The 121,896-nt window shown below is 31.8% G+C and overlaps 4 protein-coding genes and 1 long non-coding RNA gene across 10 annotated transcripts; 3 read left to right on the top strand and 2 right to left on the bottom strand.

The window, feature by feature from the left end:
• Window positions 1-2,899: 2,899 nt before the first annotated feature.
• On the top strand, window positions 2,900-5,969 carry LOC123215623. The gene is made up of 3 exons (XM_044635804.1): window positions 2,900-3,700; window positions 4,693-4,733; window positions 4,819-5,969. Exon 3 carries the CDS (start codon window positions 4,822-4,824, stop codon window positions 5,692-5,694), a length of 873 nt encoding a protein of 290 aa, XP_044491739.1. The 5' UTR covers window positions 2,900-3,700; window positions 4,693-4,733; window positions 4,819-4,821; the 3' UTR covers window positions 5,695-5,969.
• Window positions 5,970-19,930: 13,961 nt separating this feature from the next.
• On the bottom strand, window positions 19,931-21,563 carry LOC123217691. The gene is made up of 2 exons (XR_006502519.1): window positions 21,155-21,563; window positions 19,931-20,688 (listed from the first exon to the last, which is right to left on the bottom strand). It is a non-coding gene; the product is annotated as an uncharacterized LOC123217691 (long non-coding RNA).
• Window positions 21,564-43,198: 21,635 nt separating this feature from the next.
• LOC123215406 (expansin-A15-like) lies at window positions 43,199-44,901 on the top strand. The gene is made up of 4 exons (XM_044635478.1): window positions 43,199-43,334; window positions 43,455-43,588; window positions 43,677-43,989; window positions 44,092-44,901. Coding segments are annotated over exons 1-4 (756 nt in total). The 5' UTR covers window positions 43,199-43,332; the 3' UTR covers window positions 44,399-44,901.
• Window positions 44,902-50,213: 5,312 nt separating this feature from the next.
• On the bottom strand, window positions 50,214-56,893 carry LOC123215706 (agamous-like MADS-box protein AGL30). Of its 5 annotated transcripts, none has more exons than XM_044635910.1 (12): window positions 56,334-56,893; window positions 55,692-55,877; window positions 54,185-54,241; window positions 54,061-54,079; window positions 53,865-53,929; window positions 53,740-53,755; window positions 53,585-53,646; window positions 53,370-53,466; window positions 52,719-52,766; window positions 52,511-52,638; window positions 51,873-52,230; window positions 50,214-50,616 (listed from the first exon to the last, which is right to left on the bottom strand). In XM_044635910.1, the coding sequence occupies exons 1-12, from the start codon at window positions 56,345-56,347 to the stop codon at window positions 50,605-50,607; spliced, it is 1,062 nt and encodes a 353-aa protein (XP_044491845.1). In that variant the 5' UTR covers window positions 56,348-56,893; the 3' UTR covers window positions 50,214-50,604. The 5 variants fall into 5 exon arrangements, with proteins under 5 accessions (XP_044491845.1, XP_044491847.1, XP_044491844.1 ...); XM_044635912.1 differs by having other exon boundaries at window positions 54,185-54,244; window positions 55,692-55,898; window positions 56,334-56,892; XM_044635909.1 differs by having other exon boundaries at window positions 54,185-54,244; window positions 56,334-56,890.
• A 45,922-nt stretch (window positions 56,894-102,815) lies between these two features.
• Window positions 102,816-105,326, top strand: LOC123217482 (transcription factor MYB86-like). Of its 2 annotated transcripts, XM_044638539.1 has the most exons (4): window positions 102,816-102,899; window positions 103,243-103,814; window positions 103,946-104,443; window positions 104,811-105,326. In XM_044638539.1, the coding sequence occupies exons 2-4, from the start codon at window positions 103,259-103,261 to the stop codon at window positions 105,089-105,091; spliced, it is 1,335 nt and encodes a 444-aa protein (XP_044494474.1). In that variant the 5' UTR covers window positions 102,816-102,899; window positions 103,243-103,258; the 3' UTR covers window positions 105,092-105,326. The 2 variants fall into 2 exon arrangements, with proteins under 2 accessions (XP_044494474.1, XP_044494473.1); XM_044638538.1 differs by lacking the exon at window positions 102,816-102,899 and having other exon boundaries at window positions 103,059-103,814.
• Window positions 105,327-121,896: the final 16,570 nt, after the last annotated feature.

Raw genomic sequence — 121,896 nt, 5'->3', positions numbered from 1 at the left:
AAGTTTTATATAAAATTTATAGTTGTTACCGAAGAAGTGTCTTGAGAGATCTATGATAGGGATTCAACGATTGATCCTTCCACCTCAGTGTAGTCCTTTATACTTATAGGATTGAGTATAAAGTTCATGTGGATATAGTATCACAGTATTCCTAATACAAATGTGAATCTAGAGATTAATTAACATTATAATTGTACAAAAATAAGATAATTACATTTATTGTATAATCTTAATTTGATAGGAGATGATAACTTTTCCCTGTAGGTATGAGATGGAATAAGAAGATATTCTTATCGATGTTAAAGAGTTAATATGTCAAGGGGAATTCTTTTAATTGTCTACAAGTGATGAACCTTTTATCTCATTATGGCCTTATCTAAGAGTAAATGACATGTCTAGTTGTTGATCGAATAATTTGTCATTAGGTAGTTACATTTTGAGTGTAGTTTTATATGAGTTTGGTCAAGAAATTTTATGGTATAATAATTATCCCTCAGTTTTTGGAGTACTAGTAGCAAGATTTCAAAAACGTATTTACTTTAAATCTACATAGATGGACAACATATGGAGTTTTAGAGTGGGCATGTCCTGTGTTATGATCATAACATTTGTACCAAGCATTTATTGTGTTATATACACATGTCATATGCCAATCATAGTTATTCATGTCACCAAAATGTCTTGATAAGCACATTTTCATGTGCATTATCATATTGATGTCATGTGTTATAGGTTTAATTTGAGCACAGGGATTGCTTATTGTTTAGCCTTGATTTTCATATAAAAAGAAAAGATGAAAAGTGCCTTTCATCATTTTTGCTTTAGTTTTCTCTAAAGTTCTTATCATTCATTGATACTTTTGAAGTGTTATCTATTTGTCAAATTGATTCCTTAAAAACACAATATTAAAGAGTTATCTTTACCCATTATTCTACAAATAAGTTTTCTGACTCTGATTATTTGAATTTTCATTATTGCATTATTTGAGAGTATTTTCTAAAGTTTTTTATGTAGATACATGTTCTTAAGGTTTTAAATAGTTTTGTCCAATTAGGTCTAATGCTAAATAGGCTTGTAGATTGATTTATGTGATGCTATTGACTTTGTTATACATTTTACAAAGATGAGGACACTAGCAAGATGACTTATTTAACTAACCAAAAATTAGGACTCAGGGTAACGACATTTTGGGTATTCATCTAAGGACTCTAGCTTATTAGAGCATGCTTTTGTTAGCCTTTTATGTTAGGGCAATAGTTGGTAAAAGAGAAACAAGTCGCTCTTATAGATTAAGGAAAACAACCAATAGAATTGGTTGACAAGAGGTTGTGTATTGCTAAGCATCCTCTTATAATTGTTGAAGTTACCTTATCTGGGTTACACATGCTTTTGAGCAAGCACATTTTCTTATTCCTTTTTCTTCATGGTCTTAAGGTACTGAGGATAGTGTCGAGATGCATTTTAAAGTTGCCCTATAGCTTCCATGCTAAGGGAATGTGTCTTAAAACAATAGTGGGCATAGTTTTAAGGGATGTTTATACCTATGAAGCTCAAGAAGCTTGTAGATGACATCACTAAGGTAATTATCTTTATGCTTGTTCTTTAATTATTTTTAGTTCATTTATGGCATTTATCTTATTGATGCTTCTTATTTTGTAAGCAAGTTCTAAACAGGTTGCCTCTCATTTACAATGTGGCTTATCTTGCTTTCATGAGTAATGCTAAGCATTGCAACTTACCTTAACAAAGGCACATGAGAAAGGCATGACTTAAAATGATTTTTAAAATGAAAGAATTAGGGTTTCTACAAGGGCACTTAAAGAAAAACTTTGTAACTTACATAAAAACCTAATACCCTTTTCATAAACATTGGGAGAGAGGGTGAGTGAGAGTTGGAAAACATTTGCATCATTTAAAGCCATTCTTAGATACGTGTCAAACATCTATTCAAGATTAGAAAATGTGACATTTAAGACATCATGACTTCTAAACGAATCAACTAACACACAACTCATACATCTGACACATTGAATGCTCAACATTACCACTTTCCAGCTAACTAAAATCTTGATCGTTTACATGATATTTATCTATGAAAGACATAAGAGTATATGTAGTGCTATTCACACTTCTGAAACTGGGAGAGCAATTGTTATACAATCAAAAGTCCTCCCCAAAGGTTAACTCTTAAAGGTGACTATATATAGTGACTATTGAACAATGATTAGCAGATTGCAACCATAAGACAGTGACTAGTAGAGTACAACTAATCAATTGCTCAAGCTTACAAGTTGAATGAGCAAAACATAGAAAAAACTAGCTTTTTTAGAAGCCTCAAAGCCATCTACCACGTACCCTAATAATTTTAGTAACAATTCAACATTACTGAGTTTTTTTTATATAAAGGAATTTGTTGCTAAAAATCAATAACCAATAAATAACAGTTATGTTATCTACTATTTCAAAAGCCACTATAATATTATTGACTCCAAACTATTGTATTTACTAAAACGTAACCTCATCATTATAAATATGAATAACAAGTAAGGATTATGATAAAAAAAAAAAAAAACAAAGACAAATTAGTTACAATCATTCAAATAGATTATTATTTTGTAATACCTTTTGATCAACTCAATAACAACACCATAGACTTAGGCTCTTATGGTTTTATAGGTGAACCACATAGAAGATGTGTGAATATTGAAGTAGTTTGGGTTATTTTAGTAATTGTTATTTATTGACCCAACATGGTGGTTCTCGTCTTAATAAACAATGGGCAAGTGCCTATCTTTTCAAGACCAGAAAGTAGAACCTCGTTGTCTAATGCATAATTATGTGCCTTATTAAACAGTTGTTCATCACTCTAAAGTCCAAATTTATGATTAAAATTAAAACCAATTCAATTTAGAAAAATTAAGTTTCAAATAATTAATTACCTAAGTAGTTTTTAACAGCTTAATTTGTAAGAGTAAAGGGCATAAACGTGGAAAAGGAGGGTAAGTTGTTGAAATTGATCTCCCTCCCTCGCCTCTCCAACAAATTAGGGTTTTCAATTCTTTCTTCAAACGTCACTTCCTTTAACTTGTAATTGTAAGTTTACTCTCAGTGTTTGTTGGTTGTGCTAAGTTATTTTGTTGACAGATCTTAATTTTTAGTTTAGTTACCGTATATAATTGTAATGTATGATGGGAAAGCTTGTATTTGAGATGATAATTTGTATGCTCTAAATGAGCCCCTCGTCCAAGCTTTGTATCTCGTGAAAGCAAGTGTGACTTGTAGTTGTGAGGGCTGTAGAAAATAGCTAAGACGGGGTCGCTCTGTTGTGTGGCCGCAAGGCCACATGGGTCAAACACAACCAATAGGGATTGGTCTAGGGCTCCACATGAACCTTACTGGCGAGCTAATTCGAGTTTCTCACCAACTCCATCTGGATGGGATTTTCAATTTCAATCTGAAGGTGAAGGGTTGCCACATGTTTCACATGACAATATTCAATTGTATGGATCATCTACATCAAACAGTAAAGAAAGCAAGAACTGGGTGAGAGGCAATCTGCTTTATAATCATCAATATTCAGCATCTGATGGGGCCGGGGAGTTTTTAAGTAGCCCTTCTGATCTTTCACCTGGTCCTCAGTGGACTCCTCCTGCAATACAGGAAATCATAATTGATGATTATGAAGCTCCAACAAGGAGAGGTAATATTGTATTATGGATATTGCATCTGTTTTTAATTGGTCTCTAATTTCAAGTTCATTTCTGTTGCTACCCCGATAATGCTTAACTGTTATTTTTGTTTGAAATAGTGTGTATTATAATATCTAGAATATGATTGAGATCAAATTTTGTTTCTTAGGATTGGGGGTCTGTAGGAGTTAATCATTTAGTTTTTTTTTTTTTTTTGGAATAGTGTGTATTATAATATTTTTGTTTGATTACTAATTAATAAAACTATTCTTGTTTTTGCCATTTCCTAGTCATTGATTGAACAAGCTTTTTCTTATTCTTATTTTTGGCTTCAGGTACTAAACTAAGATAAATTTTGAAAACATTTAGCATAATTGTTGATTTACTTTGCATCTTTATATTTTCATGTTGGACTCAGTGCTGGGTATTGTCTCTTCTGTTATATCCATAAACTTCTTAAAATCATTAATTAAAATGGATTTTTAAACTTAATGTATGACTTTTTTTGGCTAGGAGAACTTGCATGGATACAGTTAGTCAAAGTGGGTAGTATGCCCATTGCTTCGCTGATAAAACTTCTTAACTTATTATGTTTTGATAAGAATACTTAAAAACTACTAATTTCTAACAAGGCAACATTTGGCTACAAAGCCTTTTTGAGAAGTCTTTGTGAAATAGCATATTTTCTTCTTCTCAAGTTTTCAACAGAAGTAATATATTATGTTGTAAGCAATTGTGATGTCCATAGATGGTGGTTTTAGATGTATACAGTCCTAAAGTGATGTCACCTTTACTTTTTCTTAGTTATACATTCATTTTAATGATGATCCACAGCTTATTGAGGGTTTTAAGATTGATTGTAAAAGTTCATCTTTCTGGCTGCCGTTCTGATTATAGCTAAAAATAAACCAATAATCTCGATGTCATCATTTTCCTTTTTGCTATTGTTCATGTTTCCATTTACTTGTATATAAACTTTTGTGTTGTTTCCTTTTCTTGTTAGATTCCATTCTTAGGCAGTGCTCTTTTACACCCACCATTGAGGTATAGTATTCTTCTCTTTTCTCTTCCATTTAATTTGATATGTTTTCCGTCATCAGTATTTCTTAGTGGCTTTAAATTCATTCAGGGAATGTCAGCAAATGTAGATAGCAGAAGCTCCACATCGTCTCACTCAGACAGTAGTGAGTCTGAGCTGAGAGCCAAGTCTTGTGTATCCTCCCACTGCAACTTTTCAAGTCATCTTTCATTTATGTCCAAACCTGTTTACCCCCTGTCCTTTCCAGCCCAAACTTCTGTTAGAGAAAATACAAACTCTGCAGCTACCCTGTTGCTGGACTATGATGCTTCCACTCCACAAAGGGAGGCCCATAGTTGGAGTAGTGCCAGTAGCAGCACAGATTTTGCTGACATGTCAGGGCCATTTGAGGCTGAAATTTATAGTCGATCATATATTCAATCAGATGGTTTTAAATGTGGATTGTGTGAACGATTTCTCTCACAGAGATCACTTTGTAGTTCTCGTAGGATTGTGAGAAGTGGAGACATGCCAGTTGTTGGGGTTCTTTCATGTCATCATGTTTTCCATGGAGAATGCTTGGAGCAAGTAACCGCAAAGACACATAGAAGTGACCCTCCTTGTCCACTCTGTATAGGATTCCAAGAGGAAAATTCCCCTGAGCAGAAAGTTTTTTCAAGGCATAGGAATAGTTTTTCAAGGCTTAGACCATCTTGTGAAAATGGCCAGTCTAGGCCTTGGGGCTGTGGACAAGTAGGAGATTGTGTTGAAGGGGCTTTGCATGTACCTACACATAATACTATGTTGTTGGTTAACCGAAATCGCATTAAGAAGAACCTTTCTTTGAAGGGCAATTCAAGCAAGGAATTTATAGGTAAGTTGAGGAAAACTGGCTCATACTCTTCACAGCTGTTCGGTGGAAATTTATTTGACCAGGCAACAGTAGGTTGTTCTACGACAACAGTAGGCCCACGTATGAAAAGATGATCCTAATCCTGTGGATGATTAGGAAAGTGAAATTGATTCTCTTAGCTGTGATTTTTCTACCACCGTTTTGTTGCGATTAAGTTTTTCAGTGAGCATGTAGTGAAAGAGATTGGAGACCTCCTCGTGTAGATAATGATTTTCCAGTAGTGCTGTGTTAAAATTAAATTTTGAAGTAGTCTATTTTATGTTTTACACTCTCTGTTCCTTTTGTGCTTGATAATAATAAATGTAAACATTTCAAAGTTCAAGCTACGAAGTAGAGTTTTTATCTGTCATTTCATTGACATCGAGCATGTTCACTTGTTTTGACGACTATTTCATTGACATCTGCACTCAGGCCTTCTCTAAGTGAATGGATTTGACACAGGATCGTTGTATTGACAAATAGGCCTTGGATATCAGCCCATTTCCATTTTCATTTTCATTTACTAATGGGCACACATTCATTGCCCTTTGAGTCTGAAGCCCTAGGGGTCATTCTAAGAGTTGTTGTATGAATCATGTCTACTTAGATCATTACGCAGAAGATTCCTGATGGAAATTTGGATCCTCTGGTATTATTCGTCAATGGGTCGAGTTGTTGTCCAGTCCAATTTAACTCGGGTGCGGAAGTACTAGTATTAACTCTTTATAGCGTTATAAGTTTATTATGAATCAGAAGCAAAAAGAGGATCAGAAACCAAGAAATTCGAATGCCCACATAAGAAATGGAGACAGAAGACTCATTCAATACGTGATAGTGTATTTGCGTATGATGGGAAGGGACATTGAAGGATAAAACCCAGAATAAAAAAGATTCCCCTGTGCCTGAATAATTTGCGCCCATAATCCCATCTCTACTTTCAACTAGTATTCTTACTTTGACTTTTCCAAATGAATTGATTCCAAGGCGGTGAATTCTTTTTTCTTTGTAATCTCCTTGAGAAGGAATCCTAGAAAAGCAAATAGGTGTTAGAGTGTGAAAACGAAAATTCGTTTTGAAAACTGAGAAAGACCATTATAAAAAATGGTCCTCCACAGTCCTTGAGAAAAAGCAAAGGGCCAAAGCAGGTGACATGTTGCATACTTGTAATGGTTTAAATCGCTGTACAATTAATTATCATGGACCATCTTGTATTTTTTAGAAGATGAAGTGAAAAACAAAAAGACTTAAGGAATGAATACTTGCAAAGCTGACCATGGATGGTCTTCCCCACAATCATGTGATGTGTCGCGATTAGCCTAGACAATTGCACATTTGTACAGAACTCCATCATTCAACTTGGATACTGGATGGGGTTCCTTTTGAAAACATCACCGATTCACACTGGGCCCGCTAACATGCGCATATTCTAGTCATTGTCATTTGTATCACAATTCCAACCATTTCAAAGACCGTGGCGCCCATTTGGACCAGTACCAAAGACTCGTTCGTAACATGTCGCAATGAATTAAAGATGGCCAAATGCGGGAGATGATGTGACAATTTATGATCAGAAATGCCATAAATATGCTTGACATTGTTGTTTGATTTCAGAGACACGTGGTTCATTACTGCCTTTATTTGGTATTGACATAACCACCCACATTAATCAAGGTTAAGTAGGAATAAATATGTTTGGTCCATAGATACAATTGCATATGAAAACTTGGTTGAATTGGACCCAAATAATTCAATTTTACACCAAAATGTAATGCTCATTAATTGACATAGGGATTCATATCTGTTGAAATACACCTAAAGTAGAGCTAGCATAATTAATTTGAACTAAGGTGGTGAATGAGAGAGTTGTGAAGCATGTGATGGAGGGACTGTACAGTTTGAACATGTTGGCATGGCCCCCCCAGATGGTAAGACTATTGTCATCGGACTACTTATCAAACACTACGATTTCTAATCTAAACTTGTCACTAGTGTTGGTTTTACACTAGTCATTAAAATAAGATTGCATAATTTTAGCCTTGTATAAAGGAGATTTTACAATAGGTACTACCATATTCAACCAATAAATTGGAGAAAGTAAAAAAATATTGACCAAAAATCACTATTTTTTAAATTAAAACATATTTTAAATCAGTTTAGGGCTTAATATAATATTGAATATGGATGTATCTTAGAGTTTGGTGTTGATTTTTATATATTTGTTGTTAAAACTATGTTTTGCGTTTAGAGTATAAATTTTAAAATTTCAGTAGATAAATGTAATTTTTTGAGAGAAAATTATTCTAACATTAATGGAAAATTGATTTAAGAAGGATTACGGTGTGATTTTAGGTAGATAAAAGTAGATTTAGCTTAAAATTATAAAAAACTCATCGGTAGGCATTATTTTGTTCAGTAGGCATAATCACACCTATTCAGCAAATCATGTCTATTGATACTATTCAATGAAGGAGGCAAAATTTAAATTTTCAGAGGGGCTTCCGTAGTTAGGATAAATGATATATGACAGTAGACATTTTATGGGACAAATTGAATTTGGTAGACACAACGCCTAATGGGGTTTGTATAATAGTTTTCATATAAGGGGTACATTGATATTTGTCTGGTTAGGGTTTTTTTTTTTAAATTTTCTTGTTTTTATTATAAAGTGGATTTTAGGTGTTTTTTTTTTAAGGCCAAAAGACTTATTCCCATCTAAAGTATGTTGCATTCTTAGGTTTCCACCTCTTTGAAAATCTCATTCACCTCCCTATAGACGGTTAAAGGGAACGAAACCCTAATCCCTTAAAATTTTATCTCATTTTCCCCTCTTAAATTTTAAAAAATAACAAATTTCTCTCCTAATCTAAGTTTTAAAAAATCATATTTCCCCCCTTAGGATTTAGTTTCAATATCTGACCACTCTCTTCGATGCCATCGCTGACCATCTCTCTCTTCCGATGGTTTCCCTTCCTTTGACAGTTTGCCTCAAATAATCTCAACCCTCTAATCTCATGCGACATCATCTGGGAAGATGAATGGTCTTCCCAAATGATGTTGCACGACATCGAAGAGTCGAAATTATTTGAGACAAACCGTCGGAGGAAGGGAGAGACAGTTGGCGATGGTACTGGAGAGAGTGGCTGAATATTGAAACTAAACGCTAGGGGGAAATGTGACTTTTTAAAACTTGGTTTAGGGGAGAAAATGTTAGTTTTTAAAATTTAGGGGGGAACGAAGATAAAATTTTAGTTTATTTTTAATATTATATAAAAAATAATGATTTTACCTTTAAAATTAACAAACTTAATAGTCCATGATTGGATAAATGAGATTTTCAAAGTTAATGGGCGAAAACCTGAGAATGCAGTACATTTTAGGTGGGAATAAGTCCTTTGGCCTTTTTTTAATAACATTTGAATTAATCAAAATTTTGAATTTTCTTTCCACATATCAATATTCAGTTCTAAAAGAAGCAACCTACTTCCCATGTTTTTAGCTTAAATTAATGCAACGTTTAAATTTTCTCTAGGGACTTTGCCCTTCTGCCTTCCTAAAAGGTAACCCTCTTGACCCTTGCCCATCGAACAGGTAGTGGGACCTTTACAAGGGGGTTTTGCCCCTTGATGCCCATAATGACTCTCAATCAACCTTAAGAAGACGTTCTTTAGGCATGATTAAACTCCACGCTCTAATGTTCATTTCCCTCCATATAAAAAGGTAAGACACAATACTTAACGTATTTCTCGTGTGGTTTTATAATTATCCATTGGAAAGTACAATGAATATGGTTACATGATATTGTCTAATGTTTGTAGGTGTACATTCTAGTTAACTTTGACAACAAACATTAGGTTGTCAAGTTTGGATATCTAAGACACTCGTTAGCCTGAATGATTGGACAATGTTGAAGTCGCTATTAATAATCAACCACTTATAGAGTCCATCTAGATTAGACGAATCAGAAAGCATAAGGACTATATATTGGTCATTTGTTTGTTCCATCACCATTTAGCTTATACATTTTTGTGTTTTGTACATATGTTTGTATATTGCACTCATTTATTTGATTGATTCTTTGTGTATGTGTGTGTGTGTGTGTGTGTGTGTGTGTGTATATATCTATATATATATATACACACACATATATATATTTGTGTGTATGTATTATGTTACCATTGTTTGTTTACCAATCAAGGTTTAGGGTTTATAGTTTATAGTTTATAGTTTAGGGTTTAGAGTTCATAGTTATAGTTTTAGGTTCATGGTTTAGGGTTTACGAATTAATGTTTATGCTTTAGGGTTTATCGTTCACAACTTAAGGATTACAGTTCACGATTTAGGGTTTAGAGTGAGAGTTTCAAGATTTTATGGTTTACAAATTAGGCTTTAAAGTTTAGAGTTTAAAATTTATGTAACACCTCTTCAAAAAGTTTTACCCTCCGAAGGGAAGTGCAACCTAAACTTAAACATAACATTAAATGGAAATTATATATACAACATGACAAAATTACCAGATCATCCTTCATATTAAATATGTGGAATCCATACCCAAAGTGTCAATACAGAATAAAAGAAATATGATCTAGGTGTGTGTGAAACATAATTATAAATAACATAAAAAAAAAAATCTTAAACATTAAATCTTCTAGAAGTCCTTCTCATGCCTCTTTTAAGCTAACCTACCACCATGTAGTCGCTAATCATATCCCATTTGAAAAGTTAAACAAAAATGGATGATCAATTATTCAGTAAGTATGAGCACCTCTCTTATAAATAATCAAATCTCATTCTTCCTTTGTTACTACTTGCATTCCTAAGCTTTATCTATCTCATTATCAAGGATTTATTTTTACCCTATTTTGATGACATAGAATGCATCGCAAGTATACTTAATCATCATTTTCTATGATGAAAACATTCTTTGAAATTCATTCCAGTTAATTTCTAATCTTTATACTGATCAAACAACACTGGGTTAGGGATTTGGCACCCTGGTCATGTGACTTAAACTTTTAGGTAGTGTATATGAACTTGTTCTAACATCTTTTATGGATGCTAATTTGTGGACTTTCTTTCATAACACATCTCTATAAGTGCATACCTCTTAATGGGTGCATATGGTGAACGACACATCCTTTTTATAGGTATAACACCTCTTTATGGGTGTATAACCTATGTCATAGATACCTCATTGCAATAGTCTTTTAGTATGCATTTCTCTATTTCAATGAGAAAGGGAAGTTCACCTAAGTGATTTAACTATTTTTATCTTAGGATCTTTGTGTCCCACACGTGTCCTATAAGATATTTGTGTCTCACAAATGTACTCTTGGAATCTTTATGCCTTATATGTGTCTTACACAGTCTTTATTTCCCAAACATGTATTCTTAGGATCTTTATGTCCCACATGTATCATACGAGATTTTAATGTTCCATCATCCTACATTAGGAAAAATACATCAAGCTATTTCCTAAGTATTTTTCTCATTATCATAACTCTATGATATGTTTTCATATTTTTTAACTTATCTTAATATCATTTCAAGCTTTAGCTTTCACCTATCATGTACATACTCATGATTATCATAACTTTTCTTACTTTCTCTCAAGCATCTCTCAATAATCCAATGTACCACATGCATCCGTATTTATCTCTCTAGATAGCTTTACAAATAGTTATCCATTACTCTAAGACATGTGTTCATATATTCTCTTATGCATGATTATGCGTTATCTATGTACCAGCATGCATCTAGTCTTGTCATGAAAGTGGATAACTTCCCTCTTACATTCATTCATACTTTCTAAGGTTTATGACCATGCATTACTCGTGTATATGCGTGTATTCAATCTTGACATGAATATGCATGTCTTCCCTTTTCATTCTCATTCATGTCTTTACTCATGCATGGTTATGTGTCTCATATGCACGACCTTACGCCTTTTCTTTATGGTCAAAATATCTTTTGTCTTCATGTTTGTGCATAACATAGAGGTACTATTGTCATTTCCTATCAATGAATAGTTGTCATTTCCTATCACTTTCATTCACGACTTTGAAAATTTGAAGACATAGCTACAATTGTGTATCTTATTAGTACCAAACATTTACACATGGCATGAGAAATTAATTTGACTGTTGGAAGCTCTGATCGAGGTTGACCTTTAGTCGAAAATGTCAGTACCGACCATTCCAGGTAAGAGTGACGTCCATTTAGCCACACTTTTTAAAAGAAAAATGTCACTTTCGGAAGTCAACAATTACATTTTCAAACTCAATGGCTCTATCACATTTTCCATCCATATTTGCCTATAAATTGAGCTTATCTAAAGTGAAGAAAAAGCTAGACATCATATTGATACATCCTTGAACTCAAAATCTTAAAAGTTCAACTACTTTCACTCTTTCTCTAAGCTAACTCAAACACTTGAGAGACTACTTGTACTAAATTTATTGTAATTAGCCTTTGTGAGACATTTTCATACACAAAAATTTGTATTCAAATCATTGTGGACGAAATCCCGATTCAACTATTGTATTAAGCGTAATTCTGAACAAACTAAATGTAATCATTTGAAGAGTTAGTGGAACTTTAAATTAGATTGCTTGAAGAAATAGACGTAGAAGACTTAAAAACTTAGAACCATTATAAATGCATGAGCGTTTTCTATCTCTTATCTCTTTATTTTTTCTAATAATTTTCGTTTGATTAAAATTTGAATTTGTGCTTAAAATTTTTTAAAGAACTTATTCAGCTTCGAGCCATTATAAACACATGAACATTTTCTATCCTTTATCTTTTTATTTTTGCTCATAATTTTCATGTAATTAAAATTTGAATTTGTTATAAAAAAATTTTAAAGAACCTATTCACCCTCCTCTAGGTTCATTTTAGTCATCAAATGGGTTTTCAATTTCCATGAATGCAATGATGAATCTCATTTTACTTTCGATTCATACTAATATTGTTTGTATTAATTATAGACTTAACATTGCTAAAGGAAATAATAATAATAATAATAAAGCTACCCTAACATATAACATTTCCCTAGATAGATACTATTCTTGAATGTTTTTTATAAAGTTAAAAACAACTTTTAAAATGTTTAAAATTCATAGAACTTGTCAATTATATGATTAGAAACTAAAGTAGTTGTATAATGTTTAAAGTGAATATGCCATGAAAATGGCGGTTTACAGAATTTGGTCATGTGTTAAATGTTATTATTGTAGAAATATCTTAATGATATGTATATTTTGAAAAAAAGTACTCATTCTATAAAACAACAAACTAATTTTAGAAATTTAAGTATGTAAAAAATTTGGATAATTTTATGTGCTTGCTTGATTATTCTTATTTGTAGTATTCAGTTACATATCACTCTTCTAGTCATAATCTTCCTTTAGATTGAATTTTAGAGGCTAAAATGTGGTAGAAATGGTTTAGAATTAATATTTCCATGTAGGGACAACGTCCCAACCGTGCAAATCATAGTACCTTTGATAGAATTTCTATTAGGGTAATGTCCTAAAACCAATCATCCCCATTGTTATTTGTAATTATTATTATTATTTTAATTAATAAAATATGGCATTTCCTTTATCTTATTTTTGAATTTCGATAAATGTTTGTAAAGTGGTTGAACTATGATGAGGGGCTCAGTACATAGCAACTGATCATAAAAATCCTATATATATATTAGGTGGTCATTCTTAAAATTGTCTGTAGTTTTGATATTACCATAACCAATGGCACAGGTAATAGTGACAGAATTATTGTACTGTTGAACGACCTCATTAAAAGATGGCGACAAATCTCACGTGTTAAAATTGTTCGTTGACAATTTGGTAAACACATGGGTACATTTTATAGACATGTTCACCGGACAAATCTGTTAAGAGGATTTCATATGAATGGCTACACTAATGTCTATGGAATATATCTTTTTAGTGAACGAAAGTACATATGATTGCTAGATTTGAGGTCACTGTCTTGTACAAGGATTGGTGTGGTTTGACATCAACTTAATATAGTTTGAATAGAGGATTGTTAGAATGGTGGTGACTAACCATATCGAGATATGTACTAAAACTATAGTGGACCAGAAAAATATTCATCACTCTCAAGTATAAGAGTTGATATCTCAAATAGGCTCACTAATGGATGATAATGACCAATTAAATCTATAACCACAATGGGATTAAGTTAGTGTTGTATTTGACATCATTTGGTCATTGACAAGAGTTAGTCTATGTGTATTAAGGGTTTTTGAGGGAGACGCTTAATCTATACTTCAATCTCGAAAGAGATATCGTATGACGGAAGGATCAAATTGTATGTACAACTATATAATAATAAGTTAAGAAGTTAAATGTTAACACTTCGTTGATCAGATTTCCATGATGTATTTCAAAGACCAATCTTGGTTTGTGTTTAGACGAATGCTAGATCGATAGCTCGATATGAATCTGGTCACTACTGACCTAACGGATAGCCTCTAGGTCATACACAAAAAAGAATTGATCAAACTCCAGTAGCATAAGATTATCTAAGTTGAATTCAGTTCAGAATCTAAATTAAGGATTTTGAGTCTTAGAAGGTCTTTATACTCAAAAAGCAATTTATTGTACTTAAGGACCTAAGTGTAATAATCCTAAAGTATTTGATGTGTATAAAATTGTAATAGATTGGGTTTATCCGAATGGATAAGGATAGACCCAATTTGGATTACTTTTGGCCTATGTATGATTGTGCAGGCTGCATACACTGGCTTATGTGGTATTTTTGGTAAGGATAATATGTTATCCTTATCCGCCCTAAAAATCTTAATATTACACGAACTGTATGGGATTGAATAAGGTAATGTGTGCTCATACATCGACGATGTATGAATATGCATAGTATCTATATATACAGACACGATTTTCATAATTTTAGAACTTTTGCCTATACAATAGACATTTGCTAGTACACAAATACTACTAGTCATGCATCGCATTCTAACAAACATTAGAACACTTTTTTCAGAATCCTCGTGGATTGTGTTTTGTATGGAGACCAAGGTGTGATCCTATTCTTAGATCGAGAACAACTTCATGTCCTTTTAGCAATTGTAAAAGACGAAAGAACTACCAATGTAAGTATAAATCCTAAAACACATTATAGATGTTTTGGCATGTTGTGATTCAATAACCATACGAGTGAGATTTGAGCATGGCTTTTACAGTTTTGTTTATTTGATTAAAAATTTTAGACGATGATTTTGCTACCTATAAAGGTCATAAAACCTTACAACTTTAACCAAATAATTACAAAAATAGGCATTCGCCTTATTGAACGGTCATTCATTACTTAAACATTTTATTGACGTGGTATTATTTGAGTTACCACTTGGTACAAGTTGAACGGGCATTTCATCCTCTTAAATGATTGTTCACCCTTTATTTCTTATATTCTTTTAACTTAAGCAAAATTTTTCATTATACAAATCTATATTGAATCATACATAATGTAAAATTATTTAAACAACCTTGATATGCATCTATGGGTATTACATGTTGCTTGCTTATGCTTTCACATCATGTTTAAGTTATAGATCACACAACATATGACTTACTTATTCATAACTCAAGTCATAGATCATATAACATATGACTTTCATTCTCACATCTCCTGCCTTCATAACATGTACTAAGTGGGCATGTAACATAGTTTAGTTCTTGGTCAAAACATTCCACAAAACTTGTGGAAAAGCTTGATAGAACAAGGTACTTAAACTTGGAACAACATTTGCCCTTTTCAATATGGAATGATTGTTCATAATTCTAGAATGACAGTCCACTTCTACTTTATAATAGTTCACTTCTACCATAGTAACATATTTGCCAACTTAAAATCATGCTCAACTACAAGGATTATCATGTTATTATGTGTCATAGTTTCACATTTTGGAACAACTTGGTAAAATATTACTCCAAACTCTTTGTGAGAACTAAATTTATGCAAAAATGGCAAACATGAGTTTGAAAGTGAAGCTCCTTTATATAGATTTTCAAAAAATAACTGTTAGAATGAATGTTCCCTCATATCAAAATAAGTGTTCATAATGGTTATCAACACTAAAATCGTTTGCCCCTTTCTTTTGGAACCACGTTTTATTATTAACCAACACTATGGAATACGCATTCCATTGAGACAATGAATCTCATTTTCATGGATATAGACTAGGCATTCAACCAAGTCATACAGTTGCTCTTTCCCTTTTTTTTCTTATACTTGACATAACTTTAAAATTAAATCATCATATTAACTAAGTACATAACATTAAATAACCAAAATTATACGTACCCGTGAGTGTTACACAAACTTTGATAAAATGGATTCATCAAGCATAAACGTCAACTCCTTCAAGAACTCTATTAGATCAAGAAAGTAATTTGCCTTTCTTTTAAAAATAGCCAATAAAATCTTCAAGTTAACAACATCTTTTAATATTTGCAATAAAAATATGATTCTAAAATAAAAATGTTTTAATTTTCAATATGTATTTTACTTACTGTCATTTTGTTGCATATGTTGTGTGCTTCCTCCCATATTGGAATGTTTCTAGTTTTTCAATTAACCATGCAGAGTATTTTGTCATTTCCTTTCCCTCCACAAAACTTCTCGAGTTATCCAAATTTTCATATATCTAAAACTATATAAACAAAACATGACTAAAGTTTATATGTGTGTGTGTAACATCTAGGTCTAATAGTTTAGTCCACTATCAAAACATCGTCCACTTTGAACATAAAGTCCATCACAGTTTTGCATTTGACTTTGCAACCGAAAGCACATCTTGAAAATTTAAAAACTCATAGGCTATTTAACCAGTTTTTTTAGCATCCCCAAACAATGTGAAATGCATACATAACCAACTTCTCTCTTATGCTTTGTTTATATGGATTTACCTAAGGATATTATATTCACCCCCCCTAACGAGACTCAATGTCCTTAGTGAGGTTTGCTCCACCATCACTTAAGATGACATATGGAGTAGTTTTGATACCATTTGTAACATCTTGGTTTAATAGCTCGATCCGCTATCAATATATTATTTATTTTGAACACACAGTTTATCACAGTTTTACTTTTAAATTTTGCAACCTAAAATGTGTCTTAAAAGTTTAGGAGCTTACAAGCTATTTAACCAATTTTATGTTCACATCTCTAAGTAATATGGGATGCGTAAACATATTTAGCATCTCTTTTGTATTTTGTCGATGTGCAATTCGCCTAAGAATGTTACAATGTGTGTGTGTGTGTGTGTGTAATCACAAGCAAACAATTAATATGATAAACCACTATCAAATTATATCAAGATTTGTATACTAGATGAATAATTAACTTTTTGGTTAACTTTATCATAGGAGAATCTATCTAGATAATTAACAATAATAATCATCAAACTTTGTTATTTTTTAGGTTAAACAACCATTTAAATAGTCCTAAAAACCTTAGTTCGAAAATTAATCAAAATAAAAGAAATAAATAAATTAAAACTCTACAACTTGAAAGTTCCACACACAAAAACTCTTCAAACTAGATTGAATAGTCCTTCAATGGAATGCCCATTCTACACTTGTTTCCTAGTTGTTCAATGAGGAACAACCTAACTCATCTTCATGTTCAGCTTTTTGTGCTACGTGTATTGATGGAACAATCATAAGAGCAACATATGGAGTAATCCATTCTAGTAGGGATCAACTAAGGGGGCATTTAGTTTGGGTAATGTTTTATTACCAAAATAGAAAGATTACCTTAAAGATAGATTATTTAGAAAATTATTGGGTATAAATGATTACTATGTTTGATAAAATTTGGTAGGTATAAATAATTATTGTATTTGGTTAAGGTAATAAAAGAATCATAATAAATTATTTTACTTAAATGCCCTTGAATATAATTATTTTTAAATATTTTTATATTATCTATTATATTAATTAAAAATAAATTTATTTTTGTCTCAAAAAATTAATAAATAATAATATAATTATAATAAAATCAAGATTATCTTGGTAATCTTTTAATACCTAATGTGAATATGGTAATCAGATTATCACTTATATTATCTGTCACGTCAGCATTGATAATAGAAGATTACCATAATTTTTTATTACTAACAAATCAAACAAGATAATGTAAGTAATAAAAGATAGATTACCAAGGTAATCTTTAAATCCCTGGAACCAAACGGTCCCTAAGGGGCTTTTGGAATGACCAAAGACATTCTCTGTAAACAACATGTTGAACCACCTGAACCTAGTTTTCAACATCTAAAACTCCCTTTCCTAGCTTATTGAAAGTTTTTTCTTTATTCTTGCATAGGGATGGCAACATGGCAGTATGTCTTGTCTCTATAAGAGAGACCATTCCTCATCTCTTCCTTGTCCTTAACATAAAGATGATGAAGAATTTTCATCCCCTCCCCACAAGGAAAATTTCCTTCCTCTCCCTTTTATTATTTTTCAGGGCATGGTCATAATAATTCAAAACTCTTAAGGATAATAAGTATTTAAAGGTTTAAGGGATATTTATGAGAGGGGACAAACAAAGAAAGGAATAAGGAAGGGGACAGGCTTGAGACATATCTATCCACATCCTAGCTCAGTCCTTAATTGTAAAGATTTCAGTTGTCCCTAACCCTATTCTCTTCCTTGTTCTTATCAAGGAGGGGAAGGTTGAGACCAAATTTAGAAGGTCAAGTTGTTATTCTTGTTCCTATATTTGTTGCATTAAATAATCAATTATGGCATGTTTAGGATACCTTTTGTGACTAATCTAATTGTGGATTGTAATCATATTTTTAAATTATTTAAGCCATGATAAAAAAGCTAGTAAGATTTTTTTTTTTCAATTATTAGATTATTGGATTTAATGAATTAGGTTAAAATCTTATTTATATTTAGTGAAGTAAGTAATTGAAAATATATCTTTTCAATGTAGGACTTTTGAAGAAAGAATATCAATCACTCATTGCACCTATTATAAATAGTCTTTATTTTTTTAATTTCTCTTAGCAAATAAACTTTCAAACATTTTTATTTTATTAGAAAACATAAATTTTAAAAATATTCCTTATAATTAAGACAATTTTTGAACTTGAGTTTGGCTTAATATCAACTCCTATGGGTTGAACTTGAAAATTTTTTAAAATTATGGTTCAAGCTCAAGCCATGGTAGCTTATTTTAGATTCAATCAAACTGAGCTAGTAATCGAGTTCGAGCCAACTTGGCTTAAAGCTTGATTGCTAGCCAACTAGAATCTAACACTAACTGTATAACATTTCTAGTGTTGTGTCTCGTATATAACATTATATTCAACACATAAAATGGGAAATGTTGACTCAATATCAAACTTGATCTTGGAGTAATCACAAATCAAACTCTTTTGTCATTATTCGAACCATGTTCCATATAGCACAATTAGGAAATGAATTCTCACTTTGTTAAGATCTTCTTAATCTTAAACACACAAATGAAATACAAATTAGAAATGGGATACCTTGATCATAACACCAATTTGGTAATATCATTAAGGATCTCCAAAAACTGACAAATAGCCTCCCTAAACAAATAAATCATATAACTCGATTAAGCATAGTTGTAACGAGAAAATACCTCTCTAAACCTTAGTGTTGTACTTAGCATATTGTATATAGTATTCAACCTAGTATGACAATTTCCAAGATTAGTTTATTTTCTTTTACCCCACATTGTTGCACAATATTAGAATATTTAATCTACCCCATCTCACTAGTATTTAATGAACTTAACACCCTTTCGAATGTTGTCAATTACTGTTTTAATTTCAACCATCCCATCTAGGACCAACATATTCATTATGAGGCCTGATGGTGCATCTAACGTGGAATAGCTTTTTATCACAGGGTAACCTCCTTTACATGTCAAAATCTTCCTTCAATTTAGATATGCAATTGTCACCAGTGCTAGCATTGTCCACTATGATACAATACGGATGCCAACTTAATTAGTTAACTCAAATTAAATTTTATATGATAAAATTATTCAAATCAAATTGCTATTAAAAGTTCTCAAAGTTATATTACCTTATTCTAATTTCCTTAATCCTTTAAACATACAAACATTGCTTATATAATATCTACTTTTCTCTTTGGGGCTATCTGGGGGAGATAAGTAGGCGAAATTGATAATTTGTTTATTTAACAACCACATCTATTCTACCCAATTTGCGGCCATAACTATATACTCAATGCTTTACGTATCCCACTTCCAAAAATTAGTAGTATTATTGATCCTTGACACTTCAAAAAAAATTTCAATCTTTGACATTCAACGTCACAAAAAAGCATCTATATTAAAATGGATGTTCATCAATAACAATCATGTGAGCTAAGACTTATTGAACCTACAACACCAACACCACATTCATTGAATCCACTAATACAATTATGTACATAAATATATTAATGTAAGCATCAAGTTAATGTAGTTTTACCTTGTTGTGCTAATATTTCGAGTTCATCTTCAACACATGGCCGCTAGATAAAGAGTTAGGAATCTCTATGTTGGAAGGCTTAAACACTAGCACTGCTTGTCCCTTTTGGACAACTTCTTTCTCCAATGCATCCTCCTTTCAAAACATTGAGAAATATGTCATGTTAAATGGGTAGCAACCCTAGTCTTTTACAATTTCAACCTCTTCTTGCAATTCTTGTGTACAACATATTTGATTCCCGACCAACACACCACTTCTTTGGAAAGCAGTCCCAAATAGCTTTTCTCTCTTGGTGGATGGAATAACAAGAGTTGTTACTTTTGTTGTTCCTTCATACCAAAACGTACATCAACTTCATCATCCAAAGCATCAAAATCTTCTATAAATTCCATGTCAACCTTGACATCTTCTATTACGCCACCTGGTGAAGGTGCTTCAATTTGTATTGCCTTTCCTTTCATAAAGGCATGAAAAGGTGTCATAATGCTATCACTGAATGCATGAGATGAAACATGACTTGCTCCGGATGAATCGAATATTCTTGAGTCCATTTTGTATATGAAAACTAGTGAAAATGAAAACAGTAAGACAAATTATGTATGTGAGCTTGTTTAAGAGACTTTAATATCATGCATGATTCAATTATATATGATGATGATAAATAAAAAAACTCCTACATCAAAGCTAAATTACATGAAAACTATTGTCATATCACTCATTAGAGGTAATACGTACACCATTGATCCATTTTGTAACAGAGTTCAAAATCAGATAGCTTGAACACCTTGTTTTATAATAGAGCAATGTTATGTATATATATTTTAAATATAAAAAATAGATACACAAATTATATGTAATCATGTTATTGGGTGTTACTTATCATTAATTTAAAATCGTTCAATCATATATGACATATTATATATACACCTATTTTGTCAACTCAAAATGTGTATACATAATTTGATTGTTTCCAATAAGCAAGTTAGATAGTGCCAAAGGTGAGCTTGGGAGTAAAAATTCGTAAAACTTACTTATTTCTTGCCACAGCTTTGCACTTGTTCTATCTCCAAGACAACGCAAAACTCAGAATTCAATGGACTCCGATTGCATACCAACATGCAAATCCTTTCTATTTTGCATTTCACTCCATTCTCATGCATATTTTATATTCATCTATAATAAGTGGAACAACAATGGAAAACTCTAGTACAAAACTGACTTCACTGAAACAAAACTAGACTAACTTAAAAAGAACACCAACCTAAAGTACCAAGCAAGAATCTCAAACTACACTTTATTCTGTTCAAGAAACTTGCATTCCACAACAGGTAAAGAATATAAGAACAACACTCAAGAGCTTGATTCAACAAGAAGATAAAGATGTTGGTTGATCATCTCGATACTAATTCTTCCTCGATTTCTCTTTTGGCTACAAAGTGGATTATGAGCTAGCTAACAAACTGTAGCTAACTCAGTTCCAACCCAAGGTTAGTTACTTATCAAATGAATACTTTTTTTTTTTTTCTAAAAGAAAAAATTAATTGATTCAGACTATGCCGTGAAAGGTTGACCGTATCATTTTAGATTAATAAATAATAGTAAAAGATGATGTTGAACAAAATCTATACCTTGAGATCTCCCATTACTTACTAGTAGTCTGGTTATCAATCACATCATTTTAAAACCTTTGTCAAATGTTACTATTATTAGCCAAAGTTATTCTTAAGATAATCAATGACTGTCCGAATTAGAAAATTTCAATGCAAAGAATAAATTATGATGTACCACGACCATGAGTTAAAGTGGAAATTGCATGCGTGTAAATGTAAATTGACTTGTCCCCTAAACTTTTTGCTGACCAAATTTAAACTTAAAAAGTTAACAACTGCCTTCATTAACATCCAAAGAATCAATCAATCAATCAATTATATACAATAAACAAATGGGTAGTGATGAAAAGTCAATTAGAAGCAGCTGTGTTGGTGATAACATCAGAAATGATGAGGAAATCCGAGAGAGGTGATTCCACAGTGAACAACAACCCTTGATGGGATGAAGAGTAAAAGAAGAAGGATATTAAAAAGAGGTAGTTAGGAGTGGGAATTGGTAGTGGGTTTGGAATAATAAAAGACAAAGAGAAAGAGAGGAGGTCAGGTCATCCACCAAAAGGCAGTTAAAAGAGTATACGAATAAAAGACTATGGCAATTGCATATCTACTAGAAAGATACACCTTCTACCACTTTTCTATGCAAAACTTCCTTTATTTACGCCCTTTCCCTTAACCCTCCCCACACGTCTCTTCAAGCGTTTTGATCACCAATTTATTTAAGGCCAAATCACTATTTCTTATCCAGGCTTGATGAAACTACAACTCACACCTTTAAATAAGTTTTTTTCCCAATTAATTTTAACACTTAAAAGGCTAGTTTATTATTATATGATTAATATCACGTATACTCTTTAATATTACAAACAATTAACACTTTTTAAAAAAAAAAAAATTTCCACTTTATTTTCATCTTACACTAAATATTGGTGCGATTTTGGGGGAGGAATATTATGGAACAATAATGGTAGGGTAATATTATTTTACTGCACGGGTACAATACAGTGAAAGCAGAGGAATCTATTCTGGGTGACGGAGAGGCGGTGTCTGTACGGGAACTTGATTTGGACGGCACAGAGAGATGGGGACAAAGCAGCCCATTAAATCCACGTAATCGACTGCTTGGTTGAGAAGAAAACAAAACAAATAAAGTTCGGGACTTCAGTCGCTCAAGTTAATGCCATGTGCATCTCAGTAAAATGCTTAAAGCTTATATCAGCCAAAGTCATTTCAATAAATAATGAAGTGGACTTACCCTTGCAAGGAAGCAGAGCTCTTGTGTTTGGTAGAGTAAAACTCGATTAGCGTCAATTCTGTAACCATAACCTAAAGCAAAAAGTCCGCAGCGGAATTTCCAAAACAAGTAGAATTTAAAAATAAAATTGAAAAGTAGAAAAAATCAAGTGAAGAAGAAACTAGACTCAATGGTTGGAACTAAGAGTAGATTTAAACCAAGTTAGTTTAACTTTGATTATTAGTTTGATTTGATTAAATTCAAAATAAATTGATATCGTTTAAATTTAAATTGAATTTGAGTCATAATTATTAAAATTATCAAATTTGAGTCACGAGAGCTGAGCTCATATTTGACTCAGGCTCTAAAAACATTTTTTTAATAATAAATAATATTTATTTTTTAAATTTATATTTTTAATTAAAAATAAAATAAATTAAAAATCGGTTAAAAATTTAAAAAATTATACTTATTTATAATAGGTAAAATAAAAAGTTAATATTCTTCTGGCTCAATGTGAGACATTATAAATTGGGTAAAATGTTTGTTTATAATGCGAGTGGAGCGGTTGTTGAAATACGCACATCTTTCTAATGTGAGTCTTTTGCTATTATATTTGAATAAATCTATTAGCAAAAGTTTATTATAAAAGAATAATGATACATATATATATATATATATATATATATATATATATATATTGTATATAATTTATATATATAGATAATGTGTTATTATATGATTGAATATTATTTTATCTTTAATTTAAAATTACTCAATTACATGATGACACGTCATCTGTATATATAAATTATATATCAAAAATATATACGTATAATTTTATTGATTATAAAAAAAGCACTCAGCTTAATTTCTAATCACATTTCAACTTCCTTTAATGGTTTCCATTAAGTTCTAGGTTGATTTTTCATATCAAGTCAAGCTCAATTATATGAAAATTTGTCAAGTTCAAGTCTATGCATGAGCTCGACTCCTTGAGTCAATCTGAACTCAAGCAACACCTAATTGCACACTTAATTGCTTATTAAAAAATTATGTCAAATATATTTATATTTATGTACTTTAAAAAAATATGATTTATGATTTGGTTCGGTTTAAAAATTGCTCAAGTCACAACCCAAACTGAAAACTGTTTTTCAAAAATATATCAATAAAAACCAAATTATTTTACAAATTAAACCAAATTAAACCGTAATTTTTAAGTGGTTTGATCCAGTTTTATAATTTGAATTAAATTATATATACCCTTGATGCAAAAGCAAAATGAAAATAATTTTTGTAACTCATATTATTACTTTGCCAAATTTTCTTCAAAATATCAATGTCATGATAATGAACAAAGGCTTTATGTTAATGGAATTTTTACAATCAAAATTTTCTAAACATGGAAAAATTACCTGAATAATATTATCTAAAAAAGAGTTTACATCTAAATGTACTTTCAAAATAAGGAGTAAATTACACTTTTTCACCCAATGTTTGGCTAAAAACACTCTTCCACTTCTACTCGTAGATGACATAAATGTTATTATCTCGTTCAAAATAAAACTTTATTTAAGAAGACTAACAATGTATAGGTAAAATAGTAATTTAATTTTTCATAAATTTTGAAAAAAAAATATTTATTTTTAAAATTAGACCCAAACATTTTAAACATGACTATGATGTCACTGATAGAGTTAAAAATATTACAATAACACCTCTTTCTAACTGAATTATAAACTGTATTTTGCAAATGTACATACAATATTTAAAACTTGTAAGTGGCAAATGGATATTTTCTCATTTCTTGTTTAAAAAATTACATATTTATCTCATATATCTTGCAAAAATCATTATGACCCTAATAATTTGTAATATGATATTTACACCCTTATGTTCAATTCTTTGGGGGCGTAATTGTTATTTTTGAAACTATCGAAGCACATATTTAAATTTTTAAATTTTCCAAAATACTCCCTAAATTTGTTTAATTTACAAAAAAACCCTTGAAAAATTTTCATTGACACTCTTAATTATTTTTAAAAATTAAGTTTTATTTTTTAAACATACGATTATATATTATTGGTATCTTAATCTAATTTTTGTTAATTTCAAATTATATGATAATTTTAAAAAAATAATAGAAATAAAATAATGATATTACTTTCTAACATTGTATTATTTTTTTTATTAACAAAGTCCGATTTTAGATGAAAAAATATTGCTTGTACGGTTTAAAAGGGCCAAAGGACAATTTCGCACCCAATTTTGGTAAAAAGACAAAGGTATACCCGTAGAAGTTGAACAACTCAAATACCCACCCAAAGTTTAGTCCATTACCATACACCCAATAATTTTTTATTAAGGTTAAGAATAAAATCATCATTTTATCAGTAATATTAAAATAATTAAAATTATATTTCATTTTTTCCTTTTAGTTTAAAAAACTAACAATTTTTCCCTAGGATTAAAGTTTAAAAAATTCATTTTTCCCTTAGGGTTTGATATGCCAAAATTCGATCACTTTCTTCATGAACAACAGTCATTCCCTCTGACATTTCTCTCCTGAAGGACAAAACCTTTGTCTAGATGATGAAAGACAATGCTTTGTTGTTCAGATCTAGAGGATGAACATCATCTTTTGTTGTCCCTAGGAGAAGAAAGATACATCGACAGAGATATGGTCGGGTCTAAGTTAGAAACTGACGATTGCAATGGTCGGAGAGGTGAAGAAAAAAAACATAAGGATTTGGTGGAGGGGAAAAATTATTTTTTAAAGTTGAGGTATGAGATAAAATACAATTTTCAAAACCTGATGAAGAAATGAGATAAAATTATATATATATTTTTATATTATTATTAAAATAATATTTTTACTCTTATATTTAATAACAATTTTAATGAAAGTTTTATGATAGATAAGTATTTGAATTTTTAAATTATTGTAAATATATTTTTAAGATTGGATTAAAATTTGAATAAAAAATAATTCTTTCACTATTTAAAAGTAAAAAAAACATAAATTTACTCTCCAAAATATTTACTTCTAAATATTTACAAGAACCAGGATAAAACTTTTTGCAGGACACATGTGAGGTGCAGCATGAAATTATAATTTTTTTCTCAAATTTTGAATGGCACGCGCGGAATTTTAGATTGTGAAATGGAGGGAAACTTTTATCGTGTTTAATTGTTCTTTTTAATCTGAAGTGAGTGAGATATTTGGCTTAGTGTGGTAGTAAGGCATGATGATTAATGTTATTGTTGTCAATGTCATCACCGTTTTCACATGCATGCGGACGGATGAAGTTTCAAGAATATGATTGGATACAAGTTTAAAGTCATGGTAAAATGCCGGGACCATCCCGCTTAAATTCCTAACACTCCCATGAGGTGAAATGCCGGGACAAATTATTATTTCCCGCTCAAAGTTTTTTGAAATAAAAAATTTTAACTTTTTAAATTTTAAAAAATCAAAATTTTCATAAAAATTGATTATTTTGTATTTTGATTAAATTAATAAAATTATTATTAATAATTAATATAAATATTAATTTATTGATGTATCATTAAAAAAATCAATATATCATTATTTTATTTTAATTAATTTTAAAATATTATATTTTAGTTATTCTTTTATAGATGTAATTATTATTTTTAGAACTATTAAAAGATGTATTAAAATTATAAAATTATTTAAAAAATTGTAAAACTTTTTTGAATTTTCAAAAATCTTTTAAAAACTTTATTCACATTTCTATTATTTTTAAAAATAATAGTTTGCCTTCCAAACTTTTGACAAGGAAAAATAAAAACAATAAAGAGAGAAAATAAAAATAAAAGGAAAAAAATAAAAAATAAAAGTAAAAATAGAGAAAATAGATTAATTTATACAAAATGACCTTCTTATTATTTTACTTAACATAATTCACTAACAAAAATAGATAATACGTGGAAATATGATTTTTTAAAATTTTAAAAATGATAATTTATTTTTTCGCAAACCACTTCCAACTTCGAAATTATGTTAATTACATTATTCTAATCCAACCATCGAAACATAAAAACAAGGCCAAAGGACTTATTCCCACCCAAAGTATACAACTTTCCCAAATTTTTATCATTTAATTTTGAAAAACTCATTTACCTATTTATGAATGGTTAAAATTAATGAAAACCTAACTCCATAAAACTTATATTTTTTTCCTCCTTAAATCCAAAAAACTAATAATTTTTCTTAAGGTCAAGTTTTAAAAAACAACATTTTTTCCCTTAAGATTTAGTTTTCAATTCTCGACAACATCTCCAGCATCATCATCGTTTGTCTCTTCCTCTAGATGTTTTTTCTTTTTTTGATGGTGTCTCTCTCAGCGAGCTACTCAAATAAAAAAGATGAAGAGCTTCATCAAAAAAACAAAACTCTTTGTCTTCCCAGAAAAAGACTACTCATTTTCTTTTGAAAAGATGGTGACGATTGTCTTCCCAGATAAAAAATCTCTTATCTTTATCGAGAAAGACGAAGAACTTCATCTTTTTTATTTGAATAGCCGATCAAAGAAGGAAGAGATGTCAAGAGAGATATTGTCAAAGAAAGAATAAACGTTAGGAGAAAGAGGCAACTAGAGATATCATCACAAATTGAAAACTAAACCCTATGAAAAAAAATATTATTTTTTAAAATTTGACATAGAGAAAAAATTATTAAGTTTTAAAATTTAGAGAAAAAAGATACAATCTTAATTTATTTTTAATATTATAAATAAAATTATGATTTTATTCTTAAATTTAATAAATTTAATTAGTTATAAATAAATTATTTTTAAAAATTAAAAGGTAAGGATTTAATAAATCAACATCCTATGGATGAAAACAACTCCTTTGGCCTATAAACAAAGCAAACTCTGCTATCAACAGGTAAAATTTTAGAATAAAACTTTTTGTTTTTCTCAATTTAAAATGATTTGATGGCTTGTGTGTTGACTTGTAGTTGCAGGCAGAGTATCAAAACGCAGAATAGTGAATCTTAGCTACAGTGAAAGCTCAGGACAGACATAAAATAAAAGCAAAGCAAGAAAAATCTAGTACGGCACCTGTAGCCAGAGAAGTTAGACGGTCCAGATTTAATTCTAAACTTGCTGTCTGACATGGCTGTTAAGGAGATTGGGATCTTCGGTAGTTTAAAAAGACAAGTCGGTTATTGGCCGTTGAAACGAAACTTTATTTAATATCTTTATCAATTTTCCAAATTACCCTTACATCTATCGTTATTTTGCTTGGATAATAGGGCCTGTTTGGTAAACTGATAATTTTCATACGGGGTTGATGATTTTATTTTTAATTAATTATAATCTTACATTTTTTTTCCAAGATATAATAATAAATCAACGAGAAAAGTATATTTTTGACATGACAAAATTTTCCAAGAATTAAAATGAAAGGCTCGTTTAAATTGTTATTTAAAAAAAAAAAAAAAAGGGGAGCTTTTGGGGAACAAAATCTAAGTGGGCCAGATAGAAAATCACCATTGATGTGATTAAAGGGAAATAGCTGGAAATTTTGCATGTATTTGGATACGTGATATGTTTTAGATTTCATTGTCGTTTTGTTCAACTTTCTGAGATCGTATGGAAGAATAATTAAGATGAAGATAGAAGGAAGACAAGTAGGTTTTGAAGTAGAAGAATGCAGCCAAAGGGATAGCATGTGCAGCAGTTAAAGCAAAAGCTAGCAACGTCCTAAATCGCTCTCAAAGGAATATCATGAACCACTGGTGGTGAATATCTTGGATATTTAGGTCCCCCCACTATTCAAATTGTTCAACGTTGATCAGTAAGGCGGCTGGCTAGTAACCTTGAAAACAACACAGGAAATTATAAATTTTTTTATGAAGATATGTCAAGCAAGTAGTAGTTTACTTAAATTAAAGAAATGTGGATTCAGTTGCGGCAGGCTTTTGGTTCAAATTGCCTTTGACCCTCTAGGGAGTGGCGCTATATGGGGAGTTGATTTGGGCAAACTAACCCACGCCTACACTACACCCTCGATTGGCTATTTGTGGGGTGGGGCTACACACAGCCTACTCCTTCTTCTGTGCCCTGCCCCTGCCCCTGCCCCTGCCCCTGCAAAGGAAATAACGACATCAGAAGGAGTAAAAATTTTCGTAAGGTTTTATTTATGTATTTGAGAAAAAAACAATTCAAAAGAAGACCAATCAATATTTGTACTCTTCTTCTTAGTTGGTTGCTGACAGATAAAATTAAACACTAATAGCGAGATTCTCGGTCCTATTATTTCGCCAATCAAATCAAAATCTATGCAGATTTTGTGTTGATTAAAATATGCAATAATGCTACACAACACATTGGTGGTTTAGTTTTATTTATATGCAAAACACTTAAAAGCCACGCCTCTTCATCACTGACACCTGTCTGAGTTTGTCTTCAACCGACTTGTCATTTGCCACATAAAACTTTTGGCTTCATAATTTAAATTTTTTATTTGAATTTAATGAGATTGTCCATCGCTCTTCCATCATTAGGTAGCTCTAACCCCTCGTGCAGTAAAACCTACCTGCTTTTGGGCTTTTCTTTTAAATTCTCGGCCAAATCACTATTTACCACCCAAGAATTCATGAAATAAAATGAAACTTCCTTGTTTTTTTAAAGGGCATTTGATAGAGAGTTATCTACGCTCAAAGATTATTTTGATAATCAATTTTTTATTATTTATATTATTTTATAAATAATAAGAGATTTTAATATTATTTTATTATTAATAATAATATAACAAGTAATAAAGAATGTTTGATTATTATCTCTATTTGTATTAAAATATTACTAAGATAATTTTAATTTTATTACAATTCTATTTTTACTTATTATTTTTTTAAAAACAAAATACTCTCACTTACAACCAATGTAACAAACAATATGAAAATTATTTAAAAAAATTTATACTCAAGAACAAATAATATAATAATTATTTATATTTGTTAATTTTAATGAGGGATATTATAAAAAATGGCCAAAATACCCCCCTCACTCAGTAAATTCGACTCGAAAAAGACTATTCGTGGCAAATAAATATTGAGTTGGGGGGGAAAGTTATTTTTTTGAAATTATAGGGGTGCTAGTAAGATTAGAAAATTACTGAAGGGGCAAGAGATAAATATTGGACCTGTTTGTTGTAGAAATTTTTCAGAGGGTAAATTGATATTTTTTCATACCTAGGGTTTCTCGACGTGTAGTTTTCGAATTTTATATCCATTTTTTTTGTTTTAGGGTTTTTCAATATATAGTTTTCGAAATTAAAATTTGTTTTTTTAATTTTTGTGTGTTTTGGCACATTTAACGATGTAATGACGTAATTTCAGCTCTATATTTTGATTTTTTCGTTTATAAGATATATCAATTTGTACTTTTTAGATTTCCAAATGATTTTTTAATTAGTGACATTCTTACATATTTTAACTAGTAGAGTTCGAATTTTAATTCTGTTTTTTTATTTTCGCTGTTTTAGGATAAATCGAGTCTTTTTTTGAGATTTTCTAACAATTTTTCGATTATTCACATTATATGACATTTCAACGTATAAAATTTGAATTTCATTTTCATTTTTTCAAATTTCGCCATTTTATGATATATCAATTCATATTTTTCAGATTTTTGAACGATTTTTCAATTGCTAATATTCTAGGGTATTTCAACATTTAGAATTCGAATTTCAGTTTAGTCTTTTTGAATTTCATCATTTTAGGATATATCGATTCGTATTTTGAAGATTTCTGAATGATTTTTCCATTATTGACATTTTATGGTATTTTAAAGTATAGAATTCGAATTTCAGTTTCATTTTTTTGATTTTCGTCCTTTCAGAATATATCGATTCGTATTTTCAAATTTTCGACTGATTTTTCTGTTGTTAACATTCTAGGGTATTTCAATGTATAGAATTCGAATTTTATTTTCGTTTTTTTAAATTTCAACATTTTAAGACGTATCGACTCATATTTTTTAGATTTTCGAATGATTTTTTGATTATTGACATTCTAGGGAATTTCAACATTTAGAATTCGAATTTTAATTCCGTTTTTTCGAATTTCACCGTTTTAGGATATATCGACTCATATTTTGAAGATTTTCAAATGATTTTTCGATTATTGACATTTTATGGTATTTGAAAGTATAGAATTCAAATTTCAGTTCTGTTTTTTTATTTTCTTTCTTTCAGGATACATCGATTTGTATTTTCAGATTTTTGATTGATTTTTTCATTATTAACATTCTAGGGTATTTCAACGTATAGAATTTGAATTTTATTTTTGTTTTTTTGAATTTTACTGTTTTAGGATATATCGACTCATGTTTGATAGTAACATTACTCAAATCACATATAAAATGAAATCAAATACATATCCATATATAATGACAGATAAAGTACATCGTACACATATGCACATACAATAAATATATACATAAGAACATATGAAAAATGATAAATAAACAACAAGCTAACTAAATGTACACCGTGAGCTACTCGATACACTGAAAATATAACTGCGACACTAAACGTCGACGTATAGAGGTAGACGACTCTCGGGGAAAATCGACACTCCGTGACAATGCCAAACACTCAAAAAATTGTAACATAAAAACGTCATAGTCACCGAAGCCCTCCCCCTACTGAGGGACATCTGTCGCTCGATATAATGCGGGGGATCACGTCGTGGAGTTTGCCCATAAGATATCCAGAAGCTCGTCGCCTCTAATAATGCGGGTATGAATGTCATGTATGATCGCATCTGCTGCTCTAGACACCTCATATTCCCTGAATATGATTCCTCCGAATTGTACACCGTAATCAATCACTCACGAAAATCTATAACCCCTGCCATCCAATGTGCGCAGTCGAAGTTTATAGGAATGTAAACCTATAAATAGTAACAAAATACAATTGATTATAAACTAATTCAACGTAAAATGTTATGAAAATACATATATACTATACCTTATCGACTATCCCCCATGGTTTGTAAAACAACCCCGGGGTGTATGCTGCCTCAACCATCCTCGTGAAAACTACTAAAAACTCAAACTCCTCATATGGTGTGGTCTGCCAACTCTTCCAGGTCATCTCAATATGGCCTCCGAAGAATGTGTGACAGTTATCCAACGTTGTGAAATAGTCACATGGTGGTCATCCTGGTGCCGACGTAATATAGCTAAAAAGGAATCTACGTGCTAAAATGGTATAAACAACTTCAAATGTGTTAGTTATTTTCAAATATAGCAAACTTTTAACCGAATTTTATAGTATAGACAACTTACATCGTTGATTAGCCACTGACGCAAATCTAGCACAAGCAGCTAAAAACTGTCCTTCGACTTTGACCAGATGAAGTAAACCTCATGCACGTCGAAAGCCGCAGCTTTGGTGTACCACGTGAGGAAAGATTCTTCATGCTCCGAGGTAGTGGATGGAATGATTCTGAGTTACCGTTTTGGCCTCCCTCTGAGTGGATTTGTATATGAGGTGCAAACTAGTGGACCTTTTCGAACGATCCGATCGTGTGTTGTACGAATCATCTGCAAGTTTCAAGAAACTAATAATTCGTTATTTCATCCTACGTAACAATTAAACATTAATCAATTAATGTTACCTTCTCCATGTATGCGAGAGGAGGTTTGGTTAGAGAATCCTGAATGAGGGTCAAGTCCACCGTGTGTGCTCCCTCAACGGATTGCATGATTGTAATTTTGTATATTCGAGACCAATATATATGAATATTTATATACTAATTTTAAATACTCGATATCTCAATCTATATGGCCTTAGAAACGTTCTCCTGGAAGTTCTCCTTCAGTGAACTAATGCCCACTATCCTTTTACTCGAGCTCAGGATATCAGCAAGTAACCATAGTCGCTCGTCTTGAAAAAGAGACAAAACATTATTAAATAAACATTATAATTAGGAAGACACCTCGATCAATGACATTTCTTAAAAAAACATTACCTCGACTTATGGGGAAAGTGTTCGAGGAGAACCCTCAATTGATAATATCTTAATACGGGTTCCCTACATGCATGAAAAGGACAAAATGGTAAATGATATGTATATATAAAATATAATAGTTACAATAATTTTCATACCTCACGTGGATGATCTGAAGCAATCGGAGATCCATCCGAAAGACCTTCATGAGGAAGACCTTATAAGAATATATAAAAAGGATTAATCGATAACAAAACAATTATAAAAATAAAGTTTCATCGATAAGTGACATAACCCTTCTGTTGATTACCCTAAGGTAATAGTAATAATAACTTAATCAGTGACATTTCACTCGATAACAATATTATAATATAATAACAACATTTAACATAACTTTATGAAATTACATACGGACTTCATGTGGCTGATGAGATGGTATTGTGGTATCAATGAGGGAGGTCATCCCGATATCGTCATTCATCTCTTATACAAATACAATTATAGTTATCAGAATAATAACGAAATACAATTTTTATAAGTAATAAATTAGAAGTGGTTTGACAACCTGAATGACGGGGGCTAGACATTAGCGAGTGACGATGTCCTCTAAACGAGTCATACGATCTTATAATTGAGCCACATCATCGCGTAATTGAGTCATATGTAAATCCACATCGTCGCGTAATCGAGTCATCTGTGAAGACATATCGTCATGAAAACTCGAAATCTCACACAAAATCATAGCACCCCAGTGCGCCAATGTAGCATCTAATATGAAAATACGGGGTGATACGGAGGGGGGACACTCCTCGGTGGCATGATAGGTAGTATGATCCTTTACTCCTGGATGGTCTGCGGTCAATGGGCTCTGAACTACAGGGGAAAATAGAGGCTGCTCTATAATAGGAGGCTGAATAGGCTCTTCATGTGTTTCAAAAGTCTCGATAGGTACATCTGAATGTCTTGAGGCTGGAGAAGCCCCGCCTCCTATCGCAAAAGGAACTGAAAATGATGAGGAGGAATTAGCATTAGGTAAACCGGTGTACTCATGAATCTCAGCAAACCATGGTAAACCCTCCTCCATTGGTGATGGACAAAAGGGGAATGTGGCATCCTCCTAATGATGAAGATATATAAGTCATTGCGAATCTCAACATTCAATAAATTAATCGAATTATTAATTAACGAGTACATACCAGATCACTAGTGAAAATACGACCTATATGAGTCCAACTAGGGACGTCCCACGTACGCCATCTAAACATCCGTGGGGACACATAGATATCAGTAAGGTTGATCCAATCGTATAACGTGTCCAAAGTCTCATATATCCAATACTGCAATATAATCATTTACGAATTAAATATATCAATTCTAATTTTTGCCAATTAATATACATAATCAATAAATTAAAACTAACCTGAAATGTGAAATGAAATCCGTAGAGGTCGTATTTACGTATTTTAGGCATTCGTCTGAAGCACATTCTATCACTCGTCTGTGATATAGACTCGTACGTCATCTGCCACATGATAATGCCCTATGGGTATGAATTAAACCTATCTAGATGATCAACTAACTGTAAATAGTCTGAAGACACTTTCTTTCGTTAATCATTCCCCAACAAAACTATGTGAAGAACATACAGTAAGACCATCTTGACGGCATCAATATCGTCATCCCCCCATGGCCTCGACAAGAAGACACGCTCTAAATCATGATATTGCACCTTCGGACAACCTCGAAAGTACATATCTCTGATCCTATGTTCGGAGGAGTGAGGAATACATGAAGAGATATCAGTGCGTCGGCTAAACGAAAGGCCCGTCACTAGAGCAAACTCAAACGGGCTAAATCTCACATCAACCTCGCTAACCCTAAACCAAAACTTGTCTTTGACAGAGGGCCGACGTAGTTGTCGTAGTAGAAATGCATGAACCGATATCTTAAAGAATTTAGTTTCAGGTAAACGAAGGAGATACCAGAAACATGTTCTCTCAAATAGGTGTAGTTGATCTGGGGTCAATGTAGACGTAATCCTAGATAATATAGTACGTTGTGCATGACGTATCAGATCTACCCAGAAGTGTATGGACTCATCAGAGATTTGTAGCTTGCCTTCAACACGTTTTTTTTTTTGCGAGAAATATCTTGCAACAATTTTAAAAATTCGTCAGACATTCATAAATAGCAAATATGTAAACAAATTTCTTTATGAAAAAAAACATAAAAAGATGAAAAATAGAAAACAGTAAAAAAGGAATTGACAAAATTTACAAAAACAAATTTCAGTATCTTAAAACGGTTAAAATAAAAAAACGAAACTGAAATTCAAATTTTATATATTGAAATACCGTAAAATATCAACAAATGAAAAATCAATCGAAAATATGAAAAATACAAGTTGATATATCCTAAAACGGTGAAATTCAGAAAAGCAAAAATGAAGCTCGATTCTATACTTTGACATACCATAAAATGTTAACAATCGAAAAATCAGTCAAAAATCTTAAAATATTAATCGATATATCCTAAAAAGATGAAAATCGAAAAAATGGAACTAAAATTTGAATTCTATACTTTGAAATACTTTAAAATATCGATAATAAAAAATCATTCGAAAATCTTCAAAATACGAGTTGATATATCCTAAAACGGTGAAATTCGAAAAAATAGAATTGAAATTCAAACTCTAAATGTTGAAATACCTTAAAAGATCAATAATCAAAAAATCGTTTAAAAATCTAGAAAATACGAGTTGATGTATCCTGAAAGAGCATAAATCGAAAAAACAGAATTGAAATTCAAACTCTAAATGTTGAAATACCCTAAAAGGTCAATAATAAAAAAATCGTTTGAAAATCTGGAAAATACGAGTCGATGTATCCTGAAAGAGCGTAAATCGAAAAAACAAAACTGAAATTCGAATTTTAAATGCTGAAATACCCTAGAATGTCAATAATCAAAAAATTATTTGAAAATTTGGAAAGTATGAGTCGATATATCCTAAAACGGTAAAATTCAAAAAAACAGAAATGAAATTCGAATTCTACACGTGGAAATACCATAGAATGTTAACAATCGAAAAATCAACCGAAAATATGAAAATATAAATCGATATATTCTGAAAGGACGAAAATAAAAAAAATGAAACTGAAATTTGAATTCTATACTTTGAAATACCTTAAAATGTCGATAATTGAAAAATCATTCTGAAATCTTCAAAATACGAGTCGATATATCCTAAAACAGTAAAATTCGAAAAAACGGAACTGAAATTCGAATTCTAAACATTGAAATATCCTGAAATGGCAACAATCGAAAGATCGTTTGAAAATCTGGAAAATACGAGTTGATGTATCTTGAAAGAGCGTAAATCGAAAAAATAGAACTAAAATTCGAACTCTAAATGTTGAAATACCCTAAAAGGTCAATAATCAAAAAATCGTTTAAAAATCTGGAAAATACGAGTCGATGTATCTTGAAAGAGCGTAAATCGAAAAAACAAAACTGAAATTTGAATTCTAAACGTTGAAATACCCTCGAATATCAACAATCAAAAAATTATTCGAAAATCTGAAAAGTACGAGTCGATATATCCTAAAACGGTGAAATTCGAAAAAATGGAAATGAAATTCGAATTCTACACATTGAAATACCATAGAATGTTAACAATCGAAAAATCAATCGAAAATATGAAAATATGAATCAATATATCCTGAAATGACGAAAATCAAAAAAACGGAATTGAAATTCGAATTCTATACTTTGAAATACTTTAAAATATTGATAATCGAAAAATCATTTGGAAATCTTCAAAATAAGAGTCAATATATCCTAAAACGGTGAAATTTGAAAAAATGAAATTGAAATTCGAATTCTAAACTTGAAATACCCTAGAATGACAACAATCGAAAAATCGTTCCAAAATAATGAAAATACGAGTTGATATATCCTAAAACGGTGAAATTCCAAAAAACGGAAATAAAATTCGAATTCTATACGTTGATATACCCTAGAATGTGAACAATTGAAAAAACAGAATTGAAATTTAAACTCTATCAGATAAAATACATAAGAATCTCACTAATAGAATAAATCGTTGAAAAATCTGGAAAATACGAATCGAAATATCATAAAATGGCGAAATTCGGAAAAATGAAACTAAAATTCAAAAATACGAGTCGATATATCTTATAAACGAAAAAACCAAAATATTGAGTGAAATTAGGTCATTATATAGTAAAATGTATCTGAATGGCACAAAAATTGAAAAACTGAATCTCAAATTAAAAAATTATATATTAAAAAACCCTAAAACAGAAAAAACGGATATAAAATTCGAAAACTACACGTTGAGAAACCCTAGATGTAAAAAATATCAATTTACCCTCCTAAAAAATTTTTGTTACAAACATGTCCAATATTTATCCCTTGCCCCCTCAGTAATTTTCGAATCTCTTATCACCTCTACAGTTTCAAAAAAGTAAATGTTCCCCCCAACCCACAATATTCATGGCAACAACCCACTGTCATGGCAAATTAAAGAGGCGCCCACAGTGGACTAATCTATTACGGCCAGCTCCCTAATGTTTTAAAAAACCACTTAACTCCCCTAACCCACTATCAATATCTCTTGACAATGGGATTATTCGTCATGACCGTGGGATCCACTGTTCCCATGGTCAGACTGTCGAACACTTCGGACGCATTTTTCGGCCAAAAATCTATCACTTCGGCCTCCAATTTCAATATAAATCAAATCTACATAAGCTATAACACAAAACCCCTCAACAAATTCAACGAAAACAACCAAGAATCAAAACATTTTAAATATTGTTCAAAATCGAAATCCTAAAATTTCGAACTACAAAATCTCACTCAAATCTCAATAATATGAACAATAACTTGATTCAAACAAGATTACGAAAGATATACTAACCTTCTTGACCATTTTTGGTCGTCAGAAAGCAAGAAAATCGTCGAAAATCTAGGTGACAGTGGGACAGTGGAGAGAGAGCAATTTTTCTTCGGATTTGCACAGTGACCGTGGCGTTTTACCGTGAAAAATATCAAAATTTTGCCTTGTTTATATATAGGGGCAGTTTGGTTATTTCACAAATATTGAGTATTTTGTTTAAACATGGTTATTTTGGGTAATTTCGCTTAGACCCCCTTAATTTTGATCTTTTATTATAATTTCCCTTTTAATAATATGTAGTATACTCAATAATCTTTGAAATAATATATTTTTATTTGTTATAAGAAAAGAATTATCTAGACCAAACATAATCTAAATTCAAAAAACATCCCAATGATAAATTTTATTAAAAAATTATTAAATTTTTTTTATAAAGTAATTGAAAAGACAAAAAAAAATCTCCAAATTAATTAAATAATGCTTTGTCTCTAGATTTTTATTAAATATATTTTTATCTTTAATTTTATATTAATTTTATTAAAAAAGTAAAAAAATAAATTTAAAATAATTGTTGCCAAGGATGAATGTCGTCAAAAAAGAGATACTGCAAAGCCTCATCTCGCCAATTGAAGTTAGAAGCAGACGACTGTTATTCAATAAAATAATAGAAAACATGAAATTTTATAAGCAATAACATTTTGCTTTCTCATAAAAAAGTCCGCATTTTCTGCTTTCTTATAAGCCTTAAGGAACTGTTCCTCCCCTACTTCAACATCTTTTCATTAGCCTCGTGCATCTCATCCTCTAGTAAAATCGATTTGTACATGCTTTTCGCCGCCTTCTTTTTCTCTTTACATTCCTTCTCTTCCTACGCCAAGTGCGCTTGTCATTAAAGGTTAGATTCGAATCAAATCTATTTGAATTTAAACTTGAATTCGGTTTGAATAAGTTTAAAATGAGCCAATCTTAAACCAGTTTGAGCTCAAGCTCTGGCCAATATTTTCGAGCTCGAGCTTAATTGTTAAAGTTTGTAAATTAAAATTTTTAATATAAAACGATATCGTTTCGATTAATATGTATTAAAATGATGTCGTTTTAATAATGAATACTCGAATTTAAAACGAGTCAAACTAAACTCGAACCGAGTTCAAACTTAAGCATAACGAGCTCGAGCTATATTATTATTATTAAGTCGAGCTCAAGCTCGAGTGAGTTCAAACTTGGTTCGGTTTGAATCCAACCATACCCAGTCATCCACCTCAATAGGGTGAGGCATTAGGACGATTTCACCCAGTGAATTTGATAGGCTGCTTTCAATTTCAGAGAGCTTATCTTTAGCCCGGTCAACAGTTTTGTTTCCCTCTCCAATTTTATTCCAATTTAATTCGATTTTAATTAATTTGATTCAATCTAATTTTTATTCGATATAATTCTGGTTTGTTATCTATTATTTTTCATATTTTATAGGATTAAGATCTATTTTCAGACTACATTATAATACTATATATTATATAATATTTTTTCAATAATATTGATTGAGTTTACAATTTGATTCACAATTCTATATAGTATTAAAGAAATAAATTCATCTTGTATTTTTTAATTTTAAAATTGAGTTTTGCTCTTGCACAAAATTTCTTTTTATCTTCCCAGTTTAAAAAATTGACCTTTTGCCTCATGCCCAAAGGTTTCATCTTTTTCTTAAATTAGCTGCCCCCCACACTTTTTAGAAGCTTGCAGTCTCATCCCCACTACACTTTGAGCAACTAGCAGCTTCCCTCATGACTATTTTATCATCGTTCTGGTACCCTCTCTTTCTAGCAACATTCCTTCTCCATCTCCGGTCTCCTTCTTAGCTCGAGACCAAGCCTCATGTCAGCCCCTACTCTCGTCTCTCACATGATTGAGCATCAACTCTCGTCCTCTCACACGATTGAGCACTTTTTCTTGTCTCTCTATTATCAAAGGTTTTTCCTTTTGTACCAGTGAATCTTTCTCCACCGCTACTACCTCTGTTTCTACGAACCCTTATCCCGGTTTTTCAATAATGATAGTATCTTTTGCTACTACCATGACGACACTAACTTCTCAACATCAATCTTAAATTGCAGCTAAGAGAACTCTCACTACAATTGTAGGGAAGTGTGAAATAAAGTTCACTTTCCTATTCAGTCTGATTTTGATTTGATTCAATCTAATTTTAATTCAATATAGTTTTGATTTGTTATATATTATCTTTCATATTTCATAGGATTAAACTTTTTTTTCAAATTACATTGTAACTCTATATATTATACAATATTTTTTTAATAATATTAATTGAGTTCACAACTCGATTCACAATTCTACATGTATCAAAATGATAAAATCCTCAATTTTAAAATTGACCTTTTCTTTTTGTACAAAATTTTTTTCCTTCTTCTCAGTTTTATAAATTGACCTTTTGCCCCTACCTTAGGGTTTCATCTTTTTCTCATATCAATCACACCCCACACTTTTAGAAGCTTGCAATTTCACCCTCATTACACTTTGAGTGGCTAGTAGCTTCCCCCACAACTACTTTGTCATTGTTCTAGTACCCTCTCTTTCTACTAACATTCTTCCTCCATTTCTAGCTACCTTTTTAGTTGCTACTCTCGTCTCTCATACAATTTAGTCCATTCTCTTGTTTATCACACAATTGAGGCCCTGTTTTTGTCTCTCACATGATTGAGCCTCTGCTCTTATCTTAAGCACCACCTATTGTTCTCTCACATGATTGAACACTTTCTCTCGTCTCTCTCCTATTGATGGTTTTTTTCTCATGTATTGGTGATTCTTTTTCCATCGCTAACACTGCTACTACCTCTATTTTGGAAACCTTCCTCTTGGTTTTTCGATGATGACATCATCTCTTCAACTACCATGACGTTATTGACTTTTTAGCTTTTGTCTCTTATTACAGTTTCAAGAGCTATTGCTACAATTATGGAAAGTGTGAAATAAAATTTATTTCTCTATTCAATCTAATTCCGATTTGATCCCATTTTAATTGATTTGATTTAATCTAATTTTGATTTAATCTAATTTTAATTCAATATGATTTTGATTTGTTATATAATATTTTTCTTATTTCAAAGGATTATAATTTATTTTCATACTACATTGTAATACTATCTATTGTACAATATTTCTTCATTGATATTGATTGAATTCACAATTCCATTCACAAATCTACATGGTATCAAAGGGTTGAAGTCCTTTTGTATTCCTTGGTTTTAAAGTTGACCTTTTGCTCTTGCACAAATTTTTTTTTCCTTCTTCTCAATTTTAAAAATTGACCTTTTGGCCCTTGCCTTATGGTTTTACCTTTTTCTCATATCAATCGTCCTCCACACTTTTAAAAGCTTGCTTCCTAATACACTTTGAGCAACTAACAATTTCCCTCACAACTACTCTGTTGTTATTCTGATACCCTCTCTTTCTTGCAACATTCTTCCTCTGTCTCCGACTGCCTTATCAACCTGGGGCCAAGCCAACGTCAACCCCTACTCTCGTCTCTCATATGATTAAGCCCTTACTTTTATCTCTCACATGATTAAGCACCAACTCTTGTCCTCTCTCACGATTGAGCACCTATTTTTGTCTCTCTCCTATCGATGGTTTTTTTTTTTATACTAGTGATTCTTTCTCCATAGCTCACTTTGTTGCTACCTCTGTTTCTGAGAACCCTTCTCCTGATTTTTCGACAATGATATCATCTCTTGCTACTACCATGACACCATTGACTTCTCAATTTTTGTCTTTAATTATAGCTCTAAAAACTCTCGCTACAATTACGAGGGAGTGTGAGATAAAATTTATTTTCCTATTTGGTCCGATTTTAATCGGATTCGATTATGATTAATTTGATTAAATCTGATTCTGACTCGATATAGTTTTGATTTGTTATATATTATTTTTCCTATTTCATAAAATTATAATTTCTTTTCAAATTACATTGTAATACTATCTTTTGTACAATATTTTTTCAATAATATTGATTTAGTTTACAACTCAATTCACAATTCTATAGTTGTTAGGGTGTGAGCTAGAGCCTGGAGAATATATTGAGTTTGGTAAATGCTGAGAATGACATGCCTCATGGAGGAGATGAGCTTGGGGTTAGAAAAATTAGGCATTTAATGAGCAATTATCTCTAACTGACGTGATTGGCCCAAGAAGGAGGGATTGGGTTGTTTGATGCTGTATTGGGAGGTGGAGATGGCGGTGGTTCTAAGTAAAAAAGAAGGGAGACAGATGGTGATAAAGGAGAGAATATAAAAGTTTTTGCGATTGAGCATACGAGATCCATGCAAAGTTGTAGGTTTAAGAGGAAGTTAGAGAATAAAGATATATCATAACGACACTGATTGAATTTTGTTGATGATGAATATAGTCAACGATAGTTTTTTGATTAATTTTTTTGCGGTAAAATGAAAATGTAAAGGCAAAAAAATAAAATATTTAAGATTAAAGTGTAATTTGTTTATATTATTAGAGTTGTAAATGATATTAACTCTATTATAATATTTAGATAAATGCATAATACTCTTTGACTGCTAAAAGTAACAAATAGATGAATGGGGAAATGACTATTTCCAATTTAAAGGGTGGATATATGTGTTTTTATCAATCCTTGAGTGGGAACTAGTTATTTGGCCTAAATTGGGTATAGAATTAGATTTAGACATTTAAAGTTGCATAAATTTGAACGGCCATATTGAAACGAAGGGAAGGAATACATTTTTCAATGAGAAAGAATAAATATATAACGTGATTCAAAATATATCCTATTAAATATATAACGTGATTCAAAATGTATCCTATTGAATTCGTTCACCAGAAAAAAGATTTGGTATTGAATTTAATAATCCAGTCCCTATAGTCCTACTAAACGGCTGAATAATCAAAGGTAGCAAGTGGAAAGACCTCAAGGAGCTAAAGCCGCTATTATTTAATTTGTACCGTGCCTTTGAATTGAACCGACTATTACTAAAATTCCGAGTTCAAAGATAAGTCTTACAATCGTTATCCTGTATAAATAAAAATTTAATTATAATAAAAACAAACTCAGCTCAAAAAAAGCAAAGTGGGGTCAGCTAAAACTACTGTTATTACCCAGTTGGATTCATTGGCATTTTCCCGCTAAGATAGTAACAAAATCACGCGGTTTAAAGCTGGAAACAGCTTTTCAAGCCCGCATGTGCCTTGTTTTATTTCATCGCAAAAACTGTAGACTTTAATATGTTATGTATCCCTAGCAGTTTATGGTCCCAATCCAACTAGCTTCAAAGTGTTAGTTAAAGATATAGTCTCACCCTAACCCCCTTCCTAAAATTCTATAAATTCCCCCTCAACCCCTCCCATTCTCTTCACTCAACTCCCTCACATTGTCTCTCTCTTTCCTCTGCTTTTGTGTTTCCAATATCTTCATGTAATCATCTTGTCTCTTCTTTCTCTCTCTCTCCACATTCTAGCACACACACATTTACACACAACTTCATATTGTTTCTAATATTCATAAAATTGCTTAAGTTTTAACTTGTCTGTGCAGGAAAATGGGCATTTTTGAAATTTTCTTGGTCGGTTTACTAGCAATGGTCTCATCCGTACATGTCTATGGAGATGGTGGGTGGACTAATGCACATGCTACTTTCTATGGAGGTGGTGATGCTTCAGGGACCATGGGTATGCAACTGTGGAACAATCCTACCTTCTTATACTACTGAAGGATTCTTGCCAGTCTGACTACTTAATTGGTTTTTCTTTTTTTCAGGTGGAGCTTGTGGGTATGGTAACCTCTACAGCCAGGGTTATGGTACTAACACAGCAGCTTTGAGCACTGCTCTTTTCAACAATGGGCTGAGCTGTGGGGCTTGCTATGAGATTAAGTGTATGAGTGATCCCAAATGGTGCTTGCCTGGCTCTATTGTCATCACAGCCACCAATTTCTGCCCACCAAACAATGCCCTTCCTAACAATGCAGGGGGTTGGTGCAACCCTCCTCTGCACCATTTTGATCTTTCACAGCCTGTCTTCCAACATATTGCCCAATACAGAGCTGGGATTGTCCCTGTAGCCTACAGAAGGTATTCTCCCTGGTTTTTCGCCTTAAAAGATGTCTGTTTTGAAGGGTTTTTTTTTTTTTTTTTTTCAAAAAGAAATGACTAATTGGTGGTGGGGTTTTATAGGGTTGCATGCGGAAGAAAGGGAGGCATCAGATTCACCATTAATGGACACTCATACTTCAACCTAGTGTTGATAACAAACGTTGGTGGTGCTGGTGATGTTCATGCCGTTTCAATTAAAGGGTCAAGAACTGGCTGGCAACCAATGTCAAGAAACTGGGGTCAAAACTGGCAAAGCAACACCCTTCTCAACGGCCAAGCCCTCTCATTTAAAGTCACAACTAGCGATGGTCGTACAGTGGTGTCTTACAATGCCGTCCCTGCCGGGTGGTCCTTTGGCCAGACTTTCTCTGGCGCTCAATTCCGCTAGAGACAGCTCCATCTACTTGTCAATGTCAAACAATTGATGTTGGGTAAAGTTTAGTGTATTAGTATACTAATCAGTATTTTAGTATGAACGGTAAGCATATTAGGGGTCTAGAGTATATAAATATATATATTTAGTATACTGTCTGTGTGCTCAGTGGTGGGCGGTCCTGTCGGGTCAAAGTGAAAAGGGCTTATTTTAAATGGCTCTTTTTCATTTTGAGCTAATTTGATTATTATTCCAGCTTATGGAAATTTTATTGTTCCTGGTCCTGGAGATGTTTTTTGCGTTTTCTAGTAAGGAAAGCGGCGGATGGGAGTGGTGGAGGAGGTGGTTTTTTACCACCCGCCATTAGTGATTTATTAAGTCAGATCATTTTTTCGCTTGGCTTGTAATGTAATTGTTATCAGCATTTGGCTGAGTATGCCCTTGGTTATTGTAATGGAATTTTATGTCTAATCTATTACTGGTTTTAATGGAAAAGCCTCAGAGTGCTAAGTATATTACATGGATGGCGTTTTAATGCAATAATCTCAGAAATACAATTAAATGGCCAAACACTTTATTTTAATTTCTGAATCCTCCCATCATTGTGAAATCATGAATAGACATACATACCATCACCGCAACAGGAAAGAGACTGAAACTTGATTTTAAATTGTTAAAACAAAATATCCTAAGACCAAAAATCTCGCGCGGTTGAATTCTGGCGAAAGTATTATTTAATTTAATTTCCTGGCTGAGAGAATTTGCTTTTTAACAGTTACGAAGCAGTAGACCTCATTTAATTTATTTTTTGGCAAGTAATCAGGCAGCTTGTTTGAACTTTGTTGTGCTTAGGAACTTGAAATGGAAAAAATTAATATCCATATCTACTGTAACTAGTGAACCAAAGGCGAAGTCGTGCGAGTAGTTGAAGAAATTATGGCTTCGTCTTCTGTTCTTGGTTTGGCAGTGGCTGCCCTGCAGCCAGCTTTTTTATGGAATCCAACAAATAATATTTTTTTATATCACCTCTCTCTCTGTATGTTGTTTGTTTATCTTCCTGATTCTTTCAATTCAGAGCCAAATCTTATCTCTCATGTTTCCAGAATAAAATTATGGTTATGTCCTTTAACCCATCTGTTAACTACCTAAAGTTGAGATGACAGTGATAAAATAAACCCTAAAAAATTCCTCTGGAAATTAAGGGTGATGATCCTTACTGCGTGTCTGATTTACATTCTCATATGCATTGATTGAACTCTATGTTTCTTATCTTTATTACTTGCTTTGTAAAAGATTCTATGGCTGTGGCTTGTTTGCTGATTTTAGCAGAAAGATGTGTTGTTCATTACTAACTACCCATAATTCATCAACAAATTTCCCATGTTCAGATCAGAATTTTAACAAAAAAATACCATATATTCTTACTTAATCAATAAGTTTTTGAACGTCTTTTTCGTGATACAGTCAGACGAAAATTTTGAAAATAAGAAAGGAATAAAGAAAAAGAAGGTTACGTTGGGGATGGATGGGTGGGTCAACTCACAGCACCTCGAGCCACGTGACTCTGTTCTCTTCGCAGGCTTTATCTAATCTACCCTTCTCACTTGTTACGTGTCACAATTTTACTGCATCTAAAGGCGCGAGCAGAGTACGTGGCCCGCTATCATACAACCGGACAAATACCCATGTGAGTCGCCGCATAAATCGGTTATTTCATTTAACTTATTGGTCCAAAATTGACGTTCCAGATTTCTGCTTACCAAAATAATATTCTTTTACTTTTATTTAGGTTTTAAAAATTATTTTTTTTTGGGGAAATAGTACTTTATGACTTAAACGGTGAAAACAAACAATTTAGGCGCTTAAGAGGCAGAGCATCTGATAATTACCTGTCCATGGGTTCGGCCGTTACTAATTTCGGCATGGCCTGTCAGACCACGGACCGTGTCAAGATATGACCCGTCAAAACACGGGTTTGTAAGCCATGTTATCTCACTGTAAAATAAGGGCCATAACATGACCTTTAACCTCTTAAATTGTGTCTTTGTCAGTTTTATTGGCCAACCTGTATGCTGTTTGGTCGGCCACCTAAAATTATTTTTAAAATTTTATTTTTATATAACTTAAAAAAAGCCAAACGATTATTTCCTACCCAAGTTTAAGTGTGTTCTTAAAATCACATTAATAGAGTTTGAAAAACCCAAAGTCCCACCCATGACGTTACTACCATTAAAATTCTCAGTTAAAAAGATGAATAAAATTGTCATTTTATTAATAATATTAAAAAATGAATTTTTTTTATCTTTTCCACTCTAAGTTTTAAAAACTAATAACTTCACCTATAACTAAAGTTTTCTAACTTTGAAAAGTCACATTTTCCTCCCAAAATTTTTTCTTCACCTCTCTGGTCACTATCTCCGACGCTGATGACTTCCACTCTCCACCCTAAACCGTTGGTTGATGCACATAGAAAGGTTTTAGGGGGAAAATGTGATTTTTTGAAGTTTAAAAACTTTTGGAGGGGTGAAATGTTAGTTTTTAAAACTTAGGAGAGAAAAATATAATAAATTTTATATATTTTTAATATTATTAATAAAATAATGATTTTATCCCTCTATTTAACTGAAAATTTAACTTCAGTTGATCAATAGGTTGAATTTCAGGTTTTTCAAATCTTATGGGTATGACTTTGAAATAACACCTAAACTTGGGTGGGGAATAGTCCTTTGGCCTTTAAAAAATAACGTTAAAAGATTTAAACTCAAACTTAAACCCCAAGCCCACACATAGGGCTTGATCCTATGAGTGGCTAAGCCGTAAAATTGGAGATAGGGCTTAGACCGATCCCTATCTCCCAAGGCCTAAGCCTTGGGGCACTAAGTCGAGTTTGCCCTCGGGCTCAATTTGGCTAGCTCTGCCAACAATGTATAATAATAGAGAGAGAAAAGGACTGTTTCCTACCCAAGTTTTAACTAAAATTAAAAATTACACCTGCGACAGTTGAAAAACCCAAACTCCTACCTATGATTCAATTTCTATTAAAAGGAAAGGTAAAATAATTATTTTACTGTTTATATAAAAGAGATATAAAATTTATTACTTTTTTCCTTCCATGTTTTAGAAACGAATATTTCACCTTTACCTAAAGTTTTAAAACTTTGAAAAGTAATATTTTCACCCCCAAACCTAGGGTTTTTATATTTTTCAAAGGCCAAATGACTATTTCCCACCAAAGGTTTGATGTTTTCTCAAGTTTCCACCATTTAACTATGGAAACGCCAAACACCCACCTATGACCGGTTAGATTTAACAAAACCCTAACGGTAGTAAGGGTAAAATCGTTATTTTCTCTATAATATTAAAAATAAACTAAAATAGAATCTATTTTGCCCCCCTAAACTTTAAAAACTAAAATTTTTCCCCAACCTAAGTTTTAAAAAATCACAGTTTCATCCTAGGGTTTCGTTTTGAAATTTCTGACAATATCTCCGGCTCCATTGCCAACGGCCTCTCCCTCCCGAAGCATCATCTCTTTTCGGCGATCTCTTTCCTCCCATTTGGACGCCCCATCGGAGTCGGAGAAGCTGTGGAAGACGAAGAACTTCGTCAGGGAAGACGAAGCTTCGTCTTCCCAGTCGTCGTCGTCTTCATCTTCCAACTGCGATCGAGCTTAATCTTCGTCTTCATCTTCCAACTACGATGAAGACAACTGTGATCGTCGTCGTCTTCATCTTCATCTGGGAAGACGATTTATCTTCCCAGATGACTTCTCTCTGCGTCGGATGCGTAGTGCAAGAGTTGAGGGGGGCCGTCGGTGGAAGAGAAACCGTCGGGAGGGAAGACGATCGGTGATGGCACCGGAGAAAGTGAAAGGGTTTGGAAATAAACCCTAGGGGGGAAATGCGATATTTTCAAACTTAGCTTAGAGAAAAAATGTTAGTTTTTAAACTTTTAGGGGGAAAAATGAGATTAAATTTACTACCGTTAGAGTTTTGTTAAACCTAACTGGTCATGGGTGGGTGTTTGGTGTTTCCATAGTTAAATGGTGAAAACTTGAGAAAACATCAAACCTTGGGTGGGAAATAGTCGTTTGGCCTTTTTCAAACTCAGTCGCCCCAAATAACTTTCAAAAACAATAGTTTCACCTTTACTCTTCAACTTCATCTTTCAACGTCGTCTCCAACCTCCTTTTCCTAGTGAGACGACAGGTGGTCCAATGAAGAAATTTTCATTTCTTCGTCGTACGGTGCGACGAAGAGATCTCTGTCTCTTCTTCACACAAAGAGAAGGAGGCTAGAGATGATGCTTGAAGGGATGCCGACAGATGAAATTGAAGAGTGGGGGGTGAAACTATTGTTTTTGAAAGTTATAAGGGACAACTGAGTTTGAAAAATATGAAAACCTTAGGTTTAGGGATGAAAATATTATTTTTCAAAGTTTGAAAACTTTAAGTAAGAATGAAATGTTAATTTCTAAAACCTAGGAGGGGGGAGCAATAAATTTTATATTTTTTTAATATAAATAGTAAAATGATCATTTTACCTCTCATTTTAGCAAAAAAAGTTAACAAAAGTTGGATCATAGGTCAGAGTTTAAGTATTTCAATTGTCGTAGATATGATTTGAATTTCAGTTAAAACTTGGATGGGAATAATCCTTTTCCCTAATAGAAAAAATAGATTGAGTTGACCTACAAACGAGTGAGGAATTTGAATTAGGACAAAATTAGATTTTTGAGGTATTAATTAAAATAACAACATTATGTCGTGTTGTTGAACGATAAAAAAAGCATCGTTTTGTTAAAAAATTTAAAAAAAAACTAATCAAGGACCTTATTCCTAATTTTGGTTCTTATTTGTGTTCGGATTTGTTAAAATGGTGGAACTGAAAACGGAAAACTATTTGCATTTTGTTGATTCCTTAAATTTGGTAATTGAAATCTACTGTGTGAACACTTGTTTTAGGCAAAAATCAAAACCATAATGTCTGATATCTTTCAATTTTGATTCTATTTGTTTTTTTCTCATCTCTAGGTTTCATTTCTTATTTCACATTTTTTAAAGTAATAAGAAACCTCACCCGAGTCAAACCATCCCTTTCGGGATGGAACTAACCACATTAAATTAATAAAACGATTCTGCTTATTTTTTTTCTTACCCCTAGGTTTCATTCCTAATTTTACTTTTTTTATGATAATAAATACTCTTATCTGAAATGAAATATTCTTTTAAAATGGAATTAATTATGCTAAATTAGTAAAATTTTAGATCGAATAATTGATCATCAAGAATATTCTTGTTAGAAAAACTTAAATCCAAACTTTTCGCTTTGAAATTACACCATTTTATCATCTAAACTACTTTTTTGAGCATTTTTTAATTTCGCTTTCTAGTAGTTGGGTTGTCAAGGCATTTGTCCAAATTGGAGTGCGTCTTAGGAGCTGTGTCCACGTGGTATCTTTACTAAACATCTCCAACACCTCATCTTTTTAATGGTTTTCCCTGCTACAAAAGTCTTAATGATTTGATTAGTGTAATGTAATCCAGGTTGGCTTTGGAAGAAAATCCATGGACATTATCATGATAATTCAGTTTACAATGCTGGAGGACACTGATATCAAATCAAAGAATTTTGCAGTCACCATCTGGAATTGGCAGTTGCCCACAATCTCACTTCCCTAAAATGAGAAAGGTTACCCAGTTGGGCACAGCCCATTCACATTTTCTCCTTATATTGGGGGTTTAAATTATACAAAGACATGATAACACTACCAGCATTGCACCTGGACACAAGCCAAAAAGTTCAATGATCATAAGAAAAGCACAGATCCGTTCTGTTGGGAAAGAAACTTCATATTATAGATGATGTTTTGGGTTACAAATATTGATTATATATTATATGCAAAATAATTTACAGCTTAGTAACTCATCACCGAAAAAGGAGGGTGCAAAAAAATAGCTCCCAAAAACCTACTGTTGTATACGTATGATATAATATCACAAATGTGGTGCCTCATTCAACTATGCTGGCACCATTAAATCGAGCAAGTAGCCAACAGGTCACTTGTCATGCTATACATATTTCACTGGCTGATTCATGCTTTTGAACAGCTAAAGGAGACCATTTCAAAATCAGCAAGCCTACTTTGGTGCTTGAGAGTTTTAGGCAAACTATGTGCTCCATCAACTTCATCGATGATTGACTTGTAAAACTCTTTCAATCTCAGTTGAGTTGCTGCAAATGCATAATCAAACATTACATAAGAAAAGGAGGTGGCCTCATTGAACAAGCCGCTACTGCTAAACTATTCAAGATATATCAGAACAAAATAATCATTTACATATAACTAAGTCAATCTGTAACTCCCAAAAAATTCTGATCCTACAATAGGCAGTCTATTCACTCCAGTTGCATATGCAGAAGAATTTCCACCCAACTTCCAAAAGTAAACTAATAAATATCGGTTGTTTTGTCATTCATATGAGCTCAACAAAACATCAACCATTCTAAAACGTGGCACCCTTTTTTTAATATGTTTGTGATCCCTCCTTCACTCACCAAGAGAAGAATAAAAAATATAATCAGAAAGTTTAATAGTGGTAACAGACTTGAAATTATTTTACAAGGCATGGCAAAACCACCTTTTCAAGAGACATTTTAATAATATGCTCAAGACAACTTTAGATTATGTTCCTCACAAATCAAATTTACAGGCAATCAGGACTGGTGGAAGTTAAAAATATGTGGTTAACAGCAATCAAGTTAATTGCATGATTTTTTTTCATAAATGGATCATAAATTGAAGGGCACCAAGGGCAGCAATGGGGCCAAGAGTGCCCCATATTCAGATAGCAGTGTGACTCACAGCCATCCTGTACTTCTGGCTTAATGCTTGTTAAGCTACTAAGGGCATTATCAGAGCATAAAAATGAAAAAGGAGAAAAAGTAAAAGAAACTGAAAAAAAAAAAGGGAGTCTTCAACATCCAAACAATTTTGCTCTCTAATCACAATGCTCATCACAGAATCATCAGACTTCCTGCTGAAAATTTAGAATGGAAGTATCTCAAGGCAAAGAAGTACTTAAAAGAGTATTTTAGCTCCATATTATTGATAACTTCAAATTCCTTATGTACTCCATTAAGTAAGATAAATTACTTGCTCCAAGTAAACAACTACAATCAGTGATTCATCATCTGCTTAGCAATTGAATGCTTTTCAGCTAGCACCAAACTTGAGAAGGATAGCTAATTTAACAAAATTATAAGAGATTGGCTAACATAGGGAAAACTGAAAAGACCATATTGAATAACTAAACAAGAAAACAGAAGACTATAAACTTGCTCAATTATCATCTCTCTCTTATTCGCCCATAATCCAAGCAGTTGACCAATCAAGCTAACGGAGGATATAAATTCATGATTTATCAACACAATGAGTACAGAAAGTGAGTACATTCACTTGACCCAGAGTATAAAGAATGGAAGCTTACCTGAGAATACAAGCGCCCATCAAACAGGCTAACTTCACAAGGCCCAGATGTGGAAGCCCAACTACCATGTGTGTCATACCCAGTTCTAGGAGCTTCCAAGCTTCCACTGACATGATAATCCACAGGGTTTTCTTGTATGCTCATCTCTCCTACTGGTTGGAATTTATCATTCAACAAATTGACATTATATGGTAGGTAGGAGCATTGTCCCCCCAGTTGCAGCCTCAGTGATGCAGTTCCACTTAACTCACTAAGCAGGCTACTTTCCTGCCCAGAATTAGAAATCTCTGAACTTTTGTTTGTACCAAAGTAACCAGAATAACTCCCAAAAGAGGAACTTGCAGAACATTCCACATCCCTATATAAAGAAAAAGAATTCACTGGGTTGAGAACGATTATTAATAAAAGTTCATTCAACGAGTTTGTATAAGAATGGAATGGATGCAATGTCTGTGAAAGACATAGATGCCATGTTTCTGATCCTTCTTATGAAACATAAGTTCCATCATATACTTCTACATTTCTCTCTCAGAGTTATGGGACAATATTTTCATGTTGCACATCATAGAAAGTATATAGAACTCAAACTTTAGTGAAACTCTGCAATTAGAGGCATAATCTCAGACAGGTCCACTCACCTATGTGAAAACAAATTTGGATCCTCTGGTAAAACCATATGTCTATTGTCATTATTTGGAATCCAGGAAAGGGGTTGGAGCTGTTGCTCAGAACCCAGTCTGAAGGGCAAATGCAATGCATTTTGGAACTGCAAAATTATATCAGTTCAGAAAACATCTACAGGAACTAATCAGAGAGTATTCTCAGATGAGTTGAGCATTTTTTCACCTGACCAGTGCATTCTAATGACAAAAGCTGCTGCTTTCCTAAATTTTCCTGCAGAAGAAATTTAAACAGAATAAATGCTGCAGCAAGGCTTTTTACTGGTAAAAAATAAAAAGTATGCAGTGATAAACTATAAAAATCTTATGGCAAGAAGATATTAAAGCCAATAGACTTCTAAATCTGCATCTGCTAATCAAGTTTTTGTCATTCTTCGGGTACCTATAAAAACCAGCCATTCTTTGCCTCTTAGACACTTCAGCTAAATCTAGCCATCTTACACTTTCAGGGTTTGAATACATGCTCTCTTAATTATCATTATTCTATTTTTTTATGAATCTAGCCAATTCAAATAAAATTTAATCTAGATATCAAAACATCTCAATATCTCCAGCCTCATTGGGCTCTGCCCTTTCATTCATTGAAGATAAGAACCTTATTCCTCAAATAAAACTTGTCATTTACAACTGTGCCTGATATAATTGTAAAATTAGATTATCCATTTCCTACATCTTCTCAAGCAATATGTCCAAGTGAAGACCCTAATCCAATCTATGGTTTCAATCACTTATTGCCTTAGTGAGACTATAAATAAATAAAAGTAAATTGACATGAACCTCATTAGATAGCTTCTCCCCCAGTCATGATAGAGCATACCTTATGCAAACGGATTTGGTTAAGTGATTCCCTGATTGAATTTTCCATTTGACCCAAATGTTCTATGTTGTTGATCTTCTCCAGGTTAGTCCAATAGCTGTAGAATTCAATATATCATACAGTTAGAACTGATTACAACTGACCATTGAATTGCTTGAATTAAACTTTAGGTGAATAAAATGGAAACCACGACAACCCCATTTCGGGTAATTCACCTCAGACGCCTATGTATTTCAGAAATTTGAGTTTGCAATAACTTTGTTTGATTCGTCAGGTCCTGCTCAAAGCAATTTGGAAAGTACAAAATACGCTACAATCATAAAATTTAGATGATCATGAACGGATTGAAATAATGAAGTTACATGCATACCTCTATTGTTTGAGAACTGTAACAAAAGGAAAAAACAAAAAGTCTCATTACAGAGATTTAAAATAAAAAGTCAATCCAATTAAATAGAGCAAACCATGGCAATATTGCAGATTTATGTCACAAACCTTGTGCCCAAAAATTCTTGTATATTTACATCATGGTCCAACTTCTTAAAAGTCTTTCTCAGAGCCTAGACTCTCGAAGAAAATACAAACAATAATTTAACAGATTAGACTACAGGAATTACATACACTTAGACAAAACATGAATAGGAGAGAGGAAAACTCAGTGCAGGGAAATGGGTTGTAAGAAAAAACTTACTTCAAGACTTTCCAGCTTCCTGTTCCAATTTAAAGAAAAAAAATATTTTAATCCAAATTTATATTTAAACAAAAAAATTTAGAAACCAATCAAATGGTTTTCAAGTGAAAAAATTTAATGGTACCGTTTTGCCCTTTCCTGTGGAGTTAGCTGAGCAAATTTTGCCATGACCTCTTCAATGCTACTAAGCTCACATAAAAATGAAAAGATTATATTGCTGTAAATATTCTATCCTTTTAGAATTGAAAGTAAAGAAGATAAAGCACTCAAACTCTTGAATTTCCCCTATTAATTCAGAATATTTAAAAAAGTCTTCACTAATGATTTCTTTTGAACATGCAGAAAAGTCATGCCGACAAATATTTGGCCTAACTGGATTTTGCATAGCCAATTAATTCAGAAACTACTTCCAATAGATGTATAAAAACCTACTATAAACTTTTTGTACATCAGAGAGAAATGAATGGAAAATTTTTTTCCAGGTTATTTCTCAAAAACATAAGTATTGCTGGATAATAATCACGTCCTCATAATGAATCACGACAGCACAATGTTTCTTTTTCTTATTTTCCTTCTTCAACTAAAATAGTTTTCCTTTATTAAAACAACACTCTCAAACTGCATACTTCACAATTCACTCTCTTTAAAACAAAGCTATTCGAGCAGATCAAATTAGCGGTGCCTAAAACCCTTTCATTACCAGGCCTCAAAGATTATAAGTCATAATCTGAGAGTATCTAATGATTTCATTGATGACATGATTATCACCCATGAAGCATGACTTTTATATTAGATTGAAGCACTTGTGTCAACAGAGGATTGGTTCCACAGATGGTGATAATCATTAGTCATAAGAAGACACTAAACAGAAATAATTTTTACATCATTAATGTATCAAGTCAATCTGTTTAATTGAAATATCTAAACAAGTCTTTATGAAGTCCATTCATTTTTTCTAACCTTCCTTATTTGTGTTCAAATTTTCATTTGCTTTATGTAAAGTAGGACAAGAAAAATCTAAGAAACCTGATATGAATAATCTATAAAAGATGTAATTGAACAAGTTTTTTAATGCCTAACAATTCTCTGGAATGAGTACCAACTTATCTAGAGAAGCAATGATGCAAGAAAATTACTTCGCATAGATGAATGTTTTCTCCTTTTCATTTTCAATGTTAACAAGAAAAGCATGATTAGTAGCAAACCGACAGGAAATTTAACAAAAAATTTGCAAAAACTTGTTATCTTTCCTTTTAGTTCTATCAGCCATAACCTCAAAGAGAATTAATATAAACTCAAAACAAGAGGCAACCTTCAATGTCAGCTTCTTAAATGGTGTTCCTATTGTTCTGCCTCATAATTTCTCCAAGCTATTAGGAATTCTATACAATTTTATCTTATATGGGCTTTCAAATGACCATTTAACAAGCTATCTAAATTCTAAACTAGCCTCAGCGCTAAAGGGCAAGGTTGTCAACATTATATTAGTTGCAAGCGAGGGAGTATATAAAACAAAAGAAAAAAAGAAGTAAATATAATGACATTGGTTATTAGAATAAATCTCATATTTTTGCCTCATTTTTTGTTTTCCAAACAAGAATCAAAGGAGTATTAGGATGAAGAAAGAGCACCTCCGCTTTCCATTGCATAATGAAGGCTTGCCAGTGGGCGAGAACATGAGAAGGATTATGTCAATGTCACACAGAATTGATAACTCATTAGCTTTCTTCATGATGCCATGTTTCCTTTTGGCATAGGTCGCTTGGCGGCCATTTGTATTCTCCAGCTTCTTTATTTTAAGCTTAACCCTTCCCATCCTGCAAATTAACCAAAACTAACTGAAATCCTACGTTATTCTTCAAAAACCAAAAACAAAATTAAATTCTTATGACTCCCATAATCCGTTCCACATTCAGATTGACTCAGTTGATAATTTACTGCAGAACCAATAACACAACATGTGAAACAAATTAACAAAAAGGGGGGAGGGGGATGGCTGATCAGAAATGGTAGGAGGAGTTAAAAAAAAAAAAGGTGAATCAAGAAACCAAAAAGAAGGGTAAAAAAAACCATATGGGTAATTTGAAAGTAGGTAGGGTGAGATGATAAATTATACCTTTAGAGAGAGAGAGACAGAGAAAAAAAAAGTGAAAAATGTAAGCCGAGGTTGTAAAGTGAAAATGGAGAAAGGAAGGGAAATGCGGGAATCAAACGACAAGTTGAAAGGAAATGAAGGAAAGAGGTTAAAAGAGAAAGCAGAGGTGTGAGCTTACATATAGGATTGCATTACACGACCGGGTGAGCGGCAAAAGCGGTCATTCAGAGGGAGCTGGAGAATAGGGATCGCTCAGAAGTTTCCCACAAAACCGACCAAACCAACTCATTCATTTCCATTTCATTTTAAACCAACATCCCTTACCCCTTCTAACTCTGCAACATATCACCAAACCAATCAAACAAACCAACCAACCAACAAACTACTTGTCCACTACACCCAAATCACCGCATCACTCTCTTCATTATGCCATTTCCTACCACTAAACACACTCTCTGTTCTTGTTACTCTCACTTAATCTACAACCCCTTTACAATTCTTCTTGTTTCAAAAACACCTTGTCCGGTTATAATAACATCTTCTCATGCCGCCCATTAACACAAATACATCTTTACTATACAATCAGTCATAACTCAAACCTAATAATTGTTTGAGCAATAGAGAATCCATCCTTCTAGATGACTACCAGCGCTCATAAAGATATGTAACTTACGTAAAAATCTCTTCTACATATAAATAATAGGAAAAGAGAATTTCAAGTTGAGATTTGACTCTTTTTTTTTCTCATTCTGCATTGATTTTTAAATTAGTAAGTGTAGATTTTTCATACATGAAAAAGAAAAATGCGGATCATCAAAATTATGCTATGTTGTATACAACTATACGTTCAAATTATATATGCCACAACACATCACTGTGGCTACTAATAAACATACTCATGAGGCCAAATGACATCCCACTCAAGGTTTAAAAAGACACAGAGTTTTGTCAAACTGTCAAAGTAAGCCATTAGTTTTAACATTCAAATGATATTTATATCATTTTATCCAAATATTATAATATGAGTATAATTAACTATAATTTATTCCCTAAGTTTATAATATTAAACAAAAAACCCTATTAGATTGAATTTTGAACAATATCGGAATGTAAAGGTCCTTTTTTAAAGCTTACTAGGGACAAATGTTAATTTGAAAATATCTATTATCTTAATAGTTTGTAACATTATATTTACACTCCGAATTTATTGTGTTCTAATAAGTTCATTGAGATATAATTGTCATTTTAAAAATTATTAAGGGACATTAAAATTTTATAATTTTTAAACACAACTTAATTTTCTTTTCAAATGTATGAAATAACCTAAAATTTTTATTCACCCCACTAAAATTTTCAAAATATAAAATTCATATTTTAAACATATGCTTATACATAATTGACATTTCTATCTATACTTATACTGATAAATTATTTATTTTTTAATATAAATTAATTTAAATTAAGGGTATAAAAAATTTAATTAAATTTTAGAAGTAAAATGTTATTTAGTTTAGGGAGTTTTTCAACAATTTATTAAAAAATATTAAATTTTTTTAACAAATTTAATAAATAGTAAAAGAATGATTTTTTTCAAATTTAATTATATGAATCTTTGATTTCATCAGACTATAGTCATTTGGCTATAATAATATTTTGGGCAATGTTATTTAAACTCCATTTAATCTTTTTATAAACTTTATTAATAATGATAATTAAATAAGTGCAATTACTAAAAATTCATGAATTAATTGTTCCTCTATAGTGGTTTAACTAGTGGTCTTTCAAGTGAAGAAAACTCATGGTTTTCAGCTTTTTGAGACCTATACTTCAAAGGATTATAGATTCAGTTTTTATTTGGTCCATCATTTCTTCTGACTTAAGGATTGTGTAAATCTTTGCCATGATTTATTTCAGGCTAAAGATTTCTTGTCCATTGAAAGAAGAAAGACCAACCAAGGAGGAAGTTAAAACATGAATGAAATTTGTCGGATTTCAAAGTGTTTTAATGACAATAAAAAACTGAAATTACAATAGCTAATAAATCCATAAAATGTGTTAAAACAATATCAAATGAACCAAATTTGAAAATACAAATACATACATGATGAACAACCATCCATGAGTGATGAACGCCTGTCTATAGAGCAAAATCGCCTCGTGCATGCAGATGAATGAGGTCATGCGTGTTCTTGTTCACGTTTTTGTCATTTTGGCACATTTCTGATAGGTAATGAATGATTGTCCATCAAAACAGTGATGCTAATTCATAACCAATTTCAAACCACTCATGAGGAAGTCGTTCTCATCCATTGTGCTCGTTTGATCTTAAATGGAGTTAATGCGGGAAAAGTCAAGCGTTTGAGTGATGCCCGTTAATTAAATATTATGAAGACTAACGGGAAGTCTCCGCATTCATAGGCATTGTTCATGGTCAAAGTCAAAGTCAAAGGGTTTCATGTCAAGATTTAATGGACGCCCATTCAAATAAGAGTAATGCCCGTTCAAAAGTTAAATTCTAACCGTCCAAGTCTTTGTTTGTACTTAATGTTCATGACTCTAGAATTTTGGAAGGCTTTGAGATATAAAGAGTGTGACACATGTTCGTTAAAAAAGTGACGCATGTTCAAGCATGTGACATAAGAAGAGAAGTCGAACATTGGAGGTCTAAACAAGGTTGACTTGCTCAGAAAATAAGATTTTCGAGTCAGAGATGCCTGTTCATTTTAAGTGTGACACTCATTCACCCGTGCATTTTAAGAGAAATCTGTCTCTTTCAAATGTCAACGAATACATTTCTCAACCTAATGACTATTTCAACTTGTCTAACATCATTTACCTATAAATTAAGTTCATTTAAAGTTGAAAAAGGTTAGGAACTTGATTGCATCAAATTTGCACTAACTTTTCTCTAAACTCAAGCTCTTATTTTCTGTCACTAAGCCTAAACTTACACTTTTGAGAGAACTTTTGTACTTATCTTGTGTATTCAACCTTTGAGAGGCATTTTAACACTTTATACTTGTGTTTAAAACCATTGTGGGTGAAATCCCATGTAACTATTGTATTTGGAAAAATCTCGGACAAGCTAATGTATAAGTTTAAATGGATAGTGGAACTTCATACCGATTGCTTAAGAAGATGGATGTAAGAGGCTTGAAAGATAAAACTCTGAATTACTATAAATATTGAGCTTTTTCTTTCCCTTTCTTATTTATTTTCAGATATTTGAAATTGTTTGTGTTGGTTTATAATTTGTGTTTAAATTTTTAGATCTTATTCACCTCTTTTTGGATCACATTAGCTATTAAAAGGTTTTTCAAAATCTTATCCAAGAAGAAAAGTATAAATGTAGTCAGGCTAAAAGGCAAATTTCATTGAGTTTTGAAAGAACACTAATAAAGGCTAACTAATTAAATTAATCATATTAGGGGTTTATACTATTTTAGCCAACACTTTAAGGGTTATACAAATATAACTAGTAGAATGACGTTGGAAAAAATTGCCCCAATGTATAAAGATGGTTTTGACTAAAATTGGGCACATTCAAACTTCACACTCGACAAACTTAGAGAATCTTTTGCCAAAAGTCAGTCGTTTGCTAATCACATTTTTTTATTGTGATTGTTGTGATGTTTTATGGTGAAGAATTTGTGTTTTGCATTCGAGTTGGGGTTTAGGATTTTTTTTTTTATATGAATGTTGTGTTTTTTGAGTTAAAATTGGTTCATCATCAATGAAAAAGTGATTTAAGAAGGTTTAGGTTATGTTATTTGGTATAGAATGCTATATATGGTCATTAATCAATTGAATTCCCATTGGTTGGCGTCAATTGCCCTATAGACATGATCGTGCAAACTAGGTAAATCATGCCTACTGATTGAATTTTGACAAGGGGGCAAAATCAATTTCTAGGTAGGCTAAATTGAACTTTTGATTAGCAAAATAATGTCTAAGGTGAAAATGATATTTGTCAATTGGTGAAATGAGGTGTTAAAAGATATATTGCTAGACGTTTTGTAACACCTTTCCTTATATACATACCCTTACTCAGAATATGGACTAGAAAAGACGTGTTAACTTAAATCCCCAATCAACACACAGTGGAATTAAAAGCATGATATACAACTCAATCTATATGTAGCGTGCAAAAATGTGTAAACGTATTAAATTCAAACATCCTAATACAAATAAACATCATAGTCATTTAGACATAATTGAGTGTCTAAACATCCCAAATACAATCCAATGTTGCATAACCATGAGTCTCAAATCAATAAATACATAATAAATATTCATAAAGAAAGATGAATGAATTGCCCTTCACCTCATGCAATGTCTTGAACTGACCCACTAGCTTCTCTGCTCTATATACTTACTTGCAAAACCACAACAAGGAATATGGTGAGTAAAAACACCTAGTACATAAATAACCTTTTGACATCTTGCTCATAACATCAATAATAATCAATATGTTCCAACTTCCAATCCTTAATATAATGTGGTACTCTCAAATGTTTTTCCAACATCCTAAATACCCATTCAAACTATTCTGGCACCCAATGCCATTTCTCTATTAGCGGTGTCATCCCAGATGACTAATGCAAAACGATATATATCAACGTCTCAGAGGCCTAGTGAGAGTACAACATCCTAAATGTTTATCATAAAGTACATCTAATAAACTTGTCAGTCGGGCTTCAGGGTAAGGATATCTTAATCATGAAAGGATTTAGGCCTCATGCCTCTCCTATATAGCATAAGCATCCCAGATGCTAAGGTGCCCAACATCAAATACTTGTATGAGCATCCCAAATGATAAGACTCCCAGTGTTGAGTACATAATAAATTACATAGGTATCAGTGTCACCAAGAGTAGTCTTAATGCTTTCACTACTATGTTGCACACAACTTGGTGGCTGAAAAGGATGTACATTGTTTTTGGTTTTTGACTTAGATCCACTCCGGAGATCCACACAGTTAGAAATCCTTAATTTCCCATCTCATTCTTTTCTGCCTTTATTAGGGCCTTTCTATACTTATATCCTTTTTAACACATAATATAAAAGTAAAATAGTCATTTTCCTTAATGCATGAATGGGCATCCATTGCCTTCGCTCCACATTTATTTCATATAGCCTATGAATGGGCGTTAACCAAGACCTAAATGGTTGTTCATCTCCTCTCTCGATTAACGTTGACTAACAACATTATTTCCCTTCTATTACACATGTTTGTTTGCTCTAAAATTAATAATTCATCCTGGATCACCATGAATAGACATTTGTCCTATATCAAGTAGACATTCATGGTCTTCACCATCTAATGCACCTTCCAAGGGTGAACAAGAATAATTATCTCTAACCACTAGGATGAACAAATGTTCATATGCATAGGAATGATTGTTCATGACCTATGGGTTTCTGTGAATTCTAGCCACAACAACACAATACACATGCAAAGGTTCATCCAAATCAGTCTCTAAGGACCATAACATGTTTCTTTATCAATCACTACACAATATACACAAAATTACTACAAATCATATATCATCAATAGCTTTTCTAGCTATAAAGATTATACCTATGGCATAAATCAATTTTCATCAATCTTTTTGAAAGCATATATGTAACATTCAACAAATAACCATAACATGCATATAATATCTACAGGTTACATATTAAGGAACATAACTCTTTATTGATACTAAATCATAATTCAATTAAGTTATACTACTTACTTCTCCTCTGTCAAAAATAAAGAATTTTTGCATGGCTTGGCTAACTCTAATGGTTCCTCTTGCTCCAAAGATCTCTTTTAACTCACACCTTTTTTTTTTTGGAATAACGTCACAAATACTCTTATGAATGATCATTCCAATTGTTTCCTATTTAAATGCAAATCCCGAAATCATTGTAAAATTGGTCCTTATCCAATTTCAAATTCGATGAATTGATGAATGAGTGTGCATACTTCTGGGAATGCTTGCTTTTTTTCCCAAACTTGTTGTTTTCCTGCAACCAACATGAAATAATGAATCTTCCTTTCTCAATACATGAACAAGTGTTCACCCTTATGGCAAACGTCCATTCCAACTCTTAACACTAACTTCACCTTTTTAAACACATCAACATAATAATTAATGAAAAAAGACAAGAATACCTTTAAGCATCCTATGGGTGTTACATTTCTCTCCACTTGAAAGAATTTTGTCCTTGATATTCACTTGAACAATTATGAGAACATTTGCCTCATATCCTACTTAACTTCTCAAGTGGCCTCCTCAACTTGATGGTTCCTCCAAGAACCTTAACCAGAAAAATTTGCTTGTTTCTAAGCTTTTTAACCCATCTATCCAAAATATAAATTGGGTGCTTCTCATAGACAAAGTTTCCTTTAAGCTCCACATCCTCTATCCTTAGCACATGAGTCAAGTCATTGATATACTTGTGTAACAATAACACAAAGAATCTCCAATCAAAATTTGGGTGTACATTACCAAAATCAATTAAAGTTCAGTGTGCTTTCTTTTATTGTACTTAAAACTTTATTTCAAAACCTATTTGGGACAATAGAAAAAGAATTTCTTAAAAAATTAAAATTGGTGACCACAAAAGGAATTCATGGGTGACTTGCAACTTAATTTTTTGACCAAAAATCTAATTCAAACTCATAACTCGAACATATAATGTTCCAGACCGTATGTGATAGTCTCAAGAGGTACTTTTCAGAAGCTCATCGACAATCCCAGTAGGCAAAATTTTTAGCCAAAACATGGCCTGTTGTGTAGCCAATATCATTATTTAGTATTCTAATTTCTCTTTTACAAGTTTATTCTCGGGCAACTTGTGACCTAATCTTTAGCCAAAAATCTATTCAAACTTATAACCCAAATGCATCATATTCAAGAGTGCATGCAGTAGTCCCACGAGGTACCATTTGAAAACTTGTAAGCGTCCTAAATAGGCAAATTTTTAGGCCCAAACAAGGCTTGCCATCTAGCAAACATCATCACTTAGTATACTAATTTCTCTTTTATAGGCTAATTCTTGGGCAACTTATGGCCTAATGTTCAGAAAAAAATTTAGACTTGTAACCCAAATGTATCATGTTCAAATATGCGTGTGCTAATCCTACAGGGTACTTTTCAGAAGCTCGTTGACATCCTTAGTAAGTTGATTTTCTGTGAAAACATGACCTACTATCCAACCTAAAATTTCCAAAAATAACTTGAAATTTTCTTTTTCTTCTACTTTCTTTGGCTGAGCAGTTATGCCTAAGTTGAGTTTCTTCTTCTTCATTTTTTCTACCAAAATCAAATATTATCAAATGGTTCTACACTTCTTCTCTCAATCACAACATGCACATTACACACTCATAATATTAATAAATACAAACCATAAGATGCAACAATGAATCCAAGAATTAAAGCTCATCTACATCATTTTTCATGCCAAGCCACCAAAAACTTTTCTTTAGATCTTGATACATTTTTACACTCTCAAGTAGGGTTGTGCAAAGGGAGCTATAAGCCATAGTCAAAATCTTCTGTTTCAAAACGGTTACTTAAGGGATGCATGCTTGACATCAAAACTTTAGAATCTCATCCTTTATTTGGAACCCAGTTTCAAGGCCTTCTACTAGTCTTTTTCTATATTTTCTATACCATTTGTGAATCTGTGACTTAAAAAACTAATGGTAGTCTTGTAATTAGGAGAAATAGTTCGAGCAAAGTTTAGGCTGTAGTTATTGTCCAGAGGCAGTTTAGTCTTTGCTTGGTTAAATGTTTTAACTAATGGATATAAACCATTAGTTGGTTTGTTGAGAAATAGAAAGAAAGAAAGGCATTCGCTGGTTGTTTTAAAAGAAAAAAATAGGGTGCTTTTGGGTGTATTTTTCTCTCTTGTTCTTTATATTTTCTCTGCTAGGGTTGCTAGGAAATGCACAAATCCATCGATTTTCTTTTAATCTAGCTATCTAAACTCTTGAGTCAATGTATATGATCGCTGTGGTGCTCGGGTTTAGGAAGGATTTAAGTCGGCAAGGTTAGATTTGATTCTGTTTGCGTCTGTAATGCTAGATTGGTTTATGAATCTATAAGTTGTACAATATTCTTACTAATTAGTGGATTTGCTAGAGGATTCCTTTACCTTGGATGTAGAGTTCTAATCTTTTGAACCCGAACCAAGTAAATTTAGTGTGTTGATTTGTGTATGGTTTATTATAATGATCTTGTGCAATTCTTGGCTCATTTATAATCTGGATCTCTGATTAATATTCAAACTCAATAAGAATAAAACATTAACAAGTGGTATCAGAGCACTCTTGAGTCAGATATTGCTATTCTTGTTTGAGGAAAATTGTTTGGAGTGTTTTTTTGAGTAAAAGATTTGTTTATCTTGTTGTTATCCTTCCTAAGGGATTTTTTACTATTGATCTGGTTATTATTATTATGAGGTTTGCTCTCTTTAAGCAAAAAAGTATGTGAAATCAAGGTGCATTGGAATCATTGATCATATAGCTTATGTGGTTCACTAAGCTTGTGGAAGACAGGTGTTCGGGAGTCAGTAAGCCCAAGGCTCGTAACTTTGGAAATGTTGTCGCTGAGGTTTGATATCTGCCTTTTTCTTTCTCTTGTATATCTTTCATTCCAGAACCAACACGGACAAAAAAACTGTCATTATTCTTATAGGGACCGATCTAGTAACTTTTGATGTAGACAAACCCGGAAAAGTATATTACAAGGAGAAAGGAGAAAGTCGCATTCTCTCTATTCTATTAACCATCACTGATACCACTAACTAAAAAAAAGAAGGTATAAGCAGGATGAAAGATGTGGTTTAGGGATTATTTCTATTTTTTTCCCTCCCTGGCTAGAAGTTCCTAGAGAATGGATGGAAAGAGGAGCAGTTTTGAGCTTTATTTGATTCTCTTTACCAAGAAAATGTGTTCAATAGGTTTATTTGTTTATATTGCCTCTTGAAAGAGTTAAAAAAAAAATTATTTGGCTTGCTATTTGTTAGCTGTTTGCAGATTGTGACGATATTGTTCATTTGTTTGATATTTTGTCATTGTGGCTTAAAGAAATAAAAATTAGCTTGCTTTGTTCTCTTTCTGTTATTGTGGCTTGTAAAGAACTGGATTTGTAAACACTTGAATAACAATGACTTAAACAAAAATAGATATTGAGAGATTTGATGGGAAGGGTGATTTTAATATGTGGAGAAAGAAAATGTATGCTATTCCTATTCATAAAAAATATGCTAAAACACTGGGTGGTGAATCTGCTTTCCTTGAAAATGTGGACCCTAATATGAAATCTGAAATTTTAGAAACTGCATATAGTCTTCTTATCTTGCTTTTATCTGATAATGTCTTAAGACATGTTGATAATGAAAACACTACTGCGAAGATTTGGTTGAAATTAGAGTCATTGTATATGACTAAGTCCTTAACTAATAAAATCTACCCGAAAGAACAATTGTTTGGTTTTAAAATGGATTCTATTAAATCTCTTGATGATAGTCTAGATGAATTTAAAAAAATTGTCATTAGTTTGTCTAATATAGAAGAGAAGATATCTAATGAAAACCAAACAATAATCATCTTGAACTCTTTACCTTATTATTTTAAAGATGTTAAAGCTGCAATAAAATATGGTAGGGAGTCTCTGTCTTTAGATGATGTATTGGGTGCCTTAAAATCAAAAGATTTAGAAATTAAATTTGAAAGGAAGGCAATCAATGAAAGGCTTCAAGTTAAAGGTAGGACTGAAAAGAGGAATAATTAAAAAAATAGGAAAACCTCTAGATCCAAATCTAAGAGTAAGAAAACTTGTTGGTAGTGTCATAAAGAGGGTCATTTTAAGAAGAATTGCCTAGAGAAAAAAAAAAGTATAATAAGAATAACAATTATGAAAACTATGACCCAGTAAATTTTCTAAAAGGGTATGAGAGTGTTGAGGTTCTTACATTAATAGAAAGAATGTTTAGTGAGGAATGAGTTATGGTTTTAGGCTGCACTTTTCATATGACACCTATGAAAGATTGACTAACTAACATTAAATACTTGAATGAAGGTAAAGTATTAATAGGAAATGATGAGTCATGTGATGTTATTGCTATTGGTAGTGTCAAGTTTAAAATACACGATGGTTCTATTAAAATTCTTGAAAATGTGAGGTTGGTGCTTAAACTAAGGAGAAATTTAATCTTTTTAGGTTCATTAGATTCAAATGGATATTCTTTTAAATCTGAAAATGATGTTCTTAAGGTAATGAGAGGGTCTTTAGTGGTTATGAAAGGGAAATTGAATCAGAGGTTGTATATCTTGGAAGGTTCTGTTGTGTCAAATTCTTTGAATTTAATCCTAAATCTGATGAAACTGTTTTGTGGCATAAAAGACTTGGGCACATAAGTGTTGCTGGATTGCATGAACTTTGTAAACAGAAATTGATTAATTTTCGCAAGATTGGTAATTTAGATTTTTATGAAAATTGTGTCCTGGGTAAGTCACATAAACTTAGATTTGCCTTTGCTACTTAAAGAACTAAGGATGTTTTAGAGTATATACACTCTAATTTGTGGGGATCTCCACAGATCCCCAATTCTTTGTCTAATTCTCATTACTTTATAACATTTATTGATGATTACTCTAGGAGGGTATGGGTGTATTTTTTAAAACATAAGGATCAAGCCTTTGATTGTTTTCAAGAATGGAAAACACTTGTTGAGAATCAAACTAACAAAAAAAAAAAAAGGTTTTAAGAATTGATAATGGATTGGAATTTTGTAATAAAATCTTTTCAGATTTTTGTAAGAAAACAGAAATACTTAGGCATAGAACATGTACTGAAACACTTTAACAAAATGGTTTAGCTAAAAGAATGAATAGAACCATTATGAATAAATTTAGGCGTATAATGGCAGATTCAAGTTTAAGCAAAAGATTTTGGGTTGAGGCAGTTGCCACTACATGTTACCTGATTAATAGATCACCTTCATTTGCATTGAATTTTAAAACACCTATGGAACTTTGGAATAAAAAGCCATCATCATTAAGCCATTTGAGACCCTTTGGATGTCTTGCATATGTTCATGTGAATTAGGGGAAATTAAATCCTAAGGTTTTAAGAGCTATTTTTTTGGGGTATCTTACTAGTACAAAAAGATATAAATTGTTGTTGATTGATGATCAGAAATGTGTGATAAGTAAGGATGTAGTCTTTAATGAATCAAGATTTTATAAAGACTTATTTGTTACTAATCAATTAAGACAGGTTCAAATTGAGTTGAAGATACCACAATCTAGTTTTAATAAGCAATCTTAAAAGTCTAGTGGTGGACCTAAATCAGGTTTGGATTCAATTAGTGCTTCAAAGTATGAAATCTCAGACTTGAATCAACAACCACCACTATCGAGTCAAGAAAAAAGTCCTCAATCTAATAGTGGTCCTAATTTATCCAATTATCAGCTTACTACAGATAGGGTTAGAAGGGGAATTAGATTACCTTTTAGGTATGCACAAGTAAATCTTATTTCATATGCATTACAGATATGTGATGCATTAAAAATGGATGAACCTATTAATTTTAAGCAAGTGTGTAAAAGTGAATACAAGGATGATTGGATGAAAGCTATAGAGACTAAGATGGCTTTTCTACAGAAAAATCACATATGGTCACTTGTAGATAGACCCAAAAGTCAAAAGGTAATTGGATGTAAATGGGTTTTAAAAGAAAACCTGGTGTTGAACAAGAAAGATTTAAAGTAAGAGTTGTTGCTAAAGGCTTTTTACAAAGAGAAAACATTCATTATAATGAGCTATTCTCTATTGTGGTAAAATATACATCTATTAGACTAATGTTATTTGTTGTTGTTTTGTTTGATTTAAAATTAGAACAAATAGATGTTACTACTGCCTTTTTGCATGGAAAATTGGAAGAACAAATTTACATGGAACAACAAATTTACATGGAACAACCTAAAGTGTTTGTGAAACCTGGTAATGAAAAAGAGGTTGTTTACTTAATAAATCTTTGTATGGTCTTAAATAGTCTCCTAGACAATGGTATAAAAGATTTGATGATTTTGTTCTTTCAATTGGATTTTCTAGACATAGTTATGATCACTGTGTTTATTTTAAGAAAATTGAAAATGACAGTTTTGTATATTTACTGATTTATGTGGATAACATGCTTATAGCTTTTAAGGATACGAATGCTTTACTTGATTTGAAATCTATATTAAATTCTAAATTTGAAATGAAGGACTTGGGTCCTCTTAAGAGAATACTAGGTATGGATATAAGTAGGAATAAATTGAAGCAATGTTTGACTTTATCTCATTCTGCTTATATTAGAAAAGTACTTGAATTATATCATATGATCAATGCAAAGTGTGTGAATGTTCCTATGGGTGCTCATTTTAAATTAAAATCTATTGAATTGTTGTCTTCTGATGAATCTGATTTCATGAAGAATGTGTCATATTCTAATGTGGTAGGATGTCTGGTGTATGCAATGATAGGTATTAGACTTGATATAGCATATGCAATTAGTCTTGTTAGCAGATTTATGAGTAATCAAGGCAAAAAACATTGGAATGCAACAAAATGGTTATTGAGGTATTTGAAGGGTACATATGATTTTAGCTTGTGTTATACTACTGATGCTACTAACTTATTTTTTGTGAAAAGAATTTTGTGATTTAGATTTTGTAGCTGATTTTAATAAAAAGATATCTTTCATTGGTTATATTTTCACCTTTGGTGGAAATATTATAAGCTGGAAGTGTAATTTGCAACGCATTATGACACTTTTAACAACTAAGGCTGAAAACATAGCATTAACGAAAGCAGTTAAAAAGGCACTATAATTGAAGGGAATTATTTCTGAGTTGGGGCTGAATATTGGTGTTCCAGAAGTCTTCAATGATTCACAGAGTGCTGTCACCTATCCAGAAATTCTGTATTTCATAAGATGACTAAAAACATTAATGTAAAGCTATATTTCATTAGAGATGTGTTAGCTTATAGTAAAGTTAATGTGAAGAAAAGCTTAACAGATGTTAATCCAACTGACATCTTAATAAAGCCTGTGCCATTGAGTAATTTTTAGGATGTCTTGAATTTGCTCAAAATCTGTCCAATGTAAGTGTGTTGTGGTCTACAGAGGAGTCTTTAGATATGTTAGTTTTTTTTTCAAGGTGGAGTTTTGTGAATTTGTGACTTAAAAAACTAATGACAGTCTTGTAATTAAGAGAAAAAGTTTGAGCAAAGTTTAGGTTGTAGTTATTATCCAGGGGTAGTTTAGTCTTTGCTTGGTTAAGTCTTTTAACGAATGGATATAAACCATTAGTTGGTTTATTGAGAAATAAAGAGAAAGAAAGGCATTCGTTGGTTGTTTTAAAAGAAAAAAACAGGGTGCTTTTGGGTGTATTTTTCTCTCTAGTTCTTCATATTTTCTCTGCTAGGACTGTAGGAAATACATAAATCCACTGATTTTCTTTTAATCTAGCTGTCTAAACTATTGAGTTAGTGTATATGGTTGCTGTGGTCCCAAACACCTAGTAAAAACATAAATCTCATATGCTAATCATAAGGTGTACCTTGTACACATATTTATCGAGCTTCAAACTATGGATACTATATTACGAAGCGAGTAAGACCCTAGACCTTTCCTTAAATCATATAAATATCCCTAATGTTGAGACACCCAACGTTGATATGTGCACGAGCATCCTAAATGTTGAGGTGCCCAACATCGATGCATAATGATCAAAAGGTATCATAGTCACACAGACTAGCCTAATGCTTTCACTATTACACTACACACAACTCGGTGGTTCAAGCTAATATAATACATTGTTTTTAATTTTTGACTTGGAACAACTCTAATTAGGGTATGTGTTGTCATCCACATAGTTGGGTATACTTACAATGGTTTCCATCACTAATAGCCTTTTTTAGGATTTTATATCTTATTCTTTCCTAGTCTTCCTTTATAGGGGTAAATAGTCATTTTCATATTCACTCATAAACGATAAGACATATTATACTCTTTACATACTTAATATGTCTTTGTTCCTAAGTGTTCCCAAATGCATATGTTATGTATCTTCCATACATGAGGTTGTATCATGCAATTCACACAACATGAAACCTAGACACATGTGTTTACATATTTGGGCTAAGGCACACGACTGTGTATCATACAGGGGCATGTGTCCATTCCCAAATTCACACTTCTATGACTTCAACCTAACATGGGGAGGATTTCCCCAAATATATACGAGTATGTGTCAAGAGACACACGGGTGTGTATTGCGAAATTTCTAGAATTTTGTTCAAACATGTTTTATCGATTTCTTGCCATAAAATTCATTGGAGCCAACCGTGCATGGTGTTTTCCAAACCCAAATTCTCTAGATTTTTCCCATGATGAAGAAACCCAAAAATTCTCCAATTTTCGACAAGCCACATCGTTGGGGTGAGGGAATATGACACATAAACCATCTTTACACTAACAGTAACCTTCAAAGCACACAACAACACAATTTGAAAGTGATTTCATGCAACTACACAAAATCAATGGCTAATGAGCTGAATTTTAAATAATATGCATACTTCAACAATATCAAACAAAAATTCAAGAAACTAAAACCCAATAAATTTAATACAAATTTACGTTCCTTACATGACCTCAAACATATTACAACAATAAAACATCAACCAACAGTATAAAAAAATAAATTACAATTTATAATAAAAAAATTTGATAGTAACAATTAAAAATATGTAATTGAATTAAATAAATTTATTGATATAATTTTGTGAATTAATTCCTCAAGGTTCGCTCTAATATCACTGAGGGGAATTTGCAGCCTTTGAGTAACAAAATAACGATTAAAAATTTTAATTAATAAACAAACATATTGTAAAACCCTATTTGGATAGAACTTGTAGGATAATTAATTCACAATCATGTTATTAACACTTATATGGTGTTTATAGAATATACCTGTATAGAGATGTTTCAAAAAAAGTAGGCATATGACGTACAAAAAGCTCACGCCCTTCTTTATCTCTAAAGATAGGGTGTCCTAAGCACCTGACAGCTATTCCATCCCTGTTATCTATTGAACCCACTCTAAATAATCCCCTTTTCGTCGGATTATTTCCGATGTAATCATAAAAAGCTAATTTTGCTGGAATTTTAGACCAAGCTTCTAATAAACTTTGATTTTCAGTTAGTATAACACTAACTCTTCGAATTGATTAAGACACATTGTGAAGTGGCTTCTAGAACCAAGTGTAGGCTTGAACCTTGGTATTCCCATGTGCATATGTATAAATATGCATGTTATGTGTAAAAATTACACAAGTTAGGCGGCACACCTATTCTCTCAAGGAATAAGTGTAGCCCACGTTTTCTTTCTCACCAGCTTAAACATGATTTATTAATTTTGATAAAGACATGACAATGGCTTTTTTTCACCTTTTTTTTCCACAATTAGATTTTATCAACACACACATGCACATATAAATATAATTTAATTTAAGTTTTATTTACTTCATTTAAATTTATAGTCCACGTGGAATTATAAATTGGGCTTGGATTTATCTAGTTAGATAAATCTAATCTAACCTTGTACTTTTTCATATATAATGCTAACAAGTCAGGATTATTTCACTTTAATTCCTAAGTATCATAAAATATACTTTTAATTTTAAAAGCCTTTCGAAGACTCAAAACCTTCAATCTAGAATCCAGATTAGATTTGATATAGGTTTGACTCAAAATATCCTATACCTCTAGAGTTTACTCAACTCTTTTTGTGTATGACTTATAGGCTCTCCACTAAGTCGATAGTGACCAGATTCATGTTGAGCTCCCAACCTGGTATTTGTTCAAATACATACCAAGAGCGACTTCTAACAAGACATCATGGCTATCTGATTAACTTGTTAATGATATAATTGCTCATATAATACGATCCTTTCATCATACAATATCTTTTCGAGGCTGAGTTATAAATGAAATGTTTCTTTCATAGATCCTCAAGTTACATAAACTGAATTTTGTATCAACTCAGTCCCATTACGGTGATAAAATTAGTTGGTTATTGACATTCATCAAAAGACCCTAAATGAAGTATCAACTCTTGTACTTAAGAGTAACAAATCATTTGTTAATCCCCTATAGCTTTTGTATAGATCTCAATATGGCTAATCATAACTTTTTTGCTAATCCTCTAACCATACTACATTGCGCTAGTGTCAAACCATACTGATCTTTACACAAGACGATCTGTGACCTTAAGTCTAAGGATAACATGTACTTTCATTTATTAAAAGGACATATTCCATAGACATTATAGTAACTATCCGTATGAAATCCTCTTGGTGGGTTTGTCTGATGAACATGTTTACAACGTGTAATCATGTGTTGCACCAAGCTGTCAATAAACAACTTTGATACGTGAGAATTGTTATCATCTTTCGATGAGGTCATTTAACACTATGATAACTTTATTACTATTACATATGTCTTTGGTCATGGTAATATCAGAGTTACGAACATTTTAAGAACAACCACTTAATATGCACATAAAGTTCTCATGATCAGGTGTTGAACATTGATTCTTTCGTCATGGTTCAACCATTCTTAGGACATTTTCTGACATTTATTAATATGATTTAGAGACAAAAAAAGCCACAATAAATTACAAATATGACATTTATAAATAAACTTGTATCGTCATGAGGATTGACATTAAGACACCAACCCTAACACTAATGGGCTAGCTAATTGGGATACCTTGGTTACACAAGAAAATCTAGTCTCAGTCTCTCCCTTACCATATATGCTAGCTATGAAACTACTATCTAAAACTATCATAGGATGACCTTTACTAGGAGTATGTATATGATGCATTTTATTGACCACGTGTGAAAATTTCTAAAAACCACAATCCTTTACCATGCATACCTGAGCTGAACTGAACTAAACTGAACTGAGTGTCTATGTGCCTTTACATCAAGTGCATGATGCATCTTATGGGTACCTAGCTTTATTGCTTTCACAGATATCGTCACTTTCACATATAACTGGTGATTATCTAAATGTGTACCATTTTCTTTAACCTTTATGATTTTTTATCTGAATCTAACGTAGTTGGGGTCTTGTGTTGTCTTTCACATAGTCGGACACTTTTGTTATCTTTAACCACCTTATTTTTCTTACAAAAGTCCCTTATCCTTTCTTTTTTCCTTCTAGCCTTTCCTTGTGCTTTGATTACGGTAAATTGGTTTTTTACTACCAACATGGGTGTATGCGTAATGTGCACCCTCATGTTTATCTATTTAAGCACGACATCGACTTTTAGAAAGTCACATATGGGTGTGTGTCCATAGCACATGATCATGTGTGACTTTCCTCAAAATGAGCACGTGAAAATTTTGGAATTTCATATTTTGCATCAAGTACACACAGACATGTATAAGACCATACATGGTTATGTATCATGATTTAGAGATCACGAAACTTACAAGTTATATGCTTTTATGACCACTTTTTGGCCACATAAACACATATTTAGTTTCAAAAACATATCTCTACACATCCTAAACCATATTATCACAGTTACATCCACATAACAGGCTAAACTACTTAATTATTTGGCAATCATCATTATCAAACAAGATTTCTTCCAACCAACATATCAACAAATTTATATTCCAACATGATTTAGCTTATTATGATTTTCTTAGAGTCATTAATAAAATAATAAAAGACATTCATCCATGAACAATCAAACCATAAACATGATTCTACATGTAGCTAAATTGACCACTATGTTGATCCATTAATCTTCATCTATACCAATAACAAATTATCATTATTTCATCATCAAATAAGCCTTTAGGCATCTAAGAATCAACACAATATTTTCATAGCAATTAACTAATGCTTTGAAAGTCTTTAATCAAGCCAAGAGTCATTACTTACTTGACTTTCAAAGAGTGCTAAGATCTTCATGTGGCTGTGGCATTTTTTATGATCGATAACTTACTCTAGAGACTAAGAATTGCTTCTCTCTCTCTTTCTCTCACTTTTAGGTACGCAGTTTGATGCGTAAAGAATATAATGAAAAATTAGGTTAATGCATCTTTTTATTTTTCTTCCTTAACACGACACACGAGCATGTATTTATAGTACGCGGGCATGTGTCATGTCACACAACTATGGAAGTCATCTAATTTTACTGTGATTCTTATCTTATCCTTGAATTCAATTTTTTTTTGATGATACATGGTCGTGTATACTCCTATACATAAACATGCATTATTAATTCAAGTAAAACGAGGGAAAAGACTAGAATGCTTTTGAGCTTACTTGTGGGTATTACAATGCATTATATTCTTCTTAGACCCTTGACAAACCAATAACAAAATCTATCGTAATATGCTCATATTTCCATTTGGGAGTGCTCAAAGGTTGTAACAACCCATATGATCTCTGATGTTTAGCCTTAACCTGCTAATACACTAAACATTTGGCCATGAAGTTAATGACATTGTTTTCCAGTTTGGATACGATCTTCTCATGTCATGATACATTTTTATACTCATAGGGCAAATAACATAAAGAGAACTATATGCCTTTATGAGGATCCTACTCCTTAAAACATCATTTTGGGGAATACAAGTCTAGTTTCAAAACATTTATACATCATCAATAACACTAAATTCAGTCTCAATACCCTCGATAACCTTCTACCTCATTTGTACACACTAATCATCAAGATTGATAGTTGGGTTGTAGACAATTGATGAGTAGTATGTACAAATGAGGCAGAAGGTTACCGAGGGTATTGAGATTGAGTTTAGTGTTATTGATGAAGCATTAATGTTTTGAAACTAGATTTGTGTTCCCCAAGATTATGGTTTAACTCTCATCCAAAAGAGTTAATTGAATCTACAACTCACCCAACTATCAATCTTGAAACAAACTCAATCTCTTTCCTTACTAACTTTTATTGTAACTCTTGGTTAACAGTAATCTGAGACAACATAATTTTCCTACTTAAAACATCAATTATAACATTAGTTTTATATAGGTGGTACTTAATCTTACAGTTATAATCCTTAACCAGTTCCAACCATCTCCTATATTTGATATTAAGTTCTTTCTAAGTGAAAAAATATTTTACATTCTTATGATATGTGTAAATATTACTTTTAACCTTATACAAATGATGTCGCTATATTTTCAATGCGAAAACAACTACGATTAACTCTAAATCCTAAATAAGGTACCAGGTCTTATAATCCTTGAGCTAACAAGAGACATAAACAATTATTTCATTTCTACATCAAAATAGCTCTCAAACCCTGATGAGATGTGTCCATGAAGACATCATAATCTTCTCCCTCAATCAACAACGTCAAAATGAGAGTCAATGTCAATATTCTCTTTAACTCCTAGAAACTCTCCTCATGGGAGTCAGACCATCTAAAGGGAATATGCGTGCATACTATCAAGAACGCTTGTTTAACTTCCCTACTTAGCCATTTTCACATAGACAATATGAAATGATAGATTTGCCCTTTTTAATACATGAACATGTGTCCACCTCTTTAACAATGTTTGTTCTAAAACTCAAACCCTTTTAAACACATCAACACAATAACCAATACATCAATACGAGAATACTCTTGAGTGTCCCTATAGGTGTTACATATTCACATCTATTAGAGCAAGAGGGGAGAAAGATGGTAATTGATATTTATTGGTAGGCAAAATAAGAGGGTTAACAAATCTTTTGCTTGGTGTTAACACCTAATTGGGGTAATTGATATTTGGCAATAAAAGTTATGTTTTTTTGCTTTATCTAATTTAATTAGGTGAAAATGCCTAGGAAAGAATTGATATTTTTTATCCAGGGCTAAAGATATTGTTATATTTAAGAAGTGTTTTCTTATCTAAGGTTTAGTTTTTTTTCCAATTTAAATGTTCTTCAATTTGATTTGTCATTTGAATTTTCAAATTTCTCTTTTCAAATGTCAATATTTGGTTGTGAGAGAAATGGAACCTCTATGTTGTTAGTTGTAACCTCTCATAACCAATAGGTGTGTTATAGAAAAACGGCAAGAGTTCTTTTATTTTAGAGGGCCCAAGGAAATTTTTTATTATTATTTTTAATGCCCTGTAACATTCTTAATTAGCAATTCACACAAACCAGTCCTACCAACCGACTGGATTTTCATCAACCTAATCACAATTAACAAAATAAATACCTAATAATAACCATCATAAAAATTACCATCCATAGAAACTTTATAACCAATTTCAATGACTAGTTATATATATATATATATATATATATATATATATATATATATATATATATATATATATATATATATATATATATATATTCACATATACATAAAAAACATATAAATCAGCAAAAATATGATGCCCTCCTCCCTCAGCCTCATGTCTCACTAGTGCTCCCCAAAAACCTTTGCTGCAACTCTTTACCTGTAAAATATTAAATTAAATGGAGTGAATGACCATGGCTCAGTAAGAAGATCATACTCAATACTCAAAGCATTTTATACCAGTACTAATCTCTTTCATACTCAGTGTGTCTGAGCTATTTACAAACAAAATAATTGACACGAAACACGCATTAAACACATATCATAATTCTTTTCTTTCACCCATTTATTTATTTCCTTACTATACAAATATGATTCACTCGTTATGTTTATGCATGTATGAGTGCCATGACTTTTTTATTTTCTGATCATACATCTTTTTCAACTCTTTATCAGCCACATAGACTTGCATGCATGATTCTAATGCAAATGACTTTCATAAAATATTTGCTAATTCTTTTTTTTTTTTTTTTGTCAAATATTTTCATTGACCGGTTTAGACTACATAGAACAATACTTGCATATTTCTCTTACATGTATATTTCTCTATTATTTTTGTTTTCTTTGCTGTCTACACAGTACAACTGACATTTTTCTTTATTGTCCATACAGTACAACTAATATTTTTCTTTGCTGTCCACATACTACAACTAATATTTTTCTTTGCTGTCCACATAGTACAACTAATATCTTTATTTACTGTCCACACAGTACAACTCGTGTGTAAGGATTTTAAACATGCTTTCTGCTTTCCTATATCATATGAGTCATTATAAAACCAAAAACACTTGTTTTCCATTTTCCAAAAACATGTATAACTTAGAAAATGTTTTTCCCCTTTCTTTATTTTTCTGAAATCATGTATATGCTATGATTCCTCATGTATACATGTATAACTATAATATAAAATATGTCCATTCATTATTTTCCCTTATTATTTTCACTCCTTATCAAACATCATATTATTTTCTCATGTATTTATATATATCTCATGCATCGAATTAATTTCAAAATATACAATATAGACTTAATATAAGGGTTATTACATATAACATGCACATAATTATGCAAAATTAACCTATATAATATAAAATGACACTTTTATCCTTATGGCCAAAAGTTATATGCCTACCCTTAGTGCAAATTATTTCATCAATTCATCATTTCTCACATACTCAATACATAAAATCCACTAAGCTAACCCCAAGAATATGAAATGTCTAAAATACCCTTATGACAAAAAAATTACTTCATAAGTCCTAATGAATTTCTTTATTCTTTTAAGCATAAATCACCTTAATTCTAATACCTTACACATTTATATAAGTAAAGGTTATTTAAATAACCTAACTCAAATTACTTCAAGTATGTAAAGTATGAAATTCGTACATTTTCTTTGCTAATTAAGTGATTTAAGTCTATCTTCCTTCTTTTCTTCTTCCTAGCAACCTTAATCAACCAAAAACATAATCATCCATCAAAACTCTAAACTTCACATCTCTTAAAAATTAAATTTTTTACCTTAGAACTTACTAGAATTGATGGATCTATACTTTTTTTAACTGGAAGCTCTGTAAATTAGGTGGTTTAGCTAGGTATTTTGATGAATTTTTGCTTGAAGAAAAAGCTTTAGTAAAATTATAGAGATTCTCGGCTAAAGAAGAATAAAATGAATAGTTGGTTGGTTTTACAAACATTTTGGACTAATTTACCAATAACCTTTTTCAAAAATGACTATTTTATCCTTAGCCAATTACCAAAACCACCTTAGCACCATTATATAATTTCAAGTGTGCCATTCAATTTACATTCCCACTTTGTCTCTTAAATCCTTCTAAAATGACCATTTTACCCCATTTGTAAATTATTGCTCATTTAGTAGTTTTCTATAATTTTTTTACAATTTATTTAAACAACAAGTTATAAAATCAACTCTAGGGGTGATTTTGGAAGTAGAGTTTACTGACATATCTGAATCCGGGTGTTACAATAGCCTTAAGCTTTGGGCTAAGATATTGCATCATATTATCACTTTATAGTACAGTTGACAGTTTAAAGCCATAAGATGTGATGGTCAATGTCTATAAACAATAAAAAGAAGTTTTTCCATGAGACCTACTTCAATGCTTTTCTAGATGTTGAAGAGTAAAGATTCAATGATGTACTCATCCATTTCGTGTGTCTCTATCAAATAAACAAAGATGACCTTGCTTTAGAGTTCTATTTTTGGTTACATGGAGTTGGTGTCCATTTCAACTCGTTGGGGTTCACGATGGTGATGAGGTTGACATTTAGTCATCCTACCTATGTCTATTTTTATGTGTTGATGTTAGGGGTGAATCATATGAAAGATGTTTACTTGATCATGATTTTTTAGGTCAATGACAAGGATTTGCCAAGCTTGCCTTACTATGTTTTTTGCACCATGGACTATTTGGTATAAACAATAGGATGGTGTTTTCAGACCACCTTCTTATATTGGTAGACGACCTCATGACTTTTAATTGCTACATTATTTTTTGTATGTATTGTATATTTATATATAGAACATTAATTATTATACTAGTAATTCGCTTTTTGTCTATTAATGCTTAACAATTAACGTGCATAACTGTTAACTAAAATAAACTATTACATTTGTAACAACAAACAAATGAAGACATGGACATAAATGAACACATCATATCTAATTAAGTTGTTTCGTTAGAAATAAGGAAAAACAAACACCATATAAACTTGTTAAATACATTAGTTCAAAAAGTTCCACTTTAAATAAAATTACAAAATGCGTTATCACTTCTTGCAACATCCATAAATATGCTACAAAGTCAGTTTAGTCATTTTATGTTCTTTGATGCTTTTTAGGTTAAGAAATGGCTAAATGTTAGAAAGAAATGTGATTTTGGTTGCTTAAAGAGTTCACATTCATTCATTAGTGTGCTTGGTGGACAATATGGATATAGTGCCATACCAGAAAATTTAAATGGACGAGTAACTATACATCAAGGATGCATGGCCATTTTAGTAGTTATTAAATGCTTTTATTTGAAGAAGGCATATCCCATACAATGTGTTATTTTGATATCACAAAACTTTTCACTTCAAACTTATATGACATTAGAGTATTTTTCTCCAGCGCACAAATGCAAATCCTAAATGAATTGGGGAGATTTTCAAAGATCAAAAAAGGGTTTCAATGTCAAACCTTTGGGTTAGGAGAAGAGGTAAGTCAAGGTTTGTGATTTGTTACATTTAATCAATTCTAGACTATTCTCATAATTGTTATGATTTTTTCATCAAGGATTAAAATCATGCTTTGCAATGATTATATGAATTTCCAAGGGATGAAAATTGTTATTTTATTATTGAAAACATGTGATAAGGAAAAGGTTAATTAAATTTGGATTCATAATGATATGTTATGTTAGATTGGTGTTGTTTGTCATATGAATGATGTTTTTTTTTTTTTTTAATGAATAGATGGGAAAATTGGACCGAAATGGCCTGAAAACATAAAACTAAGATATCATGTATGATTGCCCTATTAGGATAGTGCCCTAGAACCAATTGTCACTAATGTACTTTTGATGTAAACACATTTTAATTAATAAAAATAACCATATTTTATTTTAAATTGTGTGTACAATTTATATAAACATTCTTAGAATAATTGAACCTTGCTAAGGTGTTTAATATGTGTTAATTGATTGTGAGGACCTTATGTTTACATTACGTGGCATTCTTAAAATGTTTATAGTTTTGGTATTACCTTAACTAAGGGCACTATTAATATAGTTAGAACTATTATAGTGTTAAACGACTCCATTGAAAGATAGTGACAAATCTCATATATAAAAAGTTGTTCTTTGATAACTTGGTTCAATATATGAATGCATATTGTAAATGCATCCACTCAACAAACCCACCAAAAGGATTTCATATGGATAATTACTTTCGTGTCTATGGAATAAATCTTTTTAGGGACCAATGCTACATGTGATCTTTATACTTGAGGTCACCAAACCATTTTCAACAATGATCAATATGATTTGACACCAATTTAATGTAGGCCTTATAAAAGGTTGTTAGAAAGATGATGACTAGTCATATCGAGATATGTACAAAGACTACGATAGATCAATAGACGATTTGCCATTCTTGAGCATAGAAGTTGATATCTTCAATAGGCCTTTTAATAAATGACAACAACCATTTAAATATATGGCCATAATGGGGTTAAGTTGGTGCTCAATCATCAAGAGTTCCTTGAGGTAGACATTTAATCTATGCCTCAACCTTAAAGAAATTTTGTATGACAAAAGAATCAAGTTGTATGAGTAACCATATCACTAATAGGTTAAGAGTCAACCATTGATACTTTTTAAGTTAGGTGGCCATGATACCTTTCTAGAAAAGGTCTGTATGCAAAAGGCTACTAGGTTAAGAGTTTAACACAAATTTGATCACTATTGACCTAACGGAGAGCTTATAGGTCACACACAATAAGAGTTGATTAAACGTTAAAGACGTACAATTATTTGAGATGCATTTGGTTTGATATCTAGATAAATGATTTCAAGTCTCGAGATGTCTTTAGACTCGAAGTGTGAATTATGTACATTGAAACCAAATTATAATGATCCTGAGGTGTTTGAATATAATTAAAATTGTTGAATTCATGCTTTATCCAATTAGATAAGGATAAAACTTAAATGGATAATTTTGGCAAATGCACAACAATGCATAAATAATGCACGAGCATGTGTTATCCTCAAATAAGGATTATCCAGGATCTTATCTACCTTGAAATCTAGTTAAATCATGAATTGTATGGATAAGATAAGTGTTTGGTGCACGATAGTGCATCATCTCTGTATAAAAGAGACGCGATTTCACATTTTCATAACTTTTTGCCTTAAATACTTAGAGCACGCTCATGCATCCAAACACCCTTTCTATACATAACATTCTAGCAAAATATTGGTGTTTGTTTTAGCCTCTAATTGTTCGTGGTTCATATGAATACCGAGGCACAATCTTAAGCTTGGATCAAAAACATGTTTTGGCATATCTCGATAACCTGTGAAAGATAAAAGAGTCTGCAAACACTAGTATGGTAACTTTTCTCGATCGAAAGATCAATTATTTACTTATGTCGTGTTGTAATATGACATGTATAAAGGAATCTTTGTTTTAGGATTATGGCTTCATGGTATGTTTTTATATATTTTAATGTATATAATGTTATCTTGTAAATCTTTGTGCCATATTTCCCAATAGATCCTAAGCTTAGGAGTGATCATGCATCAACGTAGGAATTAGGGTTACGCAGACGTTAATAAATATATAAAGGACATGCATGCCCATTCACCATTTAGGATAAAGATGCCATAACGAGTAAATGGTTGTACAAGGGACTTGTGTGATGATTTGTGACACTAAGACATGATGAATGCCCATGTAGAAAAGTATATGACCATTTATATAGTGAAATGACAAAATTACCCTTAGGTTACATATAGTCATGAATGTAAAAAGATGATTCATTCATAAGGTCGAGTGTATGATCTTTCATGTAAAATAAATAGTCATACATCATGCATGAGCATGAATGATCATTAAAGAAGAGGCCTTAAACGTTAATGTTGAGTTAAAGTGCATACTCATTCATGGGGTAATGGACGATTGTGCATAAGAGATAAAATGAACGCATGCTTAAGATAATTGGACAACTATTGGTAGAGTTGTCCCATGAGATTTATAAGAAAGATATAGGTACATTGAAGTACCAAGGCGTGCTTGAGAAAGAGAATAAGTTAGAACATGTTTATTATAAACATGTACATGATAGGTGAAAGCTAGATATAACCTCAAGATGAGAATTACATGGGCTCGAGGATATAATTTTAGGAAATATATAATAGAGACATGAATAAAGATTGTTGATGAGAAAAAAGTCATTCATGTTGTTAGAAAGTAAGGTGATGGGATATAAAGATCCCATAAAACATATATGAGACTCAAATATATCTAGAATTCATGTATGGGACAAAAAAATCCCAAGATTGAGAGTTTTAAATGTCACCCATGAGAATATATTTTCTCTTTAGTTTTGGAGATTAAGGTCTCTAGAAGGTTATTGCAAGTGGGCATTCATGATATAAGCTATGCACCTATATAAAGGTGTTATACTTATAGAGAGAACATGTAGTTCAATGTATGCACCCATAGAGAGGTGTTATAAGAAAGAATTTGTCAAATGGCATACACAGAGAGATGCCTAGACAAGTTCATACATACTATTAGCTGTAATAGCCTAAGAAACTCACATGGTAAAGATGTCAAATCCTTGCCTTTGTCCAATCTGATTGACATAGAATACGAAATTAAAATAAATAAATATCAAGAGAAAATGCTTTCACCACTAATGTTGAAATGAATTACATTTGATCTATTTTAATTTAATTGAGATGGGATCTAGAGATGAAATCTAGATGACAAGAGGGAATTAGAATACGAATGTAAGATAGAGATTGGGAAAGGGGATATGAGATTTAATTGATTATAGGATAGTTGCTCCTACTTATTGAGTGTTTATCACTTACTATTTTTTGTTTAATTTTACAAGTGATGATTTAGTGAAGGCAGGGTTGTTGGTTAGCTCAAAGTGATGCATTAGGGAATCTCAATGTTAATGTTGGTGTTTATGTATTTTGATTTTATCATTGGTTTGGATATACACACATACACTTGATGAAGTGTTTTTATGTTTTCTGATTTTATGACATTTCGGAAATTTTTTAGCAATTGTTTTTATTAAGGGAATTTTGATAATTTTGAAGGTTATGTTTGTTTAATTGCTAACTATTGCATTGAATAAGTTAAAAATAAGTAGCACTTTCCTTCGAAGGCCATGAATTCTAGAGGGGATGTTACACTCTGATCATGGATGTTACCAACAATGAGAAACCATATTTAAAAAAATAAAAGACTATGAGTCAAGTTCTAGACCAAAGAATGAGATTCATTTGACAACATCTCTCGATTTTACATTTAGTATATTAATTGATACATGAAATCTATACAAACTAGAAACAACGCCCATCCAATGATGAAGACACCTATTCACTTCTCTAAGTTGGGCGTTCCTTTTGGTTTGTACAAATTTGGTATATCACTAGTTGTATAGAATATGGAACTAAGAGAAGTTGTGTTTAATTATACATGTTGATATAGAATTTCAGTCAAAAGTTTTTCAAATTTGCATTGCCACTAATTTTAGCTTATAGTGACAAACACGACTTCCATGCTCCATTCCCAACCAAAAATACAAAGTTATGCATTTTGCTTAATATTGTAATGATAAATCAAATAAATAATATATCAGAATTACTTAAGAATATAAATTGAAAATGCAGAAAATCCCTAAGTGGGTAAGTTAATCTTACCCCTATAATATAAAATACCCAAAAAAGCCTATATACAGTATCATATAACACCTTATTCATAAAATATCATATAACCCCTTAATATATAAAATATCAGAAGACCATAATTTTATGAAACAAGAGTAAATTACGTTTTAGTTTAGTAAGTGAGAATACAATAATAGATCATGTCTAACCAAAAAAATTGATTGTTTTCCCCTTAAATTGAACAAATCATTAATAAAAACAATAAAATAATCAAATATATGACTTCATACCTTGATTCAGTCAAGTTTTTTGATTGATTTCATCATTATTTTAGTGAGAAATTGATAATAAGAGTTGAAAGTGAGATGTTATGAGTGTTAGGGTTTTCATAAGTATTGGAAGGTTGATGATTGTTAGGGTTTTCATAAGTATTGAAAGGTTAAGTATGAGAGTAGCCTATCATTGTATTATATGTTTGGCTATATTTGTATAATCTATGGAGTGTTGACTTAAAAAATATATGGTTACTTTAATTAATTTCCTAATAAGTATGATATATTTATTATTATGTTAAATAAAAATTAATTATTATTAGTGGTGGGACTTAAAAGTGTTTGGATAAAATTACCAATAACCAAAATTTTCAAGTCCAATGAAAGCCTACTATAAGAAGGCCCAAAAGGCCCAAAGATGGTAAACAATGAATTGAAAATTTAGATTGGTTCAATAATTGTCTAAACCTAAGAGTAGATTTTATCTTAACTAAAATATGCTAATATGTCATTTAGAATTAAAATAAAATTTATTATTATTCATTATACTTGTTGAAGTTAAAACGCACAATATGCAAGTTAAAGTTCTAAACCACACTAGCAAGTTAAAACACACAATATGCAATCAATCAATAAATGATTAAATGTTCTTAAAACTAAAAGAGAAAAAAAAGGTAAAGAGATTGAATTATAATGGTTCAAAGCTTTGATTCTAAGCTTTTTACCTCCACTTCTTCAAAGTGAACCTCTTTGAATTTCCACTAACTTTTTATCAACTCGATATACTAGTTTTTCACAAGATTTCACTCTAATTGTATAGGATTCTACCTTTTTACGATGGTTGGTTCAGGATTTCACCATTTACAATAGTTTACATGTTATTTTTTCCATGTGATTAAAAATATAAGGAATGTATGTGAAATAATTTGTATGTGATTTTTCTCAAGTGATTAAAAAATAGTTTATATATTGTTAATAGAAATTGTGAAAAATTATTGCAAAATTAAAACATAATCAATCTAAATAACACTATCAATAAACACATGGTCAAAGTTCTTAAAAGTAAAAGATAAAAGAGTAAAAGGACTGATTTAAATGTTGGTGTTTTGTGATCCTTAATCTATCAAGATAACAATGGAAACAATATATAAAAATAAATTTTGATCAAAAAACAACCCCTAGAGGATCTAAAGGTTTTTATACATATAAATGAAGGGTTATAAAACTCAAACCTGCGTTTAGAGGCTCATTCATGAAGAATTCTACCTTAAATTTGTCTTAATCACTTCCATAGTTCTCTATAACGTAGTAGGGCTGCTAATTGTCCACACAGAAGAATCCACAAACATACGAGGGTATGGAGGGCTGTTTGAGGTTTAGATGATTACTAGACCACCTAGAATTGTTAAATGAATATGGAAGTTATTGAGAAAAGGATTTCCTCTCTAAGGGATGCATGGTTAGGGTTAATTTCTTGACATAGTTTATGATAAATTTATCAATTTATATGAGACAAATCATAACCCTAATCCATCTCTTTATGTAATTACCCCAAACATTAACTTAATTGCACTTTTGGCCCAACCCTTTATTAAATGTTAATTGCATCTTTTAAATGTCTTCAATAATTATTTTTAAATATTAAGACACATTTTCAGACATCTGAAATCACCCTCTTTGGGATACCCTTAAATGATTAACTTTTTGTGAACTTAGAACCAAATCCAACTTCCACAAATTGTATTCTAGCCCTTAAATAATTGATTATTAATGTTTGACATCTAATAAATAAATCATATATATTTAGGTCCAACAAAAAGTAAGATATCCATCATGATATGATTGGATCCACCTTTACTCATTAATAGAGCTTTAAATCATGATGTTTGGATGTGATTCACATTATATGTAATAAATCTATAACCTTTCAATCATGACTATCAACCCCCTATTGTGTGCAACACATAGGTTCCCTATCGTGTTAACAATGAATAAATTTGTGATTAATAATTGATAATATCGTTAATTGTTATTATTTTGAGTTTTAATTCCCTTATGTTGTGTGAAAATTTAATTTAATCTAAGAGAATTATTTATCTTTTGCACTTAGGAAGCTTTGAATATTTTTGGAGTGAAGTTTAGGCCAAAGAGACTAAAATTGGAGCAGGCTTACCAGTTAACAAAATCTGTGATGCTGACTAGACGTGGGCACGTGAAATTACGAGAGCAGATTTTGAAAATTAAATTTGGATGTTTAGATCAGTTGAGACATTCAAAAAAAGTCAAAATTTGCTTCCTAGAAAAGGGATGATTATTAGATGGAAAAGAGAATTATTTTAGATAGATAAGAAAGAATATTTTTGGGGGAAGGATATACATTAAAATATATATATCTTTTCCTTTCTTTTTGAGAAGATATGTATCATATTTGCTTGGCTGGATTAGGAGATTAGTATTACCTTTTATTTCCAGATCTGAGTAGGGTGAAAATATATATTTTTATTTTTAGTTTGCTCAAGTCATTCATCATTGTAATTAGCAAAAACATTATTTTTCTGTAATTTTGGCTAGTTTAGGATGGTTTACAGTGGCTGAATATTTTCTCTTGATTGAAGGGATCTGAAACCATGGAACTATAAGAATTGTGAGATTAAGTTTTGTTCTTTAATGCATCTTTTAATTATTCAAGTATTGATTATTTTCCTGGATTATTTACTATGATTGTATTAGTTGATTGCTAAAGCGCACGATTAATTTATTGATTGATACGATCTAATGCTAGTTTAGATGCTAAATCCGTAATTATTCAATCCATCTAATCAAAGTGGCAACTGGGATTTATTGTTTGCTACGTCAGAAACTGTAATTCTTAGGGAAAACATTCAACTAGATTAAATGCAATGTTGTACGCTTGTGTTGTCTTACTTCGTTGGTCTTTCTAATTCTTAATGCTATTGTTTAATTAAATTCGAGATCGTATCTAAATTATTAATTAATAAGGGTTAATTGGAATACATGTTTTTGGTTAACTAATCATAAGGAAAGACATGAAACTAATACCACAATGAATATTTGAATAATTAATTTGATATTTTTGGGTATCGATGAGCAATCGTAGTTCAATGGTGAATGTGACCGTAGATCAAGGTTTGTCTAATTGATTATTTGTTTTAGATTATTTTTCTAAATTTTTATTATTGTTTTTAATTATAATTTGCATTCAATTCAAAACCCTCATTTATCTCCTTGTTTTGATTAATTTGTGACGACGTACTAATTAAAACTCTTCGAGGGAACGATCCATATTTTCCTTTACTACGTTTTTGTTGTAGGAATTTAGGATTTTAATTTGGGTGTCGATGACAACACTTATCAATAATTCATTTATTCACAAAATATGAGCGGTCTCTAGCAAGACATCATGACTACCCAATCAATATAAAATCAATGGAAAGTTTATGTTAACCTTTCAATGGTATGATTATTGAGCATTCAAATTCTTTCATAATGATGTCTAATCAAAGTGAAGACACAAAAGTAGTGTTTACCTCGTGTTATCCTTAATATAGATATTTGGTTAGCCAAGAAACGACTATGTTAACATAAGATCAAACATCAACTTGTTCACACTAAGGTCATAGATTTTAGTTCATTGTCATAACCAAACAATATATTGAGATATCTACTCTCTTACTTAGGAAAGATGAATCATTTATTAATTTGCCATTCCCTTACTATACTTTTTGACATAGCCAACCACTATCATATCGATAACCCTCTAAAAAGGTTACATTAGTCTAGTATTAAACTAGTCAATTAGTGTGTGAAACATTCCAATGATCTCAAGTCCAATGGAATAAATCCTTTAATGCACCATTGTCGATTGAAAGATTTATTCTATGGACATTGGGGTTACTATCATTATGGAATCCTTTCAATGGGTCAATTTAGTGGACATGCCATCAACATGCACCCATGTGTTGCACTAGGTTCACATCAATAATCTCAACACATAAGATCTATTACTACCTCTTGATTCTCCTATTATGTTGGTGTTTATGGGGATAAGGATATCTAAAAACTATGCCTAATTCCTAGAAATATTTATGTAAGGGTCTGAACTCTCTTCCTCAATCATTGAAGAAAAGAATTTTTGATGATGTTTGCCAAACTAGAAATCATTGAAGAAAGGAATATCAAAAGGAACTTTGATAGAAAACTCATAGGTTTGAAAGACTGATTTGAGTGCTTGCTAGCAAGGATGTCCAAAACATTTATGCCAAACTAAAGGATCGAGGTTTTTGGATTGTAAGGTTATATTTTGCAACTATTTAATGTCAAAAACTTGTTGACATAGTTTTGAACATATTAAGGTTAAATCAAGTTGATATGAACCATTCCTAAATCACTTTTGTGTTTCTATCTTTTACTAAACAAAACTCAACATTGTTTTCTCTAGTCAATTTAGCAACACTCAACAAGTTTTTTATTATTTTAGGCATACAAACGACATTTTAAAGGTGTGAAAATTTATTAGACAATGCAATAGGTAAAGAGGTATAATTAGTATGAGATATGGAAAGTCACTCACTATTGCTAACCTAGAGTTGTTGATTGCCATTGTATCTAGATCTAAGACTGAGTTGATTAAGCTCAAACATAACGTGATTAGTTGCTCTAGAATCCATATACAAGTGTTGATCAGCAATAGTCTTTGGTCTAGCTATGAATGTCTTTAGTAAAATACTAGTGTGAGTATAAGCATTAATGTTTAGGGTTGGATTCGAGCTAAACCGAGCTCAAGCTCGACTCGGTTCATATATAGTTGAGCTCGAGTTTAAGCTTGAGCTTGTGAAAGCCAAGCTCGAACTCGACTCGTTTTTCATTATTAAAAAGACGTCGTTTTAATACATATTGATCAAAACGACGCCATTTTGTATCAAAATTTTTAATTGGAAAATCTGGTGAGTAGCTCGAGCTTGACCGAGCTTCGCTAAGGTTGGCTTGTTTCGGGCTCGTTCTAGCTGAGCTCAAGCTGGCTCGGTTCGAGTCCAGCCCTATTCATGTTAGACATTTCAAAAATATATGATGTTTTGTTTTTATTACTAAGTATGTCTCCTGAGGCTCCTTTTGATAACATCTATGCACTATGTATGTTCCCATTTGTCGAAGAGAACTCATTTGTCTATGGAGAATAAAACCTAGATTGGTTCTAATTTTGCTTACTAAAGGTAGTAAGAATACTCTTAACAAACTGTTTAGTAGCATTCTGTTCTACTGCTACTTGTGTGTTCCCTATGTAAATTATGTCTAATTGATTATAGCAATGCAAAGCTATATGCATTGATTTGCCACACACTTGACACAATATTTTAGCTCATTTGTAAGTTTTCTCTCTCTCTCTTACTTAGTTATTTTGAGTTCCTTTAGACATATTTTGATGTGAAACAATAGATTTAGAAAAACTATTACCACTATTACTATTTGCATAGAACAAACCACTATTCTCTGTTAGTTTAGTACCTCTCTCACACAAAAGGAGTTAATGAACTCTGAAGGTGTGAGGATTGTCCAAGTTGGATTTGATCTAAATTTTAGATGGAGAATTTAGAGCCTTGGAAAGATCTAGGGACTTGAACTATATTTTGTTGTATTTTGAGATTTTAGTGTAATAATCTTGAGTTTTGGGTTGTATGCGAGAATTTGCAAGATTGAGTTGGATTAACTCAAATTCACATCACCTAATTTGAAATTCAAGTTAGGATGATGATAAGATTTTATCCTAATTCTACTAAGGCAACAATCCCATGATTTTGGGTTGAATGCCAAAAAATCTAGGGGATATTAATTGGGAGATATAGGCACATTAATGCACGAACTAAATATATAGCTCCCATGAGCTGTATATTCATATGCATGGGTGGGACAATTCCTACCAAATGGTGTTTGCTTGGAATGCCTATAGTTTCTGGGTGTGTATGGAAAAACCACTTAGGACATGTGTTTGTGAATATATATACCTATGTCTCTCACTTTAAAATTACACACAATATTTTATTTTACATATAACCCCACTCGTCGAGAGAGTTTTTCCATCCCTCTTACTAGATAACCGTCCTCGGGATCTAGTAAGCTTCAAGTATAGTCAAACCTCCATTATTACTACTTTGGTGGATACGAATGAGCAGACTACATTGGGTTTTAAAAACATAGCTTTTCTCCATCAAAGAAAGACAAAAGAGTCCTTTATACAAGTATATATCATTAACACCCTATGTATATTACATCGTGCTTATAAATTAATCATACTACAAGGATGATTTAAAATGAGGTTTTGCAGTATGTCTATGTTAGTTAATTAATTTTAAATTGTTATTCTATTGTCGAAAATCATAAAATTTCTACATAGATAACCACTAACTATGTGCAAAAGTGGCGATAGATGTGATAGTAGTATAACTATAAAAGAGTTAGATACTCATGAGATGCATCATGTAATCGACGCCAAGGTGCATTAGCCACTTATATTTAGTTTAAGTGTGCATGGTAGGGGATAGTTGCATTTCAGTTAGTTTCTCACGTGGTCAGTAAGATGTATTACATATGCGCCCATGTTAAAGGTCATCCGAGGATGATAATTCAGTTAAGCAGTCTTATGGCTATGTGTATGTTGTAAGGGAAGGACTATGACCAGTTTCTCCTTGTGATTGGGGTATCATAGCTAGTTAGCCCAATAGTTTGGTCAACATGTGCACAAGGTAAAATAGTTAGTAGACATCTGAGATTGCTTTCATAAGAGCTTAGGCCTCAGTAGTCTATGTGACATGACCTATGTATATAGGGCACGAGAGTGCTGAGAGTGGATGGATGGGCATAAGAGGATGCTAGAAAACATCATATTAACCATATAGTGACTTGGTGATGGAATAGTAGATTTAAGATTTATGCTATGTACAAGGTGCTGAGATATCACCTACTTATTAAGTATTTTTCACTCATTCCATTTTGTGGTTTTGTAGAGAGAGGTGAGTAGCGATGCATGCGGGGAAGCCAGTGGTTTGACTTAATTTGTTGCATAAGGATGAGAGGCAAAATTGTCATTTTCAGATTTCATCATATTTATGTATTGATTTTTTAATTTGAGACTTTGTGATTTGTACTTGCACATTGAGTTTATGATGGATTGATTTTTAGACATTTATTTCCAAATGATATTTTTTTATTGAATAAATTGAGATATTTCGAATATTTTAATTGCACTTTTTTATACGCACTTGAGTAAGAAATTTAATAGCATGTTATTTTATTCCACTGTATGAGTTAAGAGATTAAGTTGTATATATCTCTTCATATCATATATTCTATATAACAGTATGTATACAAAGGGTTATTACAAAAAGCACTACTAAATCAAAGCTTCGATCATGGTTTTTATACTGGAAGGAATCTAGTCTGTCACAAAACTGAAAACTAATCTGAACCCTCAAAATGTTTGACACTTTGGACAGTTCTCAACCATTTGATCAAACATGCAGAACGTGTTCGCTACAAGAAAAGTCCACAAAATAAAATATGCAAAAAGAACGAAGGACCAGAGAGAACAGATTCTAGTGTTGTATTGAAAGGCTCGAAAATAAAGTGAGGAGTAAAAGCATACGAATCCTATTTTAAATCTCCGTAAGACAAAAAGCCTCATATCAATTAACTTGTCAACGCACCATATCATATTAACACCATTAACTTGCCGTTAGTGAACTTGCATTTCTTTTACAAAAGAATGAAGAAAATAGAACACGGCCGTTAGGTTTAAATAACCTGTCATGAGGAAATGAAAAACAGTAGCCTACAATCACCAACTCAAGTGCAGTAAAAATAATCACAGCATAACACAAAAAATTCTGATACAGATCCTTACTGCAGCCACATTATTCTTCATATATACGTTTGCAACAATATATTCTTTACCCGCCTCTTGCAATATTTCTTACTTTATTCAACAAGACATTTATCTTTAACAAAGTGTGTTCAGTGCTTTTAACTTAGAAAATAAGTGAATCGCTTTTATTATTAAAAGCTTAAACTGATGTTGTTGAGCAATTTGTATTGGTTCATTAACATGTATGCTTGAGGTTTTGCTAAAACCATTTGCTTAATAACCAGATATATAAGCTTCCCCATGGCCATAATAATAAATACAGGCTTTATGGTACGGTGGCAAAAGGACCATGAACCGTTGGGCCTGCTCTGTTTATTTGGAACAGCACAGTTGGGGTCTACGCACGTGGGCAGGTACCGTATAATCACTTGTTTTTATTTTATACTGTAGCTACTTATTTTACTACTGCGAAAATAATCAGGTACAAACTCGTCTGTGTTAGTAAAGCTGAGTTTCTTCCCCCATGGATGAAAGGAAATCTCAAACAAAATCAACCCTCTGTACTTTCTAATTTTCTTTTATACGCTCCACTGTCATCCCTACACAACAGTGAACTTCTTACACCATGCATTAAAAATACTGTACCGCAAAAGGCAACAAAGTTCCAGCCTTGCCCTTATGTCCATATTCGCTTTTTCTCACTTTGCTTCCTGATTTTTAACTTGGTACGTCAGGATGAATGGTCTCACTTTCTGTCAAAAAAGACTTTTGAAATAATGGAGGTGTAAGAAAAATATTTGGAAGGAGAGAAAGTGAGAGACACCTATTAGTACTCTTGAATATTTGGAAGGAGAGAAAGTGAGAGACACCTATTAGTACTCTTGCTTACATCTTGCAAATCATAAACAAGATCAGGGTAAACAATTAAAACCTTTAATTACCATATCTAGTATCAAAATTTTACAATGAGGTCATATTTTTTTCTTAAGGTCAAAAGGCTTTTAGTTTCTGATATTTCTGATCAGGATGCATTGGTTTACTGACTGTTAAGGCTTATATGACAGAAGACAGTCTACTACTGACCTTTGTTATCTAAATATGGCATCATAAGTCCTTCCCATTGTTGGGATAACTCAATAACTTAACAGTAATAATCCTTATTTTTTTATCACTTCTCAGATCTCCAGTAAGCTAGCTAGCCAGCTATACTGCTGCTCTGCTGACTCCATTTTGCTTAAGGATAGTGAATTAGCTAGCTGTGTCAAAGTAAACCCTACCACATGGTTACTTCAACTTTGAACAACTGTGTGTTTGTAGGTTTTGGGGTTCTGTTGTCACATGACTGGCACATGGGGGGAATGGACCAGGCTGCACCATGCTTCTCTCATAATCAACATACTGCATGGATGCAAACAATGCGTGCATATATGGACATACTTAAATGATTGATTAGACTTGGCAAGGGTAGTCGTTGAGTAGATGGCATGGGCTTAAATTAATTTCTTATCTCTACTCAGTTTTACAGTATTTTATATTTATTTATTAAGTAACTTTATGGTTAATTAATCGATCTCCTTTCTGAATATGCGATCAGCATAGAAAGAGCCAAAGACTGATTGAGAATAAATCATTGCGCCACATTGATCGGTACAAACGGGAGAGGGTCATACTGTTAATTGAATCATACATGACCGGACCTTATTGATTCAGTTTTGGCCAAATGGCACTCCCATCCTTTAATTTTGAAGTACCCGGTCCATCCATGCCGATAGGTTTAACAGTTTAAAAAAAAATTATTTTATTTTAATATTATAACAAAAATATAATTAACTATTATTTTGTTCATAAAATTTAAAATATATAACCCTTGTTTAAGAAATTTTCATATTAAATTAAAAAAAAAACCTTTAAAATTTTATAAACACCTCAGACATTTTTAAAAATTATGTTAACCCTCAAATGTGAAATTATGCATTATTGACCTTCTATCTATATTTATATTAGCAAATTTTTTATTATTTTTAATAAAAATCAATATCTATTAGAGTAAAAAAATTATTTAATAAAAATTTGAAGATAAAGTGTTATTTAGCTCAAAGGTTTTTTTTTTTGTCTTTTTAATAATTTTATAAAAAAATTAATAAATTTTTATAAATAATTTAATAGAGGAATATAAAAATGGTTTTTTCAATCTTAAAATGTGGGATCTGTCTTTCATCAAGCCTTGGGTGAGAAATTGTCATCTGGCCTTTTATTTTTCTTTCTTTTTGTGACAAAGGTGCACATATGCCTCTTAATTTTGACTCTTCATCCCTTGCTTTGTGGGGCTAGAGATGCATTTATGCTTTGCAGGTAACTGTCCATCAACATTAAGAAGTGGGTCTAAGATATTGCATATCTAAAGCTAAGACTTGATTATAACTGCACTCTCTTTAAAAGACCTTCCCCTTAAAAAATTTATATCAAGCTGTGAGTTTTCCAGGACCAAATGACTCGCATGATTTGTTTCTTCCCTAACTTGCTCGGAAAAATTTGCTGAGATTTTTTGCTAGTTATGCTTAATTAAGTCTTAATATATATGCTTCAACTCGAGGAGATTTGGAGCATCATATATAATCAAACAGTAAAATTGAGGTACTCTAGTCCCAGTAGTCATTAAATAAAATTATTTTCTTTAAATAGGAAAATCATTAGCCTTGTTCAGAATAAATAGTTTAAGCTTCAAGTAATCAAATATAATATAGGTCCAAAGATTACCCATTAGAGTCACATCTCACACGGTAAGGGACTAAGGGTAAGGGAATTAAAATTTTGTTGTGCTTTACAAAATTAACTGATTTCCATGCTTGATATCGAAGGCAGAGAAAGCCGAAGCATATGACGATTGTTTTTTGTTGTAATTGTACCTGCCTACTTCTGCTTTTTCTCTCTCTACTTTAGCATTAACAATTCCATTTCACTGCTTAGATTTGTCTTGTTCTTGGGAGCTCCGGGTACCCTACGTCAACAGAAGCAGCGTCCGGCTTTCCTTTTCATATGGTTCCAAGGGAACAGCCCCAACAGAATCTTATGAATCAGCCCTACAGCTTATATGGTGGGCCATTCATACATGTTATTACGTCTTTCTCTTTCCCTTTTTCTCTTTCATGCATTCATTTGTGTTTGCCATGCGATTTCACATCTTACAATTATACGTGTGATTGCAAAAGCACGTTTCTTCATTACTCATGTCCAATGTAAAACCGACTCATCCACATGACATGAGCTTCGGTTGTTGTGGGGAGGCCATCCTTTCTCTCATACTCAACCATACAATATACTGTTACAACGACTCTCCCAACCCCAACAGTTTTGCTTCTTGGTTTCGTAATTCAACAACATCTTTATCTATAGTTTCATGTCATGTAACAAACATCTATATCAACACATAAATTGATAAATTTGTAATAGAGCTTATGCTTCTGATTTTTTATTTCCCACAATGTGACAACCTCATTAACAGTAGATAACCATTATATCTTAATTAATATATGGCCAAAGGACTATTTCTTACCCAAGTTTATGTGCATTCTCAAAATCACACTCGTAAGGTTTAAAAAGCCAAAAGTTTCACTCATCTATTTAAAATCTCAGTTATGATTAGGGGTAAAATCGTTATTTAATAAAATTTTTTTAAAAAACTAAAGTTTTATTATATTTGTCTATCTCAATTTATAAATCTCACAATTCCTCCCACCTAAAATTTAAAAAATCAACATTTTCCCCTTAGGGTTTGCAAACCGTCATCGAAGATGGTCGTCTCTGACCGCGTTGGCTCTTCTTTTCGACTTAAATCTCCTTATCGATTACATCCTAACTACCGGAGAAGCTTATTTCCTCCGATGAAGACAAAATTGTCTTCGTCAGAGTGTCTTCATCGGAGAAGCTTATTTCCTCTGATGAAGACAATTGTCTTCGTCAGAGTGTCTTCATCTTCAATGAAGACAATTTTGTCTTCATCTGAGATGAAGACGATCGTCGGAGGTCTTAGACAAAGATAATGTCATCGACGAGGATTTCTAACAATCGTCTTCGTCTCTAATGAAGATGAAATTGTCTTCATTCGAGATAAAAACAATTTCGTTTTCATCGGAGAAAATAGGTTTCACCGGTGATTGAGATGTGATCGACAAAGAGAGTTAAGTCGGGAGGGAGAGTTAATGCGATCAGAGACAGTGAAGTTTGTTGTCTCCAACAACGATTTGCAAACCCCAGGGGGGGAATATTAATTTTTCAAACTTCAGATAGAGAAAATTATGAGATTTTCAAACTGAGGGGTGTAAAAGTAATAAAACTTTAGTTTTTTTTATTAAATGACGATTTTATCTTAACCCTAACTGAGACTTTTAACAGATGGGTGAAACTTTTAGTTTTTCAAACTTCATAGATGTAACTTTGAGAACGCATTAAACTTTGGTGGGAAATAGTCCTTTGGCCTTAATAATATACAATTATAGCATCTAGTGGTGTTCAAAGGATGGTTCTATGGAAGGACAGTCTAAACATAACTAACAGGAATACTTCTTGTGTAAACAAATTCAGAAGGGTTAAGTTTAGTAAAGAAAGAAACTTTGTTGCGAATAAGGGTTACCCTGATGAATAATCTAACGATCCCCGAGGAGCGCTTGGAGACAAGAAATAAGAAGAGCAGGAGAGGGATCCAATGTAAGAGAATGGAATCACACTTGCAATAATTTTGTGGAGAAGTTGAATTTTCGAGTCCATTCGTGCAAAGTGAGGCGCACGTGCAATGGTGTGCAAAGAGACGAAGGCAAAGAAAACAAAGTAGGTAGATCAGGTTGAAGGCACGCATGATGATAGCTGAAGATACTGTAATGTAACTAATAAGCCAAATGACTATTTCCCGCCCAAACCTTGATGAATGGACATTTACGTCCTCTAGGTTTACAAATTTTTATTTATATGCCAAAATCAGAAGTTAGTTTTTTTTTTTAAAGAAAAAAAGCTAATTTTATCCATTAAAAAATATTTTATCACTTTATATAATATATAGTATGATTAATATCACTTCTGCTTTAAATAAAACAAAAAAATTGCATTTCATCTTATATAATTTATAATTTTTTTTTATACTCTATTCTGAACTCACTAGCACATAATAAATTGAAGTCACCTTAAAAACCCTTCATACCAAAGTAAGTTTTTCTCGATCACAAGTAGAGTAGCCATGGTAGGTATTTCTCAGCCATTAGTGTCACCACTATGGTGGCTTTGCTTGTTAGGCCACATGTGACGCCACAATAGTTGCTTTCTTAAAACACATAGCCTAAATGTCCACCTCCACTTTACAAATCATCATCACCTCTCTTTTTGAGAAAGCAAAACTTATTTGAGTTTGATAGAACAAAGATTTGTAACTTTGTTATTTGAGTTCTATATGGATTTGATAGAATTTTGGGTGAAGGCTTTTTGGAATTGTAAAATTCAAATTTAGGTTATCATGGACAATGTAATAACCATTGTGCTATGGTAGTAATTGCAAGTTAGGCTATGTGATCCTTAAAGTAATAGGGCCGTGACGTCTCTATGTCTATAGATCACTTATTTTATTTTTGTCTTACCTCTTAATTATTCATCATCGTTCCCTCATTGATTCCTTCAAACATTCATATGTTACAGTAGATACTAATAAGTCAATCATTGAAGTTATTGTGTAATTTTATTTTAATAATGTATCTTTTCTAATGATAATAATATTGGGATTTCTTCACCTATATCTATATGTATTTATATATGTATGGTTAATAAACATTCTTAGATTGGTAAAATTGTAATGAGATGATCAACAAATACTTTGATTATGAGAATCATATGAGTACACATGGTGGTCAATCTAAAAATGTCATAGCCTCAACATCATCTTGACCAAGAGCATATATAACATGATAGGTTTATCATAGTGTTAAACAATCCTATCAAAAAATAGTGATAGATCTAATATATGAAGGTTATTGGGGTCAATCCGATGCAATACATGAGTATAAATTAACTATATGTTCACTAAATAGACCTATAATAGGATTTTACATAATGATAACCTTAGTTTCTATAGAGCAAATCCTCTAATAGATAATGGTGTATATAATTCTCAGATTTGTGATCATTTGATCATCTTGTGCACTAATCGATCTAGCTTGACATTAGTCTAATGTGGTTTTTTTATTAGGGTTATCAATATGATTATTATTATCTATATCATAGCATTATTTGATAGATGATAATAATCAATTAAATTTGTGGTCAAAATGAAATTGGGTTATTGCCCAAATCCAATAATATTTTGTTATTGCTTTGGAAGTCAATACATTTAATCAAGGGAATTGTTCAATTTGAAAGGTATAATTGGTATAGTAGTAACTTCCTGTTAATTAGGTGGTCGTGATGTTTTGTTAGAGGTCGATTATAGTTTGTGAATAAAAAATGATTAATTATTGATCATTATGATTTATTGCTTATCTTTTTTATTCATTACAAACTTAATAAGGAATTTATAAGTCACACACAGTAGGGGGTTAACTACTAAAATTTAAAAGGTTTAGTTTATTTCGTATATAGAGTGAATCACCTTATTTTTACTCGAATGTGGTGAATTTATATATTTATTAATGTGACTTGATATTTAAGAATAAATACAAGACATATTATAAGGTCCAATTGAGAGAAACTGAAAGTTTTTGGACTAAATTATAGTTTGAAAGTTAGGGTTGTGTAGTTAATTATATGATTAGTGATATGACAATTAAATCATATAAATTGAACACATTCTCGGAAACTCTAAAATTAGTCAAATTTTATATAAAGAAAAGCTCTTCTCTCATTTTTCTTCACACAAACATATTCAATTCAATTTACAAACTGGCACCTGTGTAACCATTCTAACGTCTTACCATTATTTGTGATATTGTAGGGCCTCCATGTGGACAAGTGGGAGCTTTGTTGGTTGACAAAGAAAGTGTAAAGATGCATGTGGGACGGAATCATGCTTGGTGGAGCCTCCAATTGTAATTATTGTGTTTTAAACCTGAAAATTACCCGTATTATGTCCCCTTAATCCTACGAGACGAATTTATGATCTAAAATTTGTATTTTTCTTGATGTTTCCGCCACTAATTTGTGTGATTTAATTGATATAATGTGCTTTCCGATCCACCATGCGACGAATGGCCACGAACAAGGCATTGCATGACATTATAATATCTGCCCAAGATTTGCCGATTATTAAAGATTAATAGAAGCAAAAGGAACAAATAAGCAACACAAGTAAATACTTGATTCGGATTTCGTAAAAGAAATCCTACAACCAAGGTAAAAGTGTTTCCTCTAATAAAATATACTAATAAAAATTCAGTTTCAATAATACAACAAGAGTTCTCAAGATTAACAGTACAAAATTACAATAATAATCGAAATAGAGTTGAGTAAAGGAAGACATAACCTTCTCACTAGCCCAGGAAACTCAGATCTGACGCAATCAAAGCAAACCGAAAAACCTTAGAAAGCTTTCAAGAGAATACAATGTGTCAAAACTAAAAATGAGAGTTGATCTGTTTTTAACTCTCTTCTAAATAACTCTCTAATAAGGCTTGGTTTATGATATATAACTTTCGGTTTTATTTAAATGCCCTTGCATTCTAAACTAAAGACATCACAACTCTTACATAATTAATTACAAGAATGCCCACATCAGTTTGAGACACAAAATAACACATGAAACAACTCTAGTGGCTGATATATGAAGTCTTTGTGAAATTGGTAGACTTTACGGTTCTTGGCAAAGTCGTAATTGTCAACAATCTTGGTCGGTAGTTGCATGTGTAATTTGACACTAATCTAATAAGCACCATACACTTCTATATGTACTCCTTAAATTGCATGTTGACCCCTTCTTTTTCTAGGCATTTGAACAAAAAACCTTCCAGAGATCTTCTGTGTTATGCATTTTAAATTAGGGCACACCTTAGTGCCTTTCTTCTTCTTTCCTTTCTCTAAGCCTTTTGTCAATGTAGTCTACCAGGTTGTAGGTAGTCAAGCAAAGGTTTCCGTCAATCTTCTATTGTTTCTTGAATGGTGTCAATATTGACCAATTCTTCTTGAAACACAACTTCTATTAAATGGAGCAAGACCCCTCTTTCATTGACAAACATAGCGGCGACCTTTTAAGGCAACAAAAAAAAGTTAGCCTACTAAGTTGGCCAATGGACCAACTTGTGCATTCAACCCATATTAGACTTGTGTTTGCTTGATCTCTTAGAACTGCTTATTATTATTAAATGTTTCGTTTGTTTGTAGTAGGGCACAAAATTTCTCCTCGTGGCAATGTTAGGCTCCAATGGGTAAATCACAATATCTCAAAACTAAGGATCTAGATAGTATTTCATCTTGGCATATTTGGTTGTCAGCAGGCAATTTTGTGTTTGCTCATAAATTGCCTCCAATCTGCTTCCATAATTTTTTCTAAGCTATTGTTTCTGTTGTTGAAAATTGTAAAGCGAATGAAAATGACGGTAAAGTGCATGGTTTGAAATGCAGAGTTTGGGTAGTGGTGTGGGATTTTAAATAGAGAGTTTGGGTATGGTAAATTTTAACATACGAGATTTAAAGTAAATACATTTTTTGCGGATAAATTGTTATATAACTTGAGTAAAGATAGAAAGTTTTATTGCCCTTTCAGTAATTTCATTAAAGAAATAATAGTTTTGTTTAAAAATATAATAAACAGATAAAAAATAAACTATCTAAATTTAAAGGATAAATATTGAGTTTTATCAAAGTTACGGGTGGGAAATTATTCCGCGTAACAAAAATTATGTTATCATATACGAGCGTCATTCACAGTCACATTGCATATCCAATTTCACCTGTCAAACTTATTTCTTGCACATGTTTCCACTTTTTCTCTTTGTATTTGGTGTCTGAAAAGTAGGAGTCCAAGCCATTCATTGTCCTTTCCTATTAAAATACACCAGACACTGAGCTCGTTGGAGTTTGAGTTCTTTCAAAACTTTGTATTTTACTTCTCACCAGGCCCAAACAACATTGGCTTAATACCTAAATTCTTTCATATTTCCAAGCTCTTGTCTTTTCAAATATATTTATTCAAGTGAAATCTATATCCTAACTATTTCTGCAAATTTAATAATACAATCAATGTATTAAATTTCATAGGAGGAATAGCAAATTGATTTTCTAAAATAAATAAAAAAAGCATAGGGGACTTTAGTGATTTGAAAACTCTTTGGATGAAAATGACAAGATGATAGAGAAGTGTTAGGCGGTTCCCGATGAGTGTTAATAGTGATGATGACATCAAGCCAGATCAATGATCCTATAAGCAACTTCACATGGTTGTGTGCACCAGACCATAAATGATTTTGTGCAGGAAAAAACTAATATTATGACACAAACATGCCCCTTTGGTTGGGACCCTATGCCCTGGAAATAGTACAGCGGCAACAAGTAACTGCAAATGGGCGGTCTATCTCTAACCCCTATGCCTCTCTGATCACTGAAACATTTCATCAATACTTGGGGTCTTTTTGTTGGCCTATTTCCCCTATAAAAGTCAAGTTTTCAAAGTTTTCCCTTGACCGAGAGAGAGAGTCTTCAGTCTTTTCTTGCTCACTCTCTGCACAGATGATAGTACATTCCTGTTACATCAATAAATGTAGCGTCTGTCATTGGGTTTCCTTTTAATTAGTGAATACTTAATATAATATATTTTTAAACCATAAAAGATCTTTGGTCTTTGTTTTCGTTTTTTTAATTTGTGGGAAGTTTTCAAAGAGAGAAATGACAGTTCAGTCAAAGGATATTCCTTGGACGGAAATATGCCTCTCCTTCTTAACTAGTTTAATTGAGGTTTGCCCAAGAATATTTGCAGATACATATATCTTCGCAATGCTGTCAATATCTGGCTTAATATTTATCGACGTATCTTTAAATAAATGTAACTAAGACACATTTCTAACACATTTTCTTGGGTTTCTTTCTTAATTTCTTCTCTTTTTCAGTATAGAATTCATGTAATGTGGATTTAGATTGACTAATATAATTGTCAACAAAGAATAGGCAGCTTTTCAAGTGTAAGCAATCCAATTTCATGTTCAAAAAGAGCTGAAAAAAGTGCAATAAGGATTGCTAAAAGAATCACAGGTTATTCAAAAAACCTGTCAATCTTTGTTTATGCTAAACGTGAAAGTATAAACATATATAAGAGTTTTACACAGAAAAATAGATAAAGAGAGAAAGATTAAGACAATGTTGAGAGCTGAGGATTAAAATACATGACGTTAAGGCGATGGCCTTTCTGAACATTTAGTTACAAAAGAAAGGATATACATTTATGAATCAAGTAATTGTCGGGATATAGAGTTGGTTGTTGGGTCAACTTCAGGTGGTTAACTGAAACACAGGTTAAACCCTTCCCTCAAGTTAAGAAAAAAAAAAAATAAAGGAGACTGATGGAGATGGAGAGACAGGTTATTTACTATTGTTTAACAAGAGGTCACGTGTCAAATTTCTCATTTTCTGCAGGAAAAGAAAGATGTATATTAAAAGTTTTAAGCCTGTACAAGCTGAAGCTGTTGTCAATATAGAGAGAGACAATCAAAGTACCTTGAACCCGTAACCCGATACGAGAGAGAGGTAGAGCTGGATCTCTCTTACTTCCACTCGTGTAAGTGACTTGTGATTTTGTTAAAAGAATGGAAGGAACGATAATCATATTATAATATAATAATAGAAACTTGTTTAATTAAAAGGGTCAGGTTCAGTCAGGGTGTTTAACTACTTTTAACGTTCTCTCTCCTTTCCCTTTCTCCATTTGAAGTCAGTGATTCAAGAGGAAAAGGTGTAGGGTTCTGTTAAAACACATTTGCTATTTCAAAGAGATTAATTTCTCTTCCTACAGCAATTCTCCTTTCTTCTACTTCCCTTAACTGTATTTTCTTTTCAATTTTTATATTTATTTTTCAAATTTAGTTATCAATGAGGATGACTTTGTAACATATGCATAACAGCGTCTGTATCAGTAAGATGGGAAATGAAGGCATGGCTAACAAGTGCGTTATATATGCACCGGACACCGCAAATGGTTTCACTTGTTACTCCAACACTTCCACCTCTACCCCTTCCTCACCTCCTTCGTCGGTCGGCATGATATATACTGATATGGCTTCTCTATCTCTTAGTCCCAATTATGGAAGTGCAGTTTCGGTTGTTTCTGCTTCACTAGAGACTCATATTTGCAGGAACACCGATATGGAAAATGCGGGAGCTTGCTGGGGTTTTCCTTTCATGGGTAACAGCTCAACCAGAAGCTTCGAGGGACAACATAATATTGATGCTAATGCCGAGGTTAAGTGCTCTGATTATGATGATAGATTGGGAGAAGCCAGTGAGACTATTATCCACAATGTCAACTTGAATGAAGAGTTTAACCCTAACGAGAAGGAAATAGATAGTGGGCAGGCAAAGCTTTGTGCTAGAGGCCACTGGAGGCCTGCGGAAGATACCAAGCTCAAGGAACTTGTTGCTCTTTATGGCCCCCAAAACTGGAACCTTATTGCCGAGAAGTTAGAAGGTAGATCAGGTAATTAACTAACTCAAAACCAGAAATAACAGTCTCTCTCTCTTTATCTCTTTTTTAATTTAGATTCTACCTCGCATGAAATGATTGGAATACAACTTTGTCTCATTTTGGTTCTACTATCAAAATTGAAGGTAAAAGCTGTAGGCTGAGGTGGTTCAACCAGTTGGACCCAAGAATCAACAGAAGAGCTTTTACCGAAGAAGAAGAAGAAAGGTTAATGCAAGCTCATAGACTATATGGTAACAAATGGGCTATGATAGCCCGGCTCTTCCCTGGAAGAACTGATAACGCAGTCAAGAACCATTGGCATGTTATAATGGCTAGGAAGTATAGAGAACAATCCAATGCGTATAGAAGGCGGAAAATGAGCCAGTCTATTTACAAAAGAATGGAGGATATCCCAGGGGTTATTTGCCGAGATGCAACCGCCAGAACTGAACCACAACCCTACTGTTTCAGTGTCCCCAATGGAGGATTTGGTAACACCTCTTCTTTCTGTGGTTCTGGTGGGGTTGAATTCGCCTTCAATGGTTCACCCCACATGACCAGTGGGCAAGAAACAATCTTAAGCAACAAGGATCCTTACAGTGGGTTTTGTGTACAGCAGACACCTAGTGATTTCTTTCCTGGTGTGGACCTTATGATCACTCGCAAAATCTCTTTTTTTTCTATATGTTTGGCTATAGCTAGTGCATCTGGGTTTCTGTGCAGCTTCCCATTGGTTTTGCTTTATATAATAAGACGCCTACCTCATTTTCTAAATTTTTTTGATCCGTCTCTTCAATTTCCTTACCCTTTATCAAAGTATTGTCGATTATCTTGTGTTGATTTATTCTGTCGCTTTACTTATGATTGACTGATGGAAAAACCTTTACACTCAACATTTGCTTCTTAATTATTAAATACTTTTCTCCTCTGTGACTGTAAGTGTGTTATCCCAGACTTCTTTTAGCTTTATTAGTTCTCTTCATGTGAGTGATTATGTGTGATTTGCAGGCCCCAAGGGCAGTGACATGATGGCCATGTTCAGCCAGGTGAGATCTTGGGATGGGCCAATTGATGAACCTCACGTTTATGGCTTCAATCTTCACCACCACCCTCAAAACTTGATGGCAATGCAACAGTCAAATTTCCAACACCACCAACTTCACAGTTTCTTTGGTTCCACGGCATCCACACCTCAAGTCTCAGCCAGTGAAGCTTCATCATCAGTAGACAACCATTTTGACCCCGTTCCACCACGCTTCTTTGATTTTCTCGGGGTAGGAGCCACATAAAGTTAAAGAAGGAATAGAAATTAAGCTGGAAAAGGAGAATTAAAAGGAATCATCAAAAGAGGACCTTAATATGGACTTGCTTCAAGATGGGTGATAAACCTTGGAGGTAAAAGGAAAGAATTTTTGTTTGAGTTGGTGACGGTGCATTAGCTTTTTCAAGTCTTATATTAGTAGTCCTAGTTACCATCTTGGATTTTTATTATAAGTATGTTAATGTTTAGTATTTGAATAACAATAATCAAAACCCGAGTATAAAAAACCAGAATATTTATCTATGAAAGACAAAAGGATATCGAAGGTTAAACTGATGATGGTGGTGATGGTAAGGGTAACAAAGACAGAAATAGAAGTGAAAACCTTTTTTGAAACATCCTTATCTCATGTCACTGCAAAATTCAGTCAGAAATTCTGCAACAGAGCGAGCTTAATCTTACCCTCCAGTATGTGCATTCATGACGATAGGAAACTATTAAACATATCTAATTCTCGGCACATGTCATCAGCTGAATTTACTGAGAATTCTTGCAACTCTCGTGGGACTCCATACCAACTAACATTTAATTTCTCTTGAATATTCAATATATTGGATTTGATCCTGCAAGAGTCTTTATTGAAATGAGAATATATGCATTCATTTACTCATGATGTGGTAGGAATATAGGCTATACTTGTCTGCCTAATTAATTAAGATGACTTGAAACTCCAAACTATATATATTAGGCCAAAAGACTTATTCCCATTCAAGGTACGGTGAACTCTTAAATTCATACTTTCTAATTTTTAAAAATTCAAACACTCATTTTTTATCCAATCTTTGTTAAAATTTTCTGTTAGAGTCAAATATAAAACCGTTATTTTATTAGTAATATTTAAAAAAATACAATTTATCTCATTTTCCTCCTCAAGTTTTAAACACTAACAATTTTACCTTCGCCTAAATGTTTCTAGTTTTGAAAAGTAACTATTTCCCCCCACACCTAAGTTTTTTTTTTTTCTCCCTTCTTCAACCACCATTTCATTGTAGATGACTTCCTCTTTCCACCTTCACCATCAAAATTGTTCGGTTAGCCGCCTTGGAAGCCTATGCGACGAAGAGACTTTTTATCGTCCCTTCTAAGATAAAGAGATCAACAAAGAGATGAGTCTTTTCATCGAACGACCTCCCACGATGATCGCTTGAACAATTCCGTTGGTGAGGGTGGAAAGAGGAAGTGCCAGTTACAAAACGATGGTCGCAGAGGGGAGAAAAGAAAAACTTAGATGTTGGGAGGGGGGAATAGTTACTTTTTAAAACTAAAAATTTTTAAACAATAGTAAAATTATTAATTTTCAAAACCTAGGGACAAAAATGAAATAAAATTATAATTTTTTAATATTACTCATAAAATAATGGTTTTACCCTCAATTTTAACATAAAATTTTAATATATTTTCAGTGATGAGTGAATGTTTAAGTTTTAAAAAATTGGAGAGTATGAGTTTGAGATTTCATTATACCTTGTGTGGGAATAAGTAGGGGTGAATAAAATCAGTTAACCAGTTTCTAAGATGAAAAGATCAACAAAGAGATGAGTCTTTTCATCGAACGACCTCCCACAATAATCACTTGAACAATTCCAATGGTAAGGGTGGAAAGAGGAAGTGCCAATGACAAAACGGTGGCCGTGGAGGAGAGAAAAGAAAAATTTAGATGTTGGGAGGGGGGAATAGTTACTTTTTAAAACTAAAAATTTTTTAAATAATAGTAAAATTATTAATTTTCAAAACCTAGGGACAAAAATAAAATAAAATTATAATTTTTTAATGTTACTCATAAAATAATGGTTTTACCTCAATTTTGACATAAAATTTTAATATATTTTCAGTGATGAGTGGATGTTTAAGTTTTAAAAAATTGGAGGGTATGAATTTGAGATTTCACTATACCTTGTGTGGGAATAAGTAGGGGTGAATAAAATCAGTTAACCGGTTTCTAAGATGAAGAGATCAACAAAGAGATGAGTCTTTTCATCGAACGACCTACCACGATAATCACTTAAACAATTCCGATGGTGAGGGGGGAAAGAGGAAGCGCCAGTGACAAAACGGTGGCCGTAGAGGGGAGAAAAGAAAAATTTAGATGTTGGGAGGGGGGAATAGTTACTTTTTAAAACTAAAATTTTTTAAACAATAGTAAAATTATTAATTTTCAAAACCTAGGGACAAAAATGAAATAAAATTATAATTTTTTAATGTTACTCATAAAATAATAGTTTTACCCTCAACTTTGACATAAAATTTTAATATATTTTTAGTGATGAGTGGATGTTTAAGTTTTTAAAAATTGGAGGGTATGAATTTGAGATTTCACTATACCTTGTGTGGGAATAAGTAGGGGTGAATAAAATTAGTTAACCGGTTTTTAAAACCAAATTGAATTTTGCTTTTTACAAAAATTACGAACGAAACCAAACTGTTTTACACATTAACCGATTTATAATCGAATCTGAATTATTGGATAACCGATCCAAATTTTCAGATATCCATTTTTGAACCGAATTTTAACATTAATATTTCAAAATTCTAATTAAGTTTTTAATATGAATTGTTTTTTTTTTTTTTTGTAATTTTAGCTTTCACTAAACTTTTTAATTAAAATAATTTGATATTAAAATTAAGTAAATTTTAAATGATACTATATTTAATATAAATACATACAAATATGATTTAATTAAGTATTAAATTAATTTACAAAATAAGTAAAAACTAGGATAATTAACTAATATGTATAAATTGAAAAATTGTAGCAATTGACATAGATCGGTAACATATTTTTTTTACACCTTATGACAATATCTTCAACAAGTAAATAATTAATGAACCAAGAAAATAAGTTTAAAAAAATAACTAGCATTAGAAAATTCTCTTAAACCTAAATATAAATTCAATATCATTCATTTCACACACCAAGACTTGAACATATAGTCAATAAAATTTCCATACGATAACTATGTAACTAAAAGAGCAACACACAAAATAAAAAAATAAATAGAGAAATAAAAACTTGAGACTAAAATATGAGATTGAATTGAATAACTCAATATGAAGATGACAAAATGGCATTGAGACTAGAGAGATTGTATCAATCATCCTCTAAATGAATAGTGGTAGTTTTCGTTGGCGAAGGTGAAAATTCTTCTAAAAATGAAAAATAGATAATATTAAATATAGTTAATACATAAAATATAAATAACTCATTTCATGATTATATCCTTTAATATAACAATTCTTAAATCACAATTAATCATTTCAACATTCATAATATTTACTACATGTATCATAAACAATTTACAAATAATTTATGCATGTTTGTGAATAATTTTACTTTTACCTGATTCAATCTTTACTATCTCTTACAAGCTTTCTTTAATCATAAATGGTTCACGTGATTCTTGGATCCAATCTTGTGCACAAATAAGAGCCTCTACCATCTTAGATGTAAGAGAGCTATGAAATGGATCAAATACATGACCCCCAATACTAAAAGCTGACTCAGATGCAACAGTTGAAACAAGCATAGCCAAAACATCTCGTGCTACCAAAGAGAGAATTTGATATCTTGGTGAATTCATTTTCCACCTATTCAAGATATCAAACTTCTTGTCGCTATCATCATCAATGTCTTCGACTAGATATTTATTCAACTCAGAGTTAGGTTGCATAGCTCATTGTCCAACCCTTTCTTTGTTATACATAACCATCATGAAATCTTTAGAATCAAGATTTGCATCATCAATATCAATATTGTTTATACCTTGAGATTCCTCAGTTGATTGCATACTATGAGAAATATTAAGCAAACTATATTATTTAAATAAAGCATACAATGTCTCTTTTACTTTTGTTTTCAACTTATTAGTATCAAAAACATCATAGGAATAATGATTAATAACCCAATTCACATACTCTAACTTGTACTTAGGATCCAATACCACTGCAATGAACAACATTAGATTTATATTATCAATATTTCACCAATATTTATCATGTTTTCCCTTAATCTTTTTAGCCATTTGACATAATTTATGATCATTACTTTTACACAATGTCAAAATTTTCAACCTAATGACATATATTTCTTGTATATATGCATTATCTGTAACATAAAGAGAACCAGACACATGTAGAGTTGCATCATAAAATTTTTTTAGAAAAGGCAACAAATAACGAGCATATTCCTAATCAGTAGGTGTAGGCATACCCTTGTACTTATCCCCATTAAGCTTAGCTCTATACTTACTGTCTTGAAGCTCTAACAAGTCAAATGCTCCATAAAATTTTATAACCACATCCAAAATCAAATAAGTTGAGTTTCATCTTGTTTCAAGATCAATAGCCAATAGACATTTACTTTCAATTTTTTCTTATTCCAAACAATCTTTAAAATTTTTAATCTCATTGGAGAAGACCTTACATACCTTACGATGGAACAAATTCTAAAAATGAAGTCATCCATATCTTTTGACCCTTCTTTTATAGTTAGACTCAATATATGTGCATAACATCTCATATAAAAATAGTCATCATTCAATATAGTACTATTCCAACGTTCTAACTTTTGCTTAAGATAATTTAATTCTGTATCATTAGGGCTTGCATTATCAACAGTTATGGTGAGTATCCTAGAAATTTTCCATTGAAGCAAACAACTCTCAACTGTCTTGCCAATAGTTAAACTTTATGATTCGAAATAAGACAAAAATTTAAAATCTTTTTGTTCAGTTTCCAATCCTCATCAATAAAATGAGTCGTAAGACACATGTAATTGAAGTTCTGACAAGATGTTCATGTATCAGTTGTGAGACAAACTCTTTGAGGGAACTTAACAAAGAAATTCTTCAACTTCTCTTTCTCTTTAACAAAAATTTTAAAACAATTTCTAGTCACAGTAATACATGAGGGAACTTGAAACTTAGGTTATGCCACACTTATCATTTAATGAAACCCCTCTCGCTTCACAAACCTAAAAGGCAACTCATTTGTAATGATCATTTTTGTTACAACATGTCTAATTGAATCTTGATCAAATTTCCAAGAGTAAAATGAAGGATGTGTGAAAGTAATCTCAACACCACTTAAGGGATCATGCGTCTGTTTTTGAAATATTAAAATCTTTTGTCTCTTTTTTGCCACATTCAAAGGATATTTTTTACATCTACTTAAATGGTTACATAAAGAACTAGTACCACTTTTTCTAGGACAAGTAAGGATAATCCCACAATAATTACATGAAGTTGCAACATTATTTTTATTTTCACAATCATTTTTTGTAAAATGATCCGACATATTAGAAACACTTTTCCTAGTATTTATAAAACTTACACGTTTAAGGACTTTAGTTGGTAGTGGAGCCATAGAATTCCCATAGTTATCGTCGATGGATGACATCTACAATAACAATAAATTATCATGTTAGTAAGCAATACAAAATTGTAAATACTATCATGCTAATAAAACACAATAAAACAATATCATCAAACCTCTTTGAACTTATATTAATGTGTATTTGTCATTTTCTACATTTCTTTAATCCATGAAACTATTCTTGGAGCCGTAACAATCTTAATCAACTATTTCCAACAATGAAAATTTAATAGTATAAAACAACAATTTATTTTATTAAAATAAAAGTTAATAGTACAACTCTTTATTTTCATTAATTAGAATATAAAATCAAAACCTTTAACTCATCTAAACAAAAGTACAATTTTATTAAAATAAAATTAATAACAATAAATCTTTTTATTAATGATTAATATAAAATTACATCTACAAATTTCAAATTCAATTGGCTATAGGACACCTACCATAACAATCTCCCTTTTGCACTATATCCAATCTGTCATATATCTAATGACAAACTCGACTACATACCTATCATGCCTTTGCTAGACAAAGGCTTTGTTAGTAAATTAGCTAAATTTTTATTTGTATAAATCTTTGTTATATGTATGTGACCTAGTTGAACAATCTCTTAGATCAGGTGACATTGTTTGAGTATGTACTTAGACCTTTGATGAAACTGTAAGTTCTTTCCTTGGGCAATCGCTTTATTATTGATGTAATGAAGCTCAATCATCTCGACGATACTTATAACCACTCCAAGTTCAGTCACAAACTTTTTGATCCATACAACCTCTTTTATCACTTTTGAGAGGGTAATATACTCGAACTCTATTATAAAATTAGCCACTGTACTTTGCTTAGAGCTTTTCCGGCTAACTACACCATAATTCAAATAAAACACAAACCTTGATTGGGATTTTTAATCATCTTGATCAGTTTGGAAACTGTTATCATTGTAACATTTTATAGTGATTTCAGATTCTCCTTCATAAACTAAGAACCCATCTTTGGTCTTTGTTAAGTACTTTAGGATGTTCTTGATAGCCATCTAGTGTCTTCTACTTGGATCAGATTGACATCTGCTACAAACGCTTAATACATATAAGACATCAATCCTTATACATAGCATGACGTATATGATTGATCATATAGTCGAAACATATGAGATTTTACTCATCTTTCTCAGGTTGTGTACTTGGACACATATCTTTTGAAAGATATACATCATGGGACATCGGTAGAAAACCTTTCTTAGATTCTTCCATATAAAATTTAGTCAATACTTTGTCTATGTATGTGCTTTGACTTAGACCCAACAACCCCAAATCCTCAAGTAATTTATATTGTGCTTTCGCCCAATCCATAACTCATATAGAGTTTTGTTCACAGATTTAGATGTGACATGGTTTACTGTATAGAAAACAATTTTTAGGGCATGACCCTAAAAAGACATAGGTAGATTAATAAAACTCATCATGGACTTGACCATTTTTATTAAGGTCTTATTCCTTCGTTCTAATACACCATTATATTGTGGAATACCAAGAGGAGTGAGTTAAGATACTATCCTATTTTCTTTCAGGTATTGTCTAAATTTAGCACTTAATTATTCACCTCTTCTATCATTTCAAAAGACTTTAATTTATTTCCTAAGTTGCTTTTCTATTTCGTTCTTGAATTCTGTGAATTTATCAAAGCGTTCAGACTTGTGTTTCATTAAAAACACATAGCCATATCTACTAAAGTCATCAGTAAATGTAATGAAGTAGATTTCCTTATATCTATTATACATTATTATGGGTCTACACACATCGCTATATATGATCCCTAAGGGGGTGTTTGGTTTGGGTAATGTTTTATTACCAAAATAGAAAGATTACCTTGAAGATAGATTACTTAAAATATTATTGGGTATAAATGATTACTATGTTTGATAAAATTTGATAGGTATAAATAATTATTGTGTTTGGTTAAAGGTAATAAAAGATTACTAGTAAATTATTTTACTTAAATGCCCTTGAATATAATTATTTTTAAATATTTTTCATATTATTTGTCATATTAATTAAAAATAAATTTATTTTTGTCTCAAAAAATTAATAAATACTAATATAATTATAATAAAATCAAGATTACCTTGGTAATCTTTAAATACCTAAGGTGAATGTGGTAATCAGATTACCACCTATATTACCTGTCACGTCAGCAGTCGTGAGCTTTTTTTGGATAATCTAAAAAACATGTTTGTAGACGTAATGATTATGATAAACATCTAGTAATGTGTCATAGTCCATAAACCACCATGAAGAAACACTCCATCAAACCTAATTTTTTAATCGTATGTTTCGTGTAAGTAAAATCATTTCGCTGTCAAATCTTGATCGAGTCAGAGTTCATAGATCGTCAAAACTCTAAATTCGATATTCTACGAATCATCGATCGATATATTTGGAATGTGTTATCATGAATATCTTTTGTATGACTAACATTATACTATAGCTAGAAATTTTATTTCTAATATTTATCAATGTTCATGCATAAACTCAAAATCGGACAAAGTTAATAGATACTTTGAATTCAATAACTTTGAGTCAACAGATCCCATCTTGCTCATTATTTATTTTCGCGTACAAACAACACATGATCTTTTCATCCGAAACATGACTTATGCATCATATGAACCATATGCATTTGTACCGGATTCAACTATAATATCTTAGGTCAAAGGATTATTTCTTATACTAGTCCAATCATACAATAAGCAATTGACTACATTGCAATGACCATGTAACTTATCGTAATTGGTCACATTCGAAAAAGAGTTCACTAACTATTAATTCATACTAATGTTCTACTAACATAACTATCATCATCATTTATACTAATATTATCTCATGATATTCAACGGAGACATTCAATATGTCTATTATGTGATATAATTGCTAAACTAATATCATGTCCATAGGAAACAAATCAATAATCTAATTTTACTTATTAAATAAAGGCCAAAGGACTTATTCCCCTCCAAAGTATGTTATTTTCTCAAGTTTCCCCTTTCTTAATTTTGAAAATCCCAAATACTTACCCATTACTAGTTAAAATTAACAGTCTTAGGGACAAAATCGTTATTTTATCTGTAATATTAAAAATAAACTAAAATATAATTTTTTTTTCCTCCCTTAAACTTTTAAAACTAAAAATTCTCCTTTAACCCAAGTTTGAAAAAATGACAGTTCCTTCTTAGGGTTTAGTTTCCAGATCTTTGAAACCATTTCCGACGTTATTGTCGATGATCTCTTCCTCCTGAAGCTTCCTCTCTCTCCAACAGTCTCTTTTCACTTAGTTGGAGAGACGTCGACAATGGCATTGGAGATGGTGTCAGAGAGCTAGAAACTAAACCCTAGGGGGAAATTGTCATTTTTTAAAACTTGGGTTAAGGGGAAACTTTTAATTTTTAAAGTTTATGGTGGAAAAAGAGATAAAATTTTAAATGGTTAGGGTTTCATTAATTTTAATAGTTTATGAGTGGGTAAATGAGATTTTTAAAGTTAAGGGGTGGAAATAAGATTAGAGGATACTTTGGGTAAGAAATAGTCCTTTGGCCGTAAGTAAATTATTCGGACAGTTCACTTACATACTTTATATTTAAACAAATAAAGAAAGTAATTTATATATATGAACAAAAGAACACCTTTTTTAATAAATCATAATTACATGCATACAAGATAAAATGACTCCTTAAACTAACAATACAAATAGTTCCTAGGGCACACACTAATACCTCTGAGCAAACACAATAATTATTTATATTTACTAAATTTTACTAAATATTATTAAATATAGTAATCATTTATACCCAATAATCTTTTAGGTAATCTATCTTCAAGATAATTTTTTAATTTTGATAATAAAATACTATTAAAATCAAATACACCCTAATATTTATATTTTTGTGTCATCAATTTTGAGTCAAGGTGACCCCAAGGGTTTGCTAAACTAGTAGAGCCTTACTATCTTCACGGTGAAGATATGGGTTTGAGAACAGGTGTTGCTATTATTAGTGAAATCTTGTCCTACTTGGTACAATGATTATGAATCTAGTCGCTATACCATAGTGGTTTATTGGTCTAACGAAGCTGGAGTGGGTTCCCATGTTGAACCAAAAAAAAAAAATTTGAGTGAAGGTTCTAATTTGATCTTTTACATATGTTATTATACACAAAATTAGATTATCTACTTTAGCAATATTGGTGTTTATTGAAAAGTCTAATTACTAATGGTAAGTGATCTTTATATTAGCTATAATTAATATGACTGGATGTTGACAAGAAAGATAGTATGTATTGCTTCAATTTGTCATATTGTTGGTAGGATACTTCTGAGCCAAGCTTCATAGGCTTTCTTACATAAATTACATGAATTTATTTTCTAGTTCTACAAATAAAGTGGTATCTCTTGAACCAAGATATATCCCAAATGCATTTCAAAGACTTCTGTTGAGGGAATATTTTGGCCATGATTCTTGAGGGCATACCTATTTTAAAATTGATTGCCTATGCAAGAAAGATTTATTCAGTCTGAAGGATAATGATCAGGTTGACTTCGGTGAGGGGTGTATTAGAAGCATGATGATTAGCACCATGAAGGCAAGAAAAATGTTAAGTAAGGGGTGTACAGGCTTTTTAGCGCATGTAATAAGTAAGGTAAAGTCAGGCTTGAGTATTGATGAGACGTTAGTAGTTTAAGAGTTTCCAAATGTGTTCCTAAAAGTGTTACCATGATTAGCTCTTAAGGGAGATATTGCGTTTAGTATAGAACTAACACAAACACAATACTTTTATCAAAGAAACCCTAAAGAATGACCATAAATAAATTGCAAGAAATGAAAAAACAGTATCAGTAGTTATTGGATAACAAGTTTATAAGACCGAGTCATTCTCCCTGGGGAGCTCCTATCCTATTTATTAAGAAGAATGATAAATTCATGAGCATGTGTATAGACTATCGAATGTTGAATAAAGTAACAGTGAAGAGCAAATACCTTCTACCTAAAATTGATTATTTGTTTGATCAACTGAGTAGAGCAATGGTATTCTCAAAAATTGATTTGAGATCGGGTTATCATCAAGTTAGGGTGGTTGAGCAAGATATATCCAAGATAACTTTTAAACGAGGTATGGATACTTTGAGTTTGTTGTGATGTTGTTCAGATTAACAAATGCCTCGCAATGTTATGGATTTGATAAACGGGGTATTTAATGGCTACTTAGATAAGTTTATTGTGGTGTTTATAGATGATGTTTTGGTGTATTCCAAGAGTCATGAGAAACATAAGGAACGCATGAAGTTTACTCTACAGAGGTTGAGAAAGAAGCAACTCTATGTAAAGTTTTCAAGTATGAATTCTAGTTAGACCGAATCATATTTTTGGGGCATATAGTTTCAGTATAGGGCACATTAGTAGATCCAAGTAAGATAGAAACAATATAAGATTGGTAAAGGTAAAAGATTGTCAAAGAGGTTTGAAGTTTTCTAGGTTTAGTTAGGTATTACCAAAGATTCGTGGAGGGGTTTTCTAGGCTGGCAAGACCTCTCACAACTTTAACAAAGAAGAAAACTAAATTTTAGAGCTTAGATGCCTACAAGGAGAGTTTTCAAAAGTTAAAGAAAAGATTAACTTTTGCTCTTAAGTTGGCCTTATCGAAGGTTGAGGTATAATATGATTTATGCATAGATATCTCATATAGTGGAATAAGAGTAGTATTAATGCAGCGAGGCAAGATGATAACATATGCCTTGAGACTACCAAAAGATCTTAAGACTAGATACCCTATTCATGATATAGAGTTGGCAACAATAGTGTTTGATATGTTTATTTTATACACAGTTATAGCTTTTAATTAATTCATTTTAAGTAAATTTGGTTTATTTTGATTAATTTTACTGAACTTTAGTTTTCTTTTAAAGTTTGATTTTATTTGGCACTTTGAATAATATTTTTAGTTGATTTGACAAGGTTTAAGCCTATTCGGGACAAGATTTTAAATTTCAAAATGAGAAAGGGTTTGAATTGTTAAAGTAATTATAAAATTTGTACATTAAAAGTTGTAGCAATAATAAAACATAACAAGTCTGAAGTCAAATACATAAAACAAATGTCTAAACATGACATAAAACGTAAATAACTAAATTACCCTTCTACCACTTTATGCTCGTTGACTATTACTCGCCTTACAACTTCTACAATCACCTATACCTACATACATAGAAAGTTGTAGAGTAAGTTAAATCACTCAATAAGGAGGAGTTTTTATTAACTTTTACTAATCCTCAAGATATCCTTAGCCAGACCCACAAATACTTTATAATTAGAGTCTATCCCCAAACTTTTACTATGATAACATAGGCTTTATTTCACATATCTATAAACTTAGAAACCTTCATGCTACATAACACATCTCTCCAAACTAACGAGGTCCCATTCAATCATTAAAGAATCATTCCAAATCTCGAACTAGTGTGAACATATCATTTCTTGGGTGAAAACACTATTATAGCTATAACTATAATTGTATACTAGGTGTTAGGTTTTCTAGTAGCCAGATACCAGTAGAGTAGTAGAATATATTACAAAAAAAAAAAATGTAAACAAATAAATCAATGTAACCTAAATACCTCATCAGGATCACGTTACAGTGAATATTCTCATGCATATTCAAAAACAACTATAGTGTGTTTTAAAATCAATACATGTGTTTGAAGGCTCCTTCAAAACATTTTGTGGTTATTAAGATCGCTATCCAACCCACAAATGAGATAGCACCTTGGTATTTTGTGAAGCATGGACTTAGAGAAGCTTTACTATGCATAAGAGGCTACTAGGCTCTGTGGATAGTGTATGTGTGTATTGAGAGTCATACATAACAATTAGGGTTTCTAATGAATGCCCCTAAATCTTGAAATCACTTTCATATAAATAAAGAATGCCTATTAGACAATAGTCATTCATACGTGACCGTTCATTTTCAGTTTAGTAAAATTCAATCTATGTTGATTCAATCCTATTAGATAAGCCTAGTTTACTCTAGAATTCATACCACCCTATATACACTAAGATTACCATCACATAACCCAATGCCTTAGAGTCTGAATCAACTCATACGTGTGTGTGACTTATAAGCTCTCTATAGAATCGATAGTGTATGAATTTGGGTCATATTTAGATAGACTAAGATTGGCTTCTAGCAAGGCATGATAACCATCTGACTAACAGAGTATCAGCGAATTACTCTCGACTTTGTCAATGTTGCCTATGGCTCGCAAGTGCATGAGTTAACCAAGTAATATAGAAATATATTGGTCCTACAAGAATTGACTATTAAGTACTAGTTCGTTTTATAATTCAAATTAGATAGAGAGATCAAATATTTAATTTAGAAAAATGAATAAAATGTACCAAATTAATTAAAAATCAACAAAGAAATTGATCAAATAGAAAATCAAAAGACTAATAATCAAGCAAACTTGTAATGATTTAAGATTTCACTAAGAATCACTTGTAATTGTTAATAGATAAGATCTAAAGTAATAAATTGATGAGAATTTGATGGGTGATTATCCTAAATCATTTAATTCTTCTTTCAAAGTTGACTAAGTGTGTAAAAATTAAGAAATTATCTATTTTCGTGGTCTAATACTAATAAAAACCCATTAAATTTCTCTATGATGATCACAGAATCCACATAGAACCTAGATCTATTTCTAAATCAAAATTCCAAGTTTCATAAAATTATGAATTAATTGATTATCTATCTTTCAACAGTATAAAATTAACCTACAAACAAGTTAGATGTTGGACCCAAACATCTAGCAAGAAATAAACTTAAATCAAAGCTTCATCAACATTAAATTAAGTAAAAAATCCATCAACATTCACAAAGATTCATAGATCCATTATAAATCTTAGATATAAAATTTAGCTACTTAGAGCCATTATGATAAAACCATAAAAATCAATTAAAGAAAGATTCATAATGCTTAACTCAGAAAAGAAAACAGTTATCAAGAAGAAAAAGATAAAAAAAACTCTTGGGTCTTCAAGCTTGACATCTTCTCCAAATTGTTTTTAGATCTTAGATAATGAATCTCCCTCTTAATTCCTAGGTATTTTCCTTTGAAATTTTCTCTCCCTTGGTGTTGTAATTGCCTCCCTTTTAATAAAAACGCATAACTTTCTATTTATAATACCTGTCAGCCTAACGTTTATTTTAATTTTGCACTTTTTATTTTTGCCATTAATTATGGGCGTAATTGATCCAATTATAGTCCTAATTAACTTCTACATTTTTTCAACAATTTACTCCTTTTCTCATTTTCAACCTTTAATTCTTGTCCCAAATAGGCTCAAACCTTGCCAAATCACTTAAAATTATTATTCAAAGTGTCAGATAAGATCAAACTTAAAAGAGAACTAAAATTAAGAAAAATTAATCAAAATTTACCGAAAACTAACTAATTAAAAGCTATAAATGTGTGTATAAAATACACACATTAAACTCTTCTTGTAACTATCTTTATGGCACCCCTTTTTACGATAGCAAGTTAGATTTTGTTGAATCATATTGATCCTTGTACAAGACAGTCTGACGACCTCAAATCTAAGTACTACATATACCTGTGAGTTAAATGATTTATTCCTATAGACACAAAAGCAAGCAACCATCCATCTAGAAATTCTCTTTTTAGGTTTGTCCAATGAAGATATTTATAACATACACCCATGTGTTACACCAAGCTGTTATCTAACAATTTCAACATGTGAAAACTATTACCACCTTTAAGTGAGGACGCTCAACATTATAATAATCCCATCATTATTACTCATACCTTTGGTCATAGTAATATTAGGATTATGGACGTTTCTAAAATAGTCATGTAATGTGTCATAAGGTTCTCATGATCAATCATTTGATCCCTTCATCACAATTCTACCATTTTAAGAATATATTATTCTTACAAACATGTTATCATTAACATTAAAATGCATGAATAGTAAAAAACCTTTTTATTGATAAATAAGTAAATTACATATTCACAAATGTCCAAGACGATTGGTTCTAGGGCACTAACCTAACAATCTTCCACTTGCACTATAACCAATCACTCATATATCTAATGTCATATGCGGCTACATGTCTATCATGCTTCTACTGTGACAAGGCTTGGTTAGTGGGTTCGCAAAATTGTTATTTGTTTCAACCTTTATAATCTGTATATTTCTACGCTAAATGATCTCTCAAATTAAATGCCCTAAAGTCAATCGTATTTGATATTTGTAATTGTAATTTCATATTATTTATTAATAAAGAATTTATTGTTATTTAGTTCATATGTCCTTCATTTATATGATTGTACAAATAATATGTCTTTAAAATGGTATAACTATGATAAAGAGATCAGACGACTGATTATGAAACCCTATGTGCACATTAAGTGGTCATTTTAAAATGTCCATGATTCCAACATTACCATGCCCAAATGCACCAATAATGGTGATGAGATTATTATAGTGTTAAGCAACTCCACTCATAGGTGGTGATAGTTCTCACATGTTAAAGTTGTTTGTCACAACTTGATGCAACACATGGGTATATGTTATAGATGTGTTCATTAAACTGACCTAACTAGAGGATTAACATATGGATGATTGCTCCAATGTCTATAGAATAAATCCTTTGACACTACGAGTGGATATGTTCCTTTGACTTGGGATCACTAGATGTCTTGTCTAAGGATTAGTATGGTTTGACGCAATCCAATATGCCACCATAATTGGGGTAACCATAAAAATAGTGATTGGTCATATCGTAAGATATATAAAGGCTATGGTAGATCAATAAAAGATTTGTCACTCTTAAACATAATGGAAGATATCTTACATGAGATTACTAAAAAACATCCATGACCACTTAAATCTGTGGCCACAATGGGATTAGGTTGTAGTCTAATCTATGTTAGTCATTAATATGCATTAGTTCATACTGAAGGACTACTAAGATAAACACTTTTCTATGTCTCAGCTTTGAGAGATATTGATTAACAAAAGGATTGATTTACATATAACTGTGATGTTCTAAAACTTTAAGAGATGTCTGTTGACTCTCTATTAATCAGGTGGCCATAATGCCTTACAAGAGACTAATCTTAGTCTGAGCCTATATTCGATCTGAATTCAAACATTATCGATTTGATAGACAGCTTATAGGCCACACACACATAGAAGTTGATCTAAACTCATAGAAAAAAAGATTATTTGATGATAATCCGAATGTAAGGGAAAAAGGGAGACACTACGAATGGATTGAGTTTGTCCAATAGGATAAAATCATCTTAATTTGACATTTTCCTTGACTATGAAAAACCATTCATTGTGGGAAACGCTTATTCACCACCACAAGGAACGTAACAATTGTTCCTAGTTTAAGTATCATTTATGAATGGCATTAAAATTATAAATAACGTGTATTCATGAGAATTTACACACAAGAGAAAAAAAGTTAACCTTAGTGGCATATAAAAGAGAAGACACCTGGAGCGGTTGAGGGGCAACTGATCGAAAGGAAAACAGGTAAGCTTCTTTTTTTGGTTTTCATTTCATTTCGGGGGGTACATGCCGAAGAATAGCTCCAATGACCCTTATGGGGCTTCGACAACAGACTAATCGAGGTGAGAAGCTTGCCAAGATGGTTTGGTGTCAGTCTCTTACCGTAGGATTGTGGACAAGAAAGAACATATATTGATGAGATTACTTGGGCAAAAAGGAACTCGAAAGCTGACTCGACCAAAGGCTCAGTCGAAAGAGAAAACAGTCGAAGGAGAAAGATCCATTCAAATGGGTAAACCACGAAATCTCTTATGATTGAATCAACCTTTAATCATGTTCGTGCTTTATATGGATATTAAGGTGTCGTTTTTAGAAGATTAGATAATGTCTTCTCTAGCCATATAAAGAACGAAGGAGCCACATAATCCAGGTTTCAATTCTGATAAAACCCTATGGTTGTTAATTTGTATGTTCATGAATTTTATTGCAAAAACGATTATCTTGGAAAGTCTTTGAGTTCTATGAGTTTTCAATTTTGTTGTGTTACTAGCTATCGGTGCTCTTAAAACTCGATATGTGCTTAGACCATTGGGAAGACATTGGTTCTTTTACTTTAGTAAGGGCTCTATTGTTGTCATAATAGAGTGCTATTGGCTCAACAATGTTGGGAACCACTTTAAGTTTAAAGATGAACTTCTTAGTCTAAATAACTTCCTTTACTTTTTTAGATAAGTCAATATACTTAGATTTTATTATAAAATCAATAACTGTACTTTGCTTGGAGTTTTTTCAGCTAACCACACGACCATTTAAAAAAA

This window comes from Mangifera indica, chromosome 5, assembly GCF_011075055.1.
Source record: "Mangifera indica cultivar Alphonso chromosome 5, CATAS_Mindica_2.1, whole genome shotgun sequence".
Classification (NCBI taxonomy): domain Eukaryota; kingdom Viridiplantae; phylum Streptophyta; class Magnoliopsida; order Sapindales; family Anacardiaceae; genus Mangifera; species Mangifera indica.
Note: the sequence above shows the minus strand (reverse complement) of the source record. Positions and strands in the feature narration are given on the sequence as shown.

Bases quoted from the DNA above. Each gene is read 5' to 3' on its own strand.
- LOC123215623 (XM_044635804.1), top strand. From the start codon at position 4,822: ATGTCAGCAAATGTAGATAGCAGAAGCTCCACATCGTCTCACTCAGAC.
- LOC123215406 (XM_044635478.1), top strand. The intron at 43,589-43,676 runs GTATGCAACTGT...TCTTTTTTTCAG, and splicing joins TGATGCTTCAGGGACCATGG to GTGGAGCTTGTGGGTATGGT. The intron at 43,990-44,091 runs GTATTCTCCCTG...GGGGTTTTATAG, and splicing joins GTCCCTGTAGCCTACAGAAG to GGTTGCATGCGGAAGAAAGG.
- LOC123215706 (XM_044635909.1), bottom strand. The intron at 54,245-55,691 runs GTGCTCTTTCTT...ATGTGAGCTTAG, and splicing joins TTATGCAATGGAAAGCGGAG to TAGCATTGAAGAGGTCATGG. The intron at 53,467-53,584 runs GTGAATTACCCG...TGAATTCTACAG, and splicing joins GAAATACATAGGCGTCTGAG to CTATTGGACTAACCTGGAGA.
- LOC123217482 (XM_044638538.1), top strand. From the start codon at position 103,232: ATGCATAACAGCGTCTGTATCAGTAAGATGGGAAATGAAGGCATGGCT. The intron at 103,815-103,945 runs GTAATTAACTAA...TCAAAATTGAAG, and splicing joins GAAGTTAGAAGGTAGATCAG to GTAAAAGCTGTAGGCTGAGG. The intron at 104,444-104,810 runs GTGTGGACCTTA...TGTGATTTGCAG, and splicing joins ACCTAGTGATTTCTTTCCTG to GCCCCAAGGGCAGTGACATG.